General features: G+C 44.1%; 2 protein-coding genes across 18 annotated transcripts; one reads left to right on the forward strand and one right to left on the reverse strand.

Annotated features, from left to right (window-relative positions):
* Positions 1–311: 311 nt before the first annotated feature.
* KLHL18 (kelch like family member 18) lies at positions 312–56966 on the reverse strand. Of its 7 annotated transcripts, none has more exons than XM_072786448.1 (11): positions 55688–55850; positions 49262–49366; positions 22090–22220; positions 19240–19380; positions 14505–14703; positions 12553–12713; positions 11202–11338; positions 9537–9759; positions 6069–6173; positions 4470–4581; positions 312–3509 (listed from the first exon to the last, which is right to left on the reverse strand). In XM_072786448.1, exons 3-11 carry the CDS (start codon positions 22152–22154, stop codon positions 3123–3125), a joined length of 1530 nt encoding a protein of 509 aa, XP_072642549.1. In that variant the 5' UTR covers positions 22155–22220; positions 49262–49366; positions 55688–55850; the 3' UTR covers positions 312–3122. The 7 variants fall into 7 exon arrangements, with proteins under 7 accessions (XP_072642549.1, XP_072642547.1, XP_072642545.1 ...); XM_072786446.1 differs by having other exon boundaries at positions 9537–9774; XM_072786444.1 differs by lacking the exon at positions 49262–49366 and having other exon boundaries at positions 9537–9774; positions 55688–56966.
* On the forward strand, positions 55708–111645 carry KIF9 (kinesin family member 9). 11 transcript variants are annotated; one of them, XM_072786433.1, is made up of 22 exons: positions 55993–56723; positions 57256–57496; positions 61644–61741; positions 63847–64012; positions 66160–66266; positions 68657–68881; positions 75690–75773; positions 75884–75976; positions 77132–77279; positions 78346–78410; positions 80939–81016; positions 87569–87637; positions 88403–88507; positions 89998–90053; positions 90789–90879; positions 91373–91506; positions 92824–93015; positions 94835–95049; positions 98724–98900; positions 99199–99314; positions 99715–99819; positions 107584–111645. In XM_072786433.1, the coding sequence occupies exons 2-22, from the start codon at positions 57460–57462 to the stop codon at positions 107632–107634; spliced, it is 2412 nt and encodes an 803-aa protein (XP_072642534.1). In that variant the 5' UTR covers positions 55993–56723; positions 57256–57459; the 3' UTR covers positions 107635–111645. The 11 variants fall into 11 exon arrangements, with proteins under 11 accessions (XP_072642536.1, XP_072642543.1, XP_072642542.1 ...); XM_072786434.1 differs by having other exon boundaries at positions 57259–57496; XM_072786435.1 differs by lacking the exon at positions 57256–57496 and having other exon boundaries at positions 55708–56723.
* Positions 111646–144179: the final 32534 nt, after the last annotated feature.

Below are 144179 nucleotides of genomic sequence, written 5' to 3' on the forward strand. Positions count from 1 at the left end.
GGTTCTAGACAGTCAACAGGCCAGCCGCATTCCATCAGGGGACTTGTGTTTTATGGCACTGAGTGAAGAAACGGGGAAATCTACGAGTGCTGATCTGAACAGCAGTAAGTATGTAACATGCGTTATTTTTCACCCGAACCCATGCTTATAAAATACACACACGCCTCTCCAAAGACTGCTTTTGCTATATATCTGGCTCTTATTTTCACAGGAATATTTTTACTTTGTCCAATGTAGTTTTTCACTGAAATGCAATAAAAATATGATTTACTTCTAATATTTAAAAAATAAGACAAGAAAGAACAAGAAGGTATTAGGAGTGTACTCTTTATTTCTCTTTGGTTTTTTTTTTTTTTTTAACACAAAAGACATGCGTTCTATAAATAAAAGGAATAAGATTTGCTGGGAGACAATGGGGGGGGGAGCAGAATTTCTACCCACTCCTATCTCTGTGGCTGAGTCAAAAGGCTGGTCTTCAGCTCCCATCCTGGCTTTGATCTCAGGTGAAATGTGGAAGACAAGGCTCTGTATGTTATCTGGGAAGGGGAAATGCCCAAGGACAGTGATGCCACAGTCCCATGCTCAGAGCTGGGCTAGATTCCGAGGTCCACTGAGCACAGCATCTCTCCCACCTGCTGGTTACACCCTTTTCACAATATCCTGGGGTGATGACTTCTCTTCATGGGCTCCTGGAAAGGCTCCAACACCAAAGAGCCAGCCCAGCCATTTGCAAACATCCCCTCAGACTGAGGAGCTGACTGCTGAAGAGTGTGAAAATGTTGGTGTTGGCTCCTTTGTGCTCAGAGCCCACCCAGATCAAAACACTGGCCTCAGGTGCAGCAGTGTAACTTCTGCGCCAGGAGGTGGGAGTGGACTTAGGAAGGTTAATACAAGAGCAGAAGATCATGGGGAATGACCTATCAGCCTCAATGGCAAAATGTATGCCACCGTCCTGAGGACCTGGAAAGCCCACTTGTTAGCCCACTGACTGATCCTTAACCCCTTCACAATCTGGGCTGGCGAGGTCTGCTTCTAGTTCACAAAAGGGGTTATAATAAGATGGGTACTGACACACTCTTCTCTGGCAGGAAACACAGACCCACCCACTGCCTTCTGAGTCTACCTCTGTAGGCAAACCAAGAGGGAGGGAGAAATGCTGGGGCTAAGCTATATCAGGTTGTTGGGGCTTTTAAAATAAAAACATCATTTTCAAGTGCTTGCAGCAGAGGCCCAGCTCCTAAGTGGCCTAAGGTACTTCCCTCTGGATACATGGCGATTGCACATACTCATAAACCTTGTAGTGCCGGGGTGGGAAAGATGTCTCAGGCTCCACACTGGGCCTTTCTGAACACGCTTCCAGGCCACCCCAGGCAGGCAGCAAGGGATAGGAGACCAGCCAGGTGGAGAATGGGGCCCTCAGACCCAGTCTTGCATTAAAGGGACTGCATCCTTTTTTAGTCTGTACTGGAAGCATTTTAGAAAACCAGATTTTGGCAGCAGCAGTTGACAGACAGCCCCACTGCCCAGTGCACTGGTAACAGAAGTGTCCTCCTGTTCGGGTCCTGCTGTGCAACATTGAGGTCCCGTCCAGGGAGGAGGAGGAAGGAGCATGGAGTCTCTTCAAGAGGTCATTTGCTGAGATCAGAGGAAGAAATATAAAATTGGTTCTTTGCAGCAGCAAGAGATTCTTTAGGCCTTTAGCTCTTTGCCATAAAGTCAGCTTTGCTTGAATGTAAAGGTCCACCTTGCTGGTCGGTCTGCCAAGGGCTGGAGGGAGGCCAGGCCCCTGGAATTGGCGAGTGGATGGAGAAGCAGTAGACTGGCAGGGTAGACGAGGTTACTGGACCAAGCCAGCCATGGCTGGTGGAAGGACCAAGTCCCTGGTTAGGTTCTAGAGGTACAAATGGTCAATGTGCCCTAGAAGCATCACAACAAGGAAAACGATCCAAGAATGATAGATGGGCGAGAATCTGGCCAGACCTGCTATCTTCCTTGCTGGTCGAATGAGGAATGAAAGTGGGGGCGGGAAATCTGAGTGAACGCCATGGTGGCCATGGGAGGTAACCCAGGGGCACCTCGAGCCTCTGGCAACCGGCTGGGAACTCCCACCTAGAAGAGCGGCTGGCCGTAATTCAGCCCACTCGCTAAACCTATGGTTAAAAAAAGTCCTCTGATGGTGGGTGTGAATACAAACCCCGTGAGCACCTTGCCAGAGGACCAGTCGAGAGCACACTGATCCTGGACACGAGAGGGCTCAGAGGCGACCCCGAGTGCTGTGCGAGGTCTCAGGACCCTGGGACCCGAACATGGGAGCGGACGCCACCATTTTCGTGGTGGGCAGTTTTCCACTGAAACACATCATCGCCTTTAATGTCTTTTAACGGTTTCTTCTCCCAAAGAATGTTCCCTTAAAAAAAAAAAAAAAAGTACTTTTCTTTCCAGTTTTCTTTCAAGTGTTTGTTTCCATTTCTTCTGGTTTCTTTCAAGTATCTTTTTTTCCCCCTCTGCTGTTACTCCTCAACAAGATGAAAAAACCTCACTGAAATCCCAAAACTCCAGAGGAAAAGCTTCTGTTCTCCCTGATTACCTAGCAATGAGGACTAAGTCCTCTGTGCTCCCAGATGGAAGAGGGAGGTGCTTGTGTGCAATGTGCACATAGCTGTGGCTGCACCACCACAGGCAACCAAGACACCCCCATCTGTATCCTAGCTTCCAACAGGCTCAGCACTACAGCCACCCCACTGCAGACGGGCCACAACATGCATGGCTGGAGAACAGCGGGTGAGGAAGAGCGTCTGATGGCAGGCCTTCTGCAAGTGGCAGGTGGGAGCTGGGCTTGGATGGAGCCTGTGGACGTGTGGACCAGCAAAGCAGTCCCGTGGTCACCAGTTGCGGAACCAAGAGGGGCTCTGTTCCACGTGGTGCACCTTGGTGACCTGGGCATGAAGGTCCCAAGGGCAGCGCAGAGAGGGAGGATGTAAGCACCTGGAAAGGCTGCACCTCCAGTGAGCTCACATTCACCCCATCCTCTGGTCTATCACCTCTCCCAAGAGGGCCTGTCCCCGGAAGGGAGTGCCTATGTTTGTACCAGATCCCTACCCCACCACATACCCCCCTCTGCCTTAAATGGTGAGGAGCGGGATACAGCCCACACCGACCCCACCCTCGTGACATGCCATGGGGGCCATGAATGTCCAGCGGTCCGTCTCCGGGTCATACATCTCTACTGAGCTGAGGTTTGATTGTCCATCGTAGCCCCCCACGGCATAGAGACGCCCACAGCTGGCCACCAGGGAGACGCGACTCCGGCGTGTGAGCATGGGGACGATCAGACACCACTGGTCCGCCACAGAACTGTACACCTCAGCGATACTGAGGAAGCCAGAGCCATCGTAGCCCCCACAAACAAACATCTTGCTTCCCAAGGAGGCGGCTCCATGCCGACAGCGCTTGTTGAGCATGCTGGCTGCTGGGTGCCAGGTGGCCGTGTGGTGGTTATAGTGCTCCACCTGCATCAGGGAGAGAACCAGGGAGAGAGGGGCACAGATCCAGGCGTCAGAGCCAAAGCTCAGTCCATGGGCAGGGTGAGGTGGGAGCCTCTTGGGGCATAGTGACCCACGTGGTGGCAGAGTCCAGTGAAAGGCCAGCGTGTGCTCTGGCTGCAATGCCCAGTCCCCTCAACTGTACACCTGCTCTTGGGCTTATAGAGAGAGATCTCCTGCTCTGACCCCTCCTATTTTACATCTCAGGAAACAAAGGGTGTGGCCAAGGATGCACTGCTGTGTAGGAACAGAGCCAGGAGGAGAACAGGGTCTCCTGAAATTTGTCCAGAGTGCATTCCATCACAGCACTGACTCACTCCACGGATCTACCACTAGATGGCAGTTAAAGGTTTTTTTGTTTGTTTTTTCCTTACAGAATAAATGCAATTTCAAACAATGTATCCAGAATACAACTCTTTGCAAATTCACATCGTCTGTAATTGAGCTTACTGTGAATAGGGATTTAGCCAGCTCTCATGCAGGATCCAGTGGAGAATTGAACGGGGGTGGGGGTGGGGGTGGTGGCATGGCTAGCCTCTACCCCTCCTTTGAGCACACTGGCTCCATTCTTGGAAGAATCTCAGAGCACGTGGCAGATGGCCTGAAACCTCACTAGATGATGCTTTGCCCAGCTATAGCAAGGCTGAAGTTTCTTCCAAAGAACTGCCTTTCAAAATTATACTCAAAGGTGGGGGGCGCCTGGGTGGCTCAGTTGGTTGAGTCCAACTTTTAATTTTGGCTCAGGGCATGATCTTAAGGTTGTGATATTGAGCCTTGCGTCAAGGATCCATGCTCAGCAGGGAGTCTGCTTCTCTCCTTTTCTCTTTCCCTCTGCCCCTCTCCCCAAAATAAATGTATGTTTAAAAATAAATTATTCTCAAAGATGGAAGGAGTGAGTGCCCTTAGCCCAGGGGAGCCCAGACTCACACTGTTGAAGATCTGCAGACCGTCGTGGCCGCCCGACACATATATCCTGCCCTCAAACACCGTCACCCCAGCAGCGCTGCGACTTGAGCTCATTGGGGTCACCACCGTCCACCTTCAGGAGACAGCCAGATGAGGGGAGCCATGAGATTTAGCGTTGCTATCCTCCCAGGACAGCTCACTAGGGTTGGGGCAAATGGGAATAGCATTTCCTCTCACACTGGACTATCTCCCCACTTCTGCAGGCACTCAAAATTAACATGTCCCACACCAGGCCCCTCTCTTACAGATGTGCTCCTCCCCTGCACTGCCCAGTCTTGTTAATGGGACCACTAACCATCTAGTCCTACTCAGATTGTTTACATGGCTTCTCTCCCCCCTCATCCTCAACATTCCTGTGGTCACCAAGTCCCCAGTGATCTGTATTCTAGTCATTGCTTTTTCCTATCCCCACTATTGCTGCCCCAGCTCTGGCCTCTTCCTGGGACAACCTATCGCAGGCTCCGTATGGGCAGCCTGGCTTATATACCGACCCCATGTAGCACGCCCCTCGGGTGGCTCCTCACGGGTTCCTCAAGGCAGTCTGAGTTCCCTATGCAGTTCTTTATCTCTCAGGCCTCACTTCACTTTTACATCCTGCCATGTGCCACCCATGCTGGGTCCTCATCCACATCGAGCACTTTCCTTCCTCTGGACCTCTCCTCTTGCTGTCCCCCTGCCTATAATGCTCATCTACTGCTATCCACAATGGGTCTGCTCTCAGAGGTCATCCCTGCCACCCTGCCTCTCCCTGCCAGCCATAGTAAAGATGAAGGTGCTCCCCACCCTTCACCCAAGAGCTCCAGAGAGGTCTCCAGGATAGGATAATCACGATAATCAGTCTGCCCCAGCAGACTGGCTGCTACTTAAGGATCTTAGACACCCAGCTTAATACACAGTAAGCTGGTAAAGTGAATGGAATATTGGCTGAAAAGCATTCTGATGAATCCATTCAACTAACTGGCTTATGAGAAGATTCAAATACTGAAATGAAAAATTCAGGCTAACCTTGCCAACTCTTTTCCAAAGAGTATATTCCACAAAATAAGATGGTGACAGGCATTATGTAAGATGAAATTAAACAGATGTCTTTACTACAGAATTTTTCAATCTTTAAAATGTTACTATGTTTTATGAAAAGATTAAGCATTCTAGTGATACAGACATCAATGTCTTCCAAGCTTATCTGACCAGGTAACATTTTTTGCTTCTCTGAATCACGTCCTACCCAAATCATACCTATCTTACTTTGGAAAGTGTTATTCACTTCTTTCTCACCCCCTTTCACCTGCATTTTCATTAAAATGGGCTGATTTAACAAAGAGGTGCAGATCATTAAATAAACATCTCCAACAACCTAGGCAGACCATTTGTTTTTAAAATGTATTCAATCCTTCATTCATTTAACCAAAAGTTATTAAATACCTATTATATGCAAGGTACCAGAGAAGCTGAAATGGTAAGATATTCCCATCCTTGAGAAGCTTAAATCAAAAACTGCATAATTCTTCAAACTCTCTGTTTAACCAGTTCCAGTTTTCCCACGGGAGCTGGAGTCCTTACTTGTCTGTCTCGGGTGAGTAGGTCTCCACAGAGTTGAGAGAAGAGTTGCCATCATAGCCCCCACAGACATAGATCTGCCCATCCAGCACGACTGTCCCCATGGCACTGAAAAAGACAGAGCTGTCATGCAGAAGGGCCTCAGACATCCTGGGCCAGCCTTTCACACTCCCTGGGAGATCCACCTAACCACCAACTGCCTCTTTCTAGAGCAGACCCAAACCCCATGTGCTTGATTAAGTACAAAATTGAGGGGGAAGCAGCTGCCCTGCAGGGGCCCTTGCTGGGGTCCCTTCTCAGCCCTGGATGTGTCTGAAAGGCTTACCTTCTACCCTGCTGTGTTCAATCAAGGTCTAGTTACATTTAAGGCTCAGGCCTCTTTCTTCTGCTCAAAAAGCCATCCTGGACCCCTCAGCAAGAATCTGGCCCTCCTGGCCCCACGCTGCCGGAGTAGCTCCTTTACCACACCACTGTATGGTCACTCATTCACCCCTCAGATTCCATGAGGCACTCAGGAGGCTTGCTGTTCCAGGCCCTAGATTCACAGTGCTGACCAAGTCAAAGCTCCTGCCCAAAGGTGCTTATTCTGGCACCTGGGGTTATGGGAAGCCATCTGTCACCTCTTAATAAGTGGGGACCTCCTGGAAGACAGGGGTCTTCCTCTGTGTGACTCTGACAGTGCTTAGTGCAGTGCTTTATACAGGAAAGGCCTTCAATATGTGTTTGTTGCGTTAGCCTGATTTTCCTATTTAGTTCCCTGTGAAGTTTGACAGATGTCTTTTCATGACAGATATGGCCATGGCAGCCTCTACTTTTGTCTCAGTGGGTGATACTCTGCTCCCATTGTGCACTGATGACATGTGGCATGTACTCTATGCTTTGCCATTTGTCCCTCACCTCACCACAACCTACAAGGAAGTAGCATGATCTTCATTGTACAAATGAGTAGCCACAGCTGGGGAGGTTGGGCCTTCTCCGGGCTGCCCAGTGAAAGGCATGCCTCGGATTTAAATGAGACAAGCCCACTCCCATGCTGCCCACCATGCCCCACTCTCCTCAGATCAGAGACCTAGTGGTCTGCCATAATCATAAAATCTTCTGTTCTATACAATGCCTTGTGAGAAATTAAACATGAGTGCAAAGCTGGCCAATTCACTGTTTTCAAATCTGATGCTGGAGAAGATTAAGAATGAATCTGGGTGGCTGAGAAACAGGAAAATAAAATATATCAAGTTTACTGCCATCTTTCAAAAGTACACAGCAAATCAAACTGATCCACGCAATGTCTCTTTGAGGGACATTGTAACAGATCCCCCAAACCTGCCCAAAACAGGAAAAGACTTTTGCCTCAGGCAAGGACTATGGGAAGACCACAAATTCACTAGATGTGTCACTATCCTTCCGGAAGAGGACAGAAGTAACAACACAGGAATTCAACAACAACATGAGAGGTCTCATAAACTGAGCAATATTAACTATCAATCAAGTGGTAGAGGCCAGTGTGAAGAGGGAAGAGGACTGGAACGGTCCACCAGAGGAAACACTGTGGAACACTGCAGGCGAGGGGAAGGATGATGGCAGAAAAGAGGTTGTCACCAACAGGCAAGACAAGAAAGCCGTGTGGGACGGCAGGAGAAAGGAGACTCAGAACATTTTTAGGCAGCCTATAATTTAAAAGGGATATAATGGAGCTGGGTCCATGCTACTAATAACAGGGCATTAACCACAGTCAGGGAAGGGGATGCCCAGAGGACTTTCCTCCCACACAACACTCCAAACTCTGTGATACCAAAGCAAGCAAGCTGCCCAGGGCAGACACACAAGCAAGAGCAACTGATTGTAGTGAAAGCAAAAAAGGCACTCATGGCTGGGGAAATGGAGCAATGAATCACTCAAGGCCAGAAGGCTGGTAGGTACCCGAGAAGTAGAAAAGGGAAGCCCCAAGGTAGGGAAAGGGAGAGGAAGGAACCACAAGAGTGTTAGCTCAGGGCCTTCGGAGGAGCAGATGGCTTATACAAATTTTCTTTTTCCCAAATGAACCCATTTTGACCCTTTGTGAACCTGGTCTTGTTGGTACAAAGGCAGATTTCTCCGGGCTTGAGGCCACACACTAACACTACAGAACGTGGTACATATGTCTCTGGGCCTGACACTTCTTTGTGGCAAAGGTCACTCTGATTCTTTTTCCTCACCACACATGCAGTCTCTTGATCTTACACACAGAAAACCCAGGGCGGGGCCAGATAAAGAGGTCTGTAGGGCAAATGTATAAACCACAGAATTTACAAAGCCGAGAAGCCCTTAGAGAACATCTGCCCCGGTGGCTTTCAAACTACCCGTTTCGAAAATAATTCATGTAACTTTCTCCCTAACGTTGGGCATCTGTCAGGGAAGCTCAATTCATGAGAAAGAAATGCAGAAGTATTCTGGTTATATGGGTAGGGACTACTTCCTCTCCTGTCAGTCCCGGAAGAGAAAGCGGAGTGCCTCTTGAAACCACTGATCCAGGGTGGCCCCACTGAGGGCAGAAGAACAGAAGAACCTGTCTAGTTATCCCTCCTCCACAGCTCAGCCGTGCACATGCTCCATACATGCCTGGTATAAGGGAAGAGGCCGCCCTCCCCTTGAGCACCAAGGTGGTGGGATAGAGGTGCTACTCGGATGCTCTCTAACTCTTCAGGAAATTGGAGCAAGCCAGTGATGGAGGAGACAAATATCCAGAGTGTCTTAAGAGATACAAACTTGGGGGATCCCTAGGTGGCTCAGCAGTTTAGCGCCTGCCTTCAGCCCAGGGCGTGATCCTGGAGTCCTGGGATCGGGTCCTGCGTCAGGCTCCCTGCATAGAGCCTGCTTTTGCTTGTGTCTCTGCCTCTCTCTCTGTGTCTCTCATGAATAAATAAATAAAATCTTAAAAAAAAAAAAAAGATATAAACTTGGTCTACCTAGGTGCTCACACCTGGGGGGCAAGTGGGTAGCCCTGAAGTGAAATGCATTGCTATGGCTCACATACTCCCAGGGTGGCAGAAGCACCTGTGTGGCAGAGATCTAGGGAGTAGCAGGGGGAAGAGAGTATAAAGGACGATACCTCTCCTGTCCTTTTATCACTAATAAAGTTAAATCCTCCTTATTATTCAAGTTTCAACCTCTTCCCTGAAATCTTTCAGATGTTTCCATCAAGTTTCTTTCCCTTCTTGAATCTTTCATAACATACACTTTCGGTCCTTATCTGACACACTTAAAATAACAATACAACTTTCACACATCTCTGCCTCATCTCCCCAAGCTCCTCAGAGTACAGGGCAGGGATTTTACTTTGAGCAGAATAAGGCTAGCTTCCGGGATGTGCTGGCAGTGGCTGGCCTGGCGGCAGGAAACTCCCAGGCCAGCTCGGGTTTTATTTTATTATTATATTATATTATTATTATGTGCCCCTGCTTGTCTAGCACAGCGCTACCTTCTCTTGCACAATACCTTCTCTTGCTATTCATGCTCCTCACTCTGGTCCATGTGTCCATCTCTGGGTTGTAGACTTCCACGGTGCTCAGCCGGAGCTGGCCATCATACCCCCCGATGGCATAGAGAAGCCCATTTACCACAGCCACACCAACGCGGCTGCGGGCCGTTGTCATGGGATGGCACTTCTCCCAGCGATTGGCGATGGGGTCAAACACTTCCACCACATTCAGGGAATCACCTGCATAAAAATTTGCTACTCAAATTAAAACAAATGAGACCATGTGTTTAGATCACAGCTGTTGGGCATTGATTACACGGAATGTTTGACTTGACTCTATTGGTTCTTCCCACAGAAATACTCAAGCCAGATGGGCCCACTAAGACACCTCAGCCGTGCTAACCAAAAACCTAATTCTTCAAGGAAAATCAGAATCAGCCAGGAAGCACGTACTTTCTAGAGAGGACAGTTTTATTATTATTATTATTTTTAGAGAGGACAGTTTTAAACTGCAACGAGGTATTCCACCTGCTTGAGGCCAAAGTGAAAGGGAGATGGACATACTACTTTCCCAGTGCAGGAGGGATGCCCAGAGAGAAGGGCATGGGTTCCCCTGCTGACTTTCACTTACTAGCATGTGACCCTGGGCAAGGTGCTTTGTATCCCCATCTTCTGTTCTCACGTGTGAAATGGAGATCATCTCTATGGCAGGGATGTTGTCAGGATTAAAGGACAGAATAGGCAAAGCACCTTGCTTACATAGTTCTAGAACACACTAAGTGCTGAATACATAGTAGTTATAGTAGCCAGGGATGATGATTCCAACCCTACCATTTACAACAGGGTCTTTTTTTTTTTTTTTAATCAAATAAAATAATCCCCCCTCCCTGTCTTATTCTACTGTGGGGTACCTCACACCTACCACACTCCAGCATTTACTAGTTGAGGACTTCTCTCTTCCAGAACACATGGTTAACAGACATATGGTAAACAGACTGACACCCACCTGTCATTAACCTTCAATTAAAAACAAAACTCCCCAGGACTGCGCACCATCTGCACCCCTCCATGAGCCTAGGCTGTCACTGAGAAGAGATCTGGTCTTTACATGGGAGATGCCACCTCCCTTTGCCTCTGTGCTGCAAAGATTTAGGAGCCCACACTCCCCTTCCTATGAAATCTCCACTGCCCTGCAGTGGTGCCTTGGGTGGGCCGGAGGGCCAGGGGCCTCAGGAGTTTGCCTGAAAACTTGGCTGGATGAGAGCTGCCAGTAACACATCAGCTCTAAAGCATGTGTGCACTGCATGGGAGGCAGCAGGTAGAGAGAAAGCATTATTACATATTACAGATAGTGGCAGACCCTGTGTATTTGCAGAATTTTCTTTCTCATGGTGACTGACTCACAGTCTAATCCCAGAGATCCATATGACCAAATGTGATTAGCCTGGTAAAAGAGATGGGTCTCTGCATTCTATCCAGGGCTGGTATGTAGCTGATATTCTGATTTGATGGTATTCATACCTGCTGTGCTTTCACTGCATAACATTAACATAACTGCGTAATCTAAAGCTGCATAAAATCAAGAAGGACCCGTGTGGTGACACACAAAGGAGGGGAACCAGAGGGCCAAGCCAGCTTTTTTGGTGCAAAACAGGGCCCTGCAAGGGGGAGCTGCAAGATACCTGCTGAATTGAGGCCCCCCACGGCATAGATAAGGCCTGTGATGGACGTGCAGCAGCGAGGCCGAGTTCTGAAAGCCGGCAGGTGGGGCCGGCGCTCTGGCATGAGATGATAGTCCTTTGCTTCGTCTACCAGGTCCCTGGAATAAGGTGCAGGATGTTATGACAGGAGGTATTTTCCCCATGTGGTCTATATTTGTATTTCCAAGCCTAGTTGCCCCACCCCCAACTGGAGGGGAAACCTGGGAGAAGAAGCCTTCTGGAAGGTTTGGTCTTGAACCCAAGTGAGTCCAGGGGGAACCACACACAGCTACTGAAACATGCTCAAAATCGGAGGGGCGGGATGAGCAGCACCCACCTCAGCTAATGTAATCAGAACAAGCATCTTCTAACAGGCACACAGCTGGCAGAAGAAGAGCAGGGTAGGGGCTACAAGAGCTGGCGTTGGAAAGGGTCAATAAGCAGCCTGCATCCTGTCACCACTGAACTACTGAGACCCAGCTCTTCCTTCCTATCCCTATTGCTTGCACCCTGCAATGTGCCATTTCTCACCTACACTGGTAGCAGAAGCCAACTGCTCCTGATGGATTTCTCTGCCTCCAGTCCTGCCTCTCCATTCCACCCTCCACACTATAGCCCACGCTAAGAACCTTCAAGAGCTACCCATGGCCTACAGAATAAAGTTCAAATTCAACAGCATACTTGAGAGTGCTTGTCACGGGGCCCCACCTGTTGGCAGCCACACCTCCACTCCCTCCTGCCACACACCTTCATACCAATTGCACACAGCCACTGGCTTCCTCTGAACCCGCTGTGAATATGACAAGCCGTTTGGAGGAAGGTGAACATTTTCCTTTGCTGCTCTACTTTTATAATGATCCTCTTATATGGCTACTGCCTTCTGAGCTGTTTTGGGAGCTCTGCTGCACCATGTCATCACCGATTTACCCTGCGTAAAAGTTTCACGTGCTGGTAAACATGCCCCCTGCTTGCCCATCACTGTAGACAGGTCCGAGCCCATCTGAGACCAGAGCACTAATGTTTCTTGGAGAGGATGAGGAGCCCCAGGGAGTCACCACTGAGTCAGTTCCTGGAGATGCTAGGAAATCCTCAGGGAGCATAGAGAAGGAAGCCCCTTCTGCCTTGAAGCCCCTCCTGGCACATTTCTTTGACTGAGGGTTCAGACTTGGGCTTTTCCAGGCTCTAGATGAGGAAGGCAGAGCAGGTGCTATGAATTAGGGCTGACAACTCCAAATCCTTCCTCCCCTGAGCTGGACACAAACAGCTTAGGTGGCCAAGTTCTCTTCTCTGCCCAGACCCCCGCAGTATCCTGTGCAGGCTGGCCCTTGCTCACCTGCACTTGTGGCAGCAACGCACCAGGTCATCCTGCTGCACACGGTCTGATAGGAACTGGGGCCGGCATAGGGGCAGGCGGATGTTGGACAGCAGCTCAGGCAGGCAGGGCCCCCTCTGCTCCCGGTCATATCTGACCCAGGCCAACGCAGCTTCAAAGACCTGCCATGGTACAAAGTTCAACCTGTGTAGTCACTCTTCTCTCCCAGGGGCCACATCCCCAGGCCCCCCAGTCTCTTTGGGCCCATCCATCTTTCCTCCTACTTGTCTCCTGAAGTCACTGCTTTCTACTTCCCCAAGCTGCCCCATTTGGCCCAGTCTTTTGAAAGGCAAGCCTCAGTGATTGTAACAGCTTCCTGGATTTCATTCTGTCTTCCTAAAGAAAAGTTGCCAATGGTTCCTTACTCCTTTCTGCATCTCACCTCAGTCGCCTCCACCCTCTGTTTTCCCAGGCTGGCTGGTTCTCTGTTCACACTGTCCCCTTTACCTCGAAGGCCCCTCATCTCCTCCTCTTTGTCTAAACTCACCCCACCCCACACCGACTTTCCTTAAGGCCGGGTTCCAGATGAATGTTTTCCGAGCTTTCCCTAACAGCTCCAGCCACAGGGGTATGTCCCTCTAAAACCCCTGATCAAATGTATCAGTGATGACTGAGCTGCACCAGGTTGAACTCATTGGTGGAAGAGCTTGGGACAGGGCTTGCTCTTGGGATGGGGTTCTTCCCTGCACATCACAGCACCCACACTGCCACACTCAGGGCCCACTTTTCTACTGCTCTTTGGACATAAGGGAAACAAGCTGAGTTGGGACTAACCTCCCAACAGCTTGCCTCTTGAAGCCTCAGGCTCCTAACCAGAGTTTTGTGACAGGCCAGGATTCCACACTGCAAACATCCCAAGGTGCTCTGCCTGGGGTTTTGGTCCCATCTTTTTTTTTTTTTTTTTTTTTAATCTATTCTTTTTAGTAATTTCTACAACTAATGTGGGGTTCAAACTCACAACCCTGAGATCAAGACTCACCTGCTCCTCTGACTGAGCCAGCCAACCACCCCCTGGCAGGTCTATTCTAAAATTTTGACTGCTGATCTCATCAGGGCCTGCTTCCCACCAAGCCCTCTTCCTTTCCCTGGCATATCTATTTCCTCTCCTGCTCCCAGAGGGATGGCTCATGCCGTTTCATCTCTCCTTACATTTCTCACCCTCCTCCTGATCCTCATTCTCAGCTAAGAAAATAGAAACATGCCAGAAGAGAACATCAACAGAATTGGCCAGCATCTCCCTTCCCACCCTGGCCTCCCTGTACTCCTCCTGTGGGGGTGGATGGGCATGGCTGGTGCTCCCAGCAGGGACACCCCTTGTGACCTCGACTCAGTCTCTTCTCATTTACTCCAGGGACATGTGCCAGCAGCCATTCTCCCTTTCCTCCTGCATCACCAACTCTTCCCTCTCTTCTGGAAAATTCCCACTAGGAGTCAAATGTACTGCCATTTCTTTCACCTTCAAAAACAAACCAACCAACCCTCCCAACTTCATATTCAATACTAGAAATAACCCGAACATTTATGAATAAGGGGTGTGATGCTGACAAAATCAATTGAATGTTAGACACTAAAATGGATACAAAGCAGGTGCCTGGGTGGCTCAGTTGGTTAAGTGTCTGCCTTTGGCTCAGGTCATGATCCCAGAGTCCTGGGATCAAGCACTGCATTGGGCTCCCTGCTCAGTGGGGAGCCTGCTTCTCCTTCACCCTCTGTCACTCCCCCTGCTTGTGCTCTCTGTCTCTCTAATAAATAAATAAAATCTTAAAAAAAATAAAATGAATACAAAGTTCTTGTGAAAAATGCACGTAGTATAATGAAACAAAGCTGCACACGTATCATGGTCTTCGTGAAAGAAATATTAATAGAAAACGAAGATTAGAAAGAACAGCAGATGGCTACCATACTCTACAAACCTGCTCCTCTGACTTCACATTAAGCTCATCCCGAGACACCAGCTCCAGAACATCTTCCAAGGGCAGGGCCAGGAACTCTTCTGACATGGACACATCCACGAAGTGCTGGTGAATGAAGCTGTTGGCTGCGTCGTAAAGCACGGCACACATCATTGTCTCAGCAAACTGGCGGACACCCAGGCAATTTTTTGGGTGAAGGCTTTTGGCATGAGAAAAGATGAAAAGAAGAAAATGTAGAGGAAGTAAGTATGTTATCTTTGGTCATTCTCAGGTTAGTGCTGGGGAGAGCTACGGAATGGAGAAAACCCAGCTTTGCTCTTGGCTTGGCTGAAAACTCACTGCATGATCCCAGATGCGTTGCTTAGGGACTCAACGACAAAGGTTTAAAATGAAGACAGTTTATCCTCAGAGGTCCCTGCCTCTTGGGCCTATGGCTCAGTGCATCTAGGTGGAATGAGCTTTCTGGGAAGTCCTAGGAAACAGCTCTGAGGACAGAAGCATAGAACATGTGCTAGAAAACTTGTTTGCTTGCCTTAAGCCATTGACATTCCTGGTGGGACATCTACCTGGTCCTTAGGAGGGCACTGAAGTTGTAGAATGAGAGTTTAAACCATGCAGAGATGACTTCTTAACATCAGGACCCTTACACTTCTTTTTTAAACAGTAAAAAGCTCTGAGTCTAATTGTTCAGACACCCAGGAATGACGGCAACTAACTACCACTTGCTCAGTGTCCAGTACTTTGCCAGGCCAGGATCTTTTCAACAGCACTGCAAAGCAGTCATTACTTCCATTTTTATTTTCTTTCTTTTCTTTCCTTTCTTTTCTTTCTTTCTTTCTTTCTTTCTTTCTTTCTTTCTTTCTTTCTTTCTTTCTTTCTTTCTTTCTTTTTTTCTTTTCTTTCTTTTCTTTCTTTCTTTCTTTCTTTCTTTCTTTCAGATTTATTTATTTATTTATGATAAACACACACACACACAGAGAGAGAGAGAGGCAGAGACACAGGCAGAGGGAGAAGCAGGCTCCATGCCGGGAGCCCGATGCGGGACTTGATCCCGACACTCCAGGATCGCACCCTGGGCCAAAGGCAGGCACCAAACTGCTGAGCCACCCAGGGATCCCCTACTTCCATTTTTAGATGGAAAACTGAGGCTCAGAGAAATGAAGCAATGTGCTCACAGCCCTCTACAAGCAAGTGGTGGTGCCAAGACTGAACCCTGTGTGTGTTCCCATTACCCAGAGGCAGATTGGCCCTCGCTGGGGCCCTCTGAGTAAATCAGGCCGTGCATTGCACCAGGTGAGGCAGGAGGGTTCCTCAGGTGTCTGTAACAGTCTCACCTGGAAAAAGGTGAGGAAAACAGCTATCCAGCTCCTACAGCTGTGGCCATGTGTAAGCAAGAATGTAGCAAAAGCACTCAACATGATGCCTGGCATGAAGTTGGTTGCTGTCTTAATTTTTATCACAGGTTTTTTTTTTTTTTTACTACTACTGCATCTGACAAAATCTCAGGTGAGCCCAATGTGGTTCTGAAATCTTGCGACAGCAGGAGATCCTGGGGATGGGGCTTTTCTTATTTTGATTTTTGACTGATACTCCTTGGAGGGAGAGGGTATTTATCAGATGGAAACTGCCTAGGTTTTACTAGAATGCTTCCTTTCTTTTTTTTTTTTTAATTTTTATTTATTTATGATAGTCACACACAGAGAGAGCAAGAGAGGCAGAGACATAGGCAGAGGGAGAAGCAGGCTCCATACACCGGGAGCCCGACGTGGGATTCGATCCCGGGTCTCCAGGATCGCGCCCTGGGCCAAAGGCAGGTGCTAAACCGCTGCGCCACCCAGGGATCCCGAATGCTTGCTTTCTTTCCCACGCTGTGTTGCTTAAAGTTACAGGTAGAGTTATACTCGCTACCCATTGTCCCCCAGCAGCACAGCTGAAGGGCAGAGTCTCTCTCAGGATCCTGGCTTTGGGATAATCTAAATTCCACAAGTTGTTGCTTCCCTTCTAGCCTGAACTGGCTTTGTCCATTGCCTTGGAGACCTACGTGCATTTCCACTAAGGACAGGGAAGCATGAGCACCAACAATGAGGCAAGGCACCGTGGCCAGTGAGGAACACCAGGCTCAAGGTCAGAATGCCAGCTCAGTTCTCAAATACCACCTTCTTCCTGGAGCATTTACAATGACCGAATAAGATTTGTTAAAAGGCCTCTATGTACATGTGGCAGTGAGGAGGCTACACCTTCCCTGAGCCTCTACACCTGGTGCCTTACTGATACTGATTGCTGTGACATCAACTCAAGAGGAGTCAGTGCCATGGACTGGGAATTAGAAGCCAAAGACATGGAAAAGGATGATCAATATGTGTGTGCCTGGCACACACTTCCACCAGCTCCCTCTCAGGTTAGGACTCCTATACCTCAGCTTTGGCCATCTTTCACTGGCATTGCATAACAAGGAGGGCAAAATACACCTTCAAGCGAACTGGGCTTTTGCATAGAAGAGGATGGGATATGGGAAGGCTGCTTGTGAGGCAACTGGTGAGGAAGGAGAAGGGAGAGCTGCCATGCAGGAGAGGGCCCCATTTAGGAACAGGAGGAAGAGGGAAAATGAACCCAAAGAGCAGAGACAGACACACAGCTGTAGCCACTACCCAGTGGGCAACCACCTTTCTTGCCAGCACAGCTGGACTCTGTGCAAGGAGGCCATAGTGAAGATGTAATGCTTTATCAGAGGCAGGAAGCAGTGACTTGAATTAAATAAGTTACTGACTTGGTTCATGGATGCATCCAATGTTCTGATTCAATTCTGAGAGAAGGGTTTTGGAAAATACACAGTGCCAGTGCTCACCTAAAAACAAGGAAGCCCATACATCTGAAGGCTGGAAAGGGGCCACAAGAAAAAAAAAATCAACCCCTACCTCATGGAAAACTGACAGCTTTACAACTTCTCTGTGCTCTGGAAAATCATGTCTTTTCCACTACCGCTCAGAATGGGTTCTCTCAAGTCATTAGTGATCACACCTTGAAAATCAAGGGCCCATGTGCTTGTCTTCAAATATGGGTAAGTGGGCAGGGAGCAGGTGGGACACCCTAACACCCTGCAGCCAGGCTCAAGGAGAAGCCACTCCAAGGAAGAGAGGCAGTGATGGTAACTACTGGAATGAAAACAGAAAGCAGGTCAAGCCTCCGGGGCCTGTGGGAAGGTATAAAGACAGATATCAGGTGTGAAGTGAGGCTTTAGAAGGGATTTTGCAGGAATGCATGGAAAAATGTTAAGGAAAGACTCATAATATCAGGCTTTGTGTTAGTATGTCTTCCTAAAATGTCATTGGTGCATGTAAAAACTCCACAGGTCTAAAAATCACTCTTCCAAGCATCTTTTGGATGATAACTGCTTTGAAACAGAGGCTGGGTACAGTATTGAGAGTGATGACCTCAAAAGCCCCTAGGTGGAGCTGTTGTCCCCTTGTGAGAGTGGCCAACTTAATCCTTTCCAGAATGCCTACTTAATCATTCTGGGCTCTGTGGGGAGAGAGAGATAAACCGAGTCTGGTCTGTGTCCTTAAGCGGCTCACAAATGAGGAGGAAAGACAGTGCGCCTCATACCCGCCACACACATCCCTCCAGCCTGACCAGAAGGCATCCCAGGGCAGGGTCAAACCAGGCTCTGCGACTACACACTGTCATTATGTGGCCTTCATCTATAAAACCTGAAACAGGACCACCTGCCTCACAATGAAACCACTCACCCTGCACCCAGCAAAGAGTGCCCTGTGTGCTGAACATCATTATCATGGTTATTAAGACTAGCTGCACTCACAGCAGTCATCAGTGATGTCCATGATCATCACAGGGGCAGGATGGGGAGAGCAGGTGGGGTCCAGAGAGGTGCTGAGTGAAGTGGATTGGTGGGACAGGAATGGGAGAGGGAGAGGTCACTCTAAAAGGCAATGAGGTTCAGGAGAGCAGATTTGAGATGGGAAAGAATGCTGGTCTTCAGGCCACGGACCTTGTGATCACAGTAGCTCAGGTGGAGGCCAGGCCTTGGAGAGTACCACAGACAAAGACTGTGTGGAGCCCTGCACATTATAACCTGCACCCCCAAGTCCCTAGTGGGTAACAGGCAGCTTTTACATTATGGCTAAGAGTTCTTCCTCTTGAGGGGGAGAAAGAGCCTTGTTATCTGCTCAGTCATCAATAAGTCATTGCTGAATGTCAGACCTAGGGAGGGATATACTTCATGGTCCTTACCCTAAGACAGAATACAGTGATTGCTTCTAGGAGACTAAAGGGGAAAGAGCATTCCAGGAGCTGAAATTTGGGGAGGAGGGCCCTAAAGAGCTAAAGGAAAAAGAAGTCAAGACCTCAAGGCAGGAAAAGGATCTACACAAGATGGAGACAGGCTATGGAATAGTGAGGCAGCATGGAATCTGTTGGTTTGGTGAGAACCGTCAGCTAAATCAGTAACTGGTCAAACTAGAAGACAAGAAGAAGAGGTACATGTCAGGCCAGGAGAGAACACAGGTATGGGTCCATGAATACGTTCCTCAAAGGTTCACTCCCAAAAACCTGGCCACTGCTTGACCACAATTTGAAGAAAGGTAATTTCTGCAGAGTCAGCCCCCTGGCTAACTCCCTTCATAAAACTCTGTGTGCCCTAAAGACTGAGCAAACTGGCAGGGGGTTCCATGAATGACAGCGGCGCACACCCCACCATGGGCCAGGTTCATGGCCTCACCGTTCTCGGAGGAACGTGCAGCAGGCGTCCTTGATGCTCTGCAGCTGCAGGAAGCTCGCCCCCATCAGCAGTGACTGCACGTTCTGCTGGTCAATGGCAAGGTGGCCGTTGTAGGCAAAGTTGATAAGAGCCTCCAGGGCGCTAGAGAAAGGAGGAAAGATTTGCTTCAGAGACTGGCCCTCACTGAGTTGACACACTTACCTGGGGAATGCTCTAAAACCCATTTAGCCCATACCCTTCAAGAATCTTCACCAGAGGCGAAGACTCATTGTACTTCTTAAGCTGTCTTCATTGCCCAAATAATTTTATTATAGAAAATTCTAAAAAGAGAAAGCAAGTACCCACAATCTCACTACTGAATGAGCCAAACAGTGGTTACTTTTGAGGGTTCACTTTCTTCCTATTTTCCTGCATGCATAAATAGTATGGAAATAATCACAAAATACTTATCAAGTCCTTTCCTATGTTGCTATAATGTCGTCATGTTTATCATTTTTAGGGGTTGCTATAAAGTATTTTAACACATAAATATGCTATAATTTATTTCCTTTATTGGTAGACCTAATAACTAATAATATCTTATTGCCTTCATAAGTAATGTTTTTATTATTTTGGGGGGATATATTTCTAGAATGAGATGCCGACAAATTTTTCTGCCTTAAAATTCTGGGAAAGGCACTCCACCAGGAAAGAACTCCAAGTTCCATCGCAGGGCTGTATGTGGTCTGGCCCCTCTCCAGCTCTCTGACCTTGTCATCTTCCATTTTTAGCCCCTGCTCTATCCCAACATGCCAAACACATTCTCACCGCAGGGCCTTTGCACTGCCTGCTCCCTCTGTTTGGAGGGCTCTGTCACCAGACAGCTCACTCTCACTTTGATTATGGTCTTGGCTCAAACGTCACCTCATCACAGACACCTTCCCTGATCACCCTAGAACAGCAAAGACCCCCACCATCACTCACTTTACTTTTCTTGCATCACTTTTACTTGCCTCCCTTATTGTGCATGTGTGCAGTTATTGCCAGATCCCCCCAACTAGAAAGTTGGCACAATTAGAGGCACAGTTTTCTCAGGGCTATATCTCAGTGCTTACAGTAGCACACATGACAGGTGTCCAGTCTACTTCTGCTAAATGAAGCACTTGGACTGTGCATGGCGAGGAGCATAGCTCCTTCAGATACAGACCTCAGAGAAGAGTGTGTACAACTGCCCTTGCAGACCCACTTCTGTGTCTTTCCTTATAAGTAGCTGGCCTTGGAGTGGGTATATAAATCCTCTCCATGTGCTGGGGCAGATCACTTTCAATCATCCAGAGGGTACTACAGTTTCTTGGCTCCTTTACCCCTAGTTTCCACCACTATGACATTAAGAAGGTAAGCAACAGATGACAGGTTATTGGCTGATGTTTTAGAGTCACTGGTTTATTGTTTCTCCTCTAACAAGAATGTCATTGCTCTGAATCACCCTGTGTGTCTCGTTTGCTACTACATTCCCAGACTTCAGAATAGTGCCACGCACATAGTAGGTGCACAGTGGAGCCTTGGATATAGCCTATGTTATAAACATACAGCCTCAGTTCATAGACTTGCAGCAAAATCAAACACAGAATCAGTCACATAAACATCCTTCTCCTTTTCAAAGCCCAAAAAGGCATACTATGAAATATGTTTATATAAAGTCTTCATACAGTAATCAGGAAAGTATTCCCATGAAGAGGGTTCAGTAGTAAGCGACTTCTACATGTCAGGACAACTTTAAGTAAATACCTAAATGACATGATTTCAGTGGTTATGGTACTGCCTCTTGCCCCTAAAATTCATCTAGAGCAGAATTTCTTAGTCTTGGCAGGACTAGTATTTGTGGCCAATAACAATTTGTTAGGGAGGGCTGTCTTGGACGCTGAAAGGCATTTAGGTGGGATAACTTTTGGGCTTGACCTCTTTGGGCTTCTATTTTTCTCATCCATCAAATAACCACGATTTTGCCATCTTCTGAGTCTGTGTTGTCCCATATACATATAGTAGCCACCAGCCACACATGGCTATTTAAAATTATTTTTAAATTAAGCAAAATTTAGAATTCAGTTCCTTAGTCCCACTAGTTAAAATTCTGGTGCTCAGCAGCTACATATACATATGGCTAGTGGCTACCATTCTAGAGGGTACAAATACAATGTTTCCATCAGTGCAGGAAGTTCTAACAGACAACACTGTTCTAGATTGATGGGAAGAGCACTGAATGAAGACACTTAGTTGATAAACTATTTTGCCAGCTATAATGGTTAGCACAGGAAAGTGCATAGAACATTCAACCAGCTTTATACCCAATTCTAATTATAACAAGTATCTTGGATGCTATATCTCAGTGCTTACAGTAGCACACATGACAGGTGTCCTATTAAATGTGGTTCTCTAATAGAGTAAAAACACATCGAAATTGCTCCTTGGGGATCCCTGGGTGGCGCAGCGGTTTGGCGCCTGCCTTTGGCCCAGGGCGCGATCCTGGAGACCCAGGATCGAATCCCACGTCGGTGCATGGAGCCTGCTTCTCCCTCTGCCTGTGTCTCTGCCTCTCTCTCTCTCTCTCTCTCTCTGTGTGTGTGTGTGACTATCATAAATAAATAAAAATTAAAAAAAAAAAAAAAAAAAAGAAAAGAAATCGCTCCTTGATTTAACCCTGTCTCAGGCCACCGACTGAGGTTCTAACTGGTTTCCTAATCACCCACTGTGTGCATGGAGCTGTGCGAGATGCTGTGTCCCACCGTGGGTTCCCCAATGGCGCCACATACAAGGGCTGAAGCTGTGCCTGGGAAGCTACGGACTGAGAGACCTAGGGGAGAAATTGAGTACCTGGGGTCCATTCCTTGCATTACAATCTCATCCTGCTTGCATTCCATCATGTCATTTGTAAACATAGCGTGGAAGTACGGGATTGAGGCTGCTAAGACGATCCGGTGGGCACTGAATTTGTGGTCCCCAATCTGCAGACAAAGTGAAATACAAAGAGAGACTCTGAGGAATGCCAATACAAAACACAGCTGGCCAACTGGCCCCTTCCCTGGTTTCAGCCTCTGCCCATTGCACAGGTACTGAAGGCATCCCAGTACATGACAGCTGAGCTTATCACAGAGCCCCAGAGATTTTCAATTCCACATACTTAGTTGCGGTAGAAGAATGTAAACAATACATTTTCATGAGGCATTAAAATGGTTAAAAAAAAAAAAAAAAAAAAGCCCGAATGCTTCTAGTAGTAGTTTTTACTTATATGGCAGTCTCAGTGCACTGCTCCTAACTCCTCGCCAACTCAGAGACCTGATTTCTTTAACATGTTCTCCTAATCCCAGTTTTATTAAAGGCAGATTAGAAGAGACAAACTGTCCAAGAACCCTGGAACTCCTGATAGTAGGCTCCTCAAGAAGAATACACACACAGTGGCAGGAAGAGATAGGGAGAAACAAGACCAGACTTGAACAGGGGCTCATGTAGGGTGGAAGGACAGAGCAGGGATGGGGGGTACAGATGGTGGGGAGGGGGGGTCTTGGGGCAACAACCGGGCTGTGGTAGGCCACATGGAGCCCAGAGCTCCTCTCAGGAAAATGACCCTGGCAGCAACCAGATCAGACAACTGGTACTGTGTACTGGCTGGTGCCCCACAGGGCGCACAGGGCTCAGGCCACATGGGGACAGAGGCCAACTCTCTCCAACTTGTATTGCACCCTCCCGACAGACACATCTTTAGCCTGGGGAGTCCTATAAAGTGCTTTCCAACTATCTGCCAAAAGGATAGTCTTTTTAACAAGCCTTGCCATTTATAGCTTCTAGCCATAAACATTTCCACTTAAGAACTTTCTAGTCTTCGGAAAGAACAAAATAGTCTCCCCATCCCGCCCCCTAAATTCCATATTAGTGAAATGCCAGAGCAATCTCACTACCTGATGCTCTTTTCTTTCACATTTATTTAGATATTCTAGTTCAGGTTCTGTCACTTCAGCCTCTTTGCCACTTTAGATTTATTATCTGTAAGTTGTCCTTCAAGATCATACAATCTTAAAAAAAAAAAAACTGCTTTTAAAAAAAAAAAAAGATCATATAATCTTCCAAATACCAAAGGATTGATGAGGATTGATTCAGAGGCTATGAGCTTCTCACCTAATCCACATGTGGCTCTGCTATTGGTGTTGAAGACGGTAAGTGGCTGTGTGCTTTGGGGGTTTTCATACTTAAAAAACATATATATCAGTAAAACATGGAAGTATTTCTTTTTTATTTTTTTAAAGATTTATTTATTTATTTATTTATTCATGATAGACATAGAGAGAGAGAGAGGCAGAGACACAGGCAGAGGGAGAAGCAGGCTCCATGCTGGAAGCCTGATGCGGGACTTGATCCCGGGACTCCAGGATCACACCCTGGGCCAAAGGCAGGCGCTAAACCGCTGAGCCACCCAGGGATCCCAACATGGAAGTATTTCTTAAAGTTGTTCTATAAAGTTTTTTTTTTTTAAGATTTCATTTTTTATTTATTCATGGAGAGAGAGAGAGAGAGAGAGGCAGAGGTAGAGACACAGGCAGAGGGAGAAGCAGGCTCCATGCAGGGAGCCCGATGTAGGACTCGATCCTGTGACTCCCAGGATCACACCCTGGGCTGCATGCGGCGCCAAACCTGCGCCACCGGGGCTGCCTATAAAGTTTTTAAACTGGCAGTTTCTGGTTCCCTTATTCCTGCTCTCAGGAGCCATCTCTTTCTTCTGGTACTTATCTCTATCTTTCCTTCTTTTTAAGATTCATTTGTTTATTTTAGAGAGAGACAGTGAAGATGAGTGAGTGGGCATGAGAGGAAAGGCAGAGGGAGAGAATCCTCAAGCAGACTCCCTGCTGAGTGGGGCACCTGAGGATGCAGGGCTTGATCCCATGATCCTGAGATCAGGACCTGAGCCAACATCAAGAATTGCATTCTTAACCGATTGAGCTACCCAGGCGTCCTATTTTCCACCCTCCTAAGTAATGTGCCTCTAGTAATAATTCTTGAATTTTCATTTCTAGTTATTACTTGTAATATCATGTCTCCCAACAGCCCCCCACAATCCCTGCCTCCTGGCATTCATACCCTTGTGCAACCCTCTCCCACACTGTCTCAGGACTGGTCTGTGTGGCTGACACAGTACAACAGAAGTGACGGTGTCATCTGAATGCATGCCACATTCATGGCTGGGTCATAAAAAGCACTGTACATTCCTTTTACCGTCTCTCCCGGATCACTTGCTCTTGGGAGCTGAGTAAAGGAACGACATATCCTGGGGAGAGCTGTACAAAAAGAACTAAGGCTTCTTTCTACCGCTATCTGAATGAGCCTGGGAGAGGAGCCTCTAGCTCCAGTCAAGCCTTCAGATGCCTGCAACCTCATGAGAGATCTCTAAACTGCTTTTGAATTCCTGACCCACAGAAGCTGTGTGATAATAGGTATTTATTATTTTAAGTCACTAAGTTTTGGGGTAATTTGTTAGGCAGCAAAAGAGAACCATTACATTACCTACTTAAGCCCTGTGATGGAAGAGCAGGATTTTGTTCTGACATTCTCTTCACATACAAACCCACTTAGTCTCCCCATCTTTCCAATATAATTATGTCCACTTTTAGTTAAATTAAGAGTTGCATTATTAGGTCTATGTGAATATTACTTGCAGCCAAGCCATGATGTATGCAATGATTACATTTCCTTTCTTACAGAATCACACCCCCCCCCCCCCGTGATAACAATAAAGTGTAAAACTCCTTTTAATATGTTCAATCAGGTACCCTAGCAGCTTGCTCCTGCATACTCTTGAGGTATTCCCTACTGGAACTCTGTCCTCACAGGAATCCCTTTCACTTCACCTACATTGGAACCCATTTCCTGAAGTCCGTTGAGTCCTCTTCCTGATTTATCCCCTTGTTCTGATGAAAAGCATCTTCTAGCAGAGTTGCTTGAGAAAGGGTATTCTATAAACTGTTTTTGTTTTTTTTTACTCATAGCACTCTGACACCAAATGTGTGGGTTTTTTTTTTCCCCTCACACAAACCAATTTTCCAACTCTCCAGACACCAACTGGTATCCTCTAATATACTTCAAACCTGACATGAACTCCCTAGGGCTGGTGCAGGTTAAGGGCTGAGTCCCACAAGACGACCTCTGCTTCAGATGCCAACTGTACTTCTGGGCAACTGGCTATAAAGTTGGGGTGGGAGTGGGGGGTGGGAATGTTCCCTACAACCTTCTCCTCAGGTGTGATAATTTGCTAAAATGGCTCACTGAACTCAGGGAAAACAATTTACTATTACTGGTTTATCACAAAGGATGCAAAGAACAGCCTGCTGAAGAGGTACAGAGGGCAAGGTCTAGAAAGGTCCTGAGCACAGGAACTTCTGTCCCTGGGGAATTGAGGGGTGCCACCTTCCCCACACGTGGCTATGTTCACCAACCTGGAAGCTCCCCAATGGTCAAAGGGTGGGACTGGAAGTTCAAACCCTCTAATCATATGGTTGCCCTCTCTGGCAACCAGCCTCATCCTGAAGCTATCCAGGGGTCCACAGAGAGTCATCTTATTAGCATAAACTCAGGTGTGGTTGAAAGAGGTTTGTTATAAATAACAATGGACACTCCTCTCACTCAGGAAATTCCAAGGGTTTAGAAGCTTTTGTGTCAGGAACTGGGAATGGAAGAGCAAATATTATAATAAAGGATGCTCTTATCATCCCTACCACTCAGGAAATTCCAAGGGTTTTAGGAGCTCTGTGCCAGGAACCAGGGAAAAAGACCAAATATGCATTCTTTTTTTTTTTTTTTAAAGAACTGTTTTTTTTTTTTTTTTAATATTTTATTCATTTGAGAGAGAGAGTGAGTATATGACAGGTGAGAGGGGCAGAGGGAGAAGCAGGCTCCCCCTGAGCAGGGAGCCAGATATGAGACTCAATCCCACAACCCTGGGATCATGACCTGAGCTAACAGCAGGGTTTAACTGATGGAGCCACCCAGGTACCCGCCCAAATTCATATTCTTATTATATCACAATATCATAGGGCATATGCACAAAATGTCTGAAAATGTCTTTATTAGCTTTCAACCTGGGTGATAGTTCAGCTGGCTATAAAATTCTAAGTTGGGAATATTTTTTTTCCTATTAGAATTCTGAAGGTATTGCTCCATTGTCTTCTACTTTTGTCGCTTTTGAGAAATTTAATGCCCTTCTCAACACTAACCCTTAGTACATAACTATTTTCTCTAGAAGCTTTTAGTACTTTCTCTTTATCCTCAGAGTTCTGAACTCTTACAGGGTTACACCTTGGTGTTGGGTCCTTTCATTCACAGTGCTATCTCAATCTACAGACTTTTAGTTCTGGAGATATCTTTCCATTCTATTTCTTTGATAATTTCCTCCTCTTACTGCCTATTTTTTTCTCTCATGAGATTTCCATGAGTCAGGTGTTAGGTCTCTTGGAATGATCCTGCATTTTTTCACCTGTTCCTCATTTTGCACCTCTTTCATTTGGTCTTTCTCTTAGGAATCTTCTTCAATTTTATCTTTCAATATTTCTGTGGTTATGGTATTTTTAATTTCCAAAAGGTCTTTCTTGTTTTCTGAAGGTTCCCTGTCCCACTTTTTATTGAAAGAATCTTCTTTTAAAAAAAGATTTTATTTATTTATTCATGAGAGACACAGAGAGAGAGAGGCAGAAGCAGGCTCCATGCATGGAGCCCGACATGGGACTTGATCCCAGGTCTCCAGGATCACGCCCTGGGCCAAAGGTGGCATTAAACCGCTGAGTCACCTGGGCTGCCCAAAAAAATATTTTATTTACTTATTCATGAGAGACAGGGAGAGAGAGAGAGGGAGAGGGAGGGGGAGAGAGAGAGAGAGAGAGAGAGAGAGAGGCAGAGACACAGGCAGAGGGAGAAGCAGGCTCCATGCAGGGAGCCCGATGTGGGACTGGATCTCGGGACTCCAGGATCACACCCTGGGCGGAAGGCAGATGCTCAACCGCTAAGCCACCCAGGCATCCCTTATTGAAAGAATCTTATTCATCTTTCATGAATGCAGTATTTTCTCTAAACTCTCTCAAAATATAGTTACATTTTTTCTTCTCTTTCTCTTCCTCCTCTCCGCTTTTACTGTTTCCTCTGAGTTCTTTCCCCCTCATTTGGGGAAAAGGGGTTTTGGTCTCTGTCTTTTATGCTAGAGGCTTGCTTTAAATGCCTCCTGACACTTGGCTCTCTGCTCATACTTTTAGAAGCTGTTTGAAAGTTCTGTGTGGGGGTGGCTAGGCTCAATAACTTGTGGACTTCTTATCAGGGAGATCAAGCAAGAACCTACCATTTTACTGGGGACTCCTAAAAGAAGTACCTTTACGACTTTTTCCTCTGGGGCACACTTTATCAGAGATGGATCTTCCAATCTCTTGCATGAGAGTGCCTGCCTGCAGGTATTCTGAATCTGAGTGAGAGAGGGGGATGGTTCTATCATTCACTGCTTAGACCTTTGCCTTATAGCCCTTATTTTCAGTTTTGCTCCATATTCCATCCCCTCTTCTATGCTTGGTATGCCTCAGGTTCAATATGTAAGACTAAAACTCCTGTCTCCTGGGAGAGTAGAGGAGGAGCTGTAGGCAACTAATTGTTTTTCACACAGATTTTCAACTAATCTTCCTGTTTTCAGTATTTTGCTTCTCCAATTTTGGAACTATTCCAGAGTTCTGCATTACAAATCCTCTTTCTTCCTAATTTCTCCTCCAGCAGGCACTTTCAGTTCCTCTGGTCAAGTTCAGCACACTTCATACTTTCTGGCTTCAATATTCCATTGATCTCTCATTGGCTGATATCTCTTCTCTATTATATTAATGGTATTACAGCAGGGCAGAGGGGTTAAAATATATGTTCAATTAGTTGTGTTAAATTGCCATGCATTTATTTTTCATCTGGAAAGTAAATAGAAGACAAAAGAACAAACTGTACGTGCATAAAGAAGGTGACCTGGATTCCCCCCAAAAGCTCAACTAAAGAGAAGGCAGGCCTATCTTGGGATATGCTAGCCAGATTACAACTGAATTCTGTGGTCTGTTAATTAAAGGGAAGAACAAATTTGTCTTTATCTACAAGAGGGAGACCAAGATGGGAAAGGGTCTGGAAGTTGCACCTTAAGAGAAATGGTTAAGGATAGCTCATTTGTAAAAGATAATTTGGGGAGAGAGGTGGGATACAGTAGCTGTCCTCAAGCCCTAGAAGGGCCATGACATGGATGAAGGCAGATCTAAAAGTGACAGGGAGGCAGACTTTAGTTTATTATAAAGAATAAGAGCCTATCACCTAAGAATGTTTAGGGGAGTCCTGCACTAGTTCCAGAACTATTAAGGGACCTTTCAATACTACAACCCTAGGACACTTCATTTTTGTGAAAAGCTTTAAAAAATGCAAATACTCTCATTTATAATCTCAGTTGAAAAAAGTCACTCAAAAAAAGAGATGATCATTTATTGAGTTCCTTTTTGCTGAGTACCCACTATACATTCTTTTCTCATTTTAGTCCTCATGGCAACCTTCTACATTAAGTAGCTGCTGCAAATTTCATTTTGTAGAAGAGGAAACCAAGATTTAGAAGTCACGTAACTTGCCCCAAAATTAAGTAGCTATGTATATAAAAGAGAAAGAATTATGCTCGAGCTGTTTATTAGTGGAGCTTGAGAGGGATCCAGTAAATAACACACCTCCTCCCAGCTCAAGTTCTCAGCCAATTGGGAAATTTTTGAAATAATAAAAAGCCTACACGTGATAAAAATTATATCAAATTAAACACACACATACACACCAGTGAATAAAAGTAAAGCTGGGGAAATCTAAGTAAGAGTGGTAGATTATATCACTATCAATATCCTAGTTGTGATGTTGTACCAGTTTTGTAAGTTATGACCATATGGGAAATTGGGCAAAGGGTATATAGGATCTCACTGCTATTATTTCAAATAACTACATGTGAATCTACAATTATCTCAAAATAAAAAGTTCATTTAAAAAAGGGGACAGGGCACCTGGGTGGTGCAGTTAGTTAAGTGTCCAGCCTTTTGGTTGAAGCTCAGATAGTGATTTTAGGGTCTTAAGATTGAGCCCTGCATCAGGCTCTGCAATCAGCACAGAGTCTGCTTGAGAGTCTCTCTCTCCCCTTCTGCCCCTCCCACTCGTGCATGCTCTCTCTCTAAAATAAATAAATACATCTTTTTTTTTTTTAATTTATTTATTTACGATGGTCACACTCAGAGAGAGAGAGAGAGGCAGAGACACAGGCAGAGAGAGAAGCAGGCTCCATGCACCAGGAGCCCGACGTGGGACTCGATCCCGGGTCTCCAGGATCGCGCCCTGAGCCAAAGGCAGGCGCCAAACCGCTGCGCCACCCAGGGATCCCTAAATACATCTTTTTATTTAAAAAAACATAATCAATTAAAAAGGGACAAAGCAAATGGGAAATAAAAATATTCTTTTATTATTGATAAGCTATGGCCTACATGGGAGGACAAGTGTGTTTCCTATTTTAACATCTTGAATTATTCAGGCCCATGCAAAGGCCACTTTCTCCACTGATCTGCAATTATACTGTTACCTCAAATCTTTCCCACCTATCCATTCCTACGATGGCAAAGAAATGTGAAATGGTAGAACAGAATTTACAAAAAAATAATCAGTGAGCAACATATAATTGGTTGGTCAGAAAGGGCAATACTATTTGGTATACATCCCTACTTTTAATCACATTTTGCAATGCCCACTCTCAGGCAATACTTGTTATAAAAATATACCAATAGAATGGAATCAGACTTAATTTAAGGTATTGGAAAGAGTCAGGGCAAGGGCAGAAGAAAGAAGTGAATCTGTGGGATAATGAAACACTCTGAACTGAAAGAATTAAACTCATGATCACATATGGAAGCTGCCTGGGCTGGTTCAGGATATCAGGTCTCTGTGCACACAGCACACACCTAATGCCTGCGCTCACACTACCACTTAATAAGCATGTGTATGAGCACCAGCCACGTAACCACTGTGGGATGATATACAATGACTAGCATCTAAAAAACAAATTAGGGGCAATCACAGGACCTCCTGGGTACATAAACATCTCCAAATTTACTTCGAAGAAAAAAGAAAGAAATTCCAACTGAGAACCCAAACAACTTCCACTAAAACTGCAGCAAAGACTTAGCACTTGTGCCACTTGGCTTCTACAAAGAGTGGATGTATAACCTCTGTCTGAGCAGAGGCTTGGCGCAGTATGATCTGAAGAGGAGACTGAAGCATTTCTCCTCACCTATAGCGTTCCTCCATGTATTTTTTAAATTATGAAGCCCCTGTAGCTTTAATGCCCATTAACAGTTTTGTTTGGAAAATTAAGAGCTAATAGAGCTATAAGGGGAGGAAGATAAAGTTTAAAAACAAGTCAATGGGTAACTTAAATCCACATGTGCTGCAACTCCTCTACTCAGTTTTAAAAATCATGGAACACACTATTCCTTTGATAAATATTAAAAATCAAAGTGGCCTCCATGCTGCAAGTATAGATAGGAAAACGATATGATATGAAGCTGGAAAAGTAGATATGGTACTTAGGAATTCTACATTTTGCTTTAAGAGCGTTAGGAAACCAGGAAGAGTCTCTAAGGCAACAGGGCCACTCTGCAGGGAGAGCATGAGCTGGGAGTTGCCATTCACTTAAATCAGAAACAAGAGAGAGGGGCTATGTTGGGGGGTAGAAGATTGAGTCAAGTTTTAGACAAGTTGTCACGGAGTGCCTGGGAGGCATCCAAGCAGAGATACTGTGTAGGAAGTTGATGGTACGTCTGGAACACAAAGAGATGGAGTCTAGGCTCAAATGACACTTTCAGGATGTGTCAGTGTAGAGATGAGAAGCAGTCACTGAGGGAGAGAACTTGGAGCACAAAGAGGGTTTAAGACAGCCTGGAGGAAGTCTAACATTTAAAGCTCACCTAGTAGAGGATGCATCTACAAGGCAATAGAAGGAAAGTACAGAAAGGAAGAGAAAAGGAGAAGAAAAGCAAGGACACGCCTAGAGGAAGAGAAGAGCGTGAGATCAGCGGTGGCATCAATGCCACCAGACAGGCTGTATGGTAAACACAGAAGCTAGAAGGCCCTCACCAGCAAGGTCACCTCATGCAGGCTTCCTCCACCCTTGGCTTCCCAACTTATGAGATAGATCATTCCTATTCCTCTGACTTCTCAAGAGGCTTTTTTTTTTTTTTTAAGATTTTATTTATTTGAGAGAGAGAGAGAGACAGACAGACAGACAGACACCATGAGCAGGAGGAAGGGGCAGAGGGAGAGAGAGAAGCAAAATCCACGCTGAGCAGGGAGCCTGACACAGGGCTTGATCCCAGGACCCTGAGATCACGACCTGAGCCAAAGCAACTGACTGAGCCATCCAGGTGCCCCTCAAGAGTTTTTAAGATCAAATAAAAAGGTGTGGGATCCCTGGTGGTACATACAAATCGTGCCAGTTTCCTAGCGCCTGCCTTTGGCCCAGGGCGTGATCCTGGAGACCCGGGATCGAATCCCACGTCAGGCTCCCGGTGCATGGAGCCTGCTTCTCCCTCTGCCTATGTCTCTGCTTCTCTCTCTCTCTCTCTCTGTGTGTGACTATCATAAATAAATTTTTTTTTAAAAATTAAAAAAAAATATAAAGGTGTAAGAAAATAGTTGATACGTCATTTGACCAAATCACCTCAGCCACTCCAAATTCCTAAGTTCCCAGGGGGAAAGAAGTGTTGTCCTGTGCAGACCATGCTGATGTTGCTGCCAATCCTGGGTCATTTGGACGGATGCATCTGCACTAATTTGTCCCAGCTTGGCCACCAATGGGGTGGGACTCAAGGGCACATTTACAAACCTGTCAGAGGTTCTCCACAAGGATATAATCTCCACAAGATGAATAAATAACTGGATGGATGGGCTCTGGAAGAGACTGAAGCTAGTTAGCTTTTTCTGAGCAGGGCCTCAGAATTGCAAAGTTGGGCTTATTAAATTAAGTGATATATGATACACAGAAAAATACCCTAGCACAGTGTCACGCATTTAGCAAAGATTTAACAAAAGTTATTGTTTTGCACCCAGCTGAGAGACACAGTCATAGAAGACTAAGATATAAATAACTGAAATCCTCACAAGTCCAGTCTGATTTAGAGAGATTAAAACTCTTGAGTTTCAGAGCCCACGCTCTACTACAGATATATAAGCAAGCTACCCAATTTTACTATACTTTGTTCCAGGTTGGCTTGGATTTCCAGGTAGAATTATTACTTACGGTAGTATAGCAAGGAATATAGCTTAAAAAAAAAAAAAGTAAGATTCTCAAGAAAAGCACTATAAATACTGGTAAAGTCACTGTGATCCACCACGCTATTAGACAATATGAGAAAACACAGCATTAAAGGTCAAAATATGTGCCCATCTCCTTTATCTGCTCATCCCAGGGGAGACAGAGAGCACAAGCCATATGGTACATACAAATCGTGCCAGTTTCCAGGGCAGCTATTCTTTCTCTAATGATACAGGCAAATCTCTTCCCTCCACCCCTGAGTCTCAGTTTCTTCATCTGCAAATAAGGGGCTCTAACTAGAACAGGTTTCTCAACTGGTGACGCCTCTCCTGGGACGCCTATGTGGCTCAGTGGTTGAGTGTATGCCTTCTACTTGGGTTGTGATCCTGGAGTTCCGGGATTGAGTCCCGAGCCTGCTTCTCCTCCTTCTGCCTATGTCTCTGCCTGTCTCTGTGTCTCTCATGAATAAATAAATAAAATCTTAAAAAAACACACACACACACAAAAAACAAAACACTAGCCTAACATGAATTCGGTAAAGCTTTTCTTTTTGATCATGATGGCATCTACACACATCTGAAAAGTAATTATACACACATCTTAAAGGCATCATTTCTCTGCCCAACAGATTGGAGCACGTGTGGATGAGGGCCCCTGGCGATAACCCTGCAGAAGCCCTGGGGCACAGAAAACTCTGTACCAGAGGTTCTCCAAGGTCCCTCCTGGTTAGTAGAGTCTGAGACTATAAGCAAAAGGAATGAAAAATCCTGAGCACCTCATCATCCACTTAAGTTTTGACTTGCTTTAACACATACTCGTATGTGCACACATGCATGCACACCTAGCTTCCATGTTTTTCCTTGGAAAGACTGGGAAATTTTCCATTCACAGCCCTGCTTTGGTGGTATCTTTAGATCAACAGGGATAGTGTAGCATGATACCACAAATTCTGTTCCCTATCAAAAGGCAGGTGGGGCTCAAGATTCAACCAGCTGCTTATTCAAGCAGGAAAAGCAGCACGGCAAAATCTGAGTTGGGAGTAATCTGAAACAAAGGAAGCAAAAGATATGCCCAGAATAGATTTCTCTTTGATGGAAAACATTTTGATGTTATTGCTCCTACCTTCAAGCATCTCACAATGAACATAAATAAAACACGAAGTGAACACTTAAGTGCCCAGCCTGTGCAGACAGATTACACTTGGGATAAGTGGGATTTAAGACTAAGCTTTCAGGCAGTCACATGAGATGCTGAAAGTGCATAATGGTAATCCATAATTTTATTGAGGCACAAATTTGAATCATAAAGGCCATGAAGCTGGTAAGAATGTGTTTAAGAAATAGAGATGTACTAAGGATGGATTAATCTCTAAAATTCCTTTAGCCTAGAAAATCAGTAATTATAAATCCTTTAAGACAGCATATCATGGTAGATAAGAACAAGTATCTGGAGCTAAATCACCTAGGTTCAAAACTAGGTATGCTAGCTGCGTGATTATGGGCTATTTATTCAATCTCTCTGTGCCTCAATTCACACAACTGCAAGATAAGGCTAAAAAGTACCTCCCTCACGGGGTTACTGTGAGGGTTAAGTTAGCTAACATCTATAAGGCATTTAAAATAGTGCATGGCATATATTAAGTGTGATACAATAGCTTGTTAAATGAATAAAATGTCCTCAAATTTAAAACGTTATAGATATTATTTTTAAGACCTTTAGAGAAGGGGTCAGCAAACTATAGTCTATGGACCCAAATCTGCCCTGCCTTGTTTTTATGTGGCCCATTACCTGAGTCTAGTTTTCACATTTTTATTTATTTGGGGGAAAAAATATTGAAAAAAGACTAGTATTTCATGACATGTCAAAATTATATGAAATCCAAATTTCGGTGTCCACATACAAAATTTTATTGGAACACAGACATGTCCATACCATGGCAAAGTTGGCAAAGCTGTGACAGTGATTCAATGGCCTGCAAAGTAAAAAATATTTACTATCTGCCTCTTTACAGAAAAAGTTTCCTACCCTCTGCTCTAGAGTCATAGGGAACATATATTACGAAGAGGGATTGAATACATTCTTTAGAAAGAAGATACTGATCACTTATTTAAGACCCCTCACCCCACATCACACCTGATCTGCTAGTAGTCACGACTCCTCTTGCTGAACTAGTATGAACTTTGTGGAATCCAATAGTGTCTTATACAAAATGCTCCTTTTTAAAGGAAATGAGCTAAGCCTGAAATAAAGGCATTCACCCTGGAGCCATTAATGACCTGTATGGGCCTGCCTACCACCAATGTCATTTTTTTTTAACTTCAGTTTTTTAACCATAGTTATACAATTATTCTTTTTGCCCCTTGCCCCCATGGAGTGTAAATGCTAATTAGGCTCAGTAATAATGTAGCCTTATCCATCAGAAATATAAGAGGGAGGCAGCCTGCATGGAGATGCCTTGAAGCATCTGCTTTCCTACCTCAGATGTCAACCAAGTCCCCACCTTATTCAGCAACTGCAAAGCACAAAGCCAGCTCAGGGCAGCACTCTGCCACCAAACAAAGTCTTATTCAGATGTTAGATGAGTAGGGCTATTCCATATTGGAGATGTCAAGCCTCAGTCACAGGCACTGTATTTTTCTGTTCTTACCCATTCCAGTAGTAGACTTCAGACTCCCTGAGGGTCTTGTACATCACTTTTATAGCTTAGTAAATAGTCACTAAAATTAAAATACTGACTCTATCTTCAACAGCAGCCCAGAAAGTCAACAATTCCCTGTGAAAATAAATTAACCCCACAGAAGACGTAGCACTTTCACTGAAGGTTATAGTCAAAGTGGACAGCAGGTTCTCTCAGTTAAACTTAGAAAAGCATATCAGAGATGAGGCAGGGACCCTTATGATTTTCCACTCATGTCCTTCAAATTGTTCTTATATAAATAGATACAGTAAATCTGCACGCAATTGTAGCACTTGAGGGCTACTATCATGACAATCTATTATCTATTATTTACCATTAACTACAGATATCTAAATAGCTATATAATAGATAAAGCTATTAACTATAATGTTAATAACATATAGTACGTTAACTATTAATTATCCATAATATAATGATGATTAAAATAGTCTATTACTGAACTATTTTAGGTTACTTGAAAGTTAGCAGAAAATACTTGTGGTTCAACACATGCGACTAGAAACCTTCCAAAAACATGATTAGCTATAGACTCCATCACATGTCGGCTCTGTCCAGTGCTCCTTACCTTCTTCTGGGATCTTCTATCTTCATTCCAATCACACTACATAGCATATGATCTAAGCCCTATCAATGAATGAGACCCTGCCTTGGGACTTCTCAAATGAGAAAGAAGAGGGACAATCCTCCCAGGATAGGCAAGGAGTCATCAGATGGTCCAACACCTCCATGTATGAGAAACCACTGTGCAGTGGGAGGAGGGTGTTGACCATTGAGGGAAGTGTCTTGGCAGCATTCAGTCCCTGGCCCATCATCAACACTGTCCTTTTTTCCAGCTTGATTACATGAACCAATAAATGGCTGGTCTTGCTGAGGGTAATTCTGTTATTAAGAGCCAGAGTTCTGAGCAAGGCAGTTCAGATAAAGCCCTGGGAGAAAGCGGAAAAGGGGGACCTTCCTGGATTTAGTAGATGGTTATACCTAAAGGTGGCTTTAGCTCTGAATAGGTCTCTGTGGTGCCTCAAGGCCCCCATTCTGCTCACCAGTCAGGTCTTAAAGGATTATAACACTTATACAATAAAGATGCAATTTCTTCCCAAACTGATGTGCAGATCTGATGCAACTCCTATCAAAACCACAGCAAGATTATTTTTATAGATATAGACAAGATTCTTCAGGCAAAGGAACTAAAATAGCTGAAACAATTTTGAGTAATAAAGTGTAAATGGCCTATAAGCACATGAAAAGATGTTCAACATCATTAGTCATCAGGGAAATGCAAATCAAAACTACCATAAGATACTACTTATATACAAATGATAGCTGGCTACCGAAAAAACCAAACCAATACAAAAAAACAAAACAAAAAAATCCAGATAATAAGTGTTGATGAAGATGTGGAGAAACTAGAAGTCTTGGGCAGCCAGGTGGCTCAAAGATTTAGCGCCGCCTTCAGCCCAGGGCCTGATTCTGGAGACCCAGGATTGAGTCCCACGCCAGGTTCCCTGCATGGAGCCTGCTTCTCCCTCTGCCTGTGTCTCTGCCTCTCTCTCTCTCTCTCCTTCTCTGTGTCTCTCATTAATAAATAAATAAAATCTTAAAAAAAAAAAAACAAACTAGAAGTCTTGTGTACTTCCTACTGCTGGTAGGAATATAAAATGGCGCAGCCACTGCAGCTAAGTCTGGAGGCTCCTCAAAAAGTTAAACATAGAATAATAACATGACACAGCAATTCTGCTCCTAGGTATATATCCAAAAGAACTGAAAGCACAGTCTCAAAGAGATTCATGTGTTCACATGTTCACAGCTGCATTATTCACAATCACCAAAATGTGGAAACAACCCAGATGCCCATCAACAGATGAATGGATATACAAAATGTGATATATGCATACAACAGAATATAATGTAGTCTTAAAAAGGAATGAAATAAAAAAAAAAAGGAATGAAATCAAGAGAATGAGAAAATAAGCCACAGACAGGGGGAGGAAACGTTTGCAAAAGACATATCTGATAAAGGGCTACTCAAAACATACAAATAACTCTTGAAACCTAACAATAAGAAGACAAGTGAATTTTAAAAATGGGCAAAAGGCTAATAACAGCCATTTCAGCAAAGAAGATACACAGATGGCAAATAAGTATATGAAAAGGTGTTCCACACCGTGTCATTGGGAAATGCAAATTAAAACAAGTTATCTCCATGTATCCATTAGAATGGCCAAAATCCAGAACACCAATAACATCAAATGCTGACAAAGATGTGCAGCATCGGGAACTCTCATTGACTGCTAGTTGGAATGCAAAATGATACAGCCACTTTGGAAGACAGTTTGGCATTTTAAAAAAAATAAAACTAAACATATTCTTTTTTTAAAAATATTTATTTATTTATTTATTTATTTATTTATTTATTTATTTATTTATTTATGAGAGAGAGAGAGAGAGAGAGACCCGCAGAGTCACAGGCAGAGACAGAAGCAGGCTCCATGCAGGGAGCCCAACATGGGACTTGATCCCCGGTCTCCAGGATCACACCCCGGGATGAAGGCGGCGCTAAACCACTGAGCCACCGGGGCGGCTGCCCAAACTAAACATATTCTTACCATACAATCTAGCAATCACACTCCCTGAGATTTTCCCAAAGGACTTAAAAACCTATGTCCACACAAAAACCTGCACATGAATGTTTATAGCAGCTATATCTGTAATTGCCAAAAGTTAAAAGCAACCAAGATGTCCTTCAGGAGCTGAGCGGAAAAATAAGCTGTGGTCCATCAGACAATGGAATCTTATTCAGCACAGAAAGAAATGAGCTATTAAGCCTTGAAGACATAGAGAAACTTTAAATGTATATTACTAAGGGAAAGAAGCCAGTATGAATAGGCTACATACAAAATGATCCTGACATCCGAGAAAAGGCAAACTATGAAGACAATGAAAAGATCAGTGGTTGCCAGAGGTTGTGGGGAAGGAGGGATGAATAGGTGGAGCACAGATGAGTTTTAAAGCAGGGAAACTATTCTGTATGATACTTTAATGGTGCATATATGTCATTATACACGTGAAGAACTACAGAACATATGACACTACGAGTGAACCCTAATGTAAATTATAATCTTTGGGTGATAATGAGGTGTTCATGTGGGTTTGATTATAACAAATGTACCACTCTGGTTCAGGAATTGATAGTGGGGGGTCCTCTGTATGTTGCGGGGGTAGGGGGATATGGGAAATCTGCATCTTCTGCTCAATTTTACTGTGAACCTAAAACAATTTTTTTTTTAAAGATTTTATTTATTTATTCAAGAGAGACACACACACAGAGAGAGAAAGAGAGGCAGAGACACAGGCAGAAAGCAGGCTCCATGCAGGGAGCCTGACATGGGACTCGATCCCAGGTCTCCAGGATCACACCCCAGGCTGTAAGTGGCGCTAAACCGCTGTGCTACCGGGGCTGCCCCTAAAACTACTTTAAAAAATAAAACCTTTTTTTTTTTTTTTTCCGGTAAACTGTACTCCCAACTCGGGAGTGGGGCTCGAACTCACGACCCCAAGATCAAGAGTCGCGTGTTCTTTTTTAATTTTTAAAAAGATTTTTATTCATTTATTCATGAGAGACACAGAGACATAGGCAGAGGGAGAAGCAGACTCCATGCAGGGAGCCTGAGGTGGGGACTCAATCCCGGGTCTCTGGGATCATGACCTGAACCAAAGGCAGACACTCAACCGCTGAGCCACCCAGGCATTCCAAGAGTCGCGTGTTCTACCAACTGAGCCAGCCGGGTGCTTTAAGCCCTTTTTGTTTTTTTTAAAGGAATGAATTTCTAATACATACTACAATGTGGATGAACCTTGAAAACATTATACTAAGTGAAATCAACCAGACCCAAAAGACAAACATTGTATGATTCTATTTATAGGAAGGGTTTAGAATAGGCAAAATCAGAGACAGAAAAGAGACTAGAGGGCACCTGGGTGGCTCAGTGGTTGAGCATCTCTGCCTTTGGTTCAGGGAGTGATCCTGGGGTTCTGGGATTGAGTCCCATATCAGGCTCCCCACAGGGAGCCTGCTTCTCCCTCTGCCTATGTCTCTGCCTCTCTCTCTGTGTCTCTCATAAATAAATAAATAAAATCTAAAAAACAAAAGAGGCTACAAGGGGCCAGGGGAAGAGGTGATAGAGAATTATTGCTCAGTGGTTATAGGGTTCTGCTTTGGGTGATGAAAAGTTTTGTAATAATAGACGTTGTGCATAGTTACACAACATTGTAAATACATTTAATTGATTAAAGATTAGGGTTAATGATTTCTTTAGAATAGATTCTATTATTAATCTATTAATCTATTCTTTAGAATATTCTATTCTTTAGAATAGATTAATGATTAGGATTAAAGGAGTTAATGATTTCTTTAGAACAGATAACATTTAAGGAAGGGATCAGGTGAGAATGACCAGAAGCTATCATATACACATTTCAGACGATATGGGTCTAGATACTCCAATGACCCAGGCAGCTATGGCTCCAAGGAACAACACCTGGACCCTCATCCTTGTTCCAACCAGTTCCTAGATGCCTGAGGGGACACATACATGAAACCACCTTCTTCAATAAAAACCCCTAGACTCCAAACAAATATCGGTTTCCCAGATACTCTATCTGTACCTGTATTCTCTCTATATCTTCAATAAACTCTGCTTTCACCTCTTGCTAGCTTGCATTTGATTTCCATCCATCCTCTGGGTCCCCATGGCATCATAATGACAACTGAATTATACACTTAAAATGGTTTAAAAGGGGGGGTGCCTGGGTGGCTCAGTCAGGTAAGCATCTGCCTTCAGTTTGGGTCATGATCCTGGGGTCCTGGGATCCAGCCCTGCTTTGGGCTCCCTGGTCAGCAGGGAGTCTGCTTTCCCTCTCCCTCTGCTGTTCCCCCTGCTTGTGCGCTCTCATAAAAAATAAATAAATAAATAAATAAATAAATAAATAAATAAATAAATAAATAAATAAAATCTTTTAAAAAATGGTTTAAAAAGTAAAAATCGTAATAATAAAAATAGTAAAAAAAATAAAAATAAAAATAAAAATAGTGTAATGCGGGGCAACACTGGTGGCCCAGCGGTTTAGCGCCACCTTTAGCCCGGGGTGTGATCCTAGGGACCCGGGATCGAGTCCCACGTCAGGCTCCCTGCATGGAGCCTGCTTCTCTGTGTGTCTTTCATGAATAAATAAATAATATCTTAAAAAAAAAAAACAAAAAAAAAACAGTGTAATGGAAGAATAAAGTGGGAGGAATCACTCTCCTCATTTCAAGATTTACTACATGGCCAGAATAAGCAAAACTGCATGGTACTGGTGTAGGGATAGGGACCTTGACCAAAAGAATAGAACCAAGGATCCAAAAGTAACCCTACACATGGCCAACTGATTCTTGACAAAGATATAAAAGCATCTGTACCTCAAATGGAGGAAAGGGGAAGTCTTTTGAGCAAATGGGGCTGGAGAAACTGCATATCCACAGGCAAAAGAAGTTCAACTTACACTTCAGTTTATATAAAAATTAACTCAACAGGGATCATAGATTTTTAAGTGCAAATATTAAAAATATAGAACTTTGAGGGGTGCCTGGGTGACTCGGTAGGTTGATCGTCCAACTCTGTTTCAGCTCAGGTCATGATCTCAGGGCTGTGGAATCCAGCCCCACCTTGGATTCCACACTCAGTGTGGAGTCTGCTGGGGGATTTTCTCCTTTCATCTCTCCCCCCTCCCACACACATGCATGCACTCTCTCTCATGAATAAATAAATCTTAAAAAAAAAAATAGAACTTTTACAAGAAAACACAGGAGAAAATCTTCAAGACCCAGGGCTTGGTAAAGAGTTCTCAGATATGAGATCAAAACTACAGTTTATAAGGAAAAGATTTGATCAATTCAACTAAATCACAATTTAAGACTTTTGCTTGGTAAAAAACCCTGTTAAGGGAATTAAAAGACAATCCACAGACTGGGAGAAATATTTGCAAACTTGCAATATAAATAATTAAATTTTATTTTCAAATTAAATACAGGTGCGATTTCCCTGGGCTTTCAATCATATTTGCTGTGAAATGGGGAGAATTATATTGACCTTAAGAAAATCTTTTTTTCAAAAGAATAAAAAGAAAATATTTTTTTCAAGATTAAATGATACAAAAGAAATGAAAAGCTCTTTTAAACTAACGAGACACTCAGCAGGATCTCTAGAGCTCAGATCTTAGATCTTATCCCTTCTCTGCAGGAATCCAAGGACAGGGGATCAGCAGAGTATGTTTTCTGTATGGTAGGAACAGGCTTCTCCAGAACTGAATAAGTGTCAGATTCCCAGATCCATCACAATGGAAAACCATGCTGGCGTAGAAATCCTCCATTACACACTCTGAGAGGTGTATGATGAAATAAAAATGAAAGTATTATTTGCAAATTACACTTGTATATTTGTACTATTTCTTGCAAATAATATTATTTAGTAACAGGACTTGATACTAATCAGTACTATATTCTTATTTGCTAAATATGAGTCCATTTGACAAAGGACTTCCAAAGGATATACAGGGATGCCTGGGTGGTGCAGTGGTTGAGCGTCTGCCTTTGGCTCAGGGCATGATCCTGGGGTCTGGGATCGAGTCCCACATCAGGCTCCTTGCAGGTAGCCTGCTTCTCCCTCTGCCTATGTCTCTCTCTCTCTCTCTCTCATGAATAAATAAATAAAATCTCTTTAAAAAAAATAAAGGATATACAGATGGTAAATAAACACACAGGATGTTCAACAACACTACCCACTAGGAAAATGCAAATTAAAATCACACTTAGATATCACTATACATTCAACAAAATGGCTACAATAAAAAACAATGGTAATAGCAATTGCTGGTGAGGATGCAGAACTGAGTCACTCATTATATCAGGGTTCTCCAGATAAACAGAAGTGTTGTGTGTGCATGTGTGTGCATATATGGGGAGGGAGTGAGAGAAAGGAGGAAAGGAGGGAGAAGAAGGGAGACTGATTTTAAGGAACAGGCTCACACAATCATGGGGGCTGGCAAGTTCAATATCTAGAGTGGACTTACAGGATGGAGATATAGGTAAGATTTGATGTTGCATTCTACAGTCTGAAATCTGCAAGCAAGTCTCCCCAGGTGGAAAAATCAGACAGGGTGTCTGTGTTACAATCTCGAAGAATTGTTTCTTCTTCAAGAAACCTCCATTTTTGCAGGTGAGGCCTTCAATAATTATAGGAGGCCCACCCACATTATGAAAGGTAATCTACTCTGCCCAAACTAATTTAAATGTTAACCACATCTGAAAAATACCTTCACAATCACCTTCTAGATTGGTGTTTGACCAAACAACTGGGCACCACTGCTTAGTCAATTTGATCCCTAAAATTAACCATTGTATTTATACATGTTGGTAGGAACATAAAATGGGACTGCCACTCTAGAAACCAGTTTGGCACTGTCTGCTAAAACTGAAAATCAATTTACTGGATGACCTAGCAATTGTACTCTTGGGCATTTATCCCAAAAAAGGAAAACCTACCTTCATGCAAAATTCAGTAAATGAATGTTCATAGCAGTCTTATTTGTAGCCCCAGACTGGCAAGAACCTTAATGTCTTTCAATGATTTAATGGTTAAACAAAATGTGGTACATCCATACCACAGCATACTAGTCGGGAATATTAAGGAAAAATTATCAGTAACATTTAATAACTTGGATGGCTCTCAAAGGCATTATGCTGAGTAGAGAAAGTTAATCTCAAAAGGTCACATACTTTACAATTCCATTTATATAGCATTCTTGAAATGAGAGATGGAGAAAAAATCAGTGGCTGCCAGAGAGGAAGGACGGAGGGTGGGAGGGGGATGGGTGTGACCATAAAGGGACAGCATAAGAGAAATCTTCACGGTTATGGAATAGTTCTATATTACAGAGGTCATTCTGGGTGTGGAGGTCACAGGTAACCTTGAAAAGTGCAAAGGGTGGCAGCCTGACATAACTAATTTACCTATCTTACTAAAACAGGAGTTCTGCAGAGGGAGCCACCTTTGTATGTTTCCTGGAATAGTCGAGCAATAACTTTCTTTTTTTTTAAGATTTTATTTATTCATTCATGAGAGACACACACAGAGAGAGGCAGAAACACAGGCAGAGGGAGAAGTAGGCTTCATGCAGGGAGCCTAATGTGGGTCTTGATCCCAGGACTCCAGGATCACGCCCTGGGCTGAAGGCAGGCGCTAAACCGCTGAGCCACCCAGGGATCCCCAGTAGTCGAGCAATAAACAGTATTTGTTGAATGAATCAACCCAAAATATAATTGAGTCTCTCACATCAGTCCCCACCTTGATGGGCTTCCCCACTGCCTACAAGTCAGATCCAAAACCTAAACTGGCTTCTATCTACCCCAATCAGCTTTATCCCCTACCATGCCTTTCTTTTTGGTTGTTGGTCAATTCCCCCAAATCACCCTATTTCCTCTCCTTGGATCCTTATATCTTATTTTTCTGCCTGGTGATTTACTGCTTATCCATGTAAACCCAGCTCAAATGCTCCTCTTCTGAGGGGCTTCCCAGACTTCCAGGCAGTCTGCTTGCCATCCTGTAGCACCTGGTACAAGACTCCAGCATACTTTGTAGCATATATTATACTGTCCCTAATGAATGCCTCCCCAACCAGAATGTATGTTTTTCCTACAGAAAGGAAAGGATATGTCCTAGCACTTAACACAGTACGTCATTGCCAAGTCTATTTAATGAAACCTAGAGCCCATTTCATCTAAGAGATAGCTCTCAGTCTTTCATCTGAGATACAAACAAATTAACAACTTCTGATGAGTTCCATCTCTTTTTTTTAAGCTTGATCTTCTGGCTCAGTACTGCTAGAGCTGGTAGGGGGAAGACACTGAAAGCATCAAGAGAGCTACTATCTAACCTTCTCTGGAAATTCAGTTAGCTGAAGTAAGAGACTCAAGAAAAAGATGGTAAGGCTTAGGGATGTCTTGAGAAGGACTTGGTGTCCAGGCTAACTGTGCATTCCCAACAGTAGAAGAAATAAGCCACATTGTGGTTGCCTTGTTCAGGTGCATTTCCATCAAGATGGCGTGTAAGGAAAGTGGAGTGTTCTTTCATCTTGAATTTTGGATGGCCTGCCCCCGGCCCACAACATGGGCTGAGGAAAGCTAGTCCATCCCTCCAAAAGCAGAAATGATTAGTCTCACAAACCCATGGGGTTGAGAAGCAGACAGCAAGTATAATAAAACATACTGGGTTCAGTCTGGAGTTTTGATGGCATTTTAAAGCACGCTGTGTGAAACCTTCTATTGATGGAGCTTTAGATCTCTCTGCTTTAGGGGGCCCTGCTGCGTAAGTGACTCCGGAAGGGGGAGAGGGAGGAAGTGGCTGACCAGCCAGGACTAAAAAAAGATGTGGGTCATGGTCTCATAAAGAGCCAGTGAAGAGCCAGCGAGAACATTCAAGGCCTGTCCCAGCCCACACTAAGGCCTCCCCCTACCTCTCATCCATGTCCAGCAAGGTAGAATGTGAGAAGAAAGGAAGACGACAGGAGGGCAGATTCCACCGAAACCACTGAACATCTAACTGTACCAACAACATGTGACTTTCAGATGTTCCTTACCAGTCCAGACTCCACACCATGAGAACTCAGAGAGTTCAGGGTACATTTACCCACCTCTCCAGTCATACCTCCCACCTCAATCTCTTACTTGTTCCAGAAACATCCTGTCTGTGCACTTTCATGCTTGGGCCCTTGAACAGGCTCTCCTCAGCCTGGAATGCCTCCTCCCACAGTGTCTGCCTGTCAAAGTCCTATTCATCCTTCAAGGCACCAATCAGACACTAGCCTCTCCATGAAACCATCACAAATCCTGTGAACTGGAAATAACTGCCATTCCTCTAGTGTTCCCTTAGACCTCTGGTCATAGCTGTGCTGTTACAGAATTTATCACACCCTGCTTTCTCTCATAATTAATTATGGGTATCCATCTCCTCCACCGATCTTTAAAGGCCAAAGATAGGGGCTGATCCCCACTGCACAACAGGGTGCCTCATGACCTAGCAATGCTCCACGCACAGTTATACACCTCATTATTATGCTGACTGAAAGAGCGTCTCACACACAATATCAGGGGCCCTTTTGGACAATACAGCAAGCACTTTTGAACACCTGAAATACGCCAAGAACTGTGCTGGATAATGAACGGATGCTTCACAAGTCACAGGAGATTAACATCTGGATGGGAAGAATGAACACGCAAGCTATCTATACTGTGTTCAGTATGGTAAGGGGAGTAGGTGCAAAGTGTGAAGGCAATGTTTCTGGAATCTTCATGTGCACAAAGTGTAAAAATCAACAGATTCTGGTTCAGTGGGTCTAACGTGGGTCCAGAGAGTCTGTATTCCAAACAGGCTCTCAGGCTACATGGAAGCAAGGACAATATCCTTTTTTTTTAAGGATATTCTAAAATATTCTAAGTAATTCTCAGTAATGAGGGGTAAGGTACAAAGGAAGAGGGAAAGATTGACTAAACCAGGAGGGATATGAGAAGACTCAGAGAGATGGATTTCACACACCCCACACCGTTCGTTAACAGGGCAGCAAAAGATGGCTCGGGTCCGCTTCGTAGAAACATACAGGCGTGCAGCTTGTGACAAGACAATGCTGAACAGACACAGTGCAAAGTGCCTTAGGAGAACAGAGGAAGGAGTGTCTGGCCACTTCTTTCCCTCTGAGAAAACAAATATATATGAAAGGAGCCTTGGAGCACGGGTAAGATTGCTGGCAGATGTGAGCAATACTCCAAGCCAAAGGAATGCTACAGCAAAGGCTCAAAAGAGAACACAGGTCATGAAGACAGCCAGCAGGAGGATCCTGGAGGCAACTAGGGGAGAACAGAGAGGTGCCTCGTCTGCAGGATCCTGATTATCAAGAACACTGCTGGTGGTCCTAGAAAAGTCCACCAGGACTGGTAGTCAGCACCACCAGGACAGGCTTAAGCTGTCTCACGTCTCACAGATGCAGTGACGGATTTCTGTGAGCAGCTTAGAATAATCAGAGATGCAGTTAAATCATAGGCCTTTCCTTTAATCCTTCCTGAAAACCAGCCACCACCTGCTGCTGCTCCTGCACTCCCACCATTCAGGTGGCTCTCCCCAGATGTCTTGCTGACTTAAAGGGAGAGCCTACAAAAGGGGAAAAAAGACAAGCTTTTTTCCAAGCTTTTTTCCAACACGAGTAGGAGCACCTCTTAAACCACCAAGAGCTGAACAGCCCTGGTCTACTTCCTGCTTCCCCGGCAAGTCTCTACTCTCTGTAGTGCAGAAAAATAAAAGTCGTTTCAAGGACAAGCCAGAACTGGCCTCTCTTGCTCTGGGCATTAGCATCATGTCTCCTGTGAAAAGTCCAGGTGAAATCCTGTGCTCTCTTCACGAACTCCGGAAAACGCACCCTACCTTTCTCATGTGTGTCCTGAACACTGTGCCCTGATTGTCCACTCATAAACAAATACACGAGTAATAACTGTCTACCTTCATTCATTCATTCATTCACTCATTCAACAAGTATTCACTGGGCCACTCAAACTGTGCTGGGCCTGGGAGTGGATCCCTCCAACCTCATGTCCTTCCATTTTTCTCCTAGGTCACTCTGTTCTTATCACACCAGCTCTGTGGTGCTTCCCAAAATACCAAGCATGCTCCTGCCTCAAGGTTCTATGCTTACTATTCCCTCTACCTACAATACTTTCCCTCAGATACGCTCATGGGTCATTCTCTCATTTCATTCAGATCTCTATGTACAGAGGCTGGTTCTGGTCTAACAAAAACAACACTCTATCAGTCTTCTTGTCCTGCTTTATTTTCCTTCCTAGCACTTATCATCACTGGACATTTTATACATATTTGTTTATTGTCTGCCTCTGTACCCCCTACCCCTCTACTCAGAGGGGGTGCCTTACCCTGCTCACGGCCGTGTGTCCAGCACATGGAATAGTGCTTGGCATGAGGAAGGTGCTGACCTATCTGCTGAGGATATTGTTGAATAAGCATGAAATGGGAAGCCACTCAGAACCAGAGAACTACAGGGTTGGACCTGAGCCTGGGGAAAAACAGTCCAATAGCTGTACAAGGACCATCCCCTCAAGTGTCTATAAGAATTCTCTCAATATACTATTCAAGAAATCCTGGGTTAGGAAAAAGATTAAGAGGATCCAAATTACAACAGCGGCTTACTAAGTAAGTGCCTGTTATATAGACATGTCAGTGAATAAATCAGTCATAGTTCCTGCTCTCATGGAGTTATGATAGTGTAAATAATTACATCATTGTCATTGTGATAAATGTCACAAAATACAGGATGAACTGAAGCCAATTCCAGAGTTTCCATCCTGAATACATGGATGGTGTGCCATCTATGAACAAAAGCAGTGATGGTTTAGGAGGGAAAGAGCTTTCATTTGAGACACTATTTAGCGTAAGGATCAACATGAAATGCAGCTCTAGTATTTAGGAGCAAAATAAGCAAAACAAATAGATTTTTGAAAGCCATTTATAATTCACAGAATACACCAACAAACTTTTACTTGAAAGACATTTTAGCATTAGTGTGTTTTGCTGGTCCTCAGGACAGCTCTGTCAAGGTTACAGGACGTTTAGATTTTACAAATCAGCACAGGAAAAATAAGCTCATGACATGTGTCCATCGTTTAAATATTATGTGACTCTTAGAAATCAATTCCTTTTAAGTGATCATTAGAAGTGCGGCTACAGGGCTGAGCTGACAAAATTTGGCTCTCAACAGCTGAAGCAGCACACTACAAAAGCGAAAGAACAGGGGAAGATTACTCCTTGGTATCCCATGTTTCTCATCAGTGGGTTTGGACACAGAGCCAGCTTCTGTTTTTAGGGTCTTTGCAATCAAAGCACTATGAGCAATCTCGCTTGCCCATCTTGAGCTTATTAGCTTTTTAAAAAAATTGTGGTAACATATGTAACATAAAATTTACCATTTTAACCATTTTTAAGTGTATAGTTCAGTGGCATTAAGTATATTCACATTGCTGTACCATTTTTTTAAAATTTTTTTTTTAATTTTTATTTATTTATGATAGTTACAGAGAGAGAGAGAGGCAGAGACACAGGCAGAGGGAGAAGCAGGCTCCATGCACCGGGAGCCCGATGTGGGATTCGATCCCGGGTCTCCAGAATCGCGCCCTGGGCCAAAGGCAGGCGCCAAACCGCTGCGCCACCCAGGGATCCCACACATTGCTGTACCATTATCCCCACTATCTATCTCCAGAACTTTTTTATCTTCCCAAACTAAAACTCCATCCCCACTAAACACTAACTGCCCATTCCCTCCTCCTCCCAGTCCCTGAGTAACCACCATTCTACTTTCTTTGTGTACTCTGGTTACTTCATTTCAGTGGAATCACATACCATCTGTTCCTTTGTGACTGGCTTATTTCACTCAATATATAAAGTCTTTAAGGTTTATCCATGTTGTAGCAGGTGTCAGAATTTCCTTTTTCTTTTTTTTTTTTTTCAATTAAGTAGGCTCCTCACCCAATGTGGGGCTTGAACTCATGACCCTGAGATCAAGTGTCACATGCTCTACTGACTGAGCCAGCCAGGCACCCCAAATTTCTTTCATTTTTAAGACTGCATAATATTCTATTATATGTATTTCAACAAAATGGGGTACTATTTTGTTCATCCAGTCAAAACTGGTACACCTTGGGTTGCTTCCATCTTTTGGCTGTTGTGAGTAATTCTCCTATGAATATATATAAATATCTACCCTTGAGCTCATTTTTTGAAAAACATTTTTGTGTTCTGATCAGAATTGCTGCACACTCTGCCCAGAGATATTGGGCCATTTGTGAACTATCTACCGTGCCTGCCATAAGCCCCAATTCTGGCCCTTACCTTCACGGCCCTGAACACAGCCAGTCAGGTCCACTGGAACACAGGAGCCAACACGGTCTCCTCTGGCCTGCCATTCTGCAAGCAGCTAAGCATCCTCAGCTTCAACTGAGACAGAAAGGGAGCATGGTGTCTTTAGTTAACGTTTTGGAAATAGTCTCCTTCAAGCTCCAGCAGAGCTAAAAGACTTTAAAGATGAGATGCAAAATTTAACAGTAACTTCTCCTTTGTCAGTTATTCAGTCATCAACCAGGATAGTCCTATGATCACCTGCAGTGAGCTGGAAAAAGAAAGTTCTTCACTTCTGGTCCATCTGTACTCTTTAACAAGAGATGCTTCCACCTGCTAGATACTGTATTGGAACAACAGAAGTATATGCTGGGGCTGTAAAAGAAGTGTAACCTACAACAAAAGCCTTGAACTTTACAAAGGCCATATCACTATACAACAGGGGTCTGCCAGCCACAGCCAACGGGTTTGGCCTACACTTATTTTTGTAGATCAAGTTTTAATGGGACAAAGCCATACTCATTCATGTATGAGTTATGTACAGCTGCTTTGGTGCCACAACATCAGAGTTGAGCAGTTGCAACTGAAACTGTATGACCCACAAACCCTAAAATATTTACTATCTGGCTCTTTACAGAAAATGCTTGCCAACTCCTGGTTCACACATCTTGGTTCCTTCTCTTCTCCCAAGCTGGAAATGAGTGGTGATTTGGTCAGCTGTTCATGTGGAAGAGGCCTTCCTAAACTGTGGGGAAACTGGCTGGCTCTCTACCAAAGAGACAATAGGAATGCCCACACTCAGCAAATCAAAAGTAGGACGGGAGGTACCAGACTGATAATTTAGAAGAGGCGAGGAACACACCTTTAGACAAATGTGATCCCATTTTCCATCGAACTGCCTGCTATAGGAATCATCCCTGAACACAGGCTTCTTAAACTCATGCAGAAGCATCACGGCGAACCCCATGAATGCTGCTTGGGTGGTAACTGATTTTTCAGGATGCTCCCAACTCCCTTTCCCTACCCACACATCGGGCAGCCACAAGCTCTTTCATCCTCTGACTGGTGTTCAAATGTAACAGCATTACCCACAACATAACTTGAAGAAGAAAGAGCAAAACTAACTGTTTGATGAACATGAATTCATATCCCAAGTGCAAGTGCTCACGTGCTCTCAAGAAGCACATTCTTCCTCTTGGGTCTAATTGTTCACTCAAAAGAGGCAAGCCTGGAAACAAACACAAATGCCTCAGAAAAGTCAGTAGAAAACTCTGAGAATGAACAATATTCAGAAGCACAAGTTTTTCAATGCAGTGCCATTTCAAAATCAAGAGTCCAGAATTCAAAAGGCTAGCAAATAAAACTGGCATCTTTTTTTTTTTATTTTAAACCCATATCTTTTTTCTCTCCTGAAATAGAGCAATGGTGTTGCAACCGGACATATACATCGCTGTCCTCCATACTCGAAAATGACACTGCGGGGGCACCTGGGTGGCTCAGTCCACTAAGCATCTGCCTTCAGCTCAGGTCATGATCCCAGGATCCTGGGATTGAGCCCCACGCTTAGCTCCCTGCTCAGCAGGAACTCTGTTTCTCCCCCCTCTCTACTGCTCCCCCTGCTTGGGCTTGCGTGCTGCTATCATATAAATAAATAAAATCTTTAAAAAGAAAAAGAAAATGAGACTGCATATGGCATTCCCTATTCTGCTTCATAACAGCAGCAGAGCAGGTGAGTAATCTGAAAGAGGATGCAAAAGCATTCCTTCCACCACCAATAAAAAGCAATGCTGGATCCCAGAAAATATAGCTTTGTGCCTTGGGCAATCCCTTAATATCCCTAAGCCTCAGGGTTTTTTTAATATTTAAAATGAATCGCTCTGATAGACAACCTCTATGGCTCCTTTTCATAGGATTCTCCTAGCTCTATAATTAACCTGTGTAACTCACTATGCCACATATAACATAAAAAAGGCATGCATCAACAAGTCCTTACTTCACTTCCTGATATCCTTTCCACACACTCTTTCGTCACCAAATCAGTGTGGGAGCAAATGAGGCAATATTTCAGACTCAAATGTGTGGCTCTTGAAGCCAGCTTCAATGAGAACTGTGTACCTGGATTTAGTGGGTCAAAAGGAAATATTCGAATACTGTGCCTTTTACCCATGGAAAAGACGTTTCCTTCTGGAGGATAAATTCTCAGATCTGGGTTCAAACCTTAGCAGGGGCCTTAGGAAAATGGTAGAAGATTGATGCCAGCAAATCAATGAAAAACCATTCATTAGTGGTTGCAAAACAGAGCGAGAAGGAAGCTCCTCTCCTAAGCTTATGGGTCAGTGAATAATATGCAAGTCTGGTGATCCCATTTTGCTCTCACAAATAAAGAAAAAGGAGTAGGTAAGGAGAGAACAGAACAATGTTTAAGCGCTGGGTCTAGATCTTATGAATAACAAACTATGGTGAACACTCACTGAATCTGGGGAGTCTGCTCAACTCACTGGACCCAGGGGAACCTGACAGATGCGGCCTGAGCACTGGGCAACTGGTAGCCCACAGGAAAGGAGAGGAAACTGGCTGTTGGCAAAAGGGGATGAGAGTCTCAACAGATGCAAACCTCTCTACCCAGACCAAGGCTTTTTTGGGCTTTTTCTGTTAGAAGAACAATACCCAGCTGGATTCATAACCTATGAGCCAGAGATGGGCCCCAGGGGAATTGCCTGAGTGCAAAATTTTACGTGTATGTTAAATATGTTGCATTTTTCTGGGGAGGGGGTTCATCATTTTCAGTTTTTAAAAAAAGGTTCGAGTCAACACAGACATAGAATAGGATTTTAAAAATCCAATATCATTACCCTTTCTGTTCTACCTCTTCTTAATAATCCAATAGGTGCCCAAGAAATTTAAATTTCAATTATTTCCAAAAACAAAATTAAGTAAGGTTGGAGAGTTGGAAGTGAATTTTGAGAATGCATCATACCTGCTAACACTATCACACACTCCCTAAAGCTCGGGAAGATAGAAAAGATGACCTGTTGGTAAGAATGAGTACAAGTGACTTGAGGTAGATTAAATCACATGGTAGCAGATAGAATCGGGTGCGTCACTGTCAGTGATAGAAGAGGCACCAGGAGAGCACGAAAGAACATTTTAACCAGGAAAACAGAAACCAGAAGTTCAGTCTCTAATTCTAGCTCTGCCTAACTCAATCTGTGACTTTGAACAAGTCCCGTCCTCTGGGTTTGGGTTCTCATCTGTAAAATGCAGGCTACTGAAACAGAGTAGTGGTCTGCAAACTCTGTTAAGACAATGAACATTATGTTTAGATAAAATCATCCAGAATTCATTAGAAGCTAAAACAAATTCAAAATGGCAGGTTAAACATACTCATTTATTTCTCCTCTCTAGAAACCCCATCGTTATCATTCATAATGACATCACTGTTCATAAATCTCTGCTGTAAGCTGAGCATTTACAACATGATTACTTTAAGCGCATTAACTAATGGAATCCCTAACACTCTTATTAGGTAGGTGATGATGTCCATTTTACAGATGAAGGAACTGAGTCCCCAGGTAGTTTAAGTAACTTGCCCAAGTTTCCAAAACTAGTAAGTGGCAGAGTCAGGATTCAAACCCAGGCAGTCTGGCTTGAATCTGTGCTATATCATCTCTCAAACTGACAATCAAGGAACAGCAAAGCTCCCAAGGAAAAAAAAAGCTGAAAGAGAGAGAGAGCAGATAAAAAATATCAGCAAACTTTGGAAGATGAATAAACTGGCTCAACTGAACACTGAGTGCTGCACATGGCAAGCCACTGCAGAGTCTCTGCTAAATCTCAACTGCTGGAGATTCAGGTTTCCTCTGAAGATGTGAGCATAAGGGAGGCTGAAATCAAGCAGTACTGGCCCCCTCCCCTAGGTAGGCAACTTTTCCGTCACCACTCCAGCAGAAGACTGGAGGTTTATCATCTGGACAGGATGAATTAGAGACTCCAGACTTGGGCATAAAGGGAACCAACCACTGAAGACAAAGAAGTGGCACCATTTTGGGGGATTAAGTGAAAGTCTGCAGGTGGAAGCAAGAGCCCCCAGGCTCCTCCCATCAGGAGGTTCCTAGAATAACAGCCAAGCTCATTCTACTCACGCAGAAGCCTGAATGAAGGTCCATGGACTCTGCACATATTGCATTGAAAAGGGCAGGTCCATCACCCTACAGCTTTGGCTCTCAGAATGTAACGCCAGGCCAGGAGTAGTAGCACCCCTGGAAAATTTGTCAGAAATGTAAATTCTCGGGCCCATGCCAGACGCACTGAATAAAAAAATTCTGGGGTGAGGTCCACCATTACCTGGTGTGCGAACAGGCCACCAGGTAATTTTAATAGCTGCTTAAGACTGAGAAGCCCTGCCCTGCAAGGAGGCCCACTAGTCAATAAATCCATCCCACAACAAAAAGCGTCCAACTGATTTTTCAGTATGTATTTGGAAGACAGTCCAGAAACATCAGAAGTTTCAGGAAAGACTCCATCCTGAGAAAGACCAAAACAGATATCACAGAGCAGCTCTAGTGCAGGGGAGTGAAATGAAGGAAAGCCTGGTTTGTTGGGCTTCTCCCCGGCCCTCACCATCACACGGCCAAGAGCTACTCCTCAGGCTGTACCTTGAAAGAGCTAGAAAACCAATGAAACAAACACTCTAGGTCCTCTCCAGCTCTGCCCTGTGCCTTCGTGCTAGTCCTTATGTCCCAGATGCTTGAAACTAACACAGCAATTTAGACTGACATTATCGATGGAACTACCTCTGATAACTTTCTTGTCCCTATGAATGAAAAAAAAGCACTGTTATGATGAAGAGTTGTTATATTCTGTATTGCATTAAATGCAGAGACAAAACACATTGCTTCAATTTATATAGCGATATCTGTACCTGTCCCACTCCATTATACCCTCTTGCTTCTGTGTCTCACGAGCTTTACCCGGCTCACCCTTACAGCCTAAATCTTAACCTCCAAATTCTCCCCTATTACTGCTTTTCACCAGTCTCTACTCACCCCAAGTCTTATTACCACAAGCAGATCATTCTTCTTACAAACCTCTAGCAGCCTCGACATCTTCTACCATGTAATCAACACAGACGAAAATCTCTCATTTACATTTACCTCCTCTGCGTCCTTTATTTAGTTCATCTATCTCAAACCCCTTGGTCCCCCGCTAAAGATCCTTTTTTCCATCCTTTTTCCTCTCAGGCCACTTCACTCCTCTCTTGGAAAACCCAACCTCCTTCGGAGGATGAAAAACCTAAGCCAGGCATCATGCAAAGAATACCACAAATTTCCTCACTGAATTCTCACACTAATACCGGGAGTTAGAAATCACCCCTGTTTTTACCTTTGGAGGACTGATGCTTAGAGAGATTAAGTAACTTGCCCAAGGTTACAACCAGGATTTTAATCCAAATCCTTCTATCTTCACACTCTTAGCCATTCTACTCTCCTGTATCCAGAGGTCTGACTCAAGGCAGGGGGGGGGGGGGGGGGGGGGGGGCGCGTTCCTTAATTCTGTAGAAAATAAGCAGGGCAAAAAGATCTCTGCATGTGCACATATATTATACGTGGTCCTCCACAGATGCTGAGAGCCTTCCAGCCAAAGCCCAATAGGCAACACACAGTTCACAGCAGCACCTTTCCACCTGGAGGGCCCCTGAGGGCTCAGGAGTTGGGCCAAGGAGCAGCACAGTATGTCTCTCCGGCAGGAATGGATGCAAAGCAGGGGAGCAAGGCTGGCTCCTGGGCCCAGGATGCCAGTAGGGAACAGGTGGTTAAGGGATGCCTCTCCCCACGCAGAAGACCTTTGCGGAGGTAGTGAGGATGGTGCACCTTCCACTGCGGGGCAGAGTGGATGCCCACCTGCAGAGACATCCAGGTCTGATTTTAAAAGCTCTTAAGAGACAAGGTAGTAATCTAACTAGCAAGGGCAAGCAATGACCTAAGGAGAAGCCTGCGCCTTACAACGGCACAGCTAACTTGGAGGGGCACAAAGAAATGTCTACGGTGACAAGAGAAGGTGCTTCACGGGTGCCCATCAGAATGTAGAGGCGGCCACCGTCCCCTCCTCTCCAGAGGGGCTGTAAGTCCATTTTCTACCGTCTGTGTGATAGGAAAGGCAGGCGGGCACCTCGACGTCTCCCACCCCGAGGGCCTGAGCCGCGCACCTCCCAGCCTGTCCTTCTAAGGGCGGAGAGGCTGTCCCCGCCCGTCGCCCCACTCAGCCCCAATCCCCCGCTCCCACTTGGCACCTGTCTCTCCCCTACTTGGTCTCCCTCCAACCTCCTCGCCCCATCGCTCTGCCCGCTAGACCTCTCTCCCCCCCTCTACCCCCGCCCCTCTTTCCTTATCCCTCAGCCCCACGCTGCCCAGCGCTCCGTACCTTGAGCGTCACGTCGCACAGCTTGCCTTGCCGCCGGATCTCCTCCATGACGCCGTAGCCCCGACTAGGCAACTCGGACACGGAGAAGTGCACCAGGTCCTCCAGCTCCTCCGCGCCGTCCTCCACCATCTTCCCCGGCCGCCGCGACTGCGCAGGCGTGGCCGGCCGGCTCGATACTAAACGGGGCAGGACGAGGCCGCGCGGAGCGCGCCAGGAACGCCCGGCTGGACGCGGGGGGCCCTGCGCGGCCGCCGTAGTCTCCTACCGCTCTGTGCCGGAAGTGCCGCTGCCCCGCTTCCTGGTGCGAGCGCAGCCTTCGTTCCCTCGCTTTCCCGACCGTGCTTTTGCGCCTGCAGCTGCCTCAGTCTTTCTGGATTAGCCGGTCCCATCTCCCGTCTTCCCGATCCAGACCTGACCGTACTCGTATCCCGACTCAGGGCCGCGGACTTCATTTCCGCCACTACCCTGACATTTCCGGCATCGGCGGAAACGTCCGGTTGCCATGGCGCCTCTGTACACAGTTCTGCAGCCGCGAGTGCGGGGTTGCGGTCGCTGCACAGGTAGCGGTCCAGCAGCTGGCGGGCCACTGCCTCCACACCGGGGATCCTGGGCCACGCGCCGCCCGGGTGGGGAGAAGCGAGGCTGGAGAGGGAGTTTACGCCGAGGCGGCGGGCAGCGGCTGCCATCCGAACACCGCTCCATCAAGTCCCCCTGCTTGGCTCGCTGACCCGGGAAACTGGAGCGGAGGAGAGGGCGCGGCATCGTGGGCGCGCTTGCGGGCTGCCTGGGGCGTAGGGTCTTCGAATCTAACGTTCTTCGGTCCCACGAGGGCTCTGCGTCGGTGCGGAGGTTGAGAGGGCGCGAAGTGGGGGACCGGAGGTCTTCTGGACCCTTCCGTACTCGTCAGTTTTCGAACTGGAGGGGGCTTGGGGATCGCCAGGTCGAGCCACTCGCTTTGCAGATGAAGAAACCGCACCAGAGAAGGACAAGAATGGCCCCAAGGCCCATTGCCTCCCGCGCTCCACGCAAGGGTCCGGTATGTTGGGTGAGGAAAGGGGAGAAGGCCAGTTCTGCCTGGAATCGAGGCCGGCTGCGTTTGAACTCTGTTTGGGGTTCAGACGCTGCCGCCGCTCTGATAGCTGTGAGGATTCCCTATGAGAGCACCTGGCCTGGGCAGGAGCGCTGCAAGGTAGGGAGGGACTTGTCCCAGCAGATGCTCCTTCTCCTTTTATCCAGCCCTCAGAGGTACTTGGTAGCAATTCTGTTCATTCTCACCCTTCAAACAATAAGGAAACCACGAGCCTCTCAGAGAAGTCTCCTGGTGGCCACTCAGACGTCCACTTACTTACAGCAGAACTATATAAGGGCGGCGGCCATGAGAGAAGAGCATTCCCCCCAAGGTCCTGGCAGGGAAAAACCGTGCTAAAAGAGAGGGCATGGTGAGGGACTGAATATGGCTTTTTTGCAAGTGGTACCTGGAAACTTAGTGTCCTCTTGGAAGGGCTGTGGACTCAGGGACTGGAGGTGATGTGACAGGGAGTGACATATGCCCCTTGGGACTCTCTCAGTAGTGACCGAAGATGGACCCACATGTGGAGATTCAGCCACCCTCTGACTTCCAGCCATGACCATCACTACCAACCACCATTTCCAGAGTTCCTGCTCTGTGCTGGGTACTGTTCTTGACATTGAGCGGGGATTCAAAAGAGATAAAGCACAGTTGTATCCCTCAAGCAACTTGTAATTTAATTTGGGAGCGGAAACCCACTCAAATGATGCGGCGTAAGAATGATAACAAGCGTTATTTCAGTAAGTGCAAGATGGCATGGGGTCTCTAAATGTCTGGGTGTTTAGTGCCTGCTGAATCGCAGCCTTACAGGAGGACTTAATAGTGAAGGCTTGCGGGGGAGCGCCTGGCTTGCTCAGTTGGTAGAGCGTGTGACTTTTGATATTAGGGTTGTGAGCTCAAGCCCCATGTTGGGTGTAGAGATTACTTAAAAAAATAAAATCTTGGGGATCCCTGGGTGGCTCAGCGGTTTGGCGCCTGCCTTTGGCCCAGGGTGCGATCCTGGAGTCCCAGGGTCGAGGCCCTCATCGGGCTCCCTGCATGGAACCGCTTCTTTCTCCCTCTGCCTGTGTCTCTGCCTCTCTCTCTCTCTCTCTCTCTCTCTCTCTGTCTATCATGAATAAATACATAAAATCTTTTAAAAAAAATCTTAAAAAAAATTAGAGAAGGCTTGCCTTAGTGGGTATAGCTCCTGGCATACTTGGAGCCATGGATGTGAGCATGGGGTGGGCCTTGGGAAGATAGGGGTCTGCATGTGTGTGCTGGCAAATTGCAGGCCCCACTCTGGAGGGGAGGGCAATGCTTGAGCTTTTCTGTACCATTCCTGTGCTGAGTGGATGGGGGCTTCCAGGAGTGAGGCCTGGGCACCTGCCATCTGGGCTGATTTCTTTTGGAGGGCATCTAGGGTGGGAGGTTGGGCCCTCAGACTGGTGTGAGCAATGGTTCCCAGAACTTTAGAGATTGATGGTAAATTTGCTTGAGTCAAAACACACCTTCCGCCACTCGCAACTTCCCAATAGCCTAGATCAAAGTGAATTTGGAATTAAGATTTTCTCTTCAATTTCCTCAGTTTGGGATCCATGTTAGAGCTATCTGTGGCTTTGTATTTAAGTTCAATTTTGCAGACAAAAATTTTAGAACTGAAATTGGATAAGCCATCATCCTTGATCACCTGAATACCTTTCAGACTCATTTTTCTAAAAATCAAAAAGTCTGAATGTTCCCATAATGGCTGTGAAAAGACTTCGTGAAATAATTACTTAGGGAATGTAACAAGTGGACACAGCTCTACAGTAGACAAATATGAAAGTGACATGTTTGCTTATTTGATTTGACATCTGAAGGGCTTGTAATGGTTAGGGTTTCACTTGTCAATGTCATTGAAACTGTAAATAAAGGGCAGGGACTGTCTATTTAATTTGTTTCTTTTTTTTTTAATTTTTTTTTTAAATTTATTTATGTATGATAGTCACAGAGAGAGAGAGGCAGAGACACAGGCAGAGGGAGAAGCAGGCTCCATGCACTGGAAGCCTGATGTGGGATTCGATCCCGGGTCTCCAGGATCACGCCCTGGGCCAAAGGCAGGCGCTAAACCGCTGCGCCACCCAGGGATCCCTTTAATTTGTTTCTATAGAGATACTTAATACGATTGATGACAATATGATTATAATAGGAAATCTAATGGTCATTGCAAGTTGTATTTAGACGTAGAGGAACATTAATATTTTTGAAATATGCAGTCATTTTTATGAGGTAACATTCATGTAATGTTGTTAGATAATAACACGTAAAATGTTAATATTCTTTGTTTAATGTGCTTTTTTAAAAAGTAAAATAATTAACTGTAATTTGGAGAAGAAATCCCTGTCATGCATGACTTTTTCTTTACAGTAAATGTCTTAACAATTAGTTTTTTAAAAATATTTTGCGGGATCCCTGGGTGGCGCAGCGGTTTGCCGCCTGCCTTTGGCCCAGGGCGCAATCCTGGAGACCCGGGATCGAATCCCACTTCGAGCTCCCAGTGCATGGAGCCTGCTTCTCCCTCTGCCTATGTCTCTGCCTCTCTCTCTCTCTCTGTGACTATCATAAATAAATTTAAAAAAAATTAAAAATATTTTGCATCTTAGCAGCTTATTTGTTAAAGTTCTTTGCAGTAGCTCAAGCAAGCTATTTTTTCCTTAATAACTATGTTGTTGCTTGTTTTCCAATTTGAATAGGAAATTGAATCAGTGCCCTACGTCTCATGTTTCCTTAACTACTCATAAATTCAACAAATTCCTTTGCTGGTGGTTTTTTGTGTTTTGTTTATTTTGTTTTTCAATAATATCCTGGAGATTTATTTGGTTTCAACTCCTCTCTCCTGACCTATGAAGGTACAGGTTATTTTAGTGGCAAATGCCTGGTTTCTTACTGAAGTGGTTTAACCATGAGAAGGGAGGTCAGAAGAGAAGTGTACCATGAAGCACACTCCAAACCCTTGGGCCTTGTCTCTATTCCAAGTGTGTTTTGTACATTTGGAGCTTGAACTCTAAATGAGTTTTTAACATTCTTTCTTTATATGTATAGCTCCATAAAAGTGAAATCATTGAATGTGAGAGCCTAGTGTTAGGACTACATGATCATAGACTACTTAATATTGTTCATGTTATTTGAAAAAGAAAGTGGGCAGCCCAGGTGGCTCAGCGGTTTAGCGCCGCCTTCAGCCCAGGGTGTGATCCCGGAGTCCCACGTCAGGCTCCCTGCATGGAGCCTGCTTCCCTGTCTACCTTGTGTCTCTGCCTCTCTCTCTCTCTCTCTCTCTCTGTCTCTCACGAATAAATAAATAAAATCTTAAAAAAAGAAAAGGAAAGAAAAAATATTAGATTGATATTTGGGAAACTTATTTTTAAAAATATTTTATTTAAATTCAATTTGCCAATATATAGGATATTAGGGAAACTTATATGTAAAATTAGAAATGTTTCCTCTCTGAACAATTTAAAATTGTATTTTGTTAAATACAAATACGTTTTGTATTTCCCCAATAGTTTCAAACAATGAGGTTAAATATATTTTCATAGACTTTTTCTTGTTTTCTAGTATACTTAAATAGGTTTAATACAATTGATGATGATTACAGATTGATTTTTTCCCTTAGCTTTCCTTAGAGCTCTTGACATTCTCTCTCAATACTTAATTTTTTTATTCTCATTGTATAAAAGGCGCCTGAAGAGCTTAGTTTTAAATTCCCCTCAAAGCAATAAACATAGCATAGTCATTCCTTCTGTTTAATAACCCTCTTTGCTTCTCCACTCTATGTCAGTGCTGGAACCAAAATTTTCTGTCTAATTAGTATTAAATATTTTTACACAGGCTCTCTTAGGAGAGGGCCTCTTGTGATTTCACCAATGAGACTAATATCCAATAAAATATGAGATTTATTATCATTTGGTTATGCAATTCAATTTTTAAAAAGAATGTTAAATGATTTTTTTTTATTTTAAAAGATCTACTTATTTATGATAGACATAGAGAGAGAGAGAAAGAGGCAGAGACACAGGAGGAGGGAGAAGCAGGCTCCACGCCGGGAGACCCATGCAGGACTCGATCCCGGGACTCCAGGATTGCGCCCTGGACCAAAGGCAGGCGCCAAAGCGCTGAGCCACCCAGGGATCCCCTGTTAAATGATTTTTAAAAAAATATTTTACTTGTTTACTCATGAGAGACACACACAGAGAGAGGCAGAGACACAGAGAGGGAGAAGCAGGCTCCATGCAGGGAGCCCGATGTGGGACTCAATCCCAGGTCCCTAGGACCACGCCCTGGACCAAATGTGGTGCTAAACCCCTGAGCCACCCGGGCTGCCCTGATTTTATTTATTTGAGAGAGTGAGCAAGCATGCAAGCAGAGGGAGAGGGAAAGAATTTCAAGCAGACTCTGGGCTGTGTAGGCAGTCATGGGGCTCCTCATGACCTGAGCCAAAACCAAGAGTCAGACCTTTAACCGACTGAGCTGCCCAGGCACCTCCAATTTTTAAAATTTTTGAGAAAAATATAACGAATGAGGCAAAGCATGAATGGACTCAGTTACAGAACATTTTTAGGGAATAATACATCTAAGATTATATAGACCACTAAAGGGAGCATTCTTTTTGTCTTGTATATCTGTCTCTTAGGGAGCCATTGGTGGGAATTGATGAGTCAGCCTGTAAAGTAGGAAGTGCCTATACATGTTGAGAGCAGTGTCCTGTGGATAGAGCACTGACATGCTAAGGGGTAAAAAGGAAGACTGGCTGTCTGTGGGATAGGAAAACACAGACTGCATCTCACTCTGTTCTGATCTTAATGTATGATATCTCCCCTTGTCACTTGATGATGACCACTGAAAGTTGCACTGTTCTCTTCTTTTTAGCTAGAATGGGTACTAGGAAAAAAGTTCACGCATTCGTCCGTGTCAAACCCACCGATGACTTTGCTCATGAGATGATCAAATACGGAGATGACAACAAAGTAAGTGGAACATGCTTGTCTTCACTGGCCTGCCCCTCTCTGTCCCACCTTGCTACAACTTGACCCTGTCTCTAAACATCCTTTAGGAACCAAGACGGGGAGATCCCTGGGTGGCTCAGCTGTTTAGCGCCTGCCTTTGGCCCAGGGCATGATCCTGGAGTCCCGGGATTGAGTCCCCCGTCGGGCTCCCAGCATGGAGCCTTCTTCTCTCTCTCTCTCTCTATGTCTATTTATCATGAATAAGTAAGTAAGTAAGTAAGTAAATAAATAAATAAATCTTAAAAAAAAAAAAAAAAAGAACCAAGTTGGGGATCCCTGGGTGGCTCAGCGGTTTAGCACCTGCCTTCGGCCCAGGGCATGATTCTGGAGACCCAGGATTGAGTCCCACATTGGGCTCCCTGCATGGAGTCTGCTTCTCCCTCTGCCTGTGTCTCTGCCTCTCTCTCTCTCTCTCTCTCTGTGTGTGTGCCTCTCATGAATAAATAAGTAAAATCTAAAAAAAAAAAAAAAGAACTGAGACAGAATTGATAAAAGTTGAGATGGACTTCAGAGTCCCAACAAGTCCAAACCCCTCCCTCTGAATTGCTTCTGATGAGGAAACTCCTGAAGTTCCCATTTTTAATTGTATTTTTGATTAATAGATTTACCTTCATCCTCATATCTGATACATAAAAACTGACATTTGTCCACACAAAACTTTCTGGTGATCAGATCTGCTTTTATATAACCACCACTCCCCTGGGGGGGGGGCGGGGGGGCATCCAGTAAGAATGTCCTAAGTCGATAACTGTTAAAGTTGCCAAACCAGTGGGAAAAACTCTTATCTGAAAAACTGGGAAGATTGATCCATCCCCTTGCCTTTATCACTATCCTGACAAACTTTTTGAAGCCCATGACAGGCTTGGGACAGGTTGAGAAAGCCCTATGTTTTCATTCAGCAAACAGCTGTGAATCTCCTCCGGGCAACATGGAGACATTCTTTAAGGGAAGAATTCAATAGCAAACTACCCAGGCTTTCCAAGTCCTGGCAGTCAGAAAAAAACTCACGTATAGCCCTGTGAAGTATATCTTGCTGGACACATTTTCAATGAACACAGAAGCACAGAGCATTTAATGTGTGGATGGACCAAGCCTCTTTTTCTTGATCTTACTTTTTCTGCATATGGCTGTGTCTTGGCTCCTGAATTAGGGCATCTAGTATAAAGTTCCAAGAAGACTCTCTTTACATCAGAAGTCCCCATTGTGAAGACTGAAACCTACCACTGACCTAACATAATGTGTTCCTAAACCAGCTACTGCCATAATGGCTTGCTCTGGAGGGTTCTAAAAATATATATTTTTTAAGATTTATTTATTTATTTATTTGTGATAGACATAGAGAGAGAGAGGCAGAGACACAGGAGGAGTGAGAAACAGGCTCCATGCCGGGAGCACGGCGTGGGACTCGATCCCTGGACTCCAAGATCGTGCCCTAGGCCAAAGGCAGGCGCCAAACCGCTGAGCCACCCAAGGATCCCTAAATTTTTTTTTTAATCTGTTCATCTAAATTACAAATGGGTAGGCACCCTTAATTTGCTGTAGTACCAGTGAGGAACTAAGTCTGAGAAGCCAAGAAGAGCCTCTTCTGTGGCTATTAATTCATCATTATTCACAGTGGGCTATAGTATGTTAAAGATGTGGCTCAAGCCCAGACCTGTGTCCCCACTGTTCTCTCTGGCCTAATTCAAGACCTCACTGTGCTTAATGAATGTGTCTAAAGCTTGTTTAGCAGAAACATGGTGAATGTTCTTGACACCCACTCCCCCTATTTCATACATGGGGGAACAGAGACAAATAGTACCCTCTAATCTAAGGTGACAAGTCCTGAAACTAGGAGGTGCTTCGGTCTCCTGATCCTTCCGCCTTGAGGGTTGTGTGGCTTCCCTGCAGGATCTTCCCTCTCCCATCTCAAAGAAATCATTAGACTATTGGCCCATTTGTGGAAGTACCTATTCTTCCTAAAGTTCACTTCCTCTCTCTTTTCCAAGTCAGGCCTCAGCTGGCAGTGAGTTTTTCATACTGGTTTCCTAAAAACTAGCTCACTCTCTCTTTTCCTCTCTTTTTAGAGCATTGATATTCATATAAAAAAAGATCTTCAGAAAGGAGTTGTCAATAACAAGCAGACAGACTGGTCATTCAAGCTGGATGGAGTTCTCCACAATGCCTCCCAGGACTTGGTGTATGAGACAGTGGCAAAGGACGTGGTTGCTCAGGCTCTCGATGGATACAATGGTAATTTAGTTAATTGATAGTTGTTTTACGTAAGAACCCGCAGAACCCTTCCTGGAGGAAGAGATGCAAGTGTTTTATGGTGACTAGAATAAAAGATAACCTCACATGCTAACTTCTGATTGCTTATTTGTCTATCTCCATATTCTTATGGTGGAAAACTGATTATTTGCTTGGTGATATTGTGGCCATGACTTGATCCAAAGTTCTGGGATCCTGCCTTCTTAGGAAGATAGGAAGGCTGTGGCTCTCCATAGGTCATGGGGATTGAACTATTATCCTGTTCCAAATCTCTCAAATATTAGCTTTGAGGATAGTTTCCTTATGAATTTGATTGAATTCAAATAGTTTTCTCTTGGCTACCTGGTAGGAGCTACTTCATTCATTCTACTGGCGAAATCAGTCACTCTTCCTATTCCAGTATGGGGTTATTTACATATAGCACAGAAAAATGGAGTAGAGTTGGATTGCCTTAACAAATTACAAGCAGCTTTATTGGGAAATTTTTACAAACTAATTCAGTCTAAGATTGCTTGAAAATTTGAAAGTCTGTAGAAAAGATATATCACAATTTGTAAACTTTGCCAATGTGACTAGAATGCTCCCTATCTGCAAGTTTTAGGTCTTTAGGTCTTCTGTTAAAAAGTCTGTGTAGGGAGGCACCTGGGTGGCTCAGTCAGGTTGGCAGATGGCAGTCCCAGGATCGAGCCCCGCATCAGGTTTCCTACTCAATGGGGAGCCTGCTTCTCCCTCTCCTCCCTCTGCTGCTCCCCCTACTTGCGCTCTTTCTCAAATGAATGAAATCTTTAAAAAAAAAAAAAAAATCTGTTTAGGGTTGATGCCCACACATTGTAATGTATCCCGCTTGAGATACATAGCTGTGGTCTTCATTGACCCTGAAGGCATATGTCCCCGAGGAGGTAAAGACAGAGCAACTGAGAAGGCCTAGAAGGTTGAGAGTCTTGGGCCCTGGGTGCTGTGGAATCATAAATGGGCTTTGAGTCCCAAATGCAGTGACTTCTTCCTACACATTTGTGTTAGTGGACACTTTCTTTTTGAAAAAAAGATTTTATTTATTTATTTGAGAGAGAGCATGCTTGCGAACAAGGGCTGGGGGAGGGGCAGCAGAAAAGGGAGAAGCAGACTCCCTGCTGAGCAGAGGGCTAAACTAAGATCCATGATCTGAGCTGAAGGCAGGCACTTAACCAACTGAGCCACCCAGGCACCCCAGTAGACACTGTTTCTGACCTCAGCTTACATGCTGAGTTAGAGCCCCTTGTGTAAAACCTACCAACCAACCCCAGGAACTAGAGGATTGGTGTGGTGAAGGCAAATGCTGATTTCCACGGTCCAGCATTGCCCCGAAGCAGCGTTTGGGATGGGTCTGGCTCAGGATGGCCAAACCAGGAGGAAGGGCAGAGGGGAATGGGAGCCCAGGATGATAGCATAGTTCATGTCCCAGAGCCTAGTGGTGATGGTAGAGTAGACCCCATAGATGTTAGAGGTGCAAGAGGAAGTCTTCCTGAAGAGGGTGGTGGGACCAGATCAGGACCCATCATGATCATGTTTCAAAAGTGGCATGGGACCAACTAGCAGCCCTGTTTAATCCTGTGGGAGCTTGCATTCTACAGAGGATTTTCACCATTAACAGGAAGTTTCCTTCCCATGCCCATTTCTTCCCCAGGGATCCCCCCCCCCCAGGGATTTTGAAAGCTCTTCTGGCCTCCTGCTTGGCCAGCTCAAGTGAGGCTTCCACCCGAGACTCTGGCAGTTCATGGCTTTGCTAAAGAAGAGCTGCAGTTCAGTGTTCCTATCTCCCACCTCACCTGATTAGGAAAATTGCCAGTTCTGCTCCCTGGGATTCCCTGCTCTGCTCGGAAGCTCTAGGGTCAGATCTTCTCTTGGCACAGGGAGCAGTAGAGCATTACATGGGGCACAAATTCAGAGCAGCAGTCTCTGTTTTGACCACTTATATCTGTTTCCCTGCCCACCCACCTCCAATGGCAGGAATTCCTCAGGTCCATGGCTGCTTCTGATGGCCACCTTCACACCAGGGGTCAGGCTGGCACCAGACATACTGGGGAATAAGAGAGCTATCCTTGGAGCTATTTTCCTGGACATTACCAAGACGTGCTTCCAAATATTTGCAGGTACCATCATGTGTTACGGGCAGACAGGAGCTGGCAAGACATACACCATGACAGGGACAACCGAGAATTACAAGCACCGGGGGATCCTTCCTCGTGCCCTACAGCAGGTAGAGCGGGCCCACAGGTGGGGTGCCACAGAAGGTCCCCTCTCTACCACAGCTGCTGCCGACCTCAGGCCTGCTACTGAAGACAGGATAAGCATTGCAGGGGTGAGGGTGCAGGGGCCTCAGGAAACCGAAGTTTCAAAGTCTGACCCAAGCTTATGTGGAGCCAGTTTCTTCATTTGTGAAGGAGGGATTTGGACACGCCAACTGACCTCTTGCTGCTGTGCTGATCTGTGATCCTATAGTTTGGATCACAGAAAATTTGGAGGTCCTAATCGTGTTCCTTCCTTGTTTTAATGAGGGGGATATAGACTCCTGCAGAATTTCCCTACTGGCCTGCTCTGGCTTCTTCTACCACCTCAGCCCCAGAAAGAGCAAATGGAAGAAGAAGGGCACAATGTGAGCTTTCAGGGCTGTCAGCCCTGGGGGTCTGGGAACTCTGAAGACAGGACAGAGGGGCCTTCCTTTGGAGTTCTGGGAGGACCCTCTTTTAGGATGTAGGAGGCAAAGGGCTTTTCCCCAAAAGCATCTTGAGATTTTAGAGCTGTGTCTTATAAGAAATGGAGATGACCCTCTAGTGAATAAACCACTCATGCTCTAATTTGTGAAGCAATATCCTTTGTGCCCCACTGTCAGAGCTTCAGGATCTCAGCATCTTAGACTTCAGTAGTCAAGCCCAGTGCTGCCCAGTAGAAATATAATGGAAGTCAGACTTGCAATTTTGAGTTTTGTCATGACCACAGTTTAAGAAGAAAAACAGGTGAAGTTGATTTTAAGAATGTATTTTATGTAACTCCATATATGCAAAATATAATTTCCACATGTGGTCGATATGAAAATCCTTGAGGTATTTTACATTATTTTTCTCATACTAAGTCTTTGCAGTGTGTATTTTACACTTATGGCCCATTTCAAGTTAGACACTAAATACATACCAGGCATACTGGATCTGTATTTAGATTTCATAAAATTGGGCAGCCCCAGTGGCGCAGCGGTTTGGCGCCGCCTGCAGCCTGGGGTGTGATCCTGGAGACCCGGGATCAAGTCCCACATCGGGCTCCCTGCATAGAACCTGCTTCTCCCTCTCCCTGTGTCTCTGCCTCTCTCTCTGTGTCTATGAATAAATAAATAAAATCTTTAAAAAAAAAAAGATTTCATAAAATTTACCATTGAAAAAGTATAAACCCAAGTTATTCCAAACATACTGAAAAGTTTACCAGTAACTGAATTTTGGAGCCACTTTGAAATTTAAATTCAAATTAATTACAATTAAATAAAATTTAAAATTCAGTTCCTCAATTGCATCAGCCACATTTCAAGTGCTCTGCAGCCACCTGTGGCTAGTGTCTACCATGTTGGACAGCACATACCTGGACTGTTAGAGCCAGGTGGGAGCCTCAGGGGATCATCCAGCCCAACCTTCCCCTGCATTTGACAGTTAAGAAAGTTAAGGTCCAGAGAAGGGGAAAGACCAGTCCAAAGTCACCTGGCCATAAGTACCAGGGAGGGTATTAACAGTTGGGAAGGCTGAGTTTGGTCTTGGCTTCTCTTACTAGCTGAATGACCACAGACAAACAATTTCATTTCATGGAGCTTTCTAACAGATGGGCATAGCCCCCTGCCCTGCTTCAATCACAGAGGAATTTTGAGAATGGAATTAAATAATAGTTGTGAAAGAGGCTTATATATAGTGAGACCCCATAAAATAAGGGATCTGCACCCCAGAGTCCTTTCCATTCATCATGTCATGGGACTGTGCAACCTGTTAAGTCAGGCCTTAAAAAACTACATGACCGTAAGTATCACTCAATGGACTTAATACTAGTAATTGTTGATGATGATGACCATCATGCCAGCTAGACTACAAATTCTTTTATGACAAAGATTTTTTAAAGATTTTATTTATTCATGAGAAACAGAGAGAGGCAGACAGAGACACAGGCAGAGGGAGAAGCAGGCTCCATGCAGGAAGCCTGATGCAGGACTCGATCCCAGGACTGTGGGATCATGCACTGAGCCAAAGGCAGACGCTCAACCACTGAGCCACCCAGGTGTCCCGATTTTTTTCTTTTTTAAGATTTTATTTATTTATTTGAGAGAGAAAGAGAGAGAGAGAGAGAGAAAACGTGAGCAAGGTCCGGGAGAGCCAGGGGGAGAGGGAGAAGCAGATGCCCCACTGAGCAAGGAGCCTGATGTGGAGCTCATCCCAGGGCCCTGAGACCATGACTTGAACCAAAGTCAGACAGTTAACTGACTGAGCCACCCAGGTGGTGTCTCAGAGCAAAGATTTTTTTCATTGTACATCTTGTTCTCTGCTGAAGTCAGAACTCTCCTAACACTGGCTGGTCATTGGAGTTTTGCTCTTGGTGACTGCCATCCAATATCCCATCTAGGTTTTTAGGATGATCGAAGAACGCCCCACACATGCCATCACTGTGCGTGTTTCCTACCTGGAAATCTACAATGAAAGTCTATTTGATCTCCTGTCTACTCTGCCCTGTGTTGGACCATCAGTCACACCAATGACCATTGTGGAAAACCCTCAAGGGGTCTTCATTAAGGGCTTATCAGTCCACCTTACAAGTCAGGAGGAAGATGCCTTCAGCCTCCTTTTTGAGGTGAGATGAGCAAGTCTAAGGGCTCCTTCCTTCTTTCTCTCCTACGCTCCCTCCTTCCTTCTCTTTTTTTCTTTTCCTCCCTTCCTCTTTCTTAGTTTTTTACTTACTTTGATAATCAGAATGAATATTAATATTTGCTCATTTAGCAAGTTCAGATAGTAAAGAAAAAAATACTGAAACAGAAAAAGAATTCACTTGCCTGTTTCCTACAAACAGCAACAATAATGTATATCTTGGCTTATTTCCTTCCTGTCTTACCACCACCACCCCCATCTACACAATTTTTTAACATAGTTGAAATTATCCTTTTTTTCAGTTAACATGAAATTGTAAACATGTGTAGTATAGGAAAAAATAAGGATTAACATCCTTAGTGTATAAGAGCTCTTACAAATCCAAAAATTCCCCAGCATATGCTATTCTTTTAAAAGTCATATAGGTTGGAACTCTTACACATTGTTGTTGAAATGTACAATGGTGCAGCCATTTTGGCAGTTTCCTAATAAGTTAAATACTAATTTTATCATAGGACCTAGCAATTCTATCCCTATTTACCCAAGAGAAACAAAAGCATAGGTTGACACAAAGACTTCTAGGCAAATATTATAGCAGCATTATTCATAATAGCCAGACTGGAAATAATCAAAATATCAATCACCTAGTGAAAAAAAATCACCTAGTGAATGGATAAACAAAATGTACATCCATACAATGGGAAACTATTCAGCAATAAAAAGAAATGGAGTACTGATATATGCTACAATATGGATGAATCTTTAAAAGGGTAAGTAAAAGAAACACAAAAGATCCATACGTATGATTCCATTCATTTGAAATGTCCCAGTAGGCACATCTTTAGAGAAAGCAGGTTAGTGGTTGCCCAGGGGAAGGAATGGGAAATGGTTGTAGTTGGGCCCAGGGAACTTCTTGGAGTGATGTTTCCACATTTCTTTTTTTTTTTTTTTTTTTTTAATTTTATTTTTATTTTTATTTTTTTTAAATTTTTTTTTTAATTTTTATTTATTTATGATAGTCACACAGAGAGAAAGAGAGAGAGGCAGAGACACAGGCAGAGGGAGAAGCAGGCTCCACGCACCAGGAGCCTGATGTGGGATTCGATCCCGGGTCTCCAGGATCGCGCCCTGGGCCAAAGGCAGGCGCCAAACCGCTGCGCCACCCAGGGATCCCTGTTTCCACATTTCTAAAATAGGATTGTGGTGATGGGGACACCTGGCTGGCTCAGCAGTTGAGCGGCTGACTTTGGCTTAGGGTGTGATCCCACAGTCCCAGGATCAAGTCCCGCATCGGGCTCCCTGCGTGGAGCCTGCTTCTCCCTCTGCCTGTGTCTCTGCTTCTCTCTCTGTGTGTCTCTCGTGAATGAATGAATACAATCTTAAAAAAAAAAGGATTGTGGTGATGGTTGCACAAATCTATACATCTACTAAAAACAATCACTGAATTATACTTTTTTGTTTACTGAATTGTATACTTAAAGCAGAGAATTTTATGCTATTTAAATTATATGTCAATAAAACTTTTTTATTTTTATTTTAATTTTAAAGCATTTATTTATTTATTCATGAGAGACACAGAGAGGCAGGCAGAGACAGAGGTAGAGGGAGAAGCAGGCTCCATGCAGGGAGCCCGATGTGAGACCTGACCCCGAGACTGCGGGATCACACCCTGAGCCAAAGGCAGATGCTCAACCACTGAGCCACACAGGCGTCCCTATAAAAGTTTTTTTTTTAAAAGTCACATGGGGGGCACAGTGGTTGAACATCTGCCTTTGGCTCAGTGTGTGATCCCAGGGTCCTAGGATTGAGTCCCACATTGAGCTCCCCACAGGGAGCCTGCTTCTCCGTCTGCCTATGTCTCTGCCTCTCTTTCTCTCTCTCTCTTGAATAAATAAATAAGATCTTAAAAAAAGAAAAGTCGGGATCCCTGGGTGGCGCAGCGGTTTAGCGCCTGCCTTTGGCCCAGGGCGCGATCCTCGAGACCCGGGATCGAATCCCACATCAGGCTCCCGGTGCATGGAGCCTGCTTCTCCCTTCTGCCTATGTCTCCGCCTCTCTCTCTCTCTCTCTGTGTGGCTATCATAAATAAAAAAAAGAAAAAAAAAAAGAAAAGTCACAAAGATGTCCTCAGGAGTGATTTACACCCAGAGCCCTTGCATCTGCAGGCAGGAGAGTGTCCCAGGAGGCAGCAGTAGGGTATTCTTGTTTTATTGTTGCTCCTAACATTTCACCATGACTAATGATGTTTGCTATAGACTTTTGGTGGCTTCAGGTTAAAGAAGGTCCAAGTTCGGGAAGAATTTTTATCATGAATTAATATTCATACCCTTAGTAGTAACCACTCTCTTGTGATCATTTCATTGGTTTTCTTTCTAGCTTTACCACCTTTGTTTCCTCCAACAGCTTTATTTATTTTTTTTGAAATTTGTTATATGAAAGAAATCACATAAGATGAATTCTTATTACTTTTTCCTTTTATCTACTTTTTATGTGAAATTCATCTGCATTCTTGCTGTATATTTTTAATTGTCATCATCATTGTATTACATTGGGTGAATATATCACGAGTTAGTTATCCTCCCTACTACTGATGGACATTTGGGTTTTCCTAATTTGGGGGATATTTCAAACAATGCCACGGGGAAGATTCTTGTTTATCTTTTGGTGCACACAGCACAAATTTTTCTAGGACTGAAATTTTGGGTGGTTGAGTATGTGTGTCTTAAGTTTTCTCAGGTAATGCCAACTCTTTTCCGTAACAGTACATTCCCACAGCAGGTTATCAGAATCCTGAGTATATTGATCTTAAAATTTTGACCAATCTGTCTGGGTCTGGTGTGTGGTGTTTCCCACTATGGTCTTCTGTTATCATCTTTGATTACTAATCGAATTAAGGACCTTTTCGTGTGTTTATTGACCATTTGGGTTTCCCTTTTCCTGTCTTTTGTTTTCTTTACAGATGTCCTTTCTTTCTTTCTCTTACCTGTCTGCGTGAATTCTTTATATACTCTGAAAACTAATTATTTTTCAATTATATCTATTGCAAATATCTTATATTTCTTGTGGCTTTTTTTTCTCTCTGTGTTATATGATGAACAAAAATTCTAGATTTTAGGTTAACTGTGTAAATTTTTTGTTTTGGCTTACTTTTTTAAAAAAATAAATTTATTTATTTGAGAGCAAGAGAGGGAGTAAGAATGAGAGAGAGCACAAGCAGCAGGGAGGAAGAGGGGAAGTTGCAGAGGGGCAAGCAGACTCCTGGCTGAGCAGGGAGCCTGATGCGGACCTCCATCCCAGGACCCTGGAATCACAACTGAGCCAAAGGCAGATACTTAATGGACTGAACCACCCAGGTGCCCTTGTTTTGCCTTTTCATGTAAAGAGTATATAAAAGAATTTTCTTTTAAAAATCCATGGATAGAATTCATCATCGAAGTCATCCGATCCTGGACTTTGTTGAAAGATTTTTGATTACTGATTCAATCTCCATACTAATAATTGTTCTGTACATATTTTCTATTTCATCATAACTCCGTCTTGGTGATCTGACAGTATTTATTTTTTACCTGAAACCTTTCCTTCCACTTGGGACGCCACTATTTAGGTGTCCCTAAATATTCAATTTTAAAATAATTATAACACAGGGCACCTGGGTGGCTCAGTGGTTGAGTGTCTGCCTTTGGCTCAGGGTGTGATCCTGGGGTCTGGGATCGAGTCCCACATTGAGCTTCCTGCATAGAGCCTGCTTCTCCCTCTGCCTGTGTCTCTGGCCCTCTCTGTGTCTCTCATGAATAAATAAATAAAATATTTTTAAGAATAAAATAAAGTCAAATATTTAAAAATAAGACTTCTCAAAATGTAAAATTCATAAAAACCTTTCCCCTCCTCCTGGATTCCGTAGGAATCTTAGGATTGTTGCCTTGTCTGTTATGTTTTTGGTTTTTGACTCCACAGAGGCATCATTATTGTTTTATATAGTCTATATTCTTTTATATGTACCCTCATATTTACCACTTTCATTGCGTTTTCTTTTTTTTCTCCATAACCTTCCTCTGGAGAATGTTTTCCTTTTTTTCTGTTATACATTCTTTATAGTGAGCAAGTTGATACCAAGTTTCTTGTTTATTGAGATATTTTTGCTGGCTGTAAAATTCTATTTCGGCATTTGCTTCTACCATATTAAAGATATTACTGCAAAGTTACGGTTTCCATTGTTAGTAGTGAGAAGTCAATCGTCAGTCTATTATTCAGCAGGCTTTTCAATGTATGTTAGTCTGCATTGTCTGAGAAGCAGTTGCTGAGATGGGATTAAATGTGCAAAGATTTTATGAAGGGAAGTTCCTGTGTCAACAAACCAGGAAGGGATCTGGGGTAAGCTGCATAGCTGTCAAGCCACCATGCAAGTCCTACCTCAGGTAAAGGGAAGAAAGGTCACATAGATGTCTCCTAGACTGCTATGCCACGTAAGACGAGTTAGCAAAGAACTCTTCGTGGAGGGGATTGCACTTCTCAGGCCACCAGAGATTGCCTAGTGGAAGCCAAAAAGACAAGGGGAGAGGGCAGTTCACAAAGAGGGGACCCTTATACCCTTCACAATGTCACTGAATTTATAGGACAAGTGATAGTGAGAAGCTGTAGGAGACATGGCCACAGGGGTGAGCAAGGGGGGCAGCCAGGTCTGCTCCATAGCTTAGGGCTTTCCCTCCTCTTCAGGTGTTCCACTCTCCCCAAGGGGCCCTGTTGTCACCATTTTGGGACTTGTTCAGAGCATTTCTCTGGCGCCTTTAAGGAGACTGGAGTCCCTCCCACAAGGACCTTTTTCTCTTAAGAACAGCCATTTCCACCATTTTAAAGTGTATTTTGGTCATAGCACCCAATCCTGTGAATTAGAGACCAGGGCCTGCTGTCCCTTTAAAACTACAAATAATTGGGCAGCCTGGGTGACTCAGCAGTTTTAGTGCAGCCTTCAGCCCAGGGCCTGATCCTGGAGACCCAGATTGAGTCCCATATTCGGCTCCCTGCATGGAGCCTGCTTCTGCCTCTGCCTGTGTCTCTGCCTCTCTCTCTCTCTCTCTTTCTGTCTCTCATGAATAAATAAATAAAATCTTTAAAAAAAAAAAACTACAAATTATTCATTTTTCATAAATTTTAAAAGTAATAACATGTTCACTGGAATGTCTAGGTGGCTCAGTCAGTTAAGCATCTGCCTTTGGCTCTGGTCACCATCTCGGAGTCCTGGGATCAAGCCCCACGTTGGACTCCCTGCTCAGTGGGGAGTCTGCTTCTCCTTCTCCCTCTGCCCCTCCCCCTACTATGCATACACATGCATTCTCTCTCAAATAAATAAAATATTTTTTAAAAAGTAATAACATGTTCACTGTAAAAATATGAAAACATACACCTATATAAAAAGAACAAATGGGGGCACCTGGCAGGCTAAGTTGGTGGAGCACAGGGCTCTTGATCTCTGGATTATGAGTTCAGCCCCACATTGGGTGTGGAAATTACTTAAAAATAAAATGTTTTTTAAAAATGAAAAAAATAGGGATCCCTGGGTGGCGCAGCGGTTTGGTGCCTGCCTTTGGCCCAGGGCACGATCCTGGAGACCTGGGATCGAATCCCACGTCAGGCTCCCGGTGCATGGAGCCTGCTTCTCCCTCTGCCTGTGTCTCTGCCTCTCTCTCTCTCTCTCTCTCTCTGTGACTATCATAAATAAATAAAAAATAAAAAAATAAAAATAAATAAAAATAAAAATGAAAAAAATAAAGAAATGACCTCTAAGCCCCAACCTAGAAGTGACCATTCTGAGCATCTTGTGTATGAATGCTTTCTTATGTGAATGCTTTTGCATTCCTTAGGTGGTCCTATCATATGATTTTACCCACCACATCGATTGATTTGCAAATGGTGCACCGTCTTTTCATCCCAGGGGTTAGTCCCACATCACCCTGGTATATGATCCTTTTAATGTGCTGTCGAAGTTAGTTTGCTATGATTTTGGATTCTGTGTTTCTCTATTATTAAAAAATATTTGTCAACATTTTCCTGGCTGTATAACATTCCATTGTATAGACCATCCCCTAATCACTGAATATGTAGATTGATTGTGAATTGGTATTCATGAACATTTCTAGAACTCTTCATTCTTACTGCTACTTTGCTTTACAGAAAGATCTATAAATTCTCATATCTGAAGCGGAGGGTGATGGTCTAGGTCTGGACCCCCAGTTGGTCTGCCATTCTACTAATTTATAAACAATTTTTAAAAAAGATTTTATTTATTTATTCATGAGAAACACAGAAAGAGAGAGGCAGAGACACAGGCAGAGGGAGAAGCAGGCTCCATGCAGGGAGCCCGACGCGGGACTTGATCCTGGGTCTTCAGGATCGTGCCCTGGGCCGAAGGCAAGCATCAAACCGCTGAGCCACCCAGGGATCCCCTCTACTAATTTATAAATGAGATTTCTCTGGAAGGTCTGATTGCAGTAACATGAGATCACTTGTGTAGCTTTTGGGTGTAGTTGAAAATGACCCAAACATGGGCGCCTGGGTGGCTCAGTTGGTTAAACGTCTGCCTTTAGTTCAGGTCATGATTCCAGAGTCCTGGGATCGAGCCTCACATTAGGCTCCCTGCTCAGAGGGGAGCAGCTTCTCCCTCTCTTTCTGCCCCTCCCCCTGTTTGTGCTTTTCTCTGTCTCAAATAAATAAATAAAATCTTTTTTAAAAAATGAAAATCAACCAAACACCTCATTATTTTAATTTTTCAAAATGTCTATGTTTTCCCTCCTCTTCAGGGAGAGACCAACAGGATTATAGCCTCCCACACGATGAACAAAAACTCATCCAGGTCACACTGCATTTTTACCATCTATGTGGAGGTGAGTGTGAGCTCCTTGAATAGCCTGGGAGGGGCGGCCGAATTCCATGGGGCCTGCTCTGTCAGAAGTTTCTCCCTGTGACATCTGACCTCTGTTTGAATGTTTCATAGGCCCATTCACGGACTTTATCAGATGAAAAGTATATCACTTCCAAAATTAACCTGGTGGATCTAGCAGGCTCGGAAAGGCTAAAGAAGTCTGGGGTAAGTGGGTAGCAGGAGGATTCTCCTTAACAAGTCATAACCCTGTTGCCGGCATAGCGCCTGTGTACATGGGCTGTACCTCGTGGGGCATTTGAGAGCCCAGTCCTCAGCTCAGCACAGTAGAGCACACAGGCTTGACTCTGTGGAGCTGGAGGGACGGAATTTGTAGAGATGAACCAGCAGCAACACAGTTGCAGTTCCTACCTAATGGGTGTTTTGTAAACATTAAATGAGATGATGGCCCCTAAATTCTTAGCAAGGTACTCAACCCTCAGTAAGTGCTCAGGAAATGCTTTGTGCTAGTATTAGCCTTTCTCTGTGTATGCAGGTGAGTGTTCACATGAGTCTTTTGGTGAGTATTTCATCTCAGATATTCATATGAGTGTAAGTAGTAGCATACATAGTCACAGGAGTATGCAGTGAGCATTCCTATGTGCATTTTTTAAAAAGATTTTATTTATTTTAGAGAGAGAGGGAGAAGGAAGGTGGGGAGGAACAGAGGGAGAGGGACAGACTCCTTACTGAGCACAGAGCCCAACAAGGGGCTTGATCCCACCCCCCTGAGATCATGACCTGAGCTGAAATCAAGAGTCAGACACTTAAGTGTCTGAGCCACCCAGGCATCCCTCCTATGTACATTTATATAAGTGTTTTTAACTGTATGATAGTCACAGAATGATTTATCAAGTATCTGCACAAATATTCCTATGCATATTCACTCTTTTTTTTTTAAATCTTATTTATTTATGATAGTTATACAGAGAGAAAGAGAGAGGCAGAGACATAGGCAGAGGGAGAAGCAGGCTCCATGTACTGGGAGCCCGATGTGGGATTTGATCCTGGGTCTCGAGGATCGCGCCCTGGGCCAAAGGCAGGCGCCAAACCGCTACGCCCACCCAGGGATCCCTGCATATTCACTCTTAAGTGAGCATTCATATGAATAGTCACATAAGTATTCATGTTCACGTGAAGGCTCCCATGAATATTTGCATGGGCATTCCTGGGAGTATTAGTATTAGCGGGAGATGGAATACATTTCCATGACACTGAGAAGAAGAGCTGGCTCTAGGAGGTTCTGGCCTGGCCACCCACCTGCAGTGTTCTCGGTGGGGCAGCTTCCCCATGTGATGAGTGGAACTGACCTTTGGTTTGTAGTCTGAGGGCCGAGTCCTGAAGGAAGCCACCTACATCAACAAGTCGCTGTCATTCCTGGAGCAGGCCATCATTGCCCTCGGGGACCAGAAGCGGGACCACATCCCCTTCCGGCAGTGCAAGCTCACCCACGCCCTAAAGGACTCGTTAGGTGAGGGTGCGGTTGGTTCCCCAGGGAGGAGGGACAGGCCTGGCATAGCTGCTGCTGGTGATCACAGAATGGCTCCCTTCCGGTTGCATGCACTTCCCGGCGGCCTTTTCACAGTGACGCCAGACACAGCTGGAGAGGCAGAAGCATGTGTGGTACCCTCTTCCATCACCCACGGCCTGCTGTGCTGGTCCTTCAGAACCTTTGCCTAAACTTTTGCCACTGCTGGGAATACCTTCTTATTTCCCCCATCCCTAAACCTGGCAGAACCCTTCACGGCCCTTACGACCAGGTGGTGGGCCTCACCCATGCCGCCTTCTCTTCTCCTGTAGCCTCCCTGACAGAGGAGCAGGCTGTGTCTTTTCATCCTTGTATCTCCAGGTTTTCATGTTGGGACTGATGGCACAGTCTTGGGTGTCTGCTTATTAATTGAGTGCTGCCAGTAGCAAAGCCCTGGCCCACAGCCCTCTCCCTGCCCCTCCCTGCTCCAAGTTCTTGCCCTCGCTTCTCTTTTAGGTATGTCCAGTGGCTTTTCCCCTTCCCTTCCCTTCTCCAGCCTTATACATGCTGGGGTGTGTCTCCTCTGACCCTATCTGAGTCAGCTCAAGTGGCCAGAACAAAACACCATTGATGGGGGGGCTCGAACAAGAGACATTTATCTCTCATAGCCCTGGAGGCTGGAGACCCCAGATTGGAGTTCAGCATGGATGGTTCCTGGTGAAGATTCTGGCTCATAGATGGCTGCTTTCCTGCGGTGCTTTCACACAGCAGAGAGAAAGAAAGAAAGAGAGAGGGACCAGAAAGAGAGTTCTGGTCTCTCTCTCTCTCTCTTTTTTAGGGCCACTAATCCCATTATGGGGGCTTCACCCTCTCAGGACCTCATCTAAACATGATTACCTCCCCCAAGCCTCATCTCCAGATGCCATCACTTAGGAGGGTAGAACTTCAACGTAAGAAGTTTGACAGGACACAAACACTCAATCCATAACAGACCTCCACCAGCCTCGAAGGAATCTCTTGGCAGAAAACCCACATGGTTTATGGCCTTTCCGTGTCCTGCTTTCCACAGGGGGAAATTGCAATATGGTCCTCTTGACGAACATCTATGGAGAAGCCTCCCAATTAGAAGAGACGGTACGTCAAGACTGCCCATGCAACCTAGTTGGAATCCCTTCTCATATGTTCCAGGGCTGGGTAAGGCTGGCTCCAGGCTGGCTAAGCCGGCATATCAGCCATAGACATTGTCAGGAGGAAAAGGATCCAGGGGATGAATCAGCCAAACTTGCTGCTGGAGGCCTGGGCAGAATCCAAATACCAAGTACTAAGGGGCAGAGGCTGTGTTGAGGAAAAGACAAGGCAGGAAGCAGGCACAGTGTGGGGGCCTGTGTGAGGAGTTACACAGAGGGCAAGGGCCAGGCTTCCTGGGGTGCTGTTCCTGTGAATTGGGACCAAGGATAGCTGATTTCTTGTCCTTCATAATTATACAATTAAAAATCTTAGAAGCACCAGAGTTCCAGGCTGTGGTTATAAGGCCAGTAGGAGCTGACAGGTGCTAAGCATGTGCTGTGTATAGGGTGGTGAGGGGTGGTGGGAAGAGCAGCTCAGTAGAGGTGAGTTATCTGTGGCCCTAGGCTTCAGGGTTCCTTGCCATGGCCCTAAGGAACGTGAGCGGCCCAGATGAAGGAGTCCTTCAGAGGAAGAGGGACTCTTCCTCAAACTGGGGTGAGGAGGGTGGGCCCTGAACCGTCTGGGGTTAAAGGCAGTACAGAAAGCAAAGATGCTCCTGGCAGAGGGGACTGTGGGCCTGAAGGTGTGAGCCATGCCAGGAATCTCTGGCCACCACAGGGGAGGCCACGGGAAAAAAGGGGAGAGAAAAACTGTGGAGGCTGCGTGGCCCCCGGTGGCCAGGCTGACGCCTTGGCTCTGGTTGGCTCTGGCTGGTTGCTGGGGTGTCCTGGGGTTTGGATAGGGGAGGGCTATGGCCAGAGTTATGACTCAGGGCGATTAACCAAGCTGCAGGACCCAGGTGACCTGGGAGGGTACAAGCTTATGAGAATCAGAGGTAGTCAGATTGGCGCTAATGGCCAAGGCAGTGACACACATGAGCTCACACAGCTGGGCACCCTGGCAGTGGTTCCCTTCTTCCTCAGAAGGGCCACACATCATATATAAAGCAGATTTGGAAAGCTCTCCATAGATATTTTGTTTTGTCAAGTGCAGATGTTCAGGGCAAGCTGCAGTCATCAGGAGAATCCACTTCGGTGAAATAGGTCCTTTCCAGGCACACTGCAAGGCAAGATGTTCCTGCAGGGCCTCCCAGTTTCTTGCATTAGGGACCATCCCTGTGTCCAGAGAGTGTGTCCTGGGACTTGGAAGGCCAAGGAGGGAGCTCCTGCTGACGCACAGGCAACATCCCCAGAGGGAGGCTCCAGGAACCTCCCAGTCTCATAGCATAACAAAGCACATGTGAACCCCAAGAGGAACCATATGAAAATTGGGCCTCCGACTGCCTTGTTGAAAAATGTCCTCCAAGACAGTGGAAGGCCCCCCTCTTTCTCTCTCCTTGTCCCCACCTCTGAGGTCGTCACCACACAGGAAGCAGGTCTCCTGGTACCTGCCTTCCTGGGGGGTTTGTGACCCAGGAAGGAGCCCGCAGAGCCCAGAGTTGCCGCAGGGGTTTGAGACAAAGGCATAATGGAGTGTGGAAGCTAATGCTTCTCTTTTTCAAATGCTTTAAACCGTTAACACTGTTCCTGTGAAAGGATCATATTGCTTTACTCCTTGACAGTGCATGTATATGTGGGAGTAAACACAGTGAGGGAGTCCTGGCCACACTTCTGGTGAGTGTGGAGCAAGACAGCTTGATTCCAGTCTCATACAGAAGCAGCTGTCTCCTCCTGAGGGCTTGCTGTGAGCCATTTCTGTATAGAACATGTCACAGACTGGGGCGCCCGGGTGGCTCAGTCGGCTAATCGTCTGCCTTCTGCTCATATCATGATCCCAGGGACCTGGGATTGAGCCCTATATTGTGCTCCCTGCTCAGCGGGGTACCTACCTCCCCCTCTCCTGCAACCCCTGCTTGTGCTCTCTTTCTCTCTCTGTCAAATAAATACAATCTTTAAGGAAAAAAAAAAAAAAAAAAAACATGTCACAGACCTCTTCATTAGCCTCCCAGGCTCTGGGAGGCAGGTTTCCCCAATCTTACAGAGGAGTTAGAAGAAGTTGGTCAACAGCAGAGTTCTTAACCACTAAACCAGACTGCTTGAAGGAAGAGTCCTTTCAGGGCCCCAAGCCAGCCCAGTATGATGTGAGGCTGGGATCTCAGGGCCCCCTTGTGCTACCACTGGCTGTTCCCCGCTGCCAGGGAGCAGCCCTCCACCTCTCATGTAACAACAGTGCAGAGGGGCACAGCATTGGGGCTGTTTCTCAAGTGCCTACTCATGTGACTGCCTCATGGGCTTCTAGCCATAATTACCCCTGCCTGGCTGCCCCTCCAGAGGGACTTGGGAGGAACCCCCAAGAAGGAGACCCCATACTTCACTTTGGAATATGTCTACATGCAGAGATTTATCTTTCCCGGTAGACTCCTTTGACCTGCTTTGCAAATGTCTCTATTCACAGCAATTGGCCAAAGACATAGAGGTCTGTGATCTGTTTTTCAGCTGTCTTCACTGCGGTTCGCCAGCAGGATGAAGCTGGTCACCACTGAGCCTGCCATCAATGAGAAGTACGATGCTGAGGTACTTAGGGGCTTGTGGGCAAGAGTCTCACTGTAGAGAAAGTGTGTGGGTTTGCTGCCGAGGAGACAAGACTGGCTTCCCTTGCCACCTCAACTAAAGATACGCATGCAATCCTCTGTCAGTCGTTTTAGTCCTGGACAGGCCAGAGTCTCCAGGGTCCCTGAAGACCCCCTAGGGGGCCACCCAGGTGAGAGGGCTAGGTCAGGTTACCACCCAGTTCATGTGTGAGGCTTCAGGGCTTCTGACTACCCAGGGCTTCTATATGAGAGTTCCTTAGAGCTAACTGTTCCAGACGCAAGTAAGGACCACCTCTCATATTCATCTGGTTTTATCACTACAAAACCTCTTTCCTCCCAGCCTGTATGATCCCTCTAAGCAAGCACAGCTGCTGAATCAGAAGGCATGCTTAGCATCACCATCAACCAGGGAAATGCAGTTGAACCCTTAGTGAAATTCCACCCTCAGACTGGCAAAAATTAGAATTGTTCCGACAATGGAGAATGACGGTGAGAATGTGCAGAGACGGGAGCACTTGTCTGTTTCTGGCCAGAGTGCCATCGATACAATTGGTTTGGAGAGCATTTTGGCAACATCTTACAAAATCAAAACTCATTTACCAATAATTTGGCTTTCCTTTAGGATGCTTGTAGAATCACGGTTACCAGAGATAGGAGCATATGTGTGTCTTAAGCTCACGATAAAGCAGTTAAACTTTCCAGATTCTAAATCCTGGAGGAAAATTAATGGTCCCTATGGCTCCATGGAGCTAACCCATGGCTTGGAGCCTGAGGAGGGGAGTAAGTTAGAGCCGTGGCTCTCAAACATGAGCAGGTATCAGAACCACAAGTGGGCTTCTCGAAAAGGTCACTGGACCCATTTGCAGAGTTCCTGATTCCATTGGTTGAGTGGTGAAGCTTAAGGATTGACATTTCTAATAAGTTCCCCAGTGCTACTGCTGCTGCTGTGCTGGGGCCATACTGAGAACCACTGGCACAGTAGTTATGGGCTATGGTCCCCACATTAGGCTGACCTGGAAACGAGCTCTTTCCTTCCATCTGCTATCTAGCCTCAGCCAGATGCTTATTCTTTCTAAGCCTGTTTCTTTGCCTATAAATTGGGGAAGTAGCAGAAGCTACTCTCAAAGAGATGTCATGAAGAATAAGATAATGGAGAGAAACCCCTTAACACGGTGCTGTTAGCTAGTCCTCTACTCACTTGTATAGGTCAGCAGTGTCCCTTTCTGGGTGGACAGCTTGGAGGCATTCTTCATATTTGTTGTGAACACCCCTGGGGCAGAACAGGGCTCACACTGCTTAGTATGTAGTGAGAAGTTGGAACCGTGATGAATAGCCTTTAACAGGAGAGTAGCTGAGTGAGTTACGGAGGGCAGGAGCCAGGGCTCGAGCTGCGGGCATGGATGATCTCCAGTGGGATTGTAGCCGGCCAAATGATAGCCTCTGTCATTTACACTGAGTCTAAAACAGTGCAAAGCAAAGCTGAATATCATTAATGGATATATGGGAGTACAGACCAAACCAAAGCTGGGGGTTCCCTCTGGGATGTCAGGGGGAATGGACTTGGAGTGAAGTAAAGTGGGGCTTCATGTTTATCTACTGTGTTTTATTTCTTAAAACAGAAAACAAACAAAAAAACCCTGAAGCCAATACAGCAGCATGCTTTTAAAGTTGGATTTGGGGGTGGTCTTCCCAGGTTTCATGGCATTATTTGCTATGCTTTTCTGTAGCTTGGAGCTTTTATTTATTTTTGTTAATTTTCTTATTCGGGGCAGCCCCTGTGGCGCAGCGGTTTAGCGCCACCCAGCCCAGGTCGTGATCCTGGGGACCCTGGATCCAGTCCCACCTCAGGCTCTCTGTATGGAGCCTGCTTCTCCCTCTGCCTCTCTCTCTGCATCTCTATGAATAAATAAATAAAATCTTTAAAAAAAATAATTTTCTTATTCGGTGTTCTCTGAGCTCGGGACCACCATATTGCCACATGTGAACCAGGCTGGGTAGGAATTGTGCCAAACAGCAAGGATTTCCATGCTCTTCCATTTAATTTTTGTTCTGAAATCTGCATTGTCAGTCCTGGCCGAACAAGTCTCCATGTCATCCGATGTGACTGTGTTTATCTTTATGATAAGCATTTATGAATGTGTGTTCTTGAGAGAGACCTGAGAAATTACTTTGGTAATTTCCCTAGACTATAGCCAGGCCGCCTCTGTTATTTCTAGTGTCATCTTCAGCCTAGATGCCTGTGTTCAAGGCAGTGGGGTAGCTTCCATGGAATTTCCTTGGCAGTGGGGCTGACTGTAAGATGGGGAGACTGGGTTCCCATCCGCCTCTGCCACCGGCTGTCTGTAGTGAGTTGTTCAGACTCTGAGCCTCAGACTCTTGAAGTTTTTACCTTTGAACTAGGAAGTTGGACTGATGAACTCCAGTGCCCCTCCTGCTCTGTGGTCTGCGATTCTGTGAGGGGGTGTGAAAGTTGCAAGCCTAGTGCCCAAAGAGGCAGCAGAGAGAGACACTTGATATTCTTCTCTGCTGAGAGAAGGTATCACCTACAGGCCACAGGGTGGGGGGTGGGAGTGTCAACTAGAGAAGCTTCCTGGATGGAGAGCTGCTTCTAGCCTGGTGGGCTTCTTTTTTTTTTTTTTTTTTTTTAATTTTTTTTATTTATTTGTGATAGTCAGAGAGAGAGAGAGAGAATGAGGCAGAGACACAGGCAGAGGGAGAAGCAGGCTCCATGCACCGGGAGCCCGACGTGGGATCCGATCCTGGGTCTCCAGGATCGCGCCCTGGGCCAAAGGCAGGCGCCAAACCGCTGCGCCACCCAGGGATCCCCTGGTGGGCTTCTTAAACAGAACTTTCTGAATTATCCTCATTTTGTTTATGCTGAAAACCTCTGACCATCAGGGAACTTAGACCTGAGTCTGTGCTGTTTCCAAGGCATTGGTTCCATCCAGAAAATGTCTCTGATCTTTATTTTATTTTATTTTTTAGATTTACTTATTCATGAGAGACAGAGAAGCAGAGACATAGGCAGAGGGAAAAGCAGGCTTCCCACAGGGAGCGTGATGTGGGTCTCAATCCCAGGACCCTGGGATCATGACCAGAGCCAAAGGCAGACACTCAACCACTGAGCCACCAGGTGCCCCTATCCCTGAAAAAGACTCCGTAAGGCAGGATTGTTCTGTGTGTGTGGCGGGGAAGGCCGGGGGGGGGGGGGGGGGGGGGGGGGGGGGGGGGCTCTGCTGCTCCAGCCCTTTGTTTCTGAGCAGCTTCTCTCCAGTCAGTACAGGGGAGCAAGTTGGAGGCCACTAAGTCTGCCAGGCATTAGGAGAAGCAGCTCCTACTGATATGGAGGCTGGTTACCCTGGGAGCTGATGGCACGTTTCCCCACATCACTTGACTGGCACAGAAATCTCAGTCTGGCTCCCCGCACCACACTGGACAGTCATCTAGGTAGAGGTCCTCAACAGTGCAACCAGACTTTTTTTTATCTGGGGCATGATGTATTTTTCAAAGTGGAAATACTTCAGCTGAGAGGAGGAGGGGCCAGCCACCAAGACTCTCCCTTAGACTTCATAGGAGGCCTACCTGAAAGAGACCATAGGGGCTTCCAGAGTGGTAGAACCAGGATTTGGACCCTGGTTATCTGAGTCTCAGGCCTAGTCCCTGAATTGCCACAGAGTCACCTGCTTGCCAGGGTTCTCTGTCAATCTTTGCTGCAGACTGGTCACAGCTTTGGTCACCAGTTCCAGGATCCAATTGTCAGGGGCTCCCTCCAGTGGCCATGTTTGGACACCTGAAGGAAGCCCTGTTCACAGAGGTTCTCGACATAAAATCCCTTGTGCCTCTCATCTTAAAGACTCTAGGGCAGTATCTCTCAACTGTAAAATGACTCAGCAATTCTGTTTCTAGAAATATATCATTTATCCATTCACCTAATGTCTATAGAGCACTTATCATGTGCTGGACACTTTTTGAAGCACTTGGAGTGTTAGTATACAAATAAACATTTCTGTCCTCAAAGAGCTGACAGTCTGCTGGGGGGAGAGAGAGAGACACAGAGAGAGAGACAGAGAGAGAGAGAATGAATATGAGAAATAAGTGAGTCTAGGGCACCTGGCTGGCTTAGTCGGGAAAGCATGTGACTCTTGATCTTGGGGTTGTGAGTTCAAGGCCCACTTTGGGTAGAGGTTATTTAAATAAATAAACTTAAAAAAAAAGTGAGTCTAGATCTTGCTATTTGCAACAACATGAATGAACCTGGGGGACATTATGCCAAGTGAAATGAACCAGATAGAGAAAGAAAAATACCACATGATCTCACTTATACATGGAAACTAAAAGATCATAGAAGCAGGGAGTAGAGCCATGGTTACCAGGAGAGGGGACAGGGACTGAGGAAAGGGAGATGTTGATCAAAGGGTACAAATTCTCATTTATAGGATAGATAAATTCTGGGGATCTAATGTACAACATGGTGACTATAGTTAATAACATAGCTAGAAGAGTAGATCTCAGCGACTCTTACCATACATAAAAAAAAACGGTTACTAGGTGAGGCGATAGCTATGTTAATTAACTTGACTGAATCATTTCACTATATATATATACATATTATCGTGTTGTACACTTTAAATATCCAGGCATACCTCCAGAGATATTGTGGATTCGGTTCCAGACCACTAGAATATAGTGACTATCACAATGTGAGTCAAATTAATTTTGTGGTTTCCCAGTGCCTATAAAAGTTCTATTTACTCTATACTGTGGTCTATGAAGTGTGCAGTAGCATTGTATCTAAAAAAAACATGTATATACCTTAATTTAAAAAATATCAGTGGAGCACTTGGGTGGCTCAGTTGGTTGACCATCCAGCAATTCTTGATCTCAGCTCCAGTCTTGGTCTCAGGGTCATGAGATCAAGCCCCACGTTGTGCTCCACACTGGGGAGCCAAAAAATAACAATAATGAATAAAAAGCTTAAATAGTACTTTAGCGCTAAAAAAATGCTGTCACCTGAGCTTTCAGCAAGTCGTAATCACTGATCACAGATTACATAACAAATATAATAATAACGAAAAAGTTTGAAATATTGCAAGAATGACCCAGATATGATGCAGAGATATGAGGTGAGCAAATGCTGTTGGAAAAATGGTACCAACAGACTTGCCTGACACAGGGTTGCCATAAAACTTTAACTTGTAAAAAAAAAAAAAAAAAAAAAAAGGCAGTATGTGGGAAGTTCAGTAAAGCAAAGTGCAATGAAATGAGGTATGCCTGCATAACTTCACTTGAAAGATTTTTTTTAAAACATTAAAGAAAAATGGGACGCCTGGGTGGCACAGCAGTTGAGCGTCTACCTTCGGCTCGGGTCTTGGTCCCGGAGTTCCAGGATCGAGTCCCGCATCGGTCTCCTGCATGGAGCCTGCTTCTCCTCCCTCTGCCTGTGTCTCTGCCTCTCTCTGTACCTCTCATGAATAAATACATAAAATATTTTTTATTAAAGAAAAAGATAAAGAAATGGGTTAAGTTCTAGAGCTCCACTGTCTAGTACAATAGCTGCTACTTGCTTGGGGCTATTTAAATTAGTTAAATGAAATTAAAAGTTCACTTCCTTGGTCACACCAGTGACATTCCAAGCGTTCAGTAGCTACATGTAACTCATGGCACAGATACAGAATATTTCCATCATTGCAGGAAGTTCTATGAAATAGCACTGCTCTAGGGAATGTTGGTGATAGGTGCCATGAAAAAATTAGAGCAAGATTTGAGAAAAGAGTGGTGTGGGGGTGGGGAGGGGATTGCAGTTTTACCTGGGGTGACTGAAATGTGCCTGATTTAGAAGCTTCTGAACAAAGACTTGAAGGAGGTACAGGAGATAAGCCAAGGCAATACCTGGGGGAAGAGTATCCCAGGCGGAGGGGACAGGCTGTGCAGAGGTGGGCGTGTGCCAATTTGATAGGACTAGAATGAGCTGAGGGGGAAGAGTAGGAGCAGATCACAAAGAGCTGTGTTATCCTACAGAAACCTAGAAAGACAACAAAGTATAAGGAAAAAAGTGCTGTGCAGTGTTGTTTGTAGCATCAAAAAAATTGGAGGTGATGTACATGATTATCAGCGGGGAACAGTAATGTGTTTGTGCAGCAGTTGGGAAGGAGGAGGGTAAAAGGTACACCTGTGCATGGAAAACATCCTGGAGGCAGAGGGGACCATCACCCTGGTAGACTGGAAATATCCTGAAGCTCCTGGGAATTGGTGGTGTGTGCCCTCTGGGTGCCTGTGCTTACTTTGTTCTATTTCTTCTGCTATAAGAAGCAGAGGCCAGGGGACCATTGAGGCCCCCAGTGACCCTAAATTTACCCCAGTTGGAGCAAAGTCACTAGTGGGGAGGGAACTGTGTCCAGATGCTGGCATCACACCACCTGGATTTCCCCTGGGGGGTGGGGGCTAGATGTCCAGCCATAGTTTGGGGAATTGTAGGCTTGATGTGGAAGAGGCAGGGTGGCCTCTCTGCCTTACCCCAAACTCTGTGTCCTGACAGCGAATGGTCAAGAACCTGGAGAAGGAGCTGGCATTGCTCAAGCAGGAGCTGGCTATCCATGACAGCTTGGTAAGAGGCTAGAGGCAGGAGTCTGGGTGAGGGGCTGGCCAGACTGCTAGAGGGACTGGGGTAAAGGTACCAGGTGGGCAGAGGGACTGGGTGGACAGGGGCCAGATGAATAGGAGGGCCAAGTAGGCAGGGAGACTTGGGGGTCAGAGGGGCTGGGGAGCAGGGATACTGGGTGGGCAGGAATACTGGAAGAGTAGGAGGATGTGAACAGGGGTGTGCAATATCAGGGAGGGGAGGCAGGCAGTTGATAGGAGAATGAGGGGCAAGGGGCCAGGTGCCAGGTAGTTAGGGCAGGGGCAGACGGCATGAGGATGGTCAAGGTCAGGGGAGGTGGGGCAGATTGGATAGTGAAGAAGGGGAAGCAGCAGAGGGCCTTGAGGGCAGAAGGTGGGAACAGGAGGCTACCAGAGCCACCAGAGGGTGGCTTGCCTGGGTCTGCTCATGGTCTGGCGGTTGGGGTGAGGTCTCAAGGCAGAGGCAACCACCTCTCTCCCATGGCCCTAATGCTACCAGGTCTGCTGAGACTCAGCCAGCAGAGCCCCCTTGCTCAGAGTGGCAAGCCCATGTCAGGTGGCTCTCAAGACCCAGTTGTCCCTCTTTGACTCGAGCACCTGGCCAAGCTCCAGTGGTGAAGAGAATGGAGCTGGCTTAGGTGGCCAGGGCCTGTGTCCAACCTTCCCACCTTGGCTCTCAGAATGACCCCTGCTGCCCCTGTTGGGCTCAGGTGTTTGGAGCTTATTGACCTGTTACTCATCCTCCTCCAAGGCCAACCGCACCCTTGTGAACTACGATCCCATGGATGAAATCCAGATTGCTGAGATCAACTCCCAGGTGCGGAGGTACCTGGAGGGGACACTGGACGAGATTGACGTAAGGAGCCTCTCCTGGGGACCAACATCCCCTCCCTATCCTGGGCATACTCTCACTTGTGCTGTGCTGGCCTTGGAACCTCACAATGAGTGGGTGCAGTGGGTGTGGGGTGGGTGGTGCTGGGCCCCTGGCCTCAAGCCCTGCAGCCCATTGAGGCCTCAACATCCATGTTTAGGGTTATAAGGATGAGTATGCCCCCAGAGAGTGGCCAGCAGTCTTGAACAGCCTTGGCCACACAGGGAGTGGTCCATCACTGCAGGTGTAAGTGCAGGCCCTAGAGCCAGGCTGCCCTAGATCATATCCTAGCTCACTTGTCTCCTTGCTGAGCTACTTCAGCGAAATGCTCAACCTCATGTACTTTGGTGGCCACACCTGTATAGTGAGGAGGGAAACCAAACTGGATTTTTTAAAAAAGATTTTATTTGTTCATGAGAGACACAAAGAGGCAGAGACATAGGCAGAGGGAGAAGCAGGCTCCCTGCAAGGTGCCTGATGCAGAACTCAACCTCAATCAAATCAAATCATGATTTGAGCCAAAGGCAGATGCTCAACCACTGAGCCACCCAGGTTCAACCAGACTGGAATTAACTGAGCTGTGGCAACTCAGGGACTCAGTGGTGCCAGGGGGAGTAAGGCCATTCAAGGATAATAGTCATGCTGTTTTACAAGGCAGACACCCATGGCCTGTGTTGGAGTAAGCCAAGGAGGAAGACAGCAGCCATACAGGGAAGGGTGAGGATGCATTCTGTTTTTACAGTGTAGGCCAGCAAACCCCTCATCCGGATTGCAGAACCCCATCTGGGCCTGTCACTATGGCAGCTATAACTGGCAGGCCTACAACAGCTGAGGGGTGGGCTCTTCTGGCCTTGTAGTAGGGTTAGTCCCAGACTGACCCTCCATCAAGGGTAATGCTGTGTCTGTAGGGCCAAGAGGGAAACCAACAGCCACAGATGTGAAAGTTCATAATGGAACTTTGTAGAAATAGGAGAGCTGAACACAGTAAATTTTATTAAAAATTTTTCTTAGTGTTTTCAAGAACTAGAGTCATTTTAATTTTATAGAGATTTTCACTTAGAAAAGTTAATTTTTAAAGATTTATTTGAGAGAGAGAGTGTATGAGCATGCAGGCATGGTGGAGGGAGGGGCAGAGGGAGGAGAGAGAATCCTCAAGCAGACTCCCCACTGAGCACGGAGCCTGATTCAAGGCTCAATCTCATGACCGAGATCAGATCTGACCCAAAACCAAGAGTTGGCAACTTAACTGACCATCCAGGCACCCTAGGAAAGGCCATTTTTAGAGCCTTCAGTAAATTCTTGGTCTGAAAACTGAATCAGTTGTTTTTCTGTTCTTGAGGAGGTTTCAGATGTTCCATTCTTAAGACAGATGATCAAAGGGTTAGCCATGGAGTCTGGTTTCTCTACTCACATAGACACACCGTCAGTCCTGTGCTGCCTGAGGCCCTACCTCTGCCTTATTCTCTTCTTTCCAGATCATCAACCTCAGACAGATTCAGGAGGTGTTCAACCAGTTCCGGGTGGTTCTGAGGTGAGGGACCCTCCCTGCCCATCTAACTCCTACAACAGGCTGCCATTTTCATTTCTCATGGTCAGGGTGTGATCTCTCAGCGCACACCTTGTCTCTCATGGGTGAGAAGCCAGATCAGAGTCCTTGGGGTCTTCCCAGGCCCCTGAGCTCTCAGATCCTCCAGCCCTTCCCCTCCCCTGGGGGAACTGGATAGCCCTCCATTCAAGGACAACTCGGGAAGTGGTCCATTGGTAGATGTTTCCTGAGTTCATTGATTAGACAAGAAGTCCTGTGGAGTGCCAACCCCAGTCAGAGCAGTGCATCCTGACTACTCCCTACTCCTCACCCCAACCTCAGGAGGCATTTGTAGTTTAGCTGGGTACAGACATACCTGTAGACTGAGTGGCTCATGCTGTGTGATATCACAAAAGTGGGTCACATGATGGAACCTAGGTGGGAAAGCATGGTCCTAAGGCTTATAATGAGGCTTATAATCCTCATTAAAGTTATCTTAGAGCAGAAGTGCCTGGCACCTGAGGGAGGCCACTGCAGATTTTATGGCTCGACAGTGGGTGTGTACACTGAGGAATTGGGGTGTGCAATGGGCTTGTTTTGTCTGGTTTGGTTCATAATGAGGATGTGGCTCCATCACACGGGGCCACACCCAAATGACTTCTAACTCCCATACTTGGTTCTTGCTCTGGAGGGTTCAGTGTAGCATCAGGTGTGAGGTGTTCTCTCATTCTCTCTCTCAAGCCAACAGGAACAGGAAGTGGAATTGACTTTGCGCAGGAAGTACACCCTTATAGACAAGAATGACTTTGCAGCCATTTCTGCAGTCCAGAAGGTATGTATGGTTGCTTCTTGTTGACAGCATTCATGTCAGATTTTTCCATCCCCAGACCTTTCCAGAAGCAGCAGGTGTTCCACATTAAAGCAGATCCAGGATTGCAACAGATAAAGGTAACATCAGGATGAGTGTGACCCATGCAAGAGTAAACTGTATATAAATTCAAAATGATCTCCAAAATTGGAGGCATGACCATAAACATGACCATAAATAAGACCGATTCCTGGAGTTAGGTTGGAAACAGGTCTTAAGATCCTCAGGGTATGTCATGAGACAAGACATCAGACCATTGATGGAATTGATGTGCAAAGTGGGCATTTGGTAGGGTGGTCAGAGATAATGCTGCTGGGGACAGCCTGAAGCCAGCAGCCTGGGCCTGCCATCCTGGTGTATAGGGTGAACATGCCCACCTGAGTACATGTATACTTGGGTCCCCCACAGGCTAAAACCCTTAATCTAACCCTTGACCCTGTGGCTGGCCTCTATCCAGGCAGGGCTTATGGATGTTGACGGCCACCTAGTGGGTGAGCCTGATGGACAAGGCTTTGGACTTGGGGTCACCCCTTTCTCTGCCAAACCTGGGAAGAAAGCCAAGTCCAAGAAGATGTTCAAAGAACAGCTAAGGTGAGTGACCTTCCTGTTGCTTTACCTGCTCAGTCCTGGCCCTCCTTGGCTAGTGAAAGAGGACACAACCTAGCATCTTAGCTACTGGGTGGTTCCAGTTGATCATATTGCTGTCAATACTGGCAACATTTGTGGGGTCCAGGCTGTGCTGGTTACCTCTTAACCACACAGAAACCCCATGAGATAGGAGGTCTCTATTTTACTGACATAGAAACCAAGGTTCAGAGAGGGGAAGTTATTTCCAAGGTCACACCACTGACGAATGGTAGAGTAGAAGAGAGAAACCAGGCTAGCACTCCCCCTCTGGTACTTCATGTGGAAACCACCCCTAACCAGAGTCCTTCTGTGACCCAACTGCCTGGTACTCATGTCACCTAAAACCCCCAGTTCACCATTCAGGCAAGAATCATTTGTGTGTGCCAGGTGAGGGGAGTGTCAAGCCTCGCTTAATACAACACCCTTCCTGGGAGGTGCTGGTAGCGGTGGACTAGAACACAGGCTCTAAGATGCTCCTTTCATCAAAGGGGTCACCTTGTATGAGGCATGACAGCCTCTCTGTGCTTGTATTTCCACCTCCCTAAATTGGGAATCATAATAGTAGCATCAAAGTTGGGGGGGGTATTGGGAAAATAAACAGGCGAATGCCATTCCTCTACCTAGAAAGTATGAAATAGGAATGTGGTGTTGCTGTTATTATCGTTTGTTAAAGGACACAGGCCAAAACTATCCCATGAGGGACAGGAGTCAGGTAGCAGGGGTTGCCGAGGCCCCTGGCCTCCTCCTGATGGTTCAGGCCTGGTCCAATCTGCCTCTCTGAGAAGGAGGAACCTGGACGCCGTCACATGGAGAGAGAGGACAGCTACTTTCCTGGGAGCTGGTGTGGGCACTCGAGCTGGTCAAGGCAGCAGGGCAGACATGTCTTGCTGGGTGGGGACTCTGCCACTTGTTCCCGGGGATGCCTGTGTGATGAAGGTCCCCCTCAGCCTGGATGCTCCCGGAGCCTGTGGCCCACCCCACAGGTCTACCTGCTTTCAGACCTGGAGACTGCCGGGTTTTCCCAGGTGTCTCCTGCCAGGGACTGCAAAAGGAGAGCTCCTTATTCTGATGCAGGGGAGAAGAATGCTCTTCTCTTCCTTCCCAATCTGCATGGCTTACGGTCATACTCTTTGGCCTTTGGCCTAGGTGTGTGAGCCAGGTCGGACTGAGTGGGGTAGGGCTTCTGATGTACCATGGTTTGGAAATGTCACTATCCTAAGTACCAGAGACACCTCACTGCCCATAACTGAGCCCTGGGGCCTCCCTGCCTTCTCCTCCCAGCACCTCAGCAAGAAAGGAAGGTGCCAGCAGCCCTGTGGGTGGCAAGGATTTGGATTTCTCCACCTCTAAGACCCAGCTGACCCCATCCTCCAAGGAAGGGGATGTCAAAGACATGCTTATGCGGGACCGGGAGACCTCCAGCATTGAGCCGCTTCCCTTAGACTCCCCAAAGGAGGAACTACGCCCACCCAGGTAACCAGCTAATGCTAGTTCACCAGATCATTCAAAACCAGAGTAGGATCCTCAACATGTCAAGAGTGCCTACAGAGAGATGAGAAATAAAGTAGGGATAGGGACAGCTCAGGTGGCTCAGCAGTTTAGCGCCTCCTTCAGCCCAGGGTATGATCCTGGAGACCTAAGATCAAGTCCCACATCAGGCTCCCTGCGTGGAGCCTGCTTCTCCCTCTGCCTGTCTCTGTTTCTCTCTCTCTTTCTGTGTCTCTCATGGGTAAATAAATAAAGTCTTTTAAAAAAATAAATAAAGTAGGGGATAATAGGCAAAGATGAGGAACACAATCCAAAAAGAAGCAACAGGATGGCTTATACACATGTAAAATAGTCCCACCTCAGGAGTCCTCCAAGATATGCAGCTATACATGGAATTGTTTTTAGACCCTTCAAATAGCAATTATTTAAATAAATACATTTACATTTTTAAAAATAACTAACGGATTCAAAAGGCCCTAAATTCTCAAAGTATGATACCCCTTCCTCTAGCTACTCCCTTCCTCTCCCTGATGAGCCAGTAACTGAGTGTTCAGTAATGTATCCCAAGGAAATAATTAGAGATGTGGACAGAGATTTATGCAAACAGATGTTCATTCCATCATTAATTTAAAAAGCCAAGAATGATTTTTTGGAAACACCTTCAGTAGCTAACATTACGGAAAAGGCACTAAGTGAATTATCATCTCCGCCCTTGGGATGTACAAGGATGTACATGAAGAATTTTTTTCTCCAGCAAGTGAACATTTCCAAGCACTCAAGAGAAGTTGAAAGTACTGTACAGCAAACACCTTCCTTTTTTAAAAAAAAAAAAAAAGAATTTTATTTATTCATGAGAGACACACCCAGAGAGAGAGGCAGAGACACAGGCAGAGGGAGAAGCAAGCTCCATGCAGGTAGCCCGACGTGGGACTCGATCCTGGGTCTCCAGGATCACACCCCGGGCTTCAGGCGGCGCTAAACTGCTGAGCCACCGGGGCTGCCCAGCAAACACCTTCCTGATTCTACATTTAACACATTACTATGCTTACTTCATCACACATCCATCTTTCTCTCCATCCCTCTTTTTTAGTTTTTTTTTGATGCATTTCTTTTTTTTTTTTTTTTTTTTTAAGATTCATTTATTTTAGAGAGAGCATGCTCATGAGTGAGTGGGAGGTGGGAGATGGAGAGAAAGAATCCTGAGGCAGACTCCCCACTGAGCAGAGGGCTTGATCCCATGACCCTGAGATCATGACCTGGGCCAAAACCAAGAACCAGCCGCTCAACAGTCTGAGCCATCCGGGCACCCTTTGATGCATTTCAAAGGAAGTTGCAGACAGGCCACATTCCCCTGCCCTACACTTCATCTTACATCTCCTTAACCAGAGTTCTGAGCTCCTTATAGCATGAAGGAATACCTCTGTGAAAAACTAAGATGTAAAATTATACCTACTGCATGACCTCAAACATTAAAAAATTTATCAAAGAAATACCTGAAGGAGATTCGCTGAAGCATGGTTGCCAGTAGGTAGCGAGTGGGGTTTTTTGCTTTTTTTTCTGTTTTTTTACACTTTTCCTTGCTGTCCTCTCTTTCTGCAATGGTCACATGCCCTCTGCATGCCGAGAGAGAGAGAGAGAGAGAGAGAGAGAAATAGAGACAGACAGACAGAAACGGGGGAGTGGTTCATGCACAGGGTGGCTCCAGTGCAGGATGGGTGGTGCCTGGGAGTTCTGGCCTTCTGCTCATGGGAGATGGAAGGTCAGTGAAGTGCTGCCCTATTTTCCCCTCCCGCTCTGGCTTTAGGCCCAGTACCCCACCCCCCAAACCTGTGGCCTTCGAGGACTTTAAGAACGAGCGGGGCAGTGAGATCAACCGCATCTTCAAAGAGAACAAATCCATCTTGAATGAGCGGAGGAAGAGGGCCAGCGAGACCACACAACGCATCAATGCCATCAAGCGGGAGATGGACGTGACCAAGGAGGCACTAAATTTTCAGAAGTCACTCCGTGAGAAGCAAGGTGAATGCATTGGGAAGGCAGCCTGGGGCTGTGCCAGCTGAGTCACCTTGCTCTAAAGGGGGGCAGTCTTGGGCCTTGGAGTACTGAGATGGAAGAGGCTGGCAGGGCCTGTTGGGGTGTGGTCTTCACACCTGGGTCATCATGTGGCTCTAGTCAGCCCTGGGGAGCCACAGGGTCCTTCCCTGTAAGTCAGCCTTTGGCTGTGGATTCCCCCATTATTTTGTTATCTCAGACCTAGCTGCTGGAGGAGGGAAAGAGAATATGGGTACCAGAGGGCCTCAGTAATCATCGTCACTGAGACCGTTCCTTATGCCAAACCCTCAACAACTGCTGGCCTGGCAAAGTCTTGTCTTCTAAGGCAGGTGGTGTGAGGGCCCTCAGGCTCAGAAAGTGGGGACCTCAGTGTGGGGAGGGTACTCATCTGGTTACCCTGGTGTCCTTGTCCCAGTAGCAGACAGTGCTCACACCTGCCCTGTGGGCTAAGGACCCTCAAGCTTGAGTATGCAGAGGACTCATCTGGGAGGGCTGGCCAAACACATCTGGGAGATTCCAGGCCCTGACTACTGGCTCTAACTCAGGAGATTGGGAGCAAGGCCCAGAACCTGCATTTTAATGAGTAACTATCCCAACTCTGAGGCCAGAGGTTCAGAGGCCACAATCTTGTTCACATTCCTGGTCCCACTGTCCTCCCGACTGGACACTGGAGGTTACTAGGCTTTTCCCTGCTAAATCACAGCCCTGTTCAGGCAGGCTTTCCAGACAGCGATCCGTTGGGGAATCTCCGGATGTCATTTGTTTTATTTCTGCAGGCCAGGTGGATATGTCAGAGATGTGCATTTTATTCATTTACTTCTCATAGGGCAACTCCAAATTCTTGAGGCCACTCTCTTCATACCTTACAGACCCACCGTGACTCACTATTCGGACGGCTAAGCCTCCAGGGTCTCAGCATGGAGGAGGGCTGGTGATGGTAGCTCCAAACATGCCCCCACCCAGAACCTCTAGGGTGAAGATCTTACAGGACCAAGGATTTCTTTGTCTCTCCTACCCATACCTTCTTTGAATATGCAACTTATTACATATCTGTATGTCTTTTTTTTTTAAGGTTTATTTATTTATTTATCAGAGAGAGAGAGAGAGAGAGAGGCAGAGACACAGGAGGAGGGAGAAGCAGGCTCCATGCCGGGAGCCCAACGTGGCACTCGATCCCGGGACTCCAGGATTGTGCCCTAGGCCAAAGGCAGGCGCTAAACCGCTGAGCCACCCAGGGATCCCCTACATATCTGTATGTCTTAAGCAATATATATTTATACTATGCTGACATATCAGTTGTGCCAAAATATACCTGAAAATGGGTATTTTAAAGGATGAGATGAAGATTAAATACTGTTTTTAAAATAACTAACATTTGGGACGCCTAGGTGGCTCAGCAGTTGCGCGCCTGCCTTCGGTCCAGAGTGTGATTCTGGAGTCCTGGGATCGAGTTCCACATCGGGCTCTCTGCATGGAGCCTGCTTCTCTCTCTGCCTGTGTCTCTGCCTCTGTGTGTGTGTGTCTCTTATGAATAAATAAATAAAATCTTTTTTAAAAAATTAAAAAATAAAAAATAAAATAGTTAACATTTGGGGATGCCTGGCTGGCTCAGTTGGAAAAGCATGATTCTTGAACTCAGGACTATGAGTTCAAGCCCCATGTTCAGTGTAGAAATTACTCAAATAAAAACGTAAAGTAAAATATATAAAATTTTATCTCTCAATATAAAAAACATTTAAAAATATTTTATTTATGTTTGAGGGAGAGAGCACGCACAGAAAGAAGCATGGAGCAGGGACCTGATGCTGGATTGGATCCCAGGACCCTGGGATTATGACCGGAGCCGAAGGCAGATATTTAACTCACTGAGCCACTCAGGTGCCCTAAAACATTTTTTTGTTCAGGGCACCCAGGTGGCTCAGTGGTTAAGCATCTGCCTTTGATTCAGGGCATGATCCTGGGGTCCTGGGATTGAGTCCCACATTGGGCTCCCTGTGAGGAGCCTGCTTCTCCCTCTGCCTCTGTCTCTGCCTCTCTCTGTCTCTCATGAATGGTAGATAAAAATCTTTAAAAAAAAAATTTTTTTTTTTGCTCTTTCCCTTTAAAATCAGTTGTTTCCCAATTGGTTGTTAAAATACCAAAAAATACTTCTTTCTTGAGGAAATAGATCAAGTAAATTCATTTTTTTGGTTCATTTTAATTGATAGCCACTTACCAGCCCGGTAAAGTCAGCAAATTTAGCATGTTAATTAGTGTTTTGTGAAAGAAAAATGAAAAATCATTTTAGGTTAAACTGTTTGAAGTTTTTTCCTTGGCAATAATCAAAGAATTATTGCCCCCCCTACACCCCACCAGGTAGGATACAAGGTATTCACAGTCCCTTCCCGTGTCAACAGAATACTGGAAAGACTACCCTGTGAAGGACTTGTGTCTGTCACAGTGATCACAGTGGAGATTGCCCATAGCACACAGACCAGCTCGCACAGCACTGAAGGAGAGGGACCTGATAAAGGCCACTCCACTGCCCCCCCCAACACACACACACACACTCCAGATTTCTTGAATTGGGACCAATTCAAGATTCCTAATTGCCTCTCCATAAATGGTGTCAGTGACAATGCACCTTAATTTTCCCCCAGTAAATGTCAGTGGAAGGGCACCTGGAGACTGCCTCACACACCCCTGCCACACACCTCAGGCACTTGTAGGACTCACTCTCTAGGGTTCCTGGGGGTGGAAGCCCCACACCTCTGGTTGGGTTGACATGATACCTATGCTTAGCTTTTAAGGTGCTGTGGGCAGTGGCCGGCTGAGTAAATGGCTCCACAGACCATGTTATTTTGTCTTAATCCAGCAACCCTCAACTGACAGACCTTAAAAGCTCATGCAGAGACCGTAAGTGAGATGAGAAATAGCACAACTGACCCCTGTCCTCCTGGAGCCTCTGACATCCTCTTGACATGACACAGATTTACACACACTGTTCTGAATAAGGAACTTTGCCGAAGTACCTTGTGGTACGAGCCAGTGGTGGCAGTTCGTGTATATAACTTACAAAAAAGGTAAACATCCGTCTAATTGAGGTGACTGCTGAACTATCTCTGGCTAGTGAGGTTTAAGATCAAAATAAGTGTGAAGAGCCCAAAAAAAAAAAAAAAAGTGTGAAGGGGGATCCCTGGGTGGCTCAGCAGTTTAGCGCCTGCCTTCGGTCCGGGACATGATCCTGGGGTCCTGGGATTGAGTCCCACATCGGGCTCCCTGCTTGGAGCCCTCTGTGTGTGTCTCTGCCTCTCTCTCTCTCTGTGCCTCTCATGAATAAATAAAATCTTTAAAAAACAAAACAAACAAAATAAGGGTGAAGTATGTGCCATCTCTACCCTCTCCCCTGACACCTTCCCTCCCCCCAGTCCTGTTCATAAGGTGGCCAGCATGGTCCCTCTGAGCTGAACTCCCTCTTATGGTGAGATGTGTTCTGGTGGCTTGGCCTCCTTGTGCTTTGCCCATCTCTGCCCCACACCCCTGCCCTTCCTCTATTCCCCCGTCTTGGAGCTTTGCCAGCACTTTGTTCCCTCTTTCCAGAATGCCTTCCTCCCCGCACCCCTAGTGAGCACCTCATTCTCTGGCCGCCTCTGTCCCTGCAGGCGAGTACGAAAACAAGGGGCTGATGATCATCGATGAGGAGGAATTCCTGCTGATCCTGAAGCTCAAAGACCTCAAGAAGCAGTACCGTACTGAGTATCAAGACCTGCGTGACCTCAAGGCTGAGATCCAGTACTGCCAGCACCTGGTGGATCAGTGTCGTCACCGTCTGCTCATGGGTGTGCCATTCGGGAAAGTTGGCTGGCCCCCTGAGGTCCCGAGAGGCAGAGGGCAAGGCTGCCATCTGGGTTCTAAAAATGGCTTCAGAGTTTTTCTCTGACAGAGGCTGGGTCTGGACTGGGGCTTCAGGGGTGTTTCCAGGACTCTCAGAGCAGAAGAGGGAGACAGGAAAGGGTGAGACCCCAGAGCAGGAAGTGACCAGAGGGTAAGCCTGTGCCAGGCCCACTCAGGCTTTACCTGCTTCCCCATGGACTCCCCAACAACACTTCACAGTGCTGTCTTCCTGCCTCCCTGCAGAATTTGATATCTGGTACAATGAGTCCTTCTTCATCCCCGAGGATATACAAGTGTCACTGAAACCAGGTAGTAGCATCCGACCGGGCATGGTGCCTATCAGCAGGATCATGTCTCTGGTGAGTGGCATGAGGGCAGGAGTGGGGACAGCGGATGAACACAGGGTGGTGGGCAGTACCCCTTGTTCTCTATCTTCTCCACAAACATGGTAGTGTATAGGCTGCTCCCAGCCTCTCCCACGGTTGGCTGAGGCAAATGGACAGGTACAGGTCTCTCCCCTGTTATGGAGGATGGGGACACAGAAAACATCACTTGCTGCTGCCACCTTTTGGGGTGGCTCATCCTGCCCAGGTGGCAGCTACAGGGTGTCTGGCAAATACAGGGCCGGGGGTTCTGAACTACCCTGCGTGGGGTTTGCAAACCCTGCGAGGGGCTGCCCTGATGCCCCCCACAAGCCTTGTCAAGGTAGACCTAACAATGACAGACTGAAGGGACTGTGCTGAGTTGAGCCTCCCCTAGGGAGAAGATGACCAGGACAAGTTCAGCCAGCTGCAACAGACGGAGCTGCCTGAGGGCCCTGACTCCTTCTCCTTCTACAATGCCAAAGTCAAGACAGAACAGAAGGTAGCTTGGGAGGGGGGCGGTGGTGGGCGGGTTTAGGTCTCCAGGAAAGGGGGGCTTCAGGGACCACATTATTAGGACACCCAAGATCACACTTCCCATTTTGGACAAGCCAAGAAGGAACATGTGAGCCAAGGGAAACACAGAGGCACCCAGAGTCAGTGGGTATCTTCTGTAAACTGTAGAGTCTTGTAAATCTTCTGTAGAGTCCTGGATTGGGTGAAACCCAGCAGGGGTCCCACAGGCCATGGCCAGGCCTGGAGACAGTTATTGGGAGCTAAGCTGGCCCATGTGTGGTTCACAGCCCAGGGCGGGGTCTGGGAATCTTCTGAGACCACTGCCTGTTGGGGACAACCTCTCCAATGGGGGCCACCATGACCAAGAGGCAGGGGACAGAGGACCACTTGTACCACTTGCAATTGAGGCAAAGCTAGACAGGGTGTTGGCCATGGGCTGGGCCTGTACTCTTCTCCCTGAGTGGGTTGGGCTGGAGCAGAGGGGCTCACTCTGCTGAGGCTCAATCTGGAGCCAAGACACACAGGGCCTGTGGTGTGAACCTCTCTGTACCCATAGGCTATTCTTCTTCTTCTTTTTTTTTTTTTTTTTAAGATTTTATTTATTTATTCATGACAGAGAAAGAGAGAGAGAGAGAGAGGCAGAGAGGCAGAGACACAGGCAGAGGGAGAAGCCGGCTCCATGCAGGGAGCCCGACGTGGGACTCGATCCCAGGCTTCCAGGATCACACCCCAGGCTGAAAGCGGTGCTAAATTGCTGGGCCACCGGGGCTGCCCTTCCTTCCTTCCTTCCTTCCTTCCTTCCTTCCTTCCTTCCTTCCTTTCTTTCTTTCTTTTCTTTCTTTTCTTTCTTTCTTTCTTTTCTTTCTTTCTTTCTTTCTTTTTCTTTCTTTCTTTCTTTCTTTCTTTCTTTCTTTCTTTCTTTCTTCTTTCTCTTTCTTTCTTTCTTCTTTCTCTTTCTTTCTTTCTTTCTTTCTTTCTTTCTTTCTTTCTTCTCTTTCTTTCTTTCTTTCAACGATTTTATTTATTAGAGAGAGAGAGCATGAGCAAGCACAAGTGGGGATGGGGGCGGGGTGGGAGGGAAAAGGAGAAGCAGACTCCCCACTGAGCAGGGAGCCCAGTAGGACTCAGTCCCAGGACCCTGAGATCATGACCTGAGCTGAAGGCTGACACTTAACCAACTGAGCCACCCAAGCATACTCCACAGGCTGTTCTTATACAGCAGTTAGTAGGTGCACATGGGGAGACTGCCCAAGAGAGCACATCATTTAAAAATATAAATACAAAATATAAATATAAATTACAAATACCCAGGCCCCAACCTCCCTGATGGGGAACCCATTGCGTATTGGCTGTATCTTGCTTTTCCCACTAAACGGTGTATCCTGAAGGTCATTCCATGTCAACCCATAGTTGCTACTATTTTCTTTTTTGTTATAGCTGTATATCAGCACTCCATTGTGAGGTGTATCAAAATGTGCTTAACCCATCTCATACTGAGAAACATTTGGTCAGTTCCATTTGTTTACAGTACAAATATTGTGATAATTAACCTTGTACAAATGTGAATTCACACATGAATGAATATATGTGAAAGTTAAGTTTTGTAGAATTGAATTCTTGGTCACCAGGACTAATGGATAGTGTATTTTTAATGGATGGTACTAAATTGCCTGCATAGAGCTGAACCCATCTATACCCCCACAGCCTCACCACAAGATGTATTACCTGTTTGTTTGTTTGTTTGTTTGTTTTTTCCCAATCTGAAAGGTGAAAAATGGTCTCTCAGGGGAGCTTTAATTTGCATTTCTCTTAGGATTGAAGTTGAGCTTCTCATATGTTTAAGTGCCATTTTAACTTCTTTTCCTGTAAATTGCCTATTTGTATTTTTGCCTATTTTTCTATTATTTTTTGGTCTTTATTCTTATTAATTTGTAGGAAGTCTTGATATACTGGGGGGACTGGCTCTTTATGATATGAGTTGCAGGTATTTTTCCCTGTTTGTCATTTGTTTTTTGTATTCACTTCTGGTTTTTGTAGTTATTCTGTTGATTTTTTTTTTAAAGATTATATTTGAGAGAGAGAGAGAGAGAGAGAGAGCTTGCATGAATGAGTGGAGAGGGAGAAGGAGAAGCAGGCTCCCTGCTGAGCAGGGATTTCCAACTGGGACCTAGATCCCAGGACTCTGGGATCACGACCTAGTGGAAGGCAGATGCTTTACTGACTTGAGCCACCCTGGTGCCCCATTTTGATTTTTTGAAATCAAGTGTAATAGTCTTTTCTCTCTTGGCTTATGGATTGTGTGTCATAATTAGAAAGACCTTCCCCTGACTGAATTCATTCTTCCTTACATGTGTAGTTAAGCTGACATGTTTAATGACTTGTTAGATTGCAGATTCAGGTCTAGCAGGTCTAGGGAGCCTGAGATTCTTCATTTCCTACGTATGTGTGTATTTATGTATTTATTTGAGAGAAGGTGTGTGCGTGCATGCCGCACTTGCATGAGAGTGGAAGGAGAGGGACAGAAGGAAACGGAGAGAGGGACTCTTAGGCAGGCTCCACACTCACCAGGGAGCCTGACTCAGGGCAAGCCCTGAGGACCCCAAGATCATGATCTGAGTTGAAATCAAGATTCGGATTTTACTTACTGAGCCACTCAGACACCCCAAAATTCTGCATTTTTAATTAGGCTTAGATGATGCTCATGGTGCTCATCTGGGACCACACTTTGAGTAGCAGGCCACAGAGTTCTTTTCCCTTCAGGCTTTTTTCTTTCCAGACATAGACTTAGCTTCCCCCTGAGGTCTGCTCCTTCCCCTATTTGTTCTACTCACCTCACTTCTCAATTTTTTGCCCTAGTCTTGGCCCTGGCATGTTCCTATTTTCCAAGACTTCCCAGCCCCAATGCCTATTATCATCTGACTATTTTGTGTCTCTCCAGAGGGAAAGCCTAGTTAACTCTTCTTGGATTAAGTGTACATTCCTGGTCCAATATGTGGTGGCACAAAGCAAGAGCACCTGCCCACCCCAGCTACCTGGCCCTTCAGCAGGACAGAGGATGGCTTTACCAGGCAGCCATTAGCCTTATGCTGCAAGCATCAAGCTTTATTAAACCTAGTGGCTGCAGGGAGACCAGATCAGTGGATAGGGCCCTGCCTGTCTCTCTGGAAAGGTTTGCTGGACCCCAATCACTTTGGCTGAAGAAGGCAACCCTGGCCAAGCTGCTCCCATGGACCCTACTGGCTGACTCCAAAGAGCTTGCTCAGAGTTGTACGTGAAAATCCCTCTGTGGGAAGACAGAGCTCTTTCAGAGCATTTGGGAAAGAATGGAGTAGGTGCAAGTAGGCCTAGATAGCCCAGCCTCAGAAATCATGACTGTGACTGCCATGTAGGGCTTCCTTCTCTGCCTACAGAGGCCTGCGCCTGCTGGGCTCAGTGGAGGAAGCACATGGTATAAAGTAGTGGTCCAACTTTATTCTTTTGCAGATAGATATCCTGTTTTCCCAGTACTAATTATTGGAAAAAAAAAAAAAAAGATACTTCATTGAATTATCTTGTTACCCTTATTGAAATTCAATTAGCCATAAATGTGAGGGTTTAATATTTGGACTCTCAATTCTATTCCATTGATTTTTATGTCTGTCTTTATGCTAGTACTATAATGTCTTGGTTACTGTAGATTTGTAGTTAGTTTTGAAATTACAAAGTACAATTCCTCATCTTTGTTCTTCTTTTTCAAGATTGTTTTGACTATTCTAGGCTCCTTGTTATATCCATGCAAAAAAGCCACCAGGGACAGGGGTTGTGTTGAATATAGAGATTGCTTTGGGGAACATTGCCATCTTAACAATATTAAGTTTTCGGGACACCTGGGTGGCTCAGTGGTTAAGCATCTGCCTTCGATTCAAGGTGTGGTCCTGGAGTCCTGAGATCAAGTCCCACATTGGGCTCCCTGCGAAGAACCTGCTTCTCCCTCTGCCTGTGTCTTTGCCTCTCTCTGTGTGTCTCTCCTGGATAAATAAATAAAATCTTTTTTAAAAGCCCCACAATAGGGATCCCTGGATGGCTCAGCGGTTTAAGCACCTGCCTTCAGCCTAGGGTGTGATCCTGGAGTCCTGGGATCGAGTCCCATGTCGGGCTCCCTGCATGGAGTCTGCTTCTCCCTCTGCCTGTGTCTCTGCCTCTCTCTCTCTCTCTCTCTCTCTCTCTCTGTGTGTGTCTCTCATGAATAAATGAATAACATCTCAAAAAAAAAAAAAACCCCACAATATTAAGTTTTCAAATCTATGAACATAGGCTGTCTTTCTATTTATTTAGATCTTTCATTTCTTTCAGTGGAATTTTGTACTTTTCAGAGTATAAGTTTTTTTTTTTTTTTTAAGATTTTATTTATTCATGAGAGAGGCAGAGACAGAGGCAGAGACAAAAGCAGGCCCCCCTCAGGGATCCTGATGTGGGACTCAATCCCAGAACCCCAGGATCACAACCTAAGCCAAAGGCAGATTTTCAACCACTGAGCCACCTAAGTGCCCCTCTCTCTTCCTCTTTTTATAAGGACACTAAACCATCATGAGGACCTCTACCCTTATGATTTCACCTAAATTTAATTACCTCCCCAAATTTCCCATCCCTTAATACCATTACAGTGGGGATTAAGGCTTCAACAACTGTATTTTGAGAGAATATAAACATGCAGTCTATAACAGAAGGCATAAGATGTTGCTTTTTTCCATTACTGATGAAGTTAATTTTGATCAGTTGGTTAAAGTCACCCTGTATGTTGAATAAGAGGATCAAAAAAGGTCTTTGGTTTTGGAGAAAGAACTTACAAAATTTTATTCATTATTGTATATTGTTGTAAACTTGTTTTGACTGGCATAAATTATTTCAAGATCATAGAAAAGGTGAACTAAAGTGATTTGCATGGTTGCCATCATGAATTTCTCTCTTGATATTCCAGACAAACCTTGTATTTTCTTTAATTACTTCCAAAGTCTCAGATAAACATTTAAATTCTAAATCATTCAACAGAGGAATCTTGCATTTCTATAGGTCAATGTTATATTCTCCCACTCCCCTGGAATCTCTAGGAGAACTCTTTGCATTAGATATATCATGTTTACGACATGCCCATGCACACGCTTTATATGTAGGTGTCACACTTGAACCATTCCATCTTACATTTATTTAAACCTTTCACATATATTTTTATACCTAAAATACATAGGATTGGATTTTTTTAAGGTCAAAATGTTTTCCATTTTGCTGAATTTCTGTCACAGTGGCTTTTATCCATTGTGTGTGTGTTTAAATAATAAGCTCATATTTGATTGAACTGAAGCTGTAGGAGTCCTGAGTGCATAAGTACATTCTCTCCTCCTGACAGTGTTTGCCCTTGCTTTTGCAGTTAGCCATGGGACATTGCCAACACAGGACCATTTTATCCTCCTTCAAAAATTCCAACTTGAGGACAGCCCAGGTGGCTCAGCAGTTTAGTGCCGCCTTTAGCCCAGGGTGTGATCCTGGAGACCCGGGATCGAGTCGGGCTCCCTGCATGGAGCCTGCTTCTCCCTCTGCTGTGTCTCTGCCTATCTCTCTCTCTCTCTCTCTGTGTGTGTGTGTCTCTCATTAATAAATAAATAAAACCTTAAAAAAAAATTCCAACTTGAGGGGTGTCTAGCTGGATCAGTCAGTAGAGCATGCAACTCTTGCAACTCTGGGGAAGGAAAGGCCCCTTTCCTTCCCCAGATGGGTCATGAGTTTGAGCCCCATGTGTGGTGTACAATTTACTTAAAAAAATGACAACTTGAGAAGTGATTAATATCCAGAATATATAGAGAACTTTTAAAACTCAAAAATGGGCAAAGAATAGACATTTTTCAAAAGAAAATATATAGATGGACGGTATGCACATGAAAAGATGCTCACCATCACGAATCATTAGGGAAAGGCAAATCAAAACCACAAGATACCACTTCATACCATTAGGATGGCAACTATCCAAAAACCAGAGAATAAAAAGTGTTGGTGAGGACGTGGAGACATTGGAGCCCTTATGTGTGTGCTATGGGTGGGAATGTAAAATGGTACAGCCATTAAGTGAAACACACCAGTCACTTAATGGCAAACACTATAGGATCCACTTACATGAGATGAGGTACTTGGAGTAGCCAAAATCAGAGACCAGAAGGAGAATAGTGGTTGCCAAGCCTGGGGGAAGGAGGGAGTAGGGAGTTAGTGCTTAATGGGTACAGAGTTTCAGTGTTGCAAAATGAAAAGAGGGGGATGGATGGTGGTGATGGTTGCACATTAGGAATGTATCTAATAGGGATCCCTAGGTAGCTCAGTGGTTGAGCGTCTGCTTGATCCTGGAGTCCCAGGATCAAGTCCTACATTGAGCTCCCTGCAGGGAGCCTGCTTCTCCTTCTGCCTGTCTCTGTCTCTCTCTCTGTGTCTCTCATGAATAAAAAAATCTTAAAAAAAAAAAAAAAGGGAATGTATCTAATACCACTGGGCTGTACACTTAAAACACTTAAAATAGTAAGGGTTGTGGGTTTTGTTTTGTTTTGTTTTGTTTTTAAGATTTTGTTTATTTGAGAGGGAGACAAAGTGACCAAGAGTATAAGAGCAGGGGGAGGGAAAAGCCGACTCCTGCTGAGCAGGGAGCCTGACCCAACTGAGCCACCTAGGGGCTCCCTAAGATGGTAAGTTGTTTGTTTTTTGTAAGTTTTATGTAATATCTATTTTACCAGAATAAAAACACTGGAGGGAGAAAAAGAATTCCAGTTTATTTTTTATTTTTATTTTTTTAAAGATTTGTATTTATTTATTCATGAGAGATACAGCAAGAGAGAGAGGCAGAGACACAGGCAGAGGGAGAAGCAGGCTCCCTGCAAGGAGCCTGATGTGGGACTTGATCCTGGATGCCAGGATCACATCCTGGGCCAAAGGCAGATGCTCAACCACTGAGCCACCCAGGCATCCCAGGAGTTCCAGCTTAATATGGAAGCTTCAGTTTCAGTTCCCTATGCTGTGGGGGATCTGAATTCATACCCACATTTCAGATTGAATTTTGCATTCACTTGCCTACTGCCCAGTGTTTCTAGTCCGACCTGCTTTCTGAGAGCCAAGCAGTGCCTTAGAAGGGAAGAATTTATGAACCCTGAGTTGGTTTGTGGAGGGAGGGCCCTTCAGGGTACATGTGTGCCCACCCCTCTGAAGACAGAAACCTCTTTACTTTTTGTATCTAATTCTTGCCAAAAACTTTCAATTGGGCCCTTGAAACATACATGCTTCCTTTTAAACAGGCCTTCAACACCATTTTTGGGGGCCTCTGGGTGGCTCAGTCAGTTAGTTAAGCATCTACCTTTGGGCAGATCCCAGGGTCCTGGGATCAAGCCCCACATTGGGCTCTCTGCTCAGCAGGGAGTCTACTTCTCCCTCTCCCTCTGTCCTTCCCCTCACCTCATTCTCTCTCTGTCTCTAATAAATAAAATCTTAAAAAAAAAAAAAAAAACAGACATACTTGCCACACCATTTTAAAACAGTTTTACACACTTTCTTTAGGACAAAAAAATGAAAGGGGTTGGAACATTATTTCTCACAGAATTGGGGCTGGTCAGAGGGCATTCTTATCCTCAAACTGTGATGTTTGCAGGAAGAATTAATGGGGTGGATATAAGTGGCAAGACTTCTGAGTCTTAAGTCCATACCTCCTAATCAATTCCTGTTTTCTCTCCTTTTCTGTGTCTAGCACAATTACTTGAAAACCATGATGGGCTTCCAGCAGGCACACAGAAAATAAGGCTTCATCATCAGTGCCTTGAAGGACAAGACCCCCAGTAACTCCCACCTGCTTTAGTGGAGCTGCTACACCACCTGCCCAGAGTTCCAGGCCCTCTGCTCCAAGGCTGGGGCCCAGTCCGGGGAACTCACAGTGACCTGCCTCCCAACAGGAACATCCTTCACAGGATACCCTTGCTCACCTTCACAGAACACTTTGGGTTTCAACTCATTGTCTTATATGCAGAGACAGGATAAAATAACTTCCTAGTCTGGACTTTTGATGCTCACTCAAGAACTTGCTTTTTATTTCCTGTTCAGAAGGATGTCTTCCCTTTGTTCAGGTGGGGTCAGAATGGAGTCTCCCATGAGAAAGTGAGAAAGCTCAGCTACACTCCTAGAACAGCTTTGTCCCACTGGTCGGCCCCTTTCCTTCCCCAGATGGACATCCTGGGGGTGAACTGGGTCTGAGGAGCCCTGGTTCTCGCAGCTCCTTCACACTTTAGGTTCTGTTAGGGCATCCTGTGCTCCTAAGCCAGTTCACTGGAGGCCCTCCTTCCTCAGCAACCAGAAGAGGAATGAGTCTAGGTGGAAATGGCTGAAAGGCAGATTTTTTTTTTAAAGATTTATTTATTTATGTATTTATGATAGAGAAAGAGAGAGGCAGAGACACAGGAGGAGGGAGAAGCAGGCTCCATGCCGGGAGCGCGACGTGGGACTCGATCCCGGGACTCCAGGATCGTGCCCTGGGCCAAAGGCAGGCGCTAAACCACTGAGCCACCCAGGGATCCCCTGAAAGGCAGATTTTTATTTCAAAATAAGAGGCTTAAAATGAGAGCAGTCCTGCCATGAAATTAGCAGAAGAGCCCCATAGTGGGAGGCTCTCTGGCAAGGAGGCTGCAGAACATGCACTGGATAGAAGGTTGGACTGGATGACTTCAGTGATTCTGACCTTCAGCCCATCAGTGAGCAAATGGATGGGGGTTTGTGGAAAAGAGGAAGTAGAAAGGCATCTGTGGGGTCCCTGTCTTCTTCCTTTTCAGCTGCTTTCTCTTTCACTGACTGACACACAATGATTCTAAAACAGCTTTCAGAGACTCCTACCTTGCCAAGGCTTTGCAGAGCAGATTTGAAGTGCCCCAACTTCACCCCCCTGGCTGCCACACACAGGGACTGTCACTGATCAGCACTAACAATGTGCACATAGCCCTGTTGGTCAGTCCTTGTGTTTCCTGTGATTGTGGCCAAATAGACAAGCCTGCCTGAGCTCTGTCTACCCTCCCAGTTAGTGGAGACCTTAAGCAGAGAGTTCTGATTCTTTCCTTTCTTGGCTGCTCCTGCTCTTACCAAGACTTGTTTGGGGTTCCTAGGTCTTTGGGACACCTCAGGAAATAGAGCATAGCAAACAGGTTATCATCATGTTCGAGCTACAGGAAGAAACTGTGGCATTACCAATCCCCCTTCCCTTCATTCCCTGCCACAGGCTGGAATGGCATGGCCTTGCGGGACATTGCTCCACAGGATTCCTGGACAGCCAGTCTTGGGGCCTGCTGGCCAGGGCAAGCTGGGCCTCTGTCATGGCAGTTGGGCACATTTGTCTTTAGCTAATTCATTACCACAGAGGCCTCTCTGGCACAATGTGAAACAAGTAATCATCAACGTGGGCAGGGCCACAGGAATAAGCCAGGATGGTGCTTGGTAGATCACTCCACACAAACTCCTTGCAGGAGCAGATGCTTCCAACATGATAGGGAGCTAGGGAGCATCATGTCCACTCAAATGGGCCTGTTGTTCTAGAAAATAGTTCCTGCCGACCTAATCTAACCACAAAATCACCCGAGGGGACTTCCAATTCCATCATATAACAGATAAGATAACCTGAGAACACTCCTGCTACAGAAATTCTGGCTCAAGTAGAAATTCTTTTAAACGCAAAGCTAAATTTGAAGGAAAGAAAGGGAACTGCTAGGAGCTGGAGAAATGAAAACTCAGAGTGGTCAGCATGTGAACTGGATGTGGCCGCTGGCGATAGAAATGTGTGAGTGGATTGTTGCCCACGATGTAATGTCCACAAAAGCATGAGAAATAAGACTTTGGCCCATGCCCCATAGGAAGTTGGAAATGGGACCCTCTGCATAAAGCTGACACCTTGAAGGCTTCATCCTTGATGAAGAGGTAAGCTAGAAAGTTTCCCCACTTTTGGGGAAGATGTTCCCAGAGATAAGGGGGAACAGGTCCTATGAGAATTTGTAACCATGTATAGGTTTAGATTCAGATTTACAGTGTGGTCCAGGAACCACTAGGCTGAGAAATTAGCATAAAAATTAGCCCAAGGCTGAAACACCTAGTAGAATCAAATAAAAAAAATCTACACCTGCTCTTTACCAAGCCACACAGCATTCCCTAGTAAACACGAGTTCCAAAGACTAAACACACACATATGTGCATGCACATGTGTGCCCATGCACATGCAGAAACAACCTGTCATAGCGGAGGCAAAATGAGAGTGTGATCAGATAACAAATTATTGAATAAAGATTATACAACATATATGTATGTTTTAAATAAAGACAAAAGTAGGAATATGATAAAGGCTCTCCAAATAGGTCACAGATTTTTTTTTTAAAAAAGCAGAACTTTAAAATAAAAAATAAAAAGCAGAACTTTTAGAAGTGAAAAAATGTTTTAAAAGTTAAAATGGCGGACTAGAAACAGCAAAAGAGTGAGTGAGTGACCTGGATGTTGGATCTGAAGAATTTGCTTGGAATGAAACAGAGGGATGGCAAGATTAAAACTGAAAGTGTGGCTAAGAGATGTGGTAGACAGAATGAGAAGCTCCAGTATACATGAAATCACAGATGCAGAGGAGATCCCAGGATGATTACTGTCTTGGTGAGCACATCCAGTCTCCTGGCTTTAGGCATCGTTCATATACTAATTCTCAATCTTATACATCTAGCCTAGACTGCTCTCTGGAACTTCCAAACCTCTACAGCCAACAGCTAATTTGGCATCTCCATTTGAATGTCTATTAAGACGTCTACAAAGCAGCATGTTTAAAGCTAAATGCCTAATTGTCCCCCAAATATGCCCCACTCACAACCTGCCTTAGCTCAGCTCAATTGCTCAGGCTAAATACTTAGTTTTATACTAAACTCCTCTTTTCCTCTCACAGTCCCCATCAGATCTGTCAAGAAATTCAATAGACCTTATCTTCCTACTGCATTAAAAATCTGACCACTCCTCCCTACTTCTATTACCCTGACTCTGATCTAAGACACCGTCCTGTCTTGCCTGGATATTGTGGCAACTTCCTTTGTCCTCTCCTTCCTCTGCTCTTCTATAGTCCATTTCCAAAACAGCTGCCTGGTCGATCCTTTTGAAAGTTCGACCACATCACTCGTCTTTTCAAACCTGAAACGGTTCCTGTTTCTCTCAAGAGTGAATCCCATCCAATTCTTTAAAACAGCTGGAAGGTCCTACATGATCTTGCCTCCTGTGACTTTACTCTTTTCTCTCTTCTGCCCCCTTGCTCACTCTGCTCCAGCCATGTGGGCCTCCTCACTGTTCCTCAGACATATTGGCTACTTCTTCCTGAAATCTCTCAGATGTCCACATGGCTCACTCTGACTTCCTTCAAGTCTGCTTAAATGTCACCTTCTGGAGCAGATACTGTCATGCCTTGATCATAGACCTTGCACTTGCCATTCCTGCTAGTGGGTTCCTACCAAAAGCATCTGCCACATTTTACATAAAGGCTTTCTCAACGGTAGGTGCTTATTTGCTGCAAAGGGGGCCCAAATGCCAGGGAGTTAACACACTGAGGAGCAACCCTCAATGTATAAGTTGGTGGTTGAGTACCCTAACCTCCTTTCCCTTGGATGGGACATCTCTGAGGCATGTTGTCCACTGTATCCTGGGGCTTCCCCGAAAGAATACAAATGCACACATAGATAAATGGAACCAACATAAAAAAAGATGGTTGGTGTAATTAGTGAAATTATCAGTAAAATAATATCACAAAATATCTAAAGTGGTTAATGGTATAATTTTTTATTTATTTATTTATTTATGATAGGCACACAGTGAGAGAGAGAGAGAGGCAGAGACACAGGCAGAGGGAGAAGCAGGCTCCATGCACTGGGAGCCCGACGTGGGATTCAATCCTGGGTCTCCAGGATCGCGCCCTGGGCCAAAGGCAGGCGCTAAACCGCTGCGCCACCCAGGGATCCCTGATTTTTAATCATATAATAACAATATAATGATAATATTGGACCAATATAGCATCCAAGGTTTCTTTCTAAAGTTCAGAGATTCAAGATAAGACAAAGAACTGGGTAGTCCTGATCTTTAATCTGGAGGGTTCAGACACCTCCGTTACTATTTCCTCTGGCATCCTATGGAGATTCCAATCCACCTGTGGGCCACCACCCTCCCCACCCCCCCACTGCTATCAGCTAGGGCCGAAGAGTCTCCTCTGGACTTGACTCTTGATAGTGGGCTACATTTTCCTGAGGCAATACGAGGTAGTGGTAGAGCACAGGCTTTGGGCCAAGACACAGGAGTTTATTTATTTTTAAGATTTTATTTATTTATTTTTATTTTTTATTTTTTTAGATTTTATTTATGAGAGAGAGAGAGGCAGAGACAGGCAGAAGGAGAAGCAGGGGGAGAAGCAGGCTCCATGCAGGGAGCCTGACGTGGGACTCGATCCCGGGTCTCCAGGACCACGCCCTGGGCTAAAGGTGGCGCTAAACCACTGAGCCACCTGGGCTGCCCAAGACTTTTTTTATTTGAGAGAGGCAGAGACATAGGCGGAGGGAGGATCAGGCTCCCTGCTGGGTGCGTGATGTGGGACTCCATCCTAGGACCCTGGGACCACGACCAGCCAAAGGCAGACGCTCAACCACTGAGCCACCCAGATGCCCCAACACAGTTTAAATTCGGACTCCATATCTTAACTGGCGTGGGACTTTGGGCAAGTTGTTCCATTTCCTCAGCCTTTTTTCATGTATAAGACAATGATTAATAACCCTGGGACTGTGTATGTCTGGTGCACAGCAGGGTCTCAACCAACTGAAACTGCCACAATATTAATAACTATAACAATAATAAAGTGCCCAGCATTATGTCTGATAGATGGTAAACATACACACACCCACCCCAATGTTAGACTCCCTTTCCATTCCCCAGAATGGATTTTGAATTTGAAAAGGCAGCATTCAGACTGGCATTATCTTTCTCTAGTTAATCCTGACTGCAATGGCTTTTAAAGACCGATCCAAAAGCTGAAGTACAGAGAAGTAGCTGCTAAAAATATCCCCAGTGTCATCCTGGGCAGGTTACTGGAGGTCAAGTGTCTTGGGTCAGGGAAGTAGTAGTCCCACTATACCACAGGGCCAGGCTGCCGTTGGAACTTCATGCTGGGGGCTGGGGGCAGCGTTCTAGCTGGACAGACTGCCCTGGGGGAAGTGACCAGCATCATGAGAGGCTCTGAAGAGACTGTCAAGCAAGGAATAGCCACAGAAATTAGAGACATTTAATGTGAGAAGTGAAGTCCAAGCGGGGGGCAGATGAGTTTTTCGAACCTGGAATGGATGGTCTTGGTGCAAACTGGGCCCCTAGTCCCTGGAGGAGACAAGCAGTGTCTGGGCAGCCCCAGTCAAGGTTCTTGTGAAAGAAATCCTCAAGCTAGGACGTGAGGACTTCGAAGTCCCCAGGTTCCTTCTAAATCTAAATTCAGTGATTCTAGAAAAGTAACAGTGGAAAGTTATTTAATATATTAGTTGAAAATCACACCACAGGGGTGCCTGGATGGCTCAGTCAGTTGGGCATCTGCCTGTGGCTTGGGTCATGACCCTGGAATCCCAGGATTGAGCCCTGCATCAATCTGTGCTTAGCGGGGAGGCTGTTTCTCCCTCTCTCCCTCCCCCTGCTCTTATGCTCTCACTCTCTAAATAAATAAGATCTTTAAAAAAAATCATGCCATATATGTAGATATACTTATATTTGAATAATAAAGACTAAAATGTCAAAAGGTCGGTAGTTTCTGGATAAAACTAGAGGTGACTTTTTTCCCTTTTGAATTTTTAATTTATTAAATATTAATTGCTTTTATTAACAAAAATATCAAATTTAGAAAGTATTTTAATGTAGAAAAAACAGTCTTTCTATGAGCAGGTGAAAGATCCTTCTGCTAGTTCATGTTTGCATAAATGTATCCACAGAGGCTGGAAGGAAAACAGGGGTCTTACAAGTAGGGAAGGGATTTACTTCGAGGCTGGCCATGATTGTGTGATCTGATGACTAAGTGCCTTGCTAAGAAATGCATTTTTTAAAAAAGATTTTATTTATTCCTGAGAGATACAGAGAGAGAGGCAGAGACACAGGCAGAGGGAGAAGCAGGCTCCATGCAGGGAACCTGACATGGGACTCAATTCCAGGTCTCCAGGATCACACCCCGGGCTGAAGGTGACGCTAAACCACTGAGCCACCAGGGCTGCCCAGAAATGCATTTTTAAAAAGAAAGGAAGAGGGGATCCCTGGGTGGCTCAGCGGTTTAGCCCCTGCCTTTGGCCCAAGGCGTGATCCTGGAGTCCCGGGATCAAGTCCCACGTCGGGCTCCTGCTTCTTCCTCCTCCTGTGTCTCTGCCTCTCTCTCTCTCTCTCTATCATAAATAAACCTTTAAAAATATAAAAAGAAAGGAGGGAGGGAAGGAAGGAAGGAAGGAAGGAAGGAAGGAAGGAAGGAAGGAAGGAAGGAAGGAAGGAAGGAAGGAAGGAAGGAAGGGATGTCTGAATGCAGGTGGGATTTTCCTGTTATAAGTCCCCTGAAGGAGAATCTACTCTGTCCAGAAAAGCTGTAAAATGGATTATGAGGCTGTGTGTGTGTGTGTGTGTGTGTGTGTGTGTGTGTAGTAGACAACTGCTATTCTTAAATTTGGAGATTTGCTGTGGGGCTGTGCTCTGGCTTTCTGCAGAAGGTGGGAAAGCTAAAGGAGGGACCTGGAAGAGGACAGAGAACACAGCCATATATGTGGACAGGTATATATGAGAAAGGAACACAGGTCTGAGAACTCCCAAGTCCAGATGCTGCTCTTCTTTGAGTCTCAATCTCTGCATCTGTAAAGTGGAGGCAGCAGCTATCACTGCCTTCTCTACCACAGGGATGCTAAAAGGATCACAGGAGAAAATGTCAATGAAGACCTCACAATATCTAAAGCCTTACATAAATATCTTTTTTTAAAGATTTTATTTATTTGAGAGAGAGAGAAAGCACAAGCAGGGAGGGTCACAGGGAGAGGGAGAAGCAGACTCCCCACTGAGCAGGGAGCTCCATGTAGGGCTCAATCCCAGGACCCCGAGATCACGACCTGAGCTGCTGAGGCAGAAGCTCAACTGACTAAGCCACCCAGGTGCCCCATAAATATCTTATAAAAATGCCACTGTCGTGGCAGTGGTGTCCAAATCTAAGAAAGATTTTGGACTCGAATTGTGAGTTTATTCAAGCCTGACAAGAAACCAGGATCTCCTGAAGCATGGATGGATGACTGGATGTTAGTGAGAGGAACATCTAAATGGTATTTAGGTGTTTCCATTCTTTTCATCTAAATTTTGTTACCATCTGTTTGAATATTCTAATATTAGTCAAAATGTATAATTAGCTCCTGTATCAAGCCTTGTGGTCTTCTGCCAATGCCACTTTCTTGAAAAGCTCTAGAGGCAGAAGATGGATTAAGATTAAGAGCCCTTCCCTTGATGGTTGGCAATACTGCGGTCCTGGGGGCCTGTGATTCTAGGTCAGTCCTACACACACACAATAAATAAAGCAAACCAAGAATCCAAGGGCAAAAAAAGATGCAAATTATTACCTCAAACAGTATTTTAAGATTGGACTCTAAACTGCAAAAGAAAAAAACATGTTATGTACATACAAAAAAAAATTAGCCAATAAAGAGAGAGGAGTGCCTTTTTTTGAGTTCTGACACAGCTGTTCTTATCCCTGGCTGCACGTTATAATCACCTAGAGTGCTTTTTAAAAAATATTTATTTATTCATGAGAGACACAGAGAGAGAGAGAGGCAGAGACACAGGCAGAGGGAGAAGCAGGCTTCATGCAGGGAGCCCGACGTGGGACTTGATCCCAGGTCTCCAGGATCAGGCCCTGGGCTGAAGGCAGTGCTAAACCGCTGAGCCACCCGGGCTGCGCACAACTTAATATACTTATATATAAGTGTATATTATATATACTTGCATATAGCATATTATATAATAATATAGATTATGTGATTAAATATTATATAATTTAATTGTATAGTTTAATTATACTACATAATAATTATAATTATTTTATTTTAGTAACCAAGTATTAAAGATTTATTCTTTTTAAATGATTTTATTTTAAAATCCTGATTTATTCAGGAGAGAAACAGAGAGGCAGAGACACAGGCTGAGGGAGAAGCAGGCTCCATGCAGGGAGCCCAACGTGGGACTCAACCCTGGGAACTCCAGGATCATGCCCTGGGCTGAAGGTGGCACTAAACCGCTGAGCCACCAAGACTTCTTCCCAAGTTTTAAAAATTTAACATTTTAATACTTATGAGCATTATAATTTCCAAGCACCTTTGGCTGCTCAACTCCTCTGTGTACTTCCGAGATACTAAAAAGACATTCACGTTGTTCATTTTTTTTAAAATCTTCTTTTTTTAAATTTATTCATAGAGACAGAGAGAGAGGCAGAGACACAGGCAGAGGGAGAAGCAGGCATCATACAGAGAGCCTGATGTGGGACTCAATCCAGGGTCTCCAGGATCATGCCCTGGGCTGCAGGCGGCGCTAAACCGCTGTGCCACCGGGGCTCCCATTCACGTTGTTCAAAAAGGAACAACAGAAACCCAGTCACTTGCCTCCAAGAGCAAACGAAGACTGAATTGCAGTTTCAGCCACTGCCAGAATGTGACCTGTAACCAATCCATCTGGGATTACCTGGTCAGCACCAGTGAGGTCATCTGCATGAAAACCCCCTGAAGAAACCTTGTCTGAGACAAGCCACTCTTTGTTAGTAAACTTCCTTTCCAGTCCCTCTGTCAACAAAAGCCTTCCATTTTACACAGCTCCTTGGAGTGCCTTTCTACTTACTAAATGTACTGCTGCCTGATTCATGAATCAATGAATAAAGCCAATGAGATATTCAAATTTATGCAGCCGAATATTGTTTTTTCACAGCTTTCAGCAAAGGTGAGTGGAGGAGCCAGATTTATTTCCATACGTTCTGCAGTAAAGGGTTCAGCTAACAGTGATGCCATCAAAGTACTAAAGTTTCGGGATCCCTGGGTGGCGCAGCGGTTTGGCGCCTGCCTTTGGCCCAGGATGTGGTCCTGGAGACCCGGGATCGAATCCCACATCGGGCTCCCGGTACATGGAGCCTGCTTCTCCCTCTGCCTGTGTCTCTGCCTCTTCTCTCTCTCTCTGTGTGACTATCATAAATAAATAAAAAAAAATTAAAAAAAAAAGCACTAAAGTTTCCTTCCTCTCTAATAGTATTTGGGCAGATTTATTTCCTCTATAATTCCCGGACTTGAGGTTAGGGTGAGGATACAATTTCTTTGAAGCAAACACACAAACTGCAGAGTTTTGCTTTACTTGGAGAGGTCACATACTGAATATCAGGTGCAACATTGCTACTTCCGCTTACGTATTTTTATTTCTAATAGTTTCCCATTATACCATCCTTTGACCTTGGACCTCGAACTGTGGCTGTGGAGCCGGGTAAGACGTTTTCACGGTATGAAAATTGTCCTTGAGTATCCATGTGGTACTCAGCTTCTAGTGCATACACACCAATTTTAGCATCTTCTCTGGAGTGGGAATATAGGAGAATCTCTACAGAAGGTTTCACAGGAGATATACTAGCACTTTCAAGGTTATTTCTATTGAGTATAGACTCCAAAAGACTGCCTGAAAAGCTATTTATCAAGTAGAGCTAAATTTATTAAACTTGCTGCATTAAGAATGCCAACTGGACAAAGTCATAATAATTTCTCAGAAGGGGAAATTCAGGGGAGGATATTAATAGGGTTTTAGGGCCTAAACTGGGTGATTTTTAAAAATTTTTTTAAATTTATTTATGATAGTCACAGAGAGAGAGAGAGAGAGGCAGAGACACAGGCAGAGGGAGAAGCAGGCTCCATGTACCGGAAGCCCGACGTGGGATTCGATTTCGGGTCTCCAGGATCGCGCCCTGGGCCAAAGGCAGGTGCCAAACCGCTGCGCCACCCAGGGATCCCTAAACTGGGTGATTTTTAAGGGGGGTCTTGCAAAGCAACAATTTTGGATTGGTAGGTACAGAGAGGCAACAATTTTTTTTAAATTCCAGTTAACATACAGTATATTAGTTTTATGTGCAGAGTTCAGTGATTCTACACTTCCATACAACACCTGGTGAGGCAACAATCTTTAAGCAAATCTTGAGTAAAATGCTAGTTTCAATAAGTAAGCTCTTTTTGTTAGTTCATAGTCTTCTGGGATCAAGTATTTCTTTGAAAACATAGCTAAGCCATTTTTGCTTATTCCGAATATTATTTAATATACAGACAGGAAAGCATGCCTGGTATTTTTTGACCCAGAGACAGGAAACTAAGTTGGTTTTAGTTCTCTTTATCAGGTTCCTGCAAACTACTTTTGTTGTAAGCAACCATTGGTTGCTAGTAAGTCCTATGCTGGTATTATTATTAAAAAATAGTGACAAGTCTTATACTTAACACCTAATGGCCACCATTTCATCTTGCTTGAGGAACTTGTATAAACTTGACAAGGCAGTTCCCAAATCTCTGACAAGTCCGGTAATGTCTTTGCCTGAAGAAAAATGGTGAAAGCAGCCCACTCTCTGCCTTTGACCAGTAATTCTGTAACAGCCTGCTGCAACAAAGGGACTGTCTGAACAAACATGTGAAAGGTGTGAACAAAACTTTGTATGATTCCAAAAACACTCATGGTCTTTACCATGATTTTCTATCCCCTAAATACTTAGCCAGATTCACTCTGTTGTTAGACCTGGAAATACCTTGTGACTGTATTAGTTTTCTATTGTTGCTATTATTAGTAGCTTGAAACAATACAAATTTACTATTTTACAGTCTGAAGTCTGACATGGGGCTGAAACCAAAGTGATTGTAGGGGCCTTTTCCAGATTCTGCAGGGTGCCTACTTTCCTTGGCTCATGGCCCTATTAACCTTAAAAATAAAACGGCCAGGGATCCCTGGGTGGCGCAGCGGTTTGGCGCCTGCCTTTGGCCCAGGGCGCGGTCCTGGAGACCCGGGATCGAATCCCACGTCGGGCTCCCGGTGCATGGAGCCTGCTTCTCCCTCTGCCTGTCTCTCTTTCTCTCCCTCTCTCTGTGACTATCATAAATAAATTAAAAAATAAAAATAAAAAAAAATAATAAAAAAATAAAACGGCCAGGGCAGCCCCAGTGGCGCAGCGGTTTCGTGTTGCCTGCAGCCTGGGGTGGGATCCTGGAGACCTGGGATTGAGTCCCATGTCGGGCTTCCTGCGTGGAGCCTGCTTCTCCCTCTGCCTGTGTCTCTGCCTCTCTCTCTCTCTCTGAATGAATAAATAAATAAATCTTTAAAAAAAATAAAATGGCCAGTTATTTTACTGGCAAAAATGACAAGAGAATTTCAATCTGGTACAGGCAGGCTGTAGGCAAAACCCTAGGCAATTCCTGCAGAACAAAGGAGGGGAATTCTCTTTTATAGAGGAAAGAGGGAATTTGGGAAAGCTGTCTTATTTTATTTTAAAGATTTTATTTATTCATGAGAGACAGAGAGAGGCAGAGTCCTAGGCAGAGGGAGAAGCAGGCTCCTCACAGGAAGCCTGATGCAGGACTCCATCCCTGGACCAGGGATCCCTCCCTGAGCTGAAAGTAGACCCTCAACCACTGAGCCACCCATGTGTCCTGGGAAAGATGTTTTAAACAGAAAGTCCACTGGACTAAACTAAGAGTCCAAAGTAAAGTGGCTTTTCATTGGCTGAGTTGTGACACTCACTCATTGGCTGGACTGTTGTCAGGTGAGGAGGAAAGCCTTTCTTCTGGGGTAATAAAGTAGTAGCTATGGTAGTATGTACTTGCAAGATGCATCTCTTCCTGTTGGTCTGCAATGGCCAATGAGCGACTCAGCATGAAAAGCTCCTCTGCCTGCCTCTTGACTCCATTGTAAAGGAAGTTTACACTTACTGATTTTTACAGCCCCTCTTCCTTTCATCTTCAAAATCATCTCTCTGACAGTTCCTCATAGTCATGTCTCACCCTGACTCTCCTTTTTTTTTTCCTTTTTAAAGATTTTATTTATTTATTCATAGAGATGCAGAGAGAGAGAGGGAGGCAGAGACACAGGCAGAGGGAGAAGCAGGCTCCATGCAGGGAGCCCGACATGGGACTCGATCCCAGGTCTGCCAGGATCACACCCTGGGCTGCAGGCGGTGCTAAACCGCTGCACCACCAGGGCTGCCCTCATCCTGACTCTCCTTCCACTTTTAAGGACCATTGTTATTACATTGTCCCCATCTGGGTAATCTAGGATAATTTCTTTAATTTAAAACCAGCTGATTAGCAAACTTGATTCTATCTGGAACCTTAATTCACCTTTGCCATTAATCTAACATCTTCACAGGTTCCACGTATTAGGACTTAGGACATGGATGTCTTTAGGGAGAGGGGCATTATTCTACCTACCACAGTTATCATGGGAAGAAGGAGCTTGGCTGACTAGATGGACTTGCTGATGTCCAGGGCTACCATGTGATCACTGATGACAAGGTCAAGGAAGTCAGAAGTAATTATGAGGTAGGCACTTTGCTATTTGAGTAAAGCCAATCTCAAATATTAGATTTTGGTAGGATACCAAGGCTGAGACTGAACTTTATTACATTCCTAACACCCTTTGACCCAGCAATCCACTTCTAGAAACTTATCCTACCAAATTACTCATACAACTGTGCAAATTTATACAAATAAGTATACTTACTGCGGCATGATTAGGTTGAGAGAAAAGCTATAGATAATTGTCCATTGGGGAAAAGTTTATGAAATATAGTACACCTTTATTCTGGAATACTTTGCAACTTACATAAAATGAGGTAAAATTACAATTACAGACTAAGATAAGAGGATGTTCATGGTGTGCTGTAGTTTTTTTTTTTTAAAGATTTTATTTATTTATTCATGAGAGACACACAGAGAGAGAGACAGAGACAGAGACACAGGCAGAGGGAGAAGCAGGCTCCTGATGCAGGACTCAATCCCAGGACCCCGGGATCACAACCTGAGCCAGAGGCAGATGCTCAACCACTGAGTCACCCAGGTGTCCCATGTGCTGTAGTTTTTATAAAAGAGCAAGCTGTTAAACAAAATGTATAGTATGAAACCACTTTATCTTTTATAAAGTTGTGTCTGTATATGCACAAATGTGAATGAACATGCAGAGAAAAAGGGCTGGAAGGATGCACACCTGTTAGCAATATAAACTACTGTGTTGTCTAGATTTTTATGATGAAGATGCATCCCTTTTGTTTATCCCTTGACTCAGAAATTCTAATTCTAGGAATTTACTAAGGAAAACCTCATGGCAATGAACAGAAATTTATCTGCAAAGATACGTACCATTGTTTAAGAATGAACAATTGTTCGAGCACCCAAAATAAGAAGGGAATGGATGAAATGAGTTATACATTTATACTCTGGAAGAGTACGCAGCCATTAAAAATAAGAGAAACAAATATGCTATTGAATTAAAATATCATAAAACAGATATTATGTGTTCCATTTCAAATACACATGCATATACAAATAAAAATAATGCAAATATCATCAGTAGCTATTTCTGTAGGGTGGGGTAATGGGTGACTTTTACTTGCTTATGAGTTTTTGGAAGAGAGGAAAAGGAAGAAAAGAAATCCAATGTGAAACTCTTCTTCTACACTTTTCTCAGGGTTGAACTTGAGAGGACAATGTGTTTTAAGGACCCAGAGTTCTGGGGTTGGGTAAGAAATCCCAGAGTGGGCAGTTAATCCTGGGTTCTCTGGAGCAGCCATTTAGAAAGCCTGAGCAGCACTCAGTAAGCATGCAGAAAGCGTGGTGGTGACTGGGCTTTGTAGGTGGGGGCTAACAGTAGGAGGGGGAGAACAGGCACAAATCCCATAGTCCCAGACCCCAGTCTCTGGGCTGGAGCAAAAAGTACCTCCTTCCAGGCTTTCCCTGTGGGCTGAGCCGACTACAGGGCAGCATCAGGACAATTTTAGGCTATCATTACGTGGCTGGTAGGAGTATCCAAGGGTCATAACCCATCTCAGACTAAGACTCCATTGTAAGAATCAGGATTTTTCTGATGATTCTTATGTTTTATGAGCTCAATTTATCAATTGTCTTCTGTTTGATTACAAAAGGAGGAAGGCAACACTGAACACTAAATCACAATTGCCACTTGAAGTTGATGGATTAGAAGGAAGGAATTCAGAGATCCTGTGATTTTTTTTTAAGATTTTATTTATTTATTCACGAGAGACAGAGAGAGAGAGAGGCAGAGACACAGGTGGAGGGAGAAGCAGGCCCCACACAGGGAGCCCGACGTGGGACTCGATCCCAGGTCCCTAGGATCATGCCTGGGCTGAAGGCGGCGCTAAACCACTGAGCCACCGGGGCTACACTGATTTTTTTTTTTTTTTTTTTTTTTTTAACTTAGACCATCCAGCCCCTGAACACACAGGCCAAAGGTAAAAGTTCTAGCTTAGAGCTTCCTCACACTGTGTGGCCTCTTCATGCCCAGTCCATCTTGAGAGCCAAAATGCCAGCAGCTCTGGCCCGTTCTAATTCAGCTCTTTGAGCTCTACCCACAATGCTGGATGCTTGTCTGACATTTCTGCCTACAGGCTGGACCGCTTTCCCTCTAGTGGATTGGGGTGGGGGGGTCTGTTCCATTTCCTCTTCAGAACTGATGCACCCACCCCTCCCCTGCTGGAAATAATAGTTGCTGATGGTTCATTGTTACACTCCTCACCAGAAACTGCCCTCAGCTATAGGGAACTGCCTGTACAGGCTATGCCCCCTTCCAGGCTCTTAGGCAAGGATGTCGAAAATTTAAAAGCCTGCTCCTCATCTCACAATGTCAACTCTGAGGGACTTTTCCAGCTTCTTATCTGCTTGTTGGATTATCTGAGGCCCTATTTGCAACCTCACTGGGGGTCAGCTTCTCCCTTTGCCCAGTTCTGCCTCCTTCACCTCCTTACAGTTGTCTACTGACTACATTCTCTAACAAACTGGCTGTACAAGTTTGCTGAACAAATGCTCTGCAGCTTAGACTCTGTTTAAAGGGAAGCCAATGTAAGATATCCACCTACTGGGAGTTGGGACTATGCTTGTTGTAAAGTCACAGGAAACAAGCAAACCCATCAGAGGGTAGAGAGGTTGGTGTTCAGCCAGGCCTGTGTCCATCACTATTAGGGTGATCTTGGGAGTGCTCCTTGACCTCTTGAGTTCCTAATTAGTACATGAGGAAAGAAGACAAGCTGTCTCTGCTAGTCATAGAGGTGGTGCAAAGTCCAATCCTACCATATATATACATAATATAGACTAATATAGTATGTATGTATGTATTCACATGCAAATATTCCTTAGCTCTGGGCACTGAGAGGCCTTGGAGCAGTAACACCTTCAATAGCAATGTACCAGATCTAATACCAATTACCAAGATCTTGGCTTCTAAATACCACCTTCCTCTCAAAGAACCAGAATTCCTTGGCCGTGACAAGAAAAATTATGAGATGAGGTTGGAATAATTTATGCCAGAAAACAAGGAAATGCTCAAAGAATGATATGGTTTGATCAAAAGGACTTAGAAGACAGTTGAAGAGGCTCTTACTAGTTAAATCTGAGACAATTTGAGAGTAATTTTTAAAAATGGTTTCCTAATTTGATTTGTAAATATAACACAATTACTATCAAAATCCAGTGGCATTTGTTTTTTGTTTCTTTTTTGTTTTTTTTTTTTTTGCAAAAATTGGCAAGCCAGTCCTAAAATTTATATGGAGATGCAAAGCACCCAGGATAGCCAAAACAATTTGCGAAAAGTTGGAGGACCCACATTTCCTAATCCAAAACTTACTAAAATGAAGAGATTGGCAAACTTTTCTGTAAAGGGCTAGATAGTAAGTATGTTAGGCTTTGTGGACTGTACACTGTCACAACTATCAACTCCGTTTTTAGTATATTCAGTGTTGTGCAATCATCCTCACAATCTAATTTTAGAACATTTTGTCACATCTTAAAAAACCTTGTATCTATTAACAATCACTTCTCATTTTCTCATGTCACCTTTGCAGCCATAGACAACCACTCAATCTATGTTCTGCCTATAGATTTGCCTGTTTGTGACATTTCAAATAAATGGAATTACATAATATATGATGGCTTCTTTCACTTAGCATTATGTTTTCAAGGTTAATCTATGTTATAGCGTGTGTCAGTATTTCATTCGTTTTTATAACTGAATTATAGTCCATTGTATGAACATACCACAATTGCTTATCTACTCATCAGGTGATGGATATCTGGATTGTTTACATTTGTGAGGTATTATGAATTGTGCTGTTATGAATCAAGTACAAGTTTTTGTGTGGACGTATGTTTTCATTTCTTTGGTTATATACCTAGGAGTGGAACTGCTGGTTCATGTTGTAGTTCTGTTTTGTTTTTAAGATTTATTTATTTATTCATGAGAGACAGAGAGGTAGAGACACAGGCAGAGGGAGAAGCAGGCTCCATGCAGGGATCCTGATGTGGGCCTCTATACTGGGACTCCAAGATCATGCCCTGGGCGGAAGGCAGGCGCTAAACTGCTGAGCCACCCAGGGATCCCCATATTGTAGCTCTCTGAGTATTTGCCAGTTTTTTTTAAAGTGGCTGTACCATTTTATTTTTCCCAAGCAGTGTTTAATGTTTCCAATTTCTTTACATGTTAAACAACACTTATTATCTTTTTTATTATAGCCATCCCAGTGTGTGTGAAGTGCTATCTCAATGCGGTTTTGATTTGCATCTCGATGACAAATGATGTTGAGCATCTTTTCATTGCTTATTGGCCATTTGTATGTTTCTTTGGAGAAATATCTATCTCATCCTTTGTCCATTTTTAATGGGTTATTTAACTTTTTATTATTGAGTTGTAAGAGTTTTTTTTTTTTTTTAATGTTTTGTTTATTCATGAGAGACTCCGAGAGAGGCAGAGACATTGGCAGAGGGAGAAGCAGGCTCCCCGCAGAACCCGGATGCTGGACTCAATCCCAGGACCCTGGGATCATGCCCTGAGTCAAAGGCAGATGCTCAACTGCTGAACCACCCAGGCATCCCCTAAGAGTTCTTTCTATGTTCCTTGTCAGATACATAATTTGCAAATATTTTCTCCCATATGTGGGCTCACTTTCTTCATGTTGTCCTTTAAACCACAAAAAGTTTTTATTTTGATGAAGTCCAATTCACTTGTTTTTTCTTTTGTTACTTGAGCTTTTGGTATTATATCTAAGAAACCATTACCATATCCATACTCATGGAGATTTACCCCTATGTGTTTTTTTTTTCTTAAATATTTTTATTTATTTATTCATGAGGCACAGAGAGGCAGAGACACAGGCAGAGGGAGAAGCAGGCTCCATGCAGGGAGTTTGATGTGGGACTCGATCCTGGGACTCGATCTTGGGACTCCAGGACCATGCCCCTGGCCAAAGGCAGGCGCTAAACCACTGAGCCACCCAAGAATCCCCTACCCCTATGTTTTCTTCCAAGAGTTTTACAGTTTTCATTCTTTTGAGTTGATTTTGTGAAGTAGTAGTCCAGATTCATTCTTTTGCATGTGGATATGTGATTGTCTTATTACTGACTGCCAGAGTTAACAGTCTATATCCTTCTTTTTGTGATCCAGTTTCCAAGGTATTGTGATTTATTTTTTCATCAAAATTGTTAAAGCTGAATTTAGTCTCGTTAAGTTCAACATGATATTACAAATTTCCCACCAACTGTACAAAATATCCCCCTGGATTAGTTCTAAATTAGGCTCATGCAACAAAATGCACATTTCATTTGAAAGCTTTTGTGCAGGTGTGCCCAAGCTGTCAAATCCAATTTAATAGGATCAAATGCCTAATAGTTGAAGACTTAGTTTTTCATCAGGCTAGCTCTAGAGAGGTTCCAAGCAAATAAGATAGTAAAATCCCATGAACCCTTTTTTCTTTCTTTCTTTCTTTTTTCTTTTCTTTTCTTTTTTTTTTTTTTATATCAGCCAAGAAAGATCGGTACTAAGTAATTTGGAATAGTGTCAAGGAGGACTCAATTTCTTATAGCACTGATTCAGCTTGAGGGGGAGGGGTGTGCCAGCTGCATTGCCTTTGAAGATTAAGTGGTGCCTGACCTCTGGAAATGAACCATGGGGTCTCAGATACATAGGAAGGTGGGCAGTATAGGCGAGTGTGGGAAAAGTGTAGAGGGAAATTGGACTTATAAAGGCATGCTGGGATGGATAGATGGCTGAGAGAGGGCTCAGATACTTGGCTGAAGAAATATGAAGATGTTAAGAAACATTACTTGGGGGGGGGGGCATCTGGGTGGCTTAGTTAAGCATCTGCCTTTGACTCAGGTCATGATCCTGGCTGAGGTCCTGGGATTGAGCCTCCAGTTGGGCTCCCTGCTCAGTGGGGAGTCTGCTTCTCCCTCTCTCCCTGCCCCTCCCCTACTTGTGCTCAGAACCTCTCTCAAATAAATAAAATCTTTAAAAAAAGAAAAATTACTTGCAAAAAAGGCAAAAAGCAGTTAGCATTTACTTTCAGTGTTATACTGGGAATTAGGGAATTAAGGAGGATGATGGTTTCATCCAATAATTATTTAATTACCTATCTTAAAGGAATATGCCTTTGTTATTTACTATCAATTACTCTAAAGTTATATGCTAAATATTATCCAGTGGAAAAGATAGCCCTAAAACTTACAGTTTGATTGCTCTGCTTGACACAAACCAGTTTTACATCTTATCCAGCATTTTAATTCTAACATTCCTTTTTTTTTCTCCCAATATTCCTTTATAAATGTCTGTGAATACCCAGTTCCTCAACATGCTCTTTGAACCAGCTTTAATATCTCACTAGCTCCTTTATATTTGTGTAAGTCACATTTTCAATTTTTTGAAAATCATACTTTGCCAGGATTCAACTGTGGTGACTCTCTGACCAAGAGTTGTTAAGTGTCCTCTGAGGAAAAAAAAAATCAGCCCTCACTGCAACAATGAGTTCAACTCTAAATTGCCATTGGAATCCTCATTCTCTGTGGGTTTGTAAAGGATTAAGTGAAAATATGAAAAAAAAATTGTATTCCAAGGGAATGGGAGGCTCTTTCCTGATGGCTGTAACATTATATCATAGTACAAACCCTAGGGGACCTGACATGCCAGTAAGCCAGACATTCTCACATAAGCATGTGTCTAAGAATGATTTTAGGCAATATTGCATCTCGGCCCCTGCCTGGGCTACCTGCTGCTCCATTGTTGAAAGTCCATGTTAAGACAATCAGATGCTTGTAACTTAGCACATAAAACTGACTACTGTTTTGGTTGTCTGTAGAAAAGGAGAGAACAGCCCTCTTGGCTTCAAGTATGGTCCAGTTACTAACAAACTCACTGGAGCTGACATTCACTGCCTGGAAATGTTAGCTGTTTAAAAGTGTTTTCCCCAATGTTTGAGAGCTTCCCAAAGGCAGAAATGATCTCATTTATCTCCATATCCTCTATTTCTACCCACAGGAGTTGGCATGTATAAAGTGTTCAATAAATTGCTGTGAGAGAACAATTTTTTGGAAAAGTTCTACTGGCAGGTACTATAACAGGCAAACCAAAAAATAAAAATAAAAGATGTTCACTGAGAGAAGCAGAAATCTACTAATTTACTGCTCCAAGCTTGGGATTTGCTTGGGGTTTTCATGGTAAGGATGAAAGAACCTGCATCAGATAGAAGAGTAAAAAAAAAAAAAAAAAAAAAAGATAACATTTATGTAACAATGAAAATTAGCCTCAAACTTTCAGTAAGATCTGAGCACCATTCCTCTAGAGAAACCAATTTCTCAATTAAAAAAAAAGTATGGGACATTACTGTACTTCCTTAGAGTATACATATCATTTTTCATTCTGAGATACAAATAGTTGCCTCTGTCTACGGAGGCAGAAATTAGAGTATCAGAGGGATAAAAGGACACAAAATTGTCCCTACCATGTGGGGGACTTGAATTATGTTCAGTCATATGCTAGGGTTACATAATGTGAACTAAACAGACAAAAGCTGTGCATATTACAATAGTGTTAAAAGATAGCATTTATAAATATTAACTAATCTCTAATCTCAAAAATAATTCACATTGATTTGGAACGGACTATAAATGTATACAACAGTATACATTTATAGTTTGGCCCAAAGCTGTCTTAACTCTCCTGACTTCTGCTGAATTACAAAATGGAGAGATGAAACAATCTAGATATCTGCTAGAATATCACATTGGTGCCATGTTGATGACATCATGCTAATTGAACCAAATAAGCAATAAATGGATAGCATTGTAAAGTCCTTGGTAAGACTCATGTGCTACACTGGCTGAGGGATAAATCCTATGAAGATTCAGGGGTCCATCACATTCAGTAATTTTTTTAGGAGTCTAGTAGTCTGGGCCATCACCTCTAGAATGAAAGACAAATTATTGCATCTTGCACCTCCTACCACCAATAAGAAAGCAGAATACATCCTTGCCAATATTTAGTATGGTCAGTCTCTTTAACTTCAGTTATTGTAATAGTTGTGTGGTGGTTTTTTGTTCCATTTTGAATTTGCAATAATTAATTTGCATGACGTTGAACATCTTTTCATGTTCTCACTTGCCATCTAGATATCTTCTTTGATGAAGTGCCTGTTCAAATATTTTAATGATTAAAATTGTGTTGTTTTTTATTGTTGATTTTTGAGAGTTGTTGACATATTCTGGATTCAAGTCCTTTATCAGACAAATGCCTTGCAAAGATTTTCTCCTAGTTCATGCTTTATCTTTTCATTTTCTTAACAATGTCATTTGAAGAGCAAGGATTCCTCTATTCCTTTGATATATGTGTTCTTAGCTTTATGATAAAACCAACTGTTTTATTGTACCTTTATAATAACTGTTGTGATTTTACATATTATTAGCCTTCCAACATTGTTTTTTCTTTTTCTGAGTTGTTTTGATGGTTCTATTTCTGTGAATTTTAGAATTGGTAAGTCAACGTTTTCCAAAAAGCTTGCTGGGATTTTGATTGGTATTGCACTGACTCTATAGATAAGTTTGGAAAAAATTGACACCTTAACAATAATGAGTCTTTTAACCATAAAGAAGGTATATCTTTCCATTTATAAGGTTTTCTTTTTCTCAGCAGATCTTTCATATCCTTTGTAAGTTTATTCCTAAGTAGTTCATATTTGTTATTAGTGAAATTATATTTTAAATTTCAATATCCAATTATTCATTGCTAGCATATAAAAATACAATTGACATTTTTCCCTGTGGCTTCTTCTATAAAAAACATTTTTAGATAGTCTCCATAGATTGTCCATTCACAGATTTCACATGAATATGATCATATAATATGTAGTTGTGGTGGGATTCCCTCATTTAAAACAATGTTTTTATTCATGAGAGACACAGAGAGAGAGAGGCAAAAACATAGGCAGAGGGAGAACCAGGCTCCCTGAAAAGAGCCTGATATGGGACTCGATCCCAGACCTTGGGACCAGGACCTGAGCCAAAGGCAGATGCTCAACCACTGAGGCACCCAAGTGCCCCTACAGTCTACTGGTTTTAATATTTTGCTAGTTCAAGTGAAGTATAAAAACCTTACCTCCCTTTAACTCCTTTACTCTCCCCTATTTATAATTGTCTTAAATGTTTCTCCTATATACACTGAGAACATCAGACAATGTTGTATTTTGAGCTTCAACTGTCAAACATAATTTTAAAAACTAGAAAGAATTTGCCAACATTTTCACTATTTGTTATGTTTTAATTCTTCCTGATATTCTAAGTTTTCATCTTTTATCATCTTCTTTATATTTTAAGAACATTCTTTAGCAATTTTTAGAGTAGGTCTAGTGGTGACAAATTCTTAGTTCTTCTAAGTTTTCTGTAGTTTCCCTTCATTTTTGAAGGATAATTTCACTAGATGTAGAATTTGGGATTGATAGTTCTTTCCCTTGAGTACTTGGAAAACATGCCACTTTCTTTTGAAATCCATGGTTTTTCATGAGAAATCTGATGTCATTAAAAAAAATTCCCCTATAGGTGTTATTTCTGTCATTGCTTTCAAGATTTTTTTCTTTTAGTTTTAAGAAGTATGATGTACCTTGGAGTGATTTCTTTGGGTCTCTCCTATTTGTGATTTGTCCAGCTTCTTGACTCTATAGGTTTATGTATTTTGACAAATTTGAAAAATTTCAGCCATCATTTCTTTGAATACTTTTTCCATCTCACTCTTTCTCTTCTTTTGGGGCTCTGATTACATAAATGGATATCTTTCGTTATAGTTCCACTGGTTCCTGAGGACCAGTTCATTCTTTTTTTCAGTTTATTTTCTCTTTGTGGTTCAGATTGGGTAACTTTGTCTTATCTTCATGTTCACTGGTTCTTTCCTCTGTCTTCTCCATTCAGTTGTTGAACTCACCCACTGAAAAGAACATTTCTTTTTAGTTCTACTTTATATTCTATTTCTTTGCTGATACTTTATGTATGTTTCAAATGTGCTCATAAATGCTTGGTGAAGCAGTTTTATGATGGTTGTTTTAAAATCCTTCTCAGATAATTCTGATACCTAATTCATTTCAGCGTCAGCATTATTAAAAATGCATTTTGTCATTCAAGTTGAAATTTTCCTGGTTCTTGGTATGATGAGTGATTTTTCTTTTTTAATTGTATCCCGGACAAGGGTGCCTGGGTGGCTCAGTTGGTTTAGTGTCTGACTCTTGATTTCAGCTCAGGTCATGATTTCAGGGTCCTGAGATCAAAGCTCTGCATTAAGCTATATGCTCAGTGCAGTCTGCTTGTCTTTCTCCCTCCCCTTGCTTGCTCTTGCACTCGCTCTCTTAAATAAACAAACAAACAAACAAACAAACAAATAAATAAATAAATAAATAAATAAATAAATAAAATGTTAAAATTGTATCCTAGACACTTAAGAGACACAAGACTCTGGGTCTTATATATAAGTCTTCTACTTTAGCACATTCTTTCTGACACCATGCCAAAGAGGAATGGGATATTCACCTCCTTTCTACCAGATGAGGGTGAAATTCTGGACTTTCCATTTGACCTTCTTGACACTTCAGAGGGAAGCAATACATTGGTGCCTTGTTCCTTTGTATGAAAGTTGGATATCTTGGCTCCTACTATGCTTGACAGTATCTTCGTTGGGAAGGTGGGGGTGACTTGTTAGGTACGACAATTACATAATAGTAATTGTAGCTCATTATTGCTGGGTGTTGGTCAAAGTTCCATCTATGTCTCCTCATATATCCAGGCTTTTCCTCAATTATGAAATATATATTGCCCAGAACCCTGAGGTACTGCATTAAATGTGATTCTTATACACTTGGTTGCAACATTTCTTTCTAAAATACTCTGTCCATAAATTTGGTACCCATCTGTGCAGACATCTCTAGGCTTTGCTTTTTAGCTATCAAGTCTGACCAAATTTAGGTAGATATTTTCCCCAAATGGTAACAACAGTTTTTCCTATCCAAAGTGCTCTTCCAAAATCTTGCCACTCTCCCATTAAGAGGTGGAGTTATGTTCCTTCCCCTTGAGCTTTGGTGGGCCTTGTGATTGCTTCAAATAATAGAGTACAGTGGAAGTAAATGCAATGTGACTTCAAAGGCTAGGTCATAAAAGTCAATGCAATTTTCACTTGGCTCTTTCTTAGGAGGCTCACTGGCTATTTCTAATAGAAATAACCACTATACTATGAAAAAGCCCAGGCCACATGAAGAGGTCTAACAGAAAGAACTAAGGACCTTAGTCCTCAGCCCTGGCTGAGCTGCCAGCCAACAGTCTATAGCAACTTGCCAGAAACATGTGTGAGCCACCTTGAAAACAAATCTGCTGGCTCTCAGTAGAGGTGTCCCAGCTGATTCCATGTGGAACAGAGATGAACCTTCCTGCCTGAGTCCTGACCAGATTGAAAATTTGTGAGCACAATAAATGACTATTTCTGTTCTAAGTCACTGTTTTGTTATGCAGCAATTGTTAACTGATACAAAGATAAATCTGAAAAGTAGTTGAGTGGGAAGCATACTGCTTCTGAATTTCTCCATTCATTTAAAAGCTTTCTTCTCATGCCTTCCACAGACCACACTCTCTTGTTTGTTTTCAACTTCACCTTTGTCCCTTTGCTGGCTTATCATTCTTTATGACCTGTAAATACTAATGTTCCCAAATGCTTAATCCTGCCAACTTCCCATGGAACAGGGAGCCTGACATGGGGCTTGATCCCAGGACCTGGAGAGCATGACCTGAGTCAAAGGGAGACACTTAACCAACTGAGCCACTCAGGCACCACAGCATACTCTAACTTAATATGTTCAAACCAGATTTATTTATTTATTCATGAAAGACACAGAGAAAAAAAAAAAAGACACAGAGAGGCAGAGACATAGACAGAGGGAAAAGCAGGCTCCTCACAGAGAGCTCGATGTGGGACTCAATCCCCCAACCAGGATCGTGCCCTGAGCTGAAGGCAGATGCTCAACCGCTGAGCCACCAAGGTGTCCCCAGAATCATCAAAAAAAAAAAAAAAAGATTTGAGAGAGAGCGTGGATATGTACACATGAGTTGGGAGGAGGGCAGAGGGAGAGGTAGAGGGTGAGAGGCAGACTCCCCAATGAGGGCGGAGCCTGACAAGGGGCTCAATCCCAGGACCTGACATCATGACTTGAGCCAAAGTTGGATGCTTAACGGACTGAGCCACCAAGGTGTCCCTCCCCTTCTTTTTTTCTGTCACTTCTTCCTTCATTTCTCCCCACTCTCAAATCATTTAGTTGATAACTCAACTAAATGGTGTATACCCACTCATATCTTGCCCCATATTCCTAAAGTCAAACAAATATATGCATGTACATACAAGTTTAAGTGTCTTGCTTTTCCCATTCAACAAACCCCAAAATTTCATGGGAAGTCCTCCAGAACTTTTAGTATAGTGAAAATTCATTCTTTTAAATGACAGTGTAATATTCCTATGGATATTATAAAATGCCTTCCTCCATTCATTTATGAGCAGAATTCTCATTATTTCCCCCACACAGGTAAAGGTAATGATACAATTAATATCTTTGTATATTTATTCTATGTACATGTACTTTTATTTTTTTTTAAAGATTTTATTTATTTATTCATGAGACAGGGAGAGGGAGAGGGAGAGGGAGAGAGAGAGAGAGAGAGAGGCAGAGACACAGGCAGAGGGAGAAGCAGGCTCCATGCAGGGAGCCCGATGCAGGACTTTATCCTGGGACTCTGGGATCACTCCCCGAGCCAAAGGCAGACACACATTCAATTGCTGAGCCACGCAGGAGTCCCTGTACAAGTACTTTTATTTCTATAAACTAGAATTTGAGAAATAGAATTTGCTTGTCAAAGGATACACACAAGTTTTTATTAAATAGTAAATAGATACAATTATTAATCAAATAGAGGGTAGACAAAATAACAATAAAACAAATACCTGTGGATTTACCACCTAGTTTAAGAAATAGAGCTTTAGTGATCCTCTGAAGCCTCCTCGGTGCTTCCACATGATTCCTTTCCCCCTTTAGAAAAAAAATCCTGACTTTTTTTACTTTTCCCTTTGAGTTTTGTCATGCTTAATTCCCTGCATAATCTGTTAATTTGCTGAGAGAGACTTATAAAACTTCACATAAATGGAAACTCACTGAGAGAGACTTATAAAACTTCACATAAATGGAAAACAATTATATATTCTTTTTTTTTTAAAGATTTTATTTATTTATTCTTGAGAGAGAGAAGGAGAGACAGAGCCAGAGACACAGGCAGAGGGAGAAGCAGGCTCCATGCACCGGGAGCCCAACATGGGATTCGATCCCGGGTCTCCAGGATCGCGCCCTAGGCCAAAGGCAGGCGCCAAACCGCTGCACCACCCAGGGATCCCCACAATTATATATTCTTTTATGTCCTTTTCACCCGATCATCATGTTCCTAAGAGTTAATCATTTTGATATGCAGAGAGAGAAGGAGGCTTCATGCAGGGAGTCCGACACAGGACTTGATTCCGGGTCACCAGGATCATGCCCTGGGCTGAAGGTGGAGCTAAACCTTTGAGCCACCCGGGCTGCCCTGGCCTAGTTACATTTTAAGTACTCAACAGACACAGGTGTTTAGTACCTACTGTACTGGGGTATATAGCTCTAGATACTTTTGTTATTGTTTTTAGTTATGTGTGTTGCACATCTTTCCTTCTAATTTATGATTCTTCCTTTCACTTTTTGTCTTTTGATTACAAAGTTTCAAGGAAGCTGAATTTTGACTTCTTTGGTTTGCACTTTGAATTTATTTATTTTAAATATTCTTTTTTTATTTTTTTAAAGATTTTATTTATTTATTCATTCATAGAGATGCAGAGAGAGAGAGAGTAGCAGAGACACAGGCAGAGGGAGAAGCAGGCTCCATGCAGAGAGCCTGATGCGGGACTCGATTCAGGGTCTCCAGGATCACGACCTGGGCTGCAGGCAGTGCTAAACTGCTGCGCCACAAGGGCTGCCCTGCACTTTGAATTTAAGAACATTTTTTTCTATCACATGGGCATGTCCCAAAGATATTGTATTATTCTATATTTTATTCTTTTTTAAGCCTTTAAAAAAGATTTTATTTATTTATTCATGAGAGACACACTCACAGAGAGAGAGGCAGAGACACAGGCAGAGGGAGAAGCAGGCTTCATGCAGGAGCCCGACGTGGGACTCGATCCTGGGTCTCCAGGATTACACCTGGGCTGAAGGCGGTGCTAAACCACTGAGCCATCTCGGCTGTCCTTATTCTTTTTTTTTTTTTTTTTTTTTTAAGATTTTATTTATTTATTCATGAGAGACACAGGCAGAGGGAGAAGCAGGCTCCATGCAGGGAGCCTGACATGGGACTCGATCCTGGATCTCCAGGATCAGGCCCTGGGCTGAAGGTGGCGCTAAACCGCCGAGCCACCCGGGCTGCCCTCTATATTTTATTCTAAATCTTTTCATGATTTGCCTTTTATATTGAAGTCGTTAATCCATCTGGAATTGACTTTTCAATATGAAATAAGGATCCATTTTTACTTTCTCTCCAGATGGATAAGATAACCCACCTATAATAGTTTGGTGTTGATGTTGTTTCTGCTAATGGTATGTTTTGTTTGTGCATTCTAACTGCTGTATTATAGAAATGCAGTTGATTTTTTATCTGAAAAACTTGAAGAATTGTCATTAGTTGTATTATTCTGTAAATTATTTTGGGTTTTCTAAATAGACAATCACATTACCTGTAAATAACAACTGTCCTTTTCATTCCTTACATTTCTTCTTCTCCTTCTTCTTCTTCTTCTTCTTCTTCTTCTTCTTCTTCTTCTTCTTCTTCTTCTTATTTATTTATTCAGAGAGAGAGAGAGAGAGAGAGAGAGACAGAGAGGCAGAGACACAGGCAGAGGGAGAAGCAGGCTCCATGCAGGGAGCCTGACGCGGGACTCGATCCCAGGTCCCCAGGATCACACCCCGGGCTGCAGGCAGCGCTAAACTGTTGTGCCACCAGGGCTGCCCTTTTTTTTTTTTTTTGTAAGATTTTATTATTTACTTATTTGATAGAAGGAAGAGAGGAGGAGCAGAGGGGGAGGGAGAGGGAGATAATCTCCAGCAGACTCCACACTGAGCACAGAGCTGGGCTCAATCTTATGACCTGAGGTCATGACCTGAGCAAACCAAGAGTTGGAGGCTTAACTGATTGAGCCACCCAGTAGCCCATTACATGTTTTATTTCTTTCATTGTTTTATTTTGCTGGCGAGGATTCAAATACGATGTTGAATAGAAATGGTGATAGCAAATATTTTGTTTTATTTATAATTTCAAAAGAAATGCTTTATTTCACACTTATATATAATGTTTGCTCTAGGTCTTTATCAGATTAAAGAAGTTTTCTTCTATTCCTGATTTGTTAAAGGTTTTCTTCTTTCTTTTCTTTTTTTAAAATTAAGAATGGTTACTAAATTTTTTTTATTTTATTTTTTTAAACATTTTATTTATTTATTCATAGAGACAGAGAGAGAGAGAGAGAGAGGCAGAAACACAGGCAGCGGGAGAAGCAGGCTCCATGCAGGGAGCCCGACGTGGGACTCGATCCCAGGTCTCTGGGATCACACCCTGGACTGAAGGCGGCGCTAAAGCACTGAGCCACCAGGGCTGCCCTGAATTTTATTTTTTAAAAGATTTTTATTTATGAGAGAGAAGGAGAGAGAGCCAGCATGAGGGGCAGACGGAGAGAAAGAAGCAGACTCCCCACTGAGCAGGGAGCCTGCTGCAGGGCACAATCCCAGGACCTAAAGGTAGACACTCAACTGACTGAGTCACCCAGGTGCCCCTGGTTACTGAATTTTATTTTATTTTATTTATTTTATTTTTTATTTTTTTTAATTTTTATTTATTTATGATAGTCACACAGAGAGAGAGAGGGGCAGAGACACAGGCAGAGGGAGAGGCAGAGACACAGGCAGAGGGAGAAGCAGGCTCCATGCACCGGGAGCCTGACGTGGGATTCGATCCCAGGTCTCCAGGATCGTGCCCTGGGCCAAAGGCAGGCACTAAACCGCTGCGCCACCCAGGGATCCCTATTTTATTTTATTTATTTATTTTTTTAAGATTTTATTTATTTATTCATGAGAGAGACACAGGCAGAGAATAGGCAGAAGCAGGCTCCCTGAGGGGAACCCAATTCAGGACTTGATCCCAGGACCCTGGGATTACAACCTGAGCCAAATGCAGATGCACAACCACCCGGCCACCCAGGGATCCCCTGTATTAGCTTTCAATTGCTACTGTAACAAATTACTACAACCTTAGTAATGTACCCACAGCACATTTATTTTTTACAGTTCTGCACATCAGAAGTCCAGTATGGGTCTAATTAAACTGAAAACAGTGTTGGCAGGCCACATTCCATTCTGGAGGCTCTGGGAGAAAATCTATTTCTTGGTCATTTGGGTTACTAGCAGGATTCAGTTCCTAGAAGTTGTAGGACCACAGTCCCTGTTTTCTTGCTGGCTGTAAAATGAGAGAGGGTCATTCTCATCTTGCAGAGGCAGCCACGTTCCTTGGCTCATGGCCCTTTTCCTCCATTTTCAAAGCCAGCAACAGGCAGCTAGAGACTTTTTTTTTTTTTTAAGATTTTATTAATTTATTCATGAGAGACACACAGAGAGAGGCAGAGACATAGGCAAAGGGAGAAGCAGGCTCCCACAGGGAGCCTGGGATCCCACAACCCTGGGATCATGACCCAAGCCAAAGGCAGTCTCTTAACCACTGAGCCATCAAAGTGCCCTGAGTCTTTTTTCTTTAGCATCTCTCTGACCAAGTCTTTTGCCTTCCTCTTCCATTTTTTTAAGGATTTGTGATTAGACTGGGCCCAGATAATCCAAGATAACCTCTCCCTCCCAAGGTCTTTGCCAAAAGAAACATTCGCAGGTTCCAGGGATTAGGAAGTGGACATCTTTGGGGAGCTATTCTGCTTACCACACCATCATAATTTAATACAGTGAGTTACTTTAAAAAGTTTGCAATATTGAACTTTAACTTTCATTTCTGAAATAAATTCAACTTGACCCTGATTTTTATCTTTTTAGCAAATTGCTGGATTTTTTGTTGAGGATTATTCCATCTTTGTTCAAGAAGGAGAACAGCTTGTAACTTTTCCTTTCTTAGCTTACCCTTGATTGTCTGGGTCTGTCTGTCCATCTGTTCATCCTTCCTTTCTTTTTGAGGGAAAATTGACTACTGATTCATTTTTTTAATGGTTTTAGGACCAGACAGGTTTTCCATTTCTCATTGAGTCAGTTTTGCTAATTTTTATTGTCTTAGAAAGTTGTCCAAGTTGATCTAAATTTTCAAATTTGTTGGTATCAAACTGTTCTTTTTAGGTTAATTTTATAATCTTTGTAGTTTCCATGATCCATAATTCTGTCCCTCTTTTCCTTATTTGTATTTTCTTTACATTATTCATTTGTATCTTCTATTTTTTCCCCAGTTTGTCTTAAGTTGGTCAATAGATTTTTTTAAATAAAATAATTGTTGGCTTTGTATATCTTCTCCATTGCATGCTTTCTCTTTCATTAATATTATATTCTGGTCTTTTTATTTATCTCTACTTTAGTTTTTAAGTTTGACATATCATCTGTTAATTTTGTCTTTTTTCCCCCTGTAACATAATTATGTGCATACATGCTTAAATTCCTAATTTCTGGGGCACCTGGTTAGGCTCAGTGGTTGAGTGTATGCCTTTGGCTCAGGTTGTGATCCTAGGGTCCTGGGATCAGAGTCCTGCAACAGGCTCCCCAGGGGGAGCCTGTTTCTCACTCTGCCTATGTCTCTGCCTCTCTCTCTCTGTGTCTCTCATGAATAAATAGGTAAAATTAAAAAAAAAATTCCTAACTTCCCTCTACTTACTGCTTTAGCTATATTCTACAATTTTGGTAGTTATTTCACTATTTTTCTCCAGTTTTATTAAGAAATAATTGATATAAATCACTGTACGAGTTTAAGGCATACAGCATGATGGTTTCATTTACATATATTGTGATTACCACAGTAGGTTCTGCTAACATTCATCTTCTCATATAGATACAAAAAAGGAAAAAATTTTTTCCTAGTCATGAGAATCTAGCATTTACATTTCATTGTTCTTTAGTTCCAATTATTTTGAGACTGACATTATTTTTTTTTCTGACCAAGGAGTTATTTAGAAGCGTGCTTTTGAATATTAAAATGTTGCCCACCCCCCCACCCCCCACCCCCTGGCAGCCTGGGTGGCTCAGCAGTTTAGCACTGCATTCAGTCCAGGGCCTGATCCTGGAGACCTGGGATCGAGTCCCATGTCAGGCTCCCTGCATGGAGCCTGCTTCTCCCTCTGCCTGTGTCTCTGCCTCTCTCTCTCTGTGTTTCTCATGAATAAATAAAATCTTTAATAAATAAATAAAATGTTTCCCCCCTTAGCAATTTCTAACTTAATTGCATATTTGTAAAAAAAATAAATGTTTTGCATATTTGTCAGAGAGCATGACTTATGCATCATCAAATCATCTGAAATTTGTTGAAATTACTACATGCAAAAAAAAAAGAAAGAAAATTACCACATGCACATACATATGGTCCATTTTCATAAATATTCCACAAATGCACATTAGAAGGCTATGAGTGCTGTGTTGAGTGCAACACTTTATATATGTCTATTTTTTTTAAAAGATTTTATTTATTTATTCATTAGAGACAGAGAGAGGCAGAGACACAGGCAGAGAGAGAAGCAGGCTCCATGCAGGAAGCCCAACTTGAGACTCGATCCCAGGACTCCAGGATCATGCCCTGGGCTGAAGGTAGACGCTCAACCACTGAGCCACCCAGGCATCCCTATATATGTCTATTAATTCAATCTTTTAAATTATGTTGTTCATATCTTCTGATTCTTGTATATAAGATCTATCCGTTATTTTGAGGTGTGTTAAAATCTCCACTATAGTGGGAAATTTATACATTTTTCTTATAGTTCTGTCAAATTTTATTTTGTTTTCTGTATTTTAAGGACATGTGATTATGTGCATACATGTTTAGAATTCTGAAGTCCTAGGGATCTGAACTTACCATTATTTAGTAACCTTCTGATGTTACCAGCTTTCTACTGATATATTAGCCTGACATGTTTTTCTATCCTTTTACATTTTTTTATGTTCTTGGTTTTAAGAATGTCTCAAAAATAGTATATGGTTGGATTTTGTTTCCTTGTCTATCTTACATTTTTTTTAAAACTGGAGACTTTAATTTACACTTACTATAGTTACTGAAATATTTGCATTTATTTTTTACCATATTATTTGTTTTTTTTAAATTTTTATTTATTTATTTTTTTTATGATAGTCACACACACAGAGAGAGAGAGGCAGAGACATAGGCAGAGGGAGAAGCAGGCTCCATGCACCGGGAGCCCAACGTGGGATTTGATCCTGGGTCTCCAGGATCACGCCCTGGGCCAAAGGCAGGCGCCAAACCGCTGCGCCACCCAGGGATCCCTACCATATTATTTGTAATTTCTATTTGTTTCACTATTGCCTTGTCTTTTTTCTATTCCATATGTTGATTTTTTTGTAATTTTATTTTATTTTCTCCTATGAACTTAGAAATTAAAGATCTCTTAGTAGTTACTTGAGATATTTTAACTCGGATACTTAAAATAATAAAGCTTAATCTATATTTTTACCCTCTTCCAAATAATATAAGAATGTTGGAAAATTTAACTCCAGTCATCACTCCATCCTTCCCACTCCAAATTATGATTTTTTAAAAATCCAAGATATTAGTTCTTTCTTGCATTATTTTATTAACCAACAAATTATGTATTAGTACTTTATTACTTTTAGTTTTAACCACCTATTTACCAATTTCTTTGCTCATTGTTCCTTCTTGTATCAGAGAATATTTTCTGTTGGTGGTAAACTCCATATTTTTTTGTCTGAAATGTCTTGAATCAGATAGCCTGGTTCAAATCCTGACTCTACCTTTCCTTAGTCATGTGACTCTAAATAAGTACTTTAACCTCTGGGATCTTTGGTTTATTAATCTGTAAAACGGAGTTTCATCCTTTGCTGGGAGAGCCAAGGCTTGGAAGGAAGATGCAATAAGCAGCTCCTGAGATGAATTGTCTGGAAGGGTGCCAAGATCCAAAACACAACAAAACCAACCCTATAATCACTCCCCTGAGTGTTTGATACTCTCGTAGGGAAGACAAGATTAACACATATTGAAAAGAAATTAATAATATTCCTGCGTACTTGAGGGTTAAGCGTATGGTTCTTTTGAGTCAGCATTTCAAGCCCAATGAAATGTTTGGCTCCTAGTAGATTATGAAGGAGTCCTCACAGAAGACAGGGCTTACCTGGATGTCAGTAGCTTATTAGCTGCTCAATCATCTAGTCTTGACAGAAAAATCCAATGTGAATTCTTTAGAGTTTCTAAAAGAAAAGGCATAAAAAGAAAAGGTTTTCAAAAGAGTAGCAAAGTAAGTATTCATTAAACACCCGGCACATACAGGGCCAAACACTATAAAATACTAAAGACAATAATGCTTCTGCCTACAATGAACTTAGAGTTGGGAAGATAGACTTAAGTAATGAAAGTCAGTTAACAAAGAAGTGTGGAAGAGAAAAGACAACTACAGAGTATATTACTACTCTATAGGAGGGTGCTGACTTGATACAAATAATATGTTATGGGGTTCAATTTGGTCATTGTTTTCTAGATTTTTCTTAACTTGTGTTGAGGTATGCAGATTGAACATGATTAAAAATCAATTGTAATTATACTTTTTTTTCTCTAAGGTATTCCAGAGCCAAAGAGTGTAACAGATTAGTGTAAAACAGTTACAATAACCATTATTCTAAATGATACTACCATTCTTTTGTATATTGATTAAATCTAAAATAGCTTTCAAGTATATTGTGCCACATGTAGCTACATATTTGTAAGGTAGCTAATTTTTTAGTGCATGGCTATTAGTTTACATGTACTAGGTACTTTCTCAGACATTATCACATGTCATGTTTCCTAAATGCTAATATGTTGGTTGGATATATTTCTATCCTACAAAGAAGTAAATACATATTTAAACCACTAGATCCAAGTTTTTCATTTGTAGAGTAATACACACTGTTCTAAAAACTATCTTGTATTTTTAATTAATGGAAAGAAATTCATTTTAGTTAGAATAATTTGTTGGTCTCTTAAAACTAAGCAGTAAATCACCATTAAAAACTGTATATAAACAGCTTTTAAATACCTAAATCATTTATCTTTCTTTTGTTCTTTCTTTCTTTCTTTTGTTTTTTGAGCGTGCACACAAGTGTGAGCGTGAGGAGGAGCAGAGGGAGAAAGAGAATCTTAAGTAGGCTCTGTGACTAATCATGTTTCTATTCTAATGCTAGAACGGACTTGCATGTATTTATGATTTTATGGTTAATATACAGTTATAGCAACAGGCAATTTTGGGTTCCTAGAGACCAAATAAAGAAAAATACATTTTTGGAATATGTAATACAGACCATTGCTCTATTCAAAAGTACACTAGGGGAGAAAAGAACAAATAGCTGTTAAGGATCATTGACAGGTGGGAATACATTCAAGATAGTGTTTAAATAATCAAGTAGATTGAGTAAGTATCTCACAAACTGTTGTGATTTACATGAGTCTTGTACTGGCAAGCTTGAACTTTAAAACATTTGATCCTGATATAACCCAGCCTTGCAGTATATTATTCACGTGTACTCCCAAACTGGCTCTCTGATATATACTTTCATATATCAGCAGATGACTATTAATTCCAGGCTATGGCTGCCAGGAATAGGCCTGACTCTGCCAAGGTGAGAGTTTTTGTGGGAGTATACAATTTTTTTTGTGGGTAGAGATACAATTTCCCACACTGCCCCACTCACGCTCACACTTCCAACGTTGGCCTTGTTGCCACTCTGCCCCCGCTTGGCAAAGCAAGGAACTTTGAGGAGTCCTAGCACTAGAGGCCTAGAGCTTGCTTGTCTCTTCCAAATTGGCATGTCTTGGGCAGCCCAGGTGGCGCAGCGGTTTAGCGGTTTAGTGCTGCCTACAGCCCGGGGCGTGATCCTGGAGACCAGGGATAGAGTCCCACGTCAGGCTCCCTGCATGGAGCCTGCTTCTCCCTCTGCCTGTGTCTCTGCCTCTCTCTCTCTCTCTCATGAATAAATAAATAAATAAATAAAAAATCTTAAAAAAAAAAAACACAAAAACAAAAACAAATTGGCATGTCTTGAGGAGTGCAGCCAGTCCTCTGATAATCCTCATGAGGAGAGAAGAAATTTGGTTAAGGAGGAGTGGAATGGGAAGAGGCAAGAGTAAGTGGGTAGGAGTGGCTTTCCCATTCATCTCCAGGTTTGGGTTCAAGGAAGAATGACCATTTCCCTCTTTCCTAGAGCTTTCGCCAGGTTCCCATATGAGGTAGCAGAGCCTTGGCCTGGGTACATTAGAAAAAAGAAAAAAAAAAAAAAGAAAGAAAAAAAAAAGATACATCCAGTGGCACTTTAGAGTATCTCACTATTGATTGTATTGCTTTTGTGTGTGTCAGTTCTAGAAACTGTCTTGCCAATATATTACCTTAAAAATGTTTACAAAGAGTAGTTTGGAGATTGTGCTCAAGAGATCAACTCTTCAGCTTTTGGCCTTTTATCTCCCCTAAGGCAAGAGATGCCCGAATCAACTTTGTTTCAAAGTCACTAAAGGCTACTCTGGGGTCCCATGAAATGGGGTGGTGTGGGTCAACAGGAAGCAGTAATGGCAGGAGCAATTATGAAGTTTTTTTATGGTTTTCGGCACTCTAGGTAGGAATGAATGCCTCTTATGTTTCACCTTAAGACTTTCTGACTTCATACACATTTGCAGGAAGCTTATGTAACAAAGTAGGAGACAGCCAATATCCAATAATGCTAAAGACCAAATTATTCCACAGCTTTGCTCAAGAGGCCAGGCCCAAGAATATGTTTGGAGGATGCATTCTCTTTGACTTTAAAATATGTGCACAAGAAACCCTAGTACAATAACGGATGAGGGCATTTAGTAGTATTCAATCTTCCAACTTTCATTTCATGAAAAGTAACCATGCCCAGTGTCACATACTAGAAAGTGGCAGGGCTAGTAGAGACAGCTCTTAACCACTGCTCTAAAATGTCTGATTAACTGCTGACATTTAGTCAAAGTTTAGAGCTTTACAGATATTCTCTCTTTTAATCCTTACAACAGTAAGAGGTCCCATCCACATTACAATGAGAAAAAAAGCACAGAGAAATTATGTAACATTCATGGTCCTTAAAGAAGCCATCAAGGGAGACTTGAACCTAGGGAATCAGATGGGCCCTGTACCTAGATTCTATGCCTAAAGGCAACAGAACCCCCCCCCCCCCCCGCCAAAAAAAAAAAAATCCCCAAATGAAAAACAATGATGATAAAATGCTAATAGACACTGCAGGCGGAGGCATATGTGCATGCACACACGCATATACACTTACAGGATATAAAAAATAGCTAGTAAAGGACGTCTGCTCACTTAGATTACATTTCAGTAATCAGGACACATACTGTCTTGGTTTAGGCTGCTGTAACAGAATACCATGTAGACTGGGTGGCTATAAACAACTGAAATTTATTTCGGACAGTTCTG

This window comes from Canis lupus, chromosome 19 (genome assembly GCF_048164855.1).
Source record: "Canis lupus baileyi chromosome 19, mCanLup2.hap1, whole genome shotgun sequence".
NCBI classification, from domain to species: Eukaryota; Metazoa; Chordata; class Mammalia; order Carnivora; family Canidae; genus Canis; species Canis lupus.

Excerpts from the sequence above, each read along its gene's own strand:
- KIF9 (XM_072786433.1), top strand. The coding sequence starts at position 57,460 with ATGATGCGGCGTAAGAATGATAACAAGCGTTATTTCA. Across the intron at positions 68,882-75,689 it reads CCTTCAGCCTCCTTTTTGAG|GGAGAGACCAACAGGATTAT; the intron begins GTGAGATGAGCA and ends CCTCCTCTTCAG. Across the intron at positions 75,774-75,883 it reads TTTTTACCATCTATGTGGAG|GCCCATTCACGGACTTTATC; the intron begins GTGAGTGTGAGC and ends AATGTTTCATAG.
- KLHL18 (XM_072786444.1), bottom strand. The coding sequence starts at position 55,816 with ATGGTGGAGGACGGCGCGGAGGAGCTGGAGGACCTGGTGCACTTCTCC. Across the intron at positions 19,381-22,089 it reads ATGCAAGGAATGGACCCCAG|CGCCCTGGAGGCTCTTATCA; the intron begins GTACTCAATTTC and ends TCCTTTCTCTAG. Across the intron at positions 11,339-12,552 it reads CGTTGCTGCCACAAGTGCAG|GGACCTGGTAGACGAAGCAA; the intron begins GTGAGCAAGGGC and ends ACCTTATTCCAG.